Source organism: Pseudophryne corroboree, chromosome 10 (assembly GCF_028390025.1).
Source record: "Pseudophryne corroboree isolate aPseCor3 chromosome 10, aPseCor3.hap2, whole genome shotgun sequence".
Classification (NCBI taxonomy): domain Eukaryota; kingdom Metazoa; phylum Chordata; class Amphibia; order Anura; family Myobatrachidae; genus Pseudophryne; species Pseudophryne corroboree.
Window position 1 is genome coordinate 274,842,155 of NC_086453.1, and position 144,179 is coordinate 274,986,333.

At 44.5% G+C, this 144,179-nt stretch overlaps 1 long non-coding RNA gene and 2 pseudogenes across 1 annotated transcript; 2 read left to right on the forward strand and 1 right to left on the reverse strand.

The window, feature by feature from the left end:
- Positions 1–16,275: 16,275 nt before the first annotated feature.
- Positions 16,276–82,238, forward strand: LOC134965519 (uncharacterized). The gene is made up of 3 exons (XR_010188419.1): positions 16,276–16,376; positions 16,734–16,863; positions 82,123–82,238. It is a non-coding gene; the product is annotated as an uncharacterized LOC134965519 (long non-coding RNA).
- On the reverse strand, positions 23,966–24,084 carry LOC134968252 (5S ribosomal RNA; annotated as a pseudogene).
- Positions 25,608–25,726, forward strand: LOC134967197 (5S ribosomal RNA; annotated as a pseudogene).
- Positions 82,239–144,179: the final 61,941 nt, after the last annotated feature.

The following is a 144,179-nucleotide window of genomic DNA, read 5'->3' on the forward strand; positions in this document are numbered from 1 at the left end:
ACCTCCAGCTCCAGAACATCACCAAAATGCGGTCCTTCCTTACTGCAGATGCCACCAAAACTGTTATTCACTCTCTATTCATGTCCTGCTTAAACTACTCTGACCTCCTCCTAGATGGTCTACCTCTTTCTTGCCTCTTTCCTCTTCAATCCATCTTTGATGCAGCTGCTCATCTTATTTTCCTGCCCATCATATCATGTCTGCCCTTTGCAATCAGCTTCAATGGCTCCCTATCACACTCAGAATTCAACTCAAGCTACTAGGCCTTACTTACAAAGCCTTAAACCATTCATCTCCTCCCTACATCTCAAACTTCAACTCTTTTTGACTAGCACCTCTGCTCCACCCTGGTCATTTCCTCTACTGCTTTTCTCCTAGAGTTAGCTCAAGGTGACCCAATCCTCTTGTGTCTCACTCCTTCACCCAGTCACACTCTGAGCTAGTCTCCCCAGCATTAAACATGCACTTACAAATTACATTTTACTACAGCATACCAGCCTTCCGGATAATTTGATAATGTTCTCCTCACAACTCAACTAAACATTTCACCATCCAACTGTTAGGACCATACACCCTCTTGTTCTTATACAGCAATAACCATGTCACCAGTGCTCCCCTTCCTTGTTTTTCTCCTCCTTAGTTTCTCAGACTTCATTTGCTCAGCAATCTGAGCACTGAATTGACTTGCCTCCTGATAGCTCAAGTGAGTTTCCTTACCCCTACCTTTGCTATCTATCCACCCCAGTCTGTGTTGTGATGTTTGGTACTTATTCCATGTATTTTTGCTTTGATCTGTTATTATTTATGCTATGTTCCTCTTACTGTTTTATATGTTAAACCTCTATGGCATTGCGTGCATCTTGTGGTGACTAATACATAACAGTTAAAAATAATAACAATTCTTGCTGCAGGCCAGCGTTCCAACATCAAGGCTGATGTGATGGTGGGAGGAGGCATGTGCGCACTGCTCTAGAATCACTAGCTGTCTGGGGCAAACAACTACGCATTTTAAACATGGATAGCTATTGGTAGCAGTAGTTAGGTAGGGGCGTTCCATTAGTAGCAATGTTAGATTAAAGGTGAAGGTCCTTTTAAATTTTGGAAAAGGTTGCTTTAGTATTTATTTTATTACACCATGTATTTCACATTTCCCTAATTCCAAGAAAATGTAAATTACCTCACGAAATAATTATTGCTCCATATCTATGGGATTATCTGCACTTCATAAATTAAATTATAATTAGAATAATGTTATAAAATCTTAATTTTATGATTGAAAATTGCTTTATTAGACTATCAAAAACAATTATCTTTTAATAGCTGAAATGTCCCTGATGGCTCATTGACAAACCTTGTTTTTAAATTTCCATGACTTGGTTCCTTATGACAATAAAAATGTTCTGCTGGCTGGTATTACCAGTATGTGAACCTCAGCAGCTGCCTAGAGTGCCAATGGGGTCAGTGGTTTGAGGCATCTAAAACACTGAATAAATGACATAACACAATAGATAAGTACAGGGATTTCTGTATTAATTGATGGAAGTATAATTTCAGTGTGGACTGTTAGCCTTAAAACTTTTCCCCTCAAGTTACAAATTGGATTCCTTAATAAGAATTTTTCTGCAAGACGTATGGCCTCCAGTCCAGCCATATCCTGTTGTAGGGCCCTAGTGTGGTACTTGCCTTGATAGGACTGTAGTTGTTCCCTGCATTTCTTAGTGACCTCTGAAATTGTCTTTTGAATATTGCAAGTTTTCTGATGTCTTCTGCAAACAAAAAGCTGAGACCATACCACATTTTCTACATATTTATGCCAGGAGATTAATCCTATGTACCATAATTAGCAGAGTTCATGTGTAACCTCCTTCATGTAAGGACGCAATTATGGAAAGGGGGTTAATCTGCAAATTCCCTTTTATTGCTTCAGACACATTTTCACTTTTAAGAATCAATCATTCTTTAAAGCTGGGTACCCACTTCAATGGCTGGACAAAGTACCCTTATTGAAGTGCTACACTCTTAGCTTCCACCGATTTCAGAATTCTCCATTACAGGAGATGAGAGGATGATCACTGTCAAAACTTGTCATGAAAGAAGTGCTTCTGATTAATACCAAACCTCCAGAGACGCCAAGTTGTTTCTAAAGAGCCACCTATATAGATCAGGTGGTTTCACCTCTTTACGAGGAACAGTTTCATAGTCCATCTCTTGGCCTATGCATGTATCAAAAGTATTATATTTCGCTGATTTCATTGTACCATATAAATAAATAAACCAAAATATATTACAGGTTGAGTCTCCCTTATCCAAAATGCTTGGGACCAGAGGTATTTTGGATATGGGATTTTTCCGTATTTTGGAATAATTGCATACCATAATGAGATATCATGGCGGTGGGTCCTAAATCTAAGCACAGGATGCATTTATGTTTCATATACACCTTTTACACACAGCCTGAAGGTCATTTTAGCCAATATTTTTTATAACTTTGTGCATTAAACAAAGTGTGTGTACATTCACACAATTCATTTATGTTTCATATACACCTTATACACACAGCCTGAAGGTCATTTAATACAATATTTTTAATAACTTTGTGTATTAAACAAAGTTTGTGTACATTGAGCCATCAAAAAACAAAGGTTTCACTATCTCAATCTCACTCAAAAAAGTCCGTATTTCGGAATATTCCGTATTTCGAAATATTTAAATATGGGATACTCAACCTGTAAAATTATGTGCAAATTTTATAAACATAAAATTGTGTAATACAGTTTAATTTGAATTGATAATCCTCTTAAGTATAAGCCGTTTGATGGTGCTCCCAATGGAAGCCTGATAATGTGATAATGTGTATTACCAAAGAGAGTGCATGCACAGAATCTGCATTCAAAACAATAAATAATACATTTCAGCAACATGTATCAAAAAAACATAAAAAAAATATATAGCAAGAGTTGGACACACACACTCATAGAAATATAATTGGAAGGCAGTTGTACTCCAGTCAGGAAGTAATAATTCCAGGTGAGTTTATACTTGTCTAAAGAGTTTCTGAGGAACAGTGAATCCAGGATCCAGGGTTAATGTGGATAGAACTTTAGCAGTTTTTAATACCAGTAAAGTGACTTCCAATAGTGGGTGCCTGCTAGGAAAGTCAACCTGTATTTCAGCCCAGTGTGGCTTTTTATTAGTGCAAGCTGGCAGATATCAATGCCAATATAGTGGGCAGCATTATGCTCAACCTCCTCCCAGCGTCTTACTGTGTGGAATACTCTAGCTGCAAACTAGCATAAGCCGTAATCTTACCCCAGCCAGGGACTTGCGGTGAAGGAGAAATGGTTGCTTTGTGTCGAGGAGGAGTGAGGACTAACCCACTTTTTGAGCACAGGCAACGGGCAACACAATGCAAGACATGCAATCCTCACCAGAGGGTCATGGAGGAGTCCAACAGGGTGACCCTTATGCATTTCTGCACCCCTTTTAAGCAGCACTTTTTTCAGAGGGAGTTAAAATGTTCTCTCTCTGAAATACACTGGATCCTGGATTCATTGTTTCTCATACTGCTTTTACATCTAAATGCCAGGTCGCACCCGGGATTTTTGTAGCCAACACGGATGCGGCCCGGCTGTGACCCTGATCAGACTGGCAGCATGACACAGCTTATTGCCATGTCAGTGATGTCAGTGGTCACATGTGCAGTGTTGGCGCTAGGAGATGAAATCATCTAATTGTGCCGGCTCTCCCTATGCTGTATCGACCTGGCATACCCATTTACACTGCACCGCGACCTGGATCCTTCCCAGGACCAACCCTGCAAGCTAGCCAGGTTGGACCCGGAAAAACACTTTTCCACTGAGACATGTTCTAAAGAGATTGTCCAACTCTTGATAAATCTGAATGATTGTTATATATCTTGCTGAAATGTTATTACATAGATCTTAAATGTTTTGAATACTGTCTCTGTTCATGCGTTCACTTTGGTGATTAAACATTAATCATGTTAAGTATATAAAAAAAATTGTACTAGATTAATGTGTAACACCTAGTCATTTATAACTGACACTGTTTGCTAATGTGTATCTTGTATCTTTTTGGAGCCTTGTCCCGAGCCTTTGTCTGCTTTCCAGTAGAGGTAGAGGGGGGTACACCAAGGGTTTGCTCCAGCGAATCCCCTATGGACTACTCTGTAGTCCCCTATTGGACTGTGGGGGTCATTCTGAGTTGATCGTAGCTGTGCTAAATTTAGCACAGCTACGATCATTCACACTGACATGCGGGGGGACGCCCAGCACAGGGCTATCCCGCCCCGCATGTCAGTACTGACCCCCTGCAGAAATGCAAAGGCATCACACAGCGGCGATGCCTTTGCACTTCAAGAGTAGCTCCTGACCAGCACAGCTTTAGTGTGCTGGCCGGGAGCTACTCGTCGCTCCCCGGCCCGCAGCGGCTGCGTGTGACATCACGCAGCCACCGCGGACTGCCCCCTCAACGGTCCAGCCACGCCTGCATTGGCCGAACCACGCCCCCTAAATGGCGGCTTAACGCCACTGTCCAGTCCCCTCCTGCCCAGCGACTGCCTCTGTCTCAAAGGCGATCGCTAGGCAACGATGACTGCCATGCGCCGGCTCACTGCGGCACCGGCACATACGCAGTTCCGACCCGATCACTGCACTGCGAGAAACTGCAGCGAGCGATCGGGTCGGAATGACCCCCTGTGTTCCTATTGGACTGTGTTCCTTAGCTTACCAATAAACCACACACAGGTTCACAGAAAATAAATTAATAAGATGTTAGGCGCTTAGTTGTATTTCATTACAAAGCATAGGAAGTGATATACATTATACTGTACAATAACATCACCAATATCACTTCAATGTTTTAATTACCACTAGGACTATTGGCAAATTAACAATTAAATATTTTTGTTTAAACGTGAAAAATTGTGCAAGAAATTTACATTAGCTAAAACATATGAACCAATTTATTCAACAGATGAAATATAGAATAAATACTTCAATTAAAACATCTTCACAGTACAAAACTCTAAGCAATTCCCACCCTGTATCAACCTTCCCAAAATAATTCCTTAGCCTAAATTCAGAAGATCAACAATCCCTTTACTGAACCCCAAATAAATATTAAGGAATTAGTAATTATAAGGACCAGTGGGGTAACCAGGGTGGTGCGAGCAGGGTGTGTGCACTGGGCACTGTAACAGGTCCAGCAGAGGGGGATGCTTTTAAATTGCTGCAGCTAATTGGATACACCCCATAGAATAAATGGGAGTGGGGAACACTGCACTGAGACATAGAATGAAGGCGGGGGGGGGGGGGAGACGACACTGCTCTGAGACATAGATTAAAGTGGGGGGGGGTGGCACTACACTCAGACATTGATTGAAGGGGGGGACACAGAGACAGAATGAATGCAGGGGGAAGAGACACAGGTAGATATAGAATGAAGGGGGAGGGAAGACACAGAGAGACCAAATGAATGAATGCAGGGGGAAGAGAAACAGGGAGACATAGAATGAAGGGGGGGGGGGGTGTGAGACATAGAATGAAGGGGGGAGACATAGAGAGACTTAGAATGAAGGGGGGAGTGGAACACAGAGAGACACAGAATAAAGGGCTGGAGATGATGATGTTCTGAGAGACAACGTGGGGGGGATGATAGTGTGCTGAGAGACGACACAGGGGGGAGATGATGGTGTGCTGAGATACGACGGGGGGGAAAAGATGGTGTGCTGAGAAACAAAGCGGGGGGGAGGTGATGGTGTGGTGAGAGATGCAGGGGGAACGTGCTGGTGTGGCTGAGAGATGCAGAGGGAGATGATGGTATAGTTGGGAGATGCAGCGGGAGATGGTGTGGCTGGGAGATGCAGGGGGAGATGGTGTGGCTGGGAAATGCAGGGGGAGATGGTGTGGCTGAGAAACGCAGGGGGAGATGGTGTGGCTGAGAGATACAGGGGTCAGGAAGTGACACGGGGGGCAGAAGTCTGGTTGAACTGCTATTGTATGATAATGACCTTTGTTAATATTCCTACACAAACAGGAGAATACCAACTGAAGACGCTGTCTTGCCAGGGACGATGCATTTCTTCAGAGGTTACACATTGTGAGAAACTATCATATAGGTAAGGTGCATATGCAATGGAAAGGAATGTTGCCAGAGTGACGAGAGACAGGTGTTGCCAGAATGATTTGCATTTTAGCACACTGACTTCAACACTGAACACTCTGCTATTTACAGAATGTGCCTCGTGTCATCCTTCTAGTAGTCCCAAGCAAATTTAGTTCCTTACATACAGTAGACTACATGCTGCTGCGCAAATTCTGGCTGGTTGGCCTATTTTACTTAAAGTGGTAGTGTCTTGGTTGGCATCCTCCTGCTATCTATATGGCTGATTCTCCTACAAAAATCTATTCACTGCTGAGATTTGTCTAAATAAGGCTGCGGGGGTTATAACAGTAATAATCCATTCACAGTCCTTAGCAGGGGTCTAATTCCTTGAGGATATAGTTCAAATACAAATTGGGCACCAGCATAATAAACAAATCTCTTTATATACCACTTTAAAAACTTTTATCATGTTAGATCTACCTTGGCTGCAACAATTCCCAATAATTGGTTGGTAGAAAAATATGTGCGCAAATGAGAATTAGAAAAAAAAGGAACTAAAACAATAATTACAAATAAAAAAAAGTGTGATATAAAGGGTAAAAATAGGACAGTACAGTATGTAGTGCAAGGGTGATGGATTAATTATATAACAGTATAAGAAATGAGATACTGAAGGTGCATTTCATAAATTACGATGGTACTGTATAATAAATTATAATTGTTTAGCGTTGAGTTAATGAATACACATTTATTACAGTCAACAAACTGGTAGGTGTGTATAAGGAAATAAATAGAAATTAAGTAAAACATTGTGAACAAAAAAACTTGTGTTTAACATGATAGTTTTCCAACAATGTAGATAATGGATAAAGGAATGTGTTGGTGTAGCAATAGGACTGATACATAATTAATGTAATAAGGAAAGAGGACAGTTATAATAAAAAAGTGATACAATATGTTTTTTTTATATTGTGTTAGGGTATTTTACACAAAGCTACGTAATGAATGAGAGGATGATTGTACTGCAGGGACCAGACATAAGAAAATAAATGGAGGTCAGACAACAAAAGGGTAAATCAATCTAGTATAGAAATGATACGGTAAATAACGGAAGTGAGCAAACTGTTGCGGTAGTTGATTGATATACATTCACCACTAGCCAATGGCTTCCTCAAAGATGCTTTCAATGGGTGTGGATCATTAGGACAACAAATATTAGGTTGGCAATCGCTAGGTTGACCCCATATGGTTGACAGGGTCAAAAGGTTGATAGTGAAAAGGCAGACAGCTGAAAAGGTTGACACGTACAAAAGGTCAACACAGTGAAAAGGTCGACAAGGAAATAGTCGACACAAAAAAGGTTGACACTGTTTTTTGCATTTGTGGGTGTTATTTTGTATGTTTAACCACATGCGAGTTAGTGTACACCAGTTAGTGCACGTGTCCCATGGATTGGCTCGATTTGCTCGCCATGCTTCGGGCAAGGTGCATCACTCCGCTACTGCTGCGCTTGGCACAGGTTACTCTTCCCAATCGTAGTCCATGTGGATGGTTGTATGTAAAAGTAGAAAAAAATTGAAAAATCCTAAAAATGTGCGTCGATCATACATGTGTTGACCATTGTCACGTTGACCTTTTGTACCTGTCTACCTTAAGCACTGTTGACCTTTAACATGTCAACCTAGTGACCATGTCAATCTTTTGTACCTGTTGACCTAATGCATGTCGACCATATGGGGTCAACCTATTGACTGTTGACCTTATCACTGCCGACCTATCATCCGGATATCGCTTTCAATAATGATGAATGAAAATGTGAAAAAGCCCAGTATTTAGATCTTAGCTTGTTAGAACTCTCATAACGATGGTGATTATTCTCTGTGGTAGTGTGGATCATATCATTAATGGTAAGCTTGATGTTTTTGTATTTATTTCTTTGGTGAGATTTATTTTGTAAGTATCACCTTGTAACCACTAACCAGATGTGTCACGTGTGTGCATCTGTATAGGATGGTAAGATGTGCATGCGTATGTCTTGTGTGTAGATTTTAGAGCCTAACTCAGACCTGCACGCAATTCCGATGTTCATGTAGTTGAATAATTTCTTGCTACAGAAAGTGCACGAAAATCCCTAAATACTCGTACATGCTGCATGCGGCAGTATTTTCTGCTGTCCTAATGTCTATTGTATGAAATTTTAGTTACTGCCTGCTAATGCCAGCAGGTGCTGGGCTCAAAAGGAGCACCAAGACTTTCATTGACACAGCATTGCTTGTCTACTCTACCTGTGTTAATAAGGCTTCCTTAGAACTGTCCCTAAATTTCTGTGACCCTGCCCATTTCATTGCCTTTGAGGCTACTGTATTGCTCCCATTTAACCTTTGGCATGTCATAATTTTGCTCTTATTTTGGTGTTAGCAGATGTCTTGTGGGCACACCCTGTGTCAGTGACCTTTGGGTGTCTTTCTGTAAAGTCCGTCACCTATTAGCTGGGGACCTCATTGAAGAGTGGGTATCTATTAGACCAGTGTATCCCAACCTCGGTCATCAAGGCAAACTAATGGTGGCCATACGTTAGGGTGACCAGCATCTGATGCGAGTTGTCTCATGATTTCCCTTGGAACTCCCCGGCAGCTCTCTGGCAGTCCCAGCCTCACGAGTGACACACGATGTGCTAATGATCTGTCGTTAAACAATCGATTGTGTGCCCCACAAAAAAAAAAGTCCAGGAAAATGCCACTCAAACATGTTACGATGTGCATACGATTACGACGAATAATATGGGCTGCATGTATGATCAGAGGATGCGACATTCAACCCAAGGGATTGTGCATCGTAATCGTACCCAAGACACGCACAATGTGCACACAATGCAGCGTATGAGGTGTCGAAAACGTGTATTCGTACATGATATCAATCTAGTGTATGGCAGCATAACAGTCCAGTTTTTAAGGATATTCATGCTTGAGTATAGATTGCTAAATCCCAATAACTGAGGTGCTAATTAAGTCACTTGTGCCTAAGTATGGCTATCCTTTAAAACTTGCACTGTTCGGCTTGTTCGATCCCTGGCTGACCGGATAAACGCTCCCAATCAGCTGGGCTGCGTGTTTATCCAGCGGTGACTTCTTGTGTGGTGAGGGCAGCAGCAGGGGGTAGCGTCTTCTCTATGGGGATTGGGCGGTTGCATGTGCAGCACATGAGGTGCGACCTCCTGGTCCCGACTGTTCCAGGAGCGTTATAAGCCATTTATTGACTAACGCTACTGCATCGGCGCTGCATACACAATCATCGTCCGTTCATCTGATATGAGGAGACTGTACAGGTGTGTGCCCAGCTTTAGACTCATTCTAAAGGCAATAATTAGTTACTAGTTATTGTATAAGGAAACGCAGTACCGACCCTTGCCTGGGCAAAATCGATGTGAGGAAAGTATTTGTTTTGCATTAAGCTTTCTGCTTCTCTTACTATATAATCCCCAGTTCCCATGATGACAGGCCCTATTGAATAATTAAAAGATGAATATGGGAGAATATCTACTAACTAGAGTGTATACTAAATGAGCGGCAGCATCCACCACCAAGTGCACTATACTTGCAGGAGTGGGTGGCAATGGGGGAGGGGGGAGTCAGGTAATGGTTCTTGCAATCAATACCCATGAACTGACTCCTGTGATTGTTCTGTCAGCTCCAAGGCTCTTTGTGATCTGCGTTCAATAAACACATTAACCGTGAATAATGTTTCTGCTCAAATTGTAAAAAAAGAAAACCTCCCAAAATAGGACTGAGATTAATATATATTTATACAGCAATGAGCACCTCTTCTAAACTCAGTACCCCGCGGCGTCTGGGGGGGCAGGCTGAGGCGATACTGCATACAGTTTATAAGTATCTGATTCTTGTTAAAGCATCTGGTCTGCAAGGAAAGCGTTAATAAATGGGCTTTCTTAAAGATCTCAGTTGACAAAACTGTAGAGAATCTGCTGCATCAGGGAAATGAAGTCTGCAAAATATCGGCAAACTACAGTAATCTCCCACAGGTAAGGAGATATAACGCAGGTTTACAGTAGGGTTATTCAGCTTCTGTTCAGATTGATTATGTGTTTTTTAGGAGGATATATAAGATTTCCCAAGATAAGTGATTGTTTGACTGGCAGAGAAATATTGCAGTGTTATGATACACAGACCTGCAGGTGTGTGTGCGTGTTTATACAGGTGTAAACTTCTGTACAATTAATTATAGCAATTCTGCAAAGTGCACCTGCACTAATTAATTAGCATATAAAACAATTCTCTAACATGTTAGTGACTATAAAGCTCATTTACAGCAGGTACCCCTAGAAAATATTGACATGCATTGCTTCTAAGTGCAACTATCCGTACAGCACGTCAAAGGGGAATGCCCGTTTCTCAATGCTTTGAATTGCACCTGATACATGGATCTTACTTGGCAATGCTGACATCTTGGTGTTTCCCTTTTTTTTTCTCTTAATAGCAGCTAACTTTGATTAGGCTGCTAGTTACAAGCTCGACAAAATGACGGACAACATAACAGTAATGTCAGCGCCAGATGTGTACGGCTGAACGGAGCAACACTTGAATTGCTCCTATGGGCACCATCTAGTATTCACCAGCGCGCAAAACACTTGAATTCCCCCCACTGAGATAAGGAGCAGCTTTAGCTTTTTATTATCTAAGATATTGGGTCTAATTCAGTGACGTACGCAAATGTTTATCTGAGATGTTTATCAACCTGAGCAGGATTTGTACTGCGCTTGTGCACATCTGTGACATGTGGTCGCAGCGCCCCATTTTGGGACGTGGAATGGATGGCTACTGACATCGTTTAAAAAAACTGGGGTATTGGCCCTATTTTATGGGCATGCTGAGGCCAGTGGCTGCATACTTGGACACAACTTCATTGGCCCAGGCAGCATGAAAACACCGGACATTCAGTGTAACCTGAAGGATACTTAGATGAACCGATGTTCACGCAGATCACCCAATACTGTATCTTCCGATGCAGTAGCGGATCAGAGAAGCCAGCAGAAGGCATCTACTTACACAAGTTATGCCTCTAGCAGCATTAGCATATATTAGCGCCAGTGCCGTTTCTTGCGGCGGGCTCGTAGTGTATCCCATATACATGTCACTGTGCTCAGGGCTGGATTAAGCCTTGGCAGTGACAGGACAGGCACTAAAGACAGGGGGGCATTGGTGGAAGGAGGGGGGGGGGGGCGTATATTAGATTGTGCATACCTCTCAACGTGACTCTTTCCAGTTAGAGGGCATTTTGTCACTCCTGAAATGGGTCATGTTGGGATGTATGGCTTGTTTAAATTAAATTTAAAACAATGGTGTATAGTAGATGTAAACATTAGTTTACTAATGCCTGGGTGCTGTTTATATTGCCACCTAATTGAAAGACTACTAGTTTATAAAATGTTCTTGTAGTGGAACAAAGACAACTTTAACAACCTAAAAAATGCACAGAGAAAAATAACTCTACAGTATAATTTATCTTGTCACACACAAGAATAGCAGCAGCCTCTGTACTAATTACACACTGGGACAAGACTCAGGGGGTCTCTCTCTAGACCCTCATTAGAGAACAGGTTACACAGGACCATAACACCCAGGTGGGGAGGAGAAGAAGCTGGGAATCCTGTGTCACTTACAGCTCTCTCCACCCTCCTATCTCTCCTCTGGTCGTAAAGCTCAGTTGGTAGCTCATGAAACCTGATACACCTGTATCTGCCTGCACTGCATACTGCTCTGCTAGCATTCTGGCTGCCTGGTTCTGCTGCTGCATAAGAGGGAAAACTAATGATTTCAGTGTGCTCTGGCTGGGAGCCCCCTGACAAAGAGGGGCCCGTGGTACAGTATGCCCTGCGCCCCCTTTTAATCTGGCTATGCCTGTGCTGTCTGTGTAGTCAGAGCAGGTTGGGCACATGTAGTGAAGGTGCTGTGTCTGTACCCAGCTGATTGTGCTGTTTTATTTTTTTGTCTTTTTGTGCTTGTCAGAGATCTATCTGACCCTCTACTGTTTAGGCAAAATATGCCAATGTACAGCATTCATGATGCCTTTATACTGGCCATTTAACGGACTAGAAGCCCAGTTTGTAAATAGTAACTTCCTTTCATAGCTTAGTGTTCACTCTAGAATCCGGGCAGGGCAGGGCAGAGTGCCGGACTGAGAGGGCCGTGTGCGCGCGCGGCAAAGAAAAGGGGGCACGGCAAAGCAAAAAAGGGGGCGGGTCACTATGCATAATAAAAGTGGGCGGTTCAGCCCACAGACGTGAAAAAAGGGGGTGTGGGCGGCCGTCGGCGTCACTGTTGGGGGCGTGCCCAGCACCCACGGAGGTGCTGGGCTTCCCCCAAGCTCTCTCTCAGCGTGAATGGATGCCGCGCGGCTGCACACGGCATCTTTACACGCTGGGAGGGCAGGAAGCGGGCAGCTGTTTTAGCAGGGCGCCGCAGAAAGGGCAGGGCGGGTAAAGCCCTTAAAAAATCGGGCAGGGTGCGGCGCCCTGCTAAAACACCCTAGTGTGATCACTATAGCTTCAGTAATAGCCCTTTCACACATGCAGCATGGGAAATTTCCAGGTCTATCAAGCTTGCAAATTCCCAGGTCTCAGCCCGACCCTGGTAAAGAGCAGGCCGATGTACTTCATGTGCAGGAACCTGGGGTTTTGCTGCATGTGTGAAAGGGTTATAAGTGAGCTTACTAATGTACAGTATGGGTGCATGACCACTATTGTATTCTGTTATTACCCTTAGTACGTCCTTTGGTTTAGATGCGTCAGTCTAGTTGAGCTGTTGGCTGAACATGCCAGTTACCATGGTAAAATACCACCGGGAAGTTTTACGATATGCAGAGCACTGTTTCTATACTTACTGCATGTTCCCTGCCAGGGTCGAAAACTAGAATTTTTGTCACCAGGAACAAGGCAGTAATTTGACACATCCCCTGTGTGCTCCAAACGCACTGAGCGTCTCTGTCACATGGCCCCCCATCAGTATGTTCCACTACATAACCTCCCTGTGTGTCCCTATACACGTCACTACATCACTGCACTACATCATTACACTACATGCCCCTATACACAGCACTACATCACTAAACTACATACCCCCCATACGCTGCACTATATTACTACACTACATGCCCCTATACACTGCACTACATCACTAAACTACATCCCCCCCATACGCTGCACTATACTACACTACATGCCCCTATACACTGCACTACATCACTAAACAACATCTCTCTATACGATACACTATATTACTACACTACATCCCCATACCCTCCAACATGACCCATTCCATTAGGTACAAAATGCTCTGTTTCTGGACTTTCTTCCAGTGGCGGCTTCGGAGGTGGTGCTGCAGCATAGTACAATATTCAAATACTGTAGGGAAGCCACATCAACTGCCAGTGAGTCCCGGTCGGCGATGTTTGGCAGTGTTTGGGGTGACAGTTGGGGCAGCTCCCCCAGTTTAATTTTGGACCGCAGCCCCACCTCTGTAACTGCCAGTGGAAGAAAGTCCAGGAACAGAGCATTTTGTACCTAATGGAATAGGTCATGTAGGAGGGCATGCACCCCCCCTATACGCTGCACAACATAACTACATTGATTACATCCCCCTACACACACTGCACTGCATCACTATACTACATCCCCCTACCCTATACTTCCCTACGTTTGAAAACTAATTTCAGGGAGATTACAGTTGGGAGATTACAGTTGGGAGTACCTCCCCCCATAGCTGTCAAAGGGTTTTTCTGTAATAACGGCATAACTACTGTAATATGAGGGTAGTACTGACTTCTGTGATGATGTCAGGTGGAGTTATTAATGTAATTTGGCTGCAAATAAAATGTATTTATATTTTGATATTTGAATTTTTAAACACCTGGGCCTGGTGCACCTAGTTTTCTATTTTCACTTCCCTTCATGTCAAAGCTGGTTACTCCACTGCAATGGCGCATATAAGATGGAAAAAATATGTAGATAAATCCCAAGATCAGTGAAGAGCTTAAGTGCAACAAAAAGAGAAAACATTATTTAAAATCAATTGTCCTGGATTTAAAAGCTATACATTATATTATAGTAATAATAATAATAATAATAATAATAACCAGTTATTTATATAGCGCACACATATTCTGCAGCACTGTACAGAGAATATTTGGCCATTCACATCAGTCCCTGCCCCAATGGAGCTTACAATCTATATTCCCTACCACATGTACACACACATTCACGCTAGGGTTAATTTTTTTTTTGTCTGGAGCCAATTAACCTACCAGTATATTTTTGGATTGTGGGAGGATACCGGAGTACCCGAAGTAAACCTACGCAAACACTGGGAAAATATACAAACTCCACACAGTTAGGGCCATGGTGGGAATCAAACCCATGACCTCAGTGCTATGAGGCAGTAATGCTAACCAGTACACCGTATAATAATAATAATAATAATAATAATGTTTAAACTGCACATTATCTAACAAAATAAACAACCATTATTATTTCCTGGTATGTTTACTTGCTGATTCTCACTACAGTGTCCACAGAGCCTACTTGTGGCTATTGGAATTAAGTAATAGCTATTATATACTGCAGGTCAATTGGATGCAACATCTACAGTATGTAATATGTTAGCTATGGGTTGGGTACTTTCCCCAGACAGGCAAAAAAATAATAAAGTACTATGGAAAACTGAAAATAAATTGTCTGGACAAAAATAAAAAACACTTCCTCTATTTATCTGTCGGCAAGCTGCAACAAGCAGGACATATACATATTGTTAGCTGCAAGAGACGTTGTAATTTGATTTCAGAACTTGCGGTGTTTTGATGTGAATTGTTTCAGTTTGCCTATTCAGGCATCAATAGCTCACTTGTACATTTGGCAAAGGGTTTTTTAGATTGACTTAATAGCTTGGCAAACCAAACCGCTGGAAATGTTATTTAACTTTGTTGTCTCTTACTTTTGTGTCTTGGGAGCAGTGCCATAACTGGTAATGTGCATGCAGTGCCGCTGGCCAGGGCACAAGGCCAAACGGGTGGCACCGTCACTGTATTTAGCTTGTGGTCCTGAACATGCTCTTTGTGACATTATGACATCACATGCATGGGGGGAGCGATGGGATCAGCCCAGGGCTCTGCTCAGGAGTAGTGAATTTTCCATTCCTGATCATATGTACAGCAACTGGTATTTCTTTCCATACATATATACATGTTTTCTCGCAACCATCCTGATTTTGGCACAGCAGTCCCAATCACTGGTGTTTTGGAGCTATTTCTATAAAAATACAAAATTGTTGCCCTTATTTATCAATGAGTGATAAATTTAACTGTGAGTGATAAATTGCACCAGCCAATCAGCTCCTAACTTTCATTTTCCAAACACATTCTGTATCATGGCAGTTAGAAGCTGATTGGTTGGTGTAATTTATCACTCACAGTGAAATTTATCACTCATTGATAAATAAGGGCATTCGTTTTAATGTGAAAAACGCCAGCACTAGTGTGGCACTCACAATGACATGGTCACACTCCCAGCATGCTATTGTCGTGCCCCATACATAATTATTATCAACCAATGTCGAGAAATCTGCACACAGTACATGATCATCAACAGGGCCATCTTAATGTATAGGCACAGTATTGGCAGCTGCCCAGGACCAAACACTTCTAGGGTCCTTCCAGCAGGAGCGGGCGGTGGTCACACAATCAGAGTGGTGAGGCATTGTTCTCTACCTGCCTCACTGTCTACAGTAAATAGCTGTCAGAATGCTGATTGGTGGATGTCTGGAGCTATCCACCATTCAGAGTGCTGACAGCCATTCTCTGTATGGGAAGTATGTGGAGAGACAGCGCAGAACTGCAGTGGAGGCAGAGGCATCGGAATGGGGGGGGGGAGGAGGGCAAGGGGGCAGCATGCAAGCGCTGGGGTGGGGGAGTGCTTATCTCCGGATCCCCGCTAAGACTCCTACTTTAAAAAGTCACCACCTGCGCCGCAGCATGCTGCCCCCCTCTGCTGTCCTAGCCGGTTCTTCACTGATGCATTACTGGGAGGAGGCGGGGATGTCCTAGCAGGCCCAACATGGCCACGCCTCCTACCAGTTATGCATCTCTGAAGAGTGAAGTGCTGGCCAGGACACAGGACATGGGGCAGCACACTGCAGCACAGGCGGCAGCCTTTATAAAGCAGGAGTTTCAGCGGGGATCCGGAGGTAAGCTCTCCACGTACAGGGGGGGGGGGGGGGGAGCGCCAAAATGTATTTATTACTATGCCCCCCCAGCCACATACCATTCCGGTTGTGATTGGTTAATTGGTTCCCACGAATGGGTGTGTTGGGGCCCCGGTGCTTTGCTTTGCCCAGGGCCTACAATGCTATTAAGCCAGCCTTGATAACCAAGTGTTAATTCTGCAGTTGTGATTAGCTGCGGCTGAACAATATAATAAAAGAGAGAAATGTCAAGGTGAAGACTGGGGTAACTGTTACATGGATTTTAGTAGATGTTACATATGCTGCTTCAAATTACAGAAAACACATCATGAACCTTTAATTACAATTTTTAATCTACAGTCTTTCAATATCGTATAGTGAAATATGGAATGGAAGAAACAGGAAGCCTGCCATCTTCCTGCAGAGCATGCAACTTTCTTGCCACTTGACCTCCCTACATCCCTTGCTTTGACACGTACAGTTAAACCAGGTACGTGTTCTATTTATCTGTTTTTTTCTCCAGGGTGCTAATGAGATCCGTGACCCTCTGACTTGGCATTAATACTCTTTGTTCTTTCTGTCTGGCTGCTGCAGGCTGTCTTGCTTTCTATTTTGTTTTTGTTGTTTTTATTTTTTTAACGGGCATTTGTTAAACCCATTAGAAAAGCAGATATACCTGATCAATGCTAAAAGAACTCTCAGCGTTGAGAGGAAAGCAATACTCAGTGTCCTCTGGATCAATTAGATTCACCATCTTCGCCTGTCAAGCCCTCGGCTGCCAGGTCTGGCTACAACCCAGCCATCAGGATGGTTTCTCCCTGGCTGGTAGTGGAATCATCTAAAGGAGTTGTTTAGGAAATGCATGTTGTGTAGATTACCAGACAATCATATAGTAATCCGAATACCTACTGTATGGAAAAGCATTTGCTTTATTCAGCTACAAATCCTCTATGCGGTCTGTTAGAATGAGCCAGACTCCGATATTTTGTCAGATACAAGGCAATGCTGACAGTGTGAGCGTCAGTGATCTAAAGGGAAGCTGTGGTATTTTGTCAGCAGCAGTGATTTAATAAAAACTTCTATTTTTCTTTTCGTGGAGTCGTTAAGGCTGTATGAGAAACCTTTGCAGAATCCAGGTATTCTCTAAGTGGCTACATTTGCCTAGGACCAGACAATTAATAACGAGGAGACCGTTTTAGAACGATAAGATGTTGCATGACAGCAGTGAGATCGGAATATTTCTTACAGTGAACAGCCTGTTTAATATTTCCACCTTCAGGTTTCGTCATTATAGTTCAAACATCTGCAGCTGCACAATACAGTATGCACCTGCTTCACTACCAGTCATCCTGCCCTATGCTATGTTCAAAAGACACGTCCCTTTTTCGAGATGTGCGGCACTTTTCGTGTTTTGGTTTTGGATCCCCGCTCGTGTTTTGGATCTGGATTGGTTTTGCCAAAACCACCCCTGCACATTTTGGTTTTGGATCTGGATGATTTTAGAAGAAAACATACAGTAACAGTTAAAATCACAGAATTTGAAGGTAATTTTGATCCTACGGTATTATTAACCTCAATAACATTAATTTCCACTCATTTCCAGTCTATTCTGAACACCTCACACCTCACAATATTGTTTTTAGACCAAAAGGTTGCACCAAGGTCGCTGGATGACTAAACTAAGCGACACGAGTGTGCGGCACCAACTCCTGGCCCATATAGGAGTGGCACTGCAGTGGAAGACAGGATGGCAGTTTAAAAAACTAGGTCCCAAAGAGCACATCATGCAAAGAAGAAAAATAGGTGCAATGAGGTTCTTGATCTTTCCTTATTTTGTCCTCCAAATTTTTGTTCCCCATGATTTTTCTGGAGTTATATAACTATATGCAGCAAAGGAGTGCGTACCACTACACCACACACATGGCAAAGCCTGTAAAAATTATTTGGATAATAATAACCCTTTTATTTGGAGTTATTATAATAATATACAGCACAGGAGAGCGTACCTCTACACCACACAGGGCAAACCCTGTAAAAATTATTTGGATAATAACCCTTTTATTTGGAGTTATTATAATAATATGCAGCACAGGAGAGCGTACCCCTACACCACACAGGGCAAACCCTGTAAAAATTATTTGGATTAAATTAGAGATGAGCGGGTTCGGTTCTCTGAGAACCGAACCTCCCTGAACTTTACTACCCGAGCCCAGATACGAACCCGCCTCGGGTTTTCCCGCCTGACTCGGAAACCAGAACGAGGCAAAACATCATCATCCCTCTGTCGGATTCTCGCGGGTTTTGGAATCCATATAAGGAACCGCGTGTCGTCTGCATTTTCACTGCAGAATTGGAGAGTGTATCGAGAGGACGTGTCTCCATCCTCAGTGTCTGTGTGGGAGGGAAAGTGGGGTGGCGATTCCAGTGCTGTCTTGTGCTGCTCAGTCCAGTGTAGTGTCTTATGCTGCATCAGTACAGTCTCAGTGGTGGTGTCCTCTGCTGCCATATGTCCAGTGTAGCTGTATAAGTCCAGTGCAGTGGTGCTGTGTTGTCCTGCATCGGTACAGTGGTAGTGTCTTGTGATGCATCAGTCCAGTCACAGTGGTGGTGTCCTCTGCTGCCATATGTCCAGTGCTGCTGTATAAGTCCAGACCAGTAGTGCTGTGTTGTGCTGCATCAGTCCAGTGGTGGTGTCCAGTGGTGCTGTGTTGTGCTGCATCAGTCCAGTGGTGGTGTCTCGAGCTGCATCAATCTAGTCACAGTGGTGGTGTACTCTGCTGCCATATGTCCATTGCTGCTGTATAAGTCCAGTCCATTGCAGTGGTGCTGTGTTGTCTTGCATCAGTCCAGTGGTGGTGTCCCTGTGCTGCTGTATAATTCCAGTGGTACTGCCATATATGTCCAGTGATACTGCCGTAAAAATCCAGTGATACTGCCGTATAAATCCAGTCCAGTGATACTTCCGTATAAGTCCAGTGATACTGCCGTATATATGTCCAGTGGTACTGCCGTATAAATCCAGTGATACTGGCGTATAATTCCAGTCCAGTGATACTGCCGTGTATGTCCAGTGGTACTGCCATATAAATCCAGTGGTACTGCCATATATGTCCAGTCCAGTGATACTGCCGTATAATTCCAGTGGTACTGCCGTATAATTCCAGTGGTACTGCCATATAATTCCAGTGATACTGCCATATATGTCCAATGGTACTGTCATATAAATCCAGTCCAGTGATACTGCCATATATATGTCCAGTGGTACTGGCGCATAAACCCAGTCCAGTGATACTTCCATATAAGTCCAGTGATACTGCTGTATATGTCCAGTGGTACTGTCGAATAAATCCAGTGGTACTGGTGTATAAATCCAGTCCAGTGATACTGCCGTATAATTCCAGTGATACTGCCGTATAATTTCAGTGGTACTGACGTATAAGTCCAGTGATACTGCCGTTTATATACAGTCCAGTGGTACTGCCGTATACGTCCAGTGGTACTGCCCTAAAAGTCCAGTGATATTGCCGTATATGTCCAGGGGTACTACCGTATATGTCCAGTGGGACTGCCGTATAAGTCCAGTCCAGTGGTACTGCCATATAATTCCAGTGATACTGCCGTACATGTCCAGTGGTGCTGCCATATAAATCTAGTCCAGTGATACTGCCATATATGTCCAGTGGTACTGTCGTATATGTCCAGTAGTACTGCCGTATAAATCCAGTCCAGTGATACTGCCGTATATGTCCAGTGGTACTGCCATAAAATTCCAGTCCAGTGGTACTGTCGTGTGCTGTATATTTTTTACTTCAAATAAAGGGGTTATTAATATTTAATCCAAATAATTTTTACAGGGTTTGCCCTGTGTGGTGTAGGGGTTTGGTCTCCTGTGCTGCATATTGTGTTATATAACTCCATAAAAATAATGGAGAACAAAAATTTGGAGGATAATATAGGGAAAGATCAAGAACCACTGACTCCTAGTGCTGCTTATGTGCCACCTGTGGCCCCTTGGGATCTGTTGGTGGTTTTGGAGGCCTTTCAAAAGTCTCCGTTTGACCCTCTTGCCTCTGCTGACCTTAAGTGGCTTTCCCTTAAGGTGCAATTTTTGCTGGCTATTGCTTCAGTTAGAAGGGTCTCGGACTTGGGTGCCTTATCCTGTAAGTCTCCCCATTTGATTATTCACCGTGACCGGGCGGTTCTTAGAACGCAGCCAGGTTATTTACCCAAGGTGGTGTCTTCCTTCCACCTTAACCATGAGATTGTGGTTCCGGCCTTTAATTCTCCTGAGTTGTCCTCCAAAGAGAGGTCTTTGGATGTGGTACAGGCTCTCCGTATCTATGTGAAGAGAACATCCTCTGTTGGGAAATCTGATTCTCTTTTTGTACTGTTTGGTTTTCACAAACGTGGCTGGCCTGCTTCCAAGCAGACACTGGCTAGATGGGTTAGAATGGTGATTGCATGCTTATGTACAGGCTGGTCGTCCGGTTCCTGCTACCGTCAAAGCCCATTCTACTCGGTCGGTTGGACCTTCTTGGGCGGCCCACCGTGGTGCAACCCTTGAACAGTTGTGCAAGGCGGCTACGTGGTCCTCAGGGAACACGTTCATTAGGTTCTATGCCTTCAATACTTCCACCTCCCAGGATGCTTCCTTTGGATGCCAGGTTCTTGTGCCCGCTACAGTGCATCGCCTCCCATAAGGAACTGCTTTAGGACATCCCCGATGTTAATCCTTGTGGAGCCCAGTGTACCCCACAGCAGAAAACGAGATTTATGGTAAGAACTTACCGTTGTTAAATCTCTTTCTGCGAGGTACACTGGGCTCCACAAGGCGCCTACCCTGACGCACTTAGCTTCTTTGGGTTGGTGTGGAATTAGCCGCTGACACCCTCTCCTGTGGTGAGTGCGTGGTGTAATTGGCTACGAGCGATTGTCGTCTCTAGTACCTGCTACTGCATTGGGCTGGTTAACGAAACTGAGCTCCTGTGCACAGAGGCAGGGTTATAGAGGAGGCGGTGCTGTGCATCTTGGGAACAGTCAAAGCTTTGAGCCTGTTGGTGCCTCGGATCAAGATCCTACTCTACACCCCCGATGTTAATCCTTGTGGAGCCCAGTGTACTCCGCAGCAGAAATATATATATATGCACCTGATCTATTGTAATAGTGTATATAGATATAAATGCATAAGATGCCCTGTATGTTATGCCCTTTATACATTGGTGACAGTGGGGTATGTCGTCAGCCATCCTGTGGCCACAACATGCATTGGTGGCAGTGTATAATCAGGGACTAAGCACCCAGTGAAGCCAGCACGTGTGGGGAATGTGGCACCCCATCATAGCTGCCACGAGCTGTAGTGTGACTATTGTGCCCTTTTCCCTGCTGAGTGCATCCCAGACTGGATACTATTAAACTTACAGCAGGGATAGGGCTACCTGTGCCTTGAGTGATGTGTCTGGCATGGGGACACTGACCAATAAGCAACAGGCGTATTGATCCCAGAGAGAGAGAGAGAGAGAGACAGCTTTGGCAGTGGCAGTTGCAGCCGTCTTCAGAAACAGTTGGCAGTTGGGCAGCAGCAGAGCCGGATTATCCTAGGCGCGACAAGGGCGGCTGTCCCAGGGCTCCCTCACATTACGGGCCCCCACACACTGCTTTATAAATCGGAGCAGTCTCTTTGGCGGCTGCTGACAGAGACTGTTCCAATTAAAACGCAGTCTGTGGGGGCCCCTAACGTGTGACTCAGTAACGCACGCTGGCGGCTCAGTCAGTGTCTTGCGGAAATTCACTTCACTACCCCGCGATATACTGACTGAGCCACCGGCGTGCGCTGCTGTAAAGCTGCTGCTCCGTATGTGGGTGAGTGTGTGTGTGTGAGTGATTGTGTGGGGTTCTTTGGACGCAATTTTTAGTGGTGGGGGCCCCCACACGTTCGCTGCCCGGGGCCCCCACCAGCCTTAATCCGGCCCTGGGCAGCAGCCATCTTAGATGGACTCAGAGCAGCAACTTGGAGCAGAGGCAGCTGCTGGTGTGTGACAGGAGTGCTGTACAGCTTATGTAAAGCCAGTTTTGATTCCCGTGACCGGATCATCATTGTAGCAGCCAATCAGTAATACCAGCCTCCTGTGGGGATCTCACTGCTTCCGATGGTGCTGGCTGACAGGCATCTAACAGAGCAGAACAGTGATGGGCTCTATTGACTGTGTAGCTGGAAACTAGGCAACGCAGCCTACCCTCCCTTTTGAAGGACAGCCCTGGAGGTAGCCCTGCTTTGGAGTAACAGACGGTGGGAGGAGCAGAGACAGTGTCTTGCTGCACTGCAGACAGGGATCAGCTTATGATGGTTAATTGAGGCCAACCTAACCCTTGTAACACAGGTCGGTAACACCATACCTCCCAACATGACCCTCTCCAGGAGGGACACAATGCTCTGCTTCTGGACTTTTCTCTTCATTTAAGATTGCTGACACCTGTTTTGAACAGGTTAATGGATAAGAAAGGTGTTTCACTACAGGTGATGGCAATTATAAATTGAGAGGGAAGTCCAGGAGCAGAGCATTGTGTCCCTCCTGGAGAGGGTCATGTTGGGAGGTATGTAACACTGCTGCACTAGCCACACATCACAAGCTTCCTCAGGGACAAAAGACAGTTCAGCTGCTTACATTGGCCCTCATTCCGAGTTGATCGCTCGCTAGCTGCTTTTAGCAGCAGTGCACACGCTAGGTCGCCGCCCTCTGGGAGTGTATCTTAGCTTAGCAAGTGCGAACGAAAGGTTAGCAGAACTGCACGTAAAAATTTTCATGCAGTTTCTGAGCAGTTCGAAACTTACTCCTGCCTTGCGATCACTGCAGACAGTTTAGTTCCTGGTTTGACGTCACAAACATGCCCTGCGTTCGGCCAGCCACTCCCCCGTTTCTTCAGCCACTCCTGCGTTTTTGAAAAAAAGGGGGTTTGACCTGCACCGGCCTATTAGATATATGAAAGATGATGATACTTATACCAGAAATCGGACAATAATATTAGGTATTAACCATTCCCATCTGTCCATGTGGCGGTGCGCCCTGAGTCAAAATGGAGGCAAATGCAGCAAAGGAAGAAAAAGTATGACTCTTGTTGGGGCGCACTCTTGTTGTATCTTTAGTGTCTAATGAGTGGTGATGTGTCTATCGATCAATTCTTTATTTCTACTCTTAAAATAAATGGGAACTCAGCACAAAACAAAACTTAGTAATAAGGTTTACCATGAGTGAATATTAACATTTCAACAAAGGAAAAAAGCATTCCCTAAAAGAATTTGGAATGTTCAGATCTTAATTATTCTTTGATAAATGCATATAGGAAGATAGCTACATACCATGCTGCTTCCGTCTGCCAAAGATCTGTACAAACTGTGTTTGTATTAATAAAGCCCTAAATAGGGTTGATTTTGAGAAAGGGAACACCCCCAGACTGAGATCTAACCCTAATGATTTGAGTCTGTCTTAGAGAAATTGCAATCGATGGACAAGGGTGGGATCTTATCACTGAAAAATAGTGAGAATAAGTGGAAGTGGTGATCCTGCTGTTAGTGTTATCCCACAGGGAATGCGGTCTTCCTACTGCACTGGGTATTCCCTAGCGGTCGCCCGTCTAGGTACTAACCTAGCCCACCTCCGTTTAGCTTCCAAGATCGGACGAGATTGGGCGTGAGCGTAGGGGTATGGTCGTATGAGGACTTGCCCTGTGCCACTAATGAGAGTGCACCGAAAAGGAGAGATGGTTTTCTTCTGAGAAAGGGATGAGGGAAAAAAAGGGGAGAAAGAATGGGGTAGATCTAGTAAGCGTGAATCTGCTGTCCTCGTTAGACAGGTTAGACGTGTCTCCTGGGGGACACGTTCACCAGAATCGTGGATGAGAGTTCACGGAAGAAAGAAAAGAATGGGAAAAGCAAAAGAGAAAGAGAAGAATACCATTTGGTGTTGGAACCACTGCAATGTGGGGTCCCTTAGGAATGAGTGTTACGATGTTGAGCAAGGACCAATATTGCCGTACTATAAAAATATGAATAATCTGACAGGAGGAATGAGGTATTACAAGACCCCCTGAGGACGTGTAACTGCAGTACCTGCGGTGGACCTGATGCAAGACCACACTCAACCACTTGTCCTAGCCGTAAGCTTGTAGGTTATACATTGGAGCGCCAGTGATATTAATACGTATAGTAATCAATTTCCAACACAATAGGTCATAAACGGAAACATCCAGAAACCTATTAAGTTGTGCCGATTTCATTCTACAGAACCACATGCAATTATCAGTAAAGCGTGATATACACAGGACTCAACAGGATTAAGACAAAGTGAAAAAATGAAAAAACACAAAGTTTGAGATGCTTGAAACAGACTTAACTGCGGGACCACATTCCACCTGTCCCTGTCAGTTCAATGAGGGATTGGACAGATATGGAGTGTAAAGTATACCTGAGGATGCCTGCAATCACAGAGTAAAAAGTTTTTTCTGCATCTAACAGTATAAAAGCTAAAGCATCAGAACTGGTATTTATAGAGCAAATGATGGTTAAGTATCACCCTAAGCTTAGTTATAATACCCCTGGAAAAATCCACATTGGCAATGTGCAAAAGGAATCTCACTAAGCTAGTGATAATTTAGGCAAAAAAGCCAGTTCAATAATACAGGTAAGTATCAGATATCACCCAAGCAGTCTTCAGGTAGGAAAGGGGCCCGCAGGAAAGAGGGGAAAACGCGTTTCACCCGGTTACGGGCTTGTTCACTTCCATGGAGAGCAGCTGCTTACGGCTAGGACAAGTGGTTGAGTGTGGTCTTGCATCAGGTCCACCGCAGGTACTGCAGTTACACGTCCTCAGGGGGTCTTGTAATACCTCATTCCTCCTGTCAGATTATTCATATTTTTATAGTACGGCAATATTGGTCCTTGCTCAACATCGTAACACTCATTCCTAAGGGACCCCACATTGCAGTGGTTCCAACACCAAATGGTATTCTTCTCTTTCTCTTTTGCTTTTCCCATTCTTTTCTTTCTTCCGTGAACTCTCATCCACGATTCTGGTGAACGTGTCCCCCAGGAGACACGTCTCTCCCGTCTAACGAGGACAGCAGATTCACGCTTACTAGATCTACCCCATTCTTTCTCCCCTTTTTTTCCCTCATCCCTTTCTCAGAAGAAAACCATCTCTCCTTTTCGGTGCACTCTCATTAGGGGCATAGGGCAAGTCCTCCTACGACCATACCCCTACGCTCCCGCCCAATCTCGTCCGATTTTGGAAGCTAAACGGAGGTGGGCTAGGTTAGTAACTAGACGGGCGACCGCTAGGGAATACCCAGTGCAGTAGGAAGACCGCATTCCCTGTGGGATAACACTAACAGCAGGATCACCACTTCCACTTATTCTCACTATTTTTCAGTGATAAGATCCCACCCTTGTCCATCGATTGCAATTTCTCTAAGACAGACTCAAATCATTAGGGTTAGATCTCAGTCTGGGGGTGTTCCCTTTCTCGAAATCAACCCTATTTGGGGCTTTATTAATACAAACACAGTTTGTACAGATCATTGGCAGACGGAAGCAGCATGGTATGTAGCTATCTTCCTATATGCATTTATCAAAGAATAATTAAGATCTGAACATTCCAAATTCTTTTAGGGAATGCTTTTTTCCTTTGTTGAAATGTTAATATTCACTCCTGCGTTTTTATCAGGCACGCCTGCATTTTTCAGCACACTCCCTGAAAACGGCCAGTTACCACCCAGAAACACCCACTTCCTGTCAATCACTCACCAATCAACACAGCGACTGAAAAGCGTCGCTCGCCCTTGTGTAAAACTGCATAGTTTTGTGTGAAAGTACTACGCGCATGCGTACTGCGGCCCGTACGCATGCGCAGAAGTGCCGCTTTTTCAACTAATCGGCCCGCTGCGAACGAAAGCAGCTAGCTAACTCGGAATGAGGGCCACTGTATCTTAGCTCAAATGCTACAGGCAAGCATAGTTTTGGAACATAAAGCTGCATACAGTAAGTACTTTATAAATGCAATTCCAATCAGCAGCTAGTTTTATCCAAGGACACAATTAATTGACTACAGTTGTTAATCTGCAGTTAAAGGAGCATCAGCATTGCAGGGAGCATAGTGATACAGTACTTCCTCTCTCTCGACTTGCAATTTGTAGACGTCACTGTCACACAGCTATACAGGGAAAGTGTCAGCTAAGGACAGATATTTTTGTCATAGAAGTTATACGGAGGTAGTTACAGGGTAGCAAGACTGTCTGACTGTGGCCTTGCTCTTTGTATTTCAGTCAGTTTACTCCTGCAAGAGCTACATATTTTATATAAGACTGTGAACTTTCAAAACTGTGATCACTGAATAAGGAGCTACTGTATAGCTATTATGACTGAGCTCTGCAACATGAACTATTTAATGGACATAAACTAGTACATGGGCCCCACTAGTAATGCAATATCTATGTTATTACTTTTGTTGCTTTTATTAGCTCGTTAAGATTGTTGGTGGCGGATAATACATTCTGTAATGTTTTGTGGTAATGTGCATTGCATGCACAAAGCATACCTCCCAACATTTGCTGTCTTGAAGGAGGGACATCTCGTGCGGCGCAGCCGTGCGCCACCGAAAAGGGGGCATGGCCTCACGTGGATGACGCGACCGCAAGCCATGCCTCAAATTTTCGTCATAGTGGGGGCATGGCCAGCGCTCTGTGAGCTGCTGGCCCTGCCCCCTCTCCCTCTGCCTCACTGGAATAGACGCGTCTATTCACTGCTGCTCCGCTCTGAACTGTGCAGAGCAGGGAGTGATAGGTAACCTCCCAACTGCCCCCCCCTCCCACCGCGGGACACTGCGGCCCGTGGGATAGATAGCGGGACAGACCCAAAAAACGGGACTGTCCCGCGAAAATCGGGACAGTTGGGAGGTATGCACAAAGTGTTATTATAAATTGTGATAACTACTTCTAAGCTTTACAGTAGAGAAAAAGTTACCCAGAAGCGTTCCAGCTAAATAAAAACTACTGAGGAGCAACTGTGTAATTAATGTCTGTGCTAATTGTAATTTGAACTATATTGTGAATTGCCAGGGAAACTTACTCCCTGATACTTACCTGTAAATTGTAACTTTTCACGTGATACTTACCCTGAGTGTCACACAAGAAAAGGAATACTTTACAATTTGGATGAAAACCAGCTTATCCCTGCAAGGCTTACACATGTAACATAAGGCTCTGATTTAACAAAAATTGAGTACTCCAACGTGAACTGCTTAACAGACTTAAGTTAGCAATTCGGGGCCCCATTAGTAATAATTTATAAGAGACTATTACTAGCAGAGTATAGTACATTGGGCTTAATTCAGACCTGATCGCTGCTGTGCGTTTTCGCACAGCAGCCGATCAGGTCTGAACTGCGCATGTGCCGACGCCACAGTGCACCGGCGCATGCCAGGCAGCCGACGGCTGTCTCAGCCCTGTGATCGCCTGTGCCTGATTGACAGGCAGAGACGGTCGGTGGGCGGGCCATCCGCGTTTGGCCACTGTTTAGGGGGCGCGGTCCGGGCAATGCAGGCGTGCCCGGACTGTTGGGGGGGGGGGCCGCGGCAGCTGGGTGATGTCACACGCAGCCGCTGCGACCCTCACAGTGACAAGTAGCTCCTGCCAGTGCGCAGGAGCTGCGCTGGCAGGGAGCTACTCCTAAAGTACAAAAGCACCGCCACTGTGCATTGCCCCCTCATGTCTGTGTGACTGATCGTAGATGTGCTAAAATGTAGCACATCTATGATCAGGTCTGAATTAGGCCCATTGTTAAGATTGTTAGTTATTCTTGTTATATATTGAAATTTGTATTCTATTTATGAACAAGGTGTGCACATACAATCTACTTTGAGTGTACTATAAATAATATTGCTTATGTTCAGAGGCAGAACTCTGGGAGGCAACGGAGTCATCTGCCGCCGGGCTCCTGCTCTGAAGGGGGGCACCTCTCCTCCCATTCTGTGACACCATTGAATTAAGTTAATTGATAGCTGTCGCTGTCTTTTCAGTGGCTGACTTCCTCACTGGTCCCTGCACCTTACAAATCACACCCTCTTTATTATACTGAATATACACATTTTACAAGTATCACACCCAGGATTAGAAACCACAACCTATTACACTGGAAGCAGACACCTTACTGATGAAGCTGTTTGCTCCTGTATAGGAAATATGAGAATTTTAACTATATGAAGATACTTCTCTGACAATTACACATAACTTCATATAGTTAGAATTCTCATGCTTCCTCTACAGGAGCAAATAGCTCCATCAGTAAAGTGTCTGCTGTCAGTGTAACAGGTCATGGGTTCTAATCCTGGGTATGACTGCTAAGAAATGTGTGATTTAAAATAAAAGACAATTAAATGTATAAATACAGTATATAAATTTTTTTCAGAACAACACACACACACACACACACACACACACACAAACACACACACACACACACACACACACACACACACACACGTGGCCTACTTTAGGCCCACCTGGAAGCTGGTAAATTCTGATACTTACCTGAGTATTACACCTGCTGTCATATACTGTAGCTGTTGTCAGTAAAATGTTGGATTGTATATAGGTGAGACCACGTCCCAAGTCATCAAAGGAGAGGGATGTTGGACCATTGGGTAATGGGCTCTAATGCAGTGTACAGACAGCAATGCAGCCTCCCTTTGCCTACACCTCAGTTTAGCCTCCTACCCTCTTTACAGGCTTTCAGGGGGATATTTAAAAAAAACAACATAATTATCTCAAAAGCTAGAAAATGTGATGTTTATGTTCTCTGGAGATTGAGATAAATATCTCCTCACCAGTGGCAGTTGCAGAGCAGTCCACAATTCAAATAGGGGAGCCATATCAACTGCCACACCAAACACTGCCAGACATTGCTGTTCGGGACTCACTGGCAGTTGGTGTGGCTCCCCTGTTTGAATGATTAAGGGTCTATTTACTAAGACTTGGATGGAGATAAAGTGGATGGAGATAAAGTCCCAACCAACCATCTCCTGTCATTTTTCAAACACAGCATGTGACATGACAGTTAGGAGCTGATTGGCTGGTACTTTATCTTCATCCACTTTATCTCCATGCAAGGATTAGTAAATAGACCCCTAAGTCATCAATAGTTTAGCTCAGGACATGTGTAGATGGTGCCCAGTCCTGGCACTAACCACAGCCTGCACTAACCAATAGGTTTTCCCAACCAAATGTTTACCATCGATGGGGACCCATCGATGGTGAAAGCACTCTCCATTATCATCAGAGCATCGATGGTTGCTAATCATTATTGGCATATCTTACTAGACACCAGTAAAACAACATTTCCATTGTTAAAACCGTAGAAGCAAATGGCTAAAGCATTTATAAAGACCTCATCAATTAGTGAAAACAGAGTACAGAAAAACCTTAATATAGTTCATGTCGAGTTGGTTTATGGCCCTGTTCTGCTTACCCAGGGAAACACAATTGAAACATAAAAAATGTTATTCAAACAGATCTCTTAGGTTACACAAATAATAAAGCTTCTTGGCTGTACTAGGTTTAGATCATTCTTTGTGTACCTGAGAATTTACTGTCTGGTTTTGTGTCTAGCTCTCCCTTCTCACCTCTCCTCCTGTTCCCCATCTTCCATGTATAAGCTGGCACCAATCCGACCACTGAGATTATCACTTGTTTGTTTCTGGGTCCTTTGAAATCTTAAGAAGTCTTTTTTTCCATCTGGATCCCCTGCTTTGCACATTGCATTGAGCCTCTTCTGTGCTTCGATTACAACATTTCACTGAACCGCCTAAGTCTTACTGAGAACAATACTTTTGCTAGAGAATTAACAGTGGCAATAGTCATTTTGATCTTTTTGTCACAGCTCTATGAACAGTTAGAAAAAGTTCAACAACAAATAGTGCAATTGCGTACATGGGGAGAGTAAAACAAACTTTAAAAGTATACAATATACTGTACAAGTAAAACTATTTTGAGCTACAACCCAACCACACACAATTGTTAGGGTAAGATCTTTAATTTAAGACCTTATTAGCCAGGAGCACACTTATAGACCCTACACACTGGGCGATTTGACTGCAAAATATGAACGATCTCGTTCATTAATGAACGAGATAACGTTCATATCGTGCAGTGTGGAGGCACCAGTGATGAACGATGCGCGGCCCCGCGCTTGTTCATCGCTGGTACCCCCGTCGGCTGTGCATGCAGGCCAATATGGACGATCTCGTCCATATTTGCCTGCACTTCTATGGAGCCGTGTGACGGGGGGGAGTGAAGTAACTTTACCCCCCCCATCACTGCCCCCCCCCCCCCCGCCTCCGGGTCGCCTGTCAGCCATATCCGCCATCGGGCAGCTCAGCGGCGGATCTTTAAATGTGTAGGGCCCATTAGGGTGTTTCCTGTTGCAATGAAACTGCCCTGCCCATGCATATATGATGCATTCTCCAAGTACTTCATAAAATTATTTTATGTTGATGTACTCCCTGTGTTTTTTGCCACAGTGTCACATGGCCTCTGTCCACTGCTAATTAGACACCAAACTCCACTTCCTACAATGCAGCAGGAAGCTTGGCACGGACATTCAGACATGCATGACATATGTTAACTGAAACCCAAATCCAGATAACCACTTATCACTAAACAACTAGAATAATGCCATGAACAACAATGTGACATTTAAAAATCAGTCAACCTTTTATTTTAAAATTGTATAATAATTATGGTGACAAAATCATCTTACGCCAACAAGTTGACATATAGAAGACTTGCAGGACCAGTTGCCCTGCTCAATAGCAAATGTCAATTTTCCAACTCCCATACCTTCACAACAAAAGGCCTAGCAAGGCAGCCAGTGATGCTAACCCTAGTAGGTGAGGGCACCTTGATGTATTGCAGTTAAATAACCACTGGACCATAGTTTATTCCTGCCACACACAGCAGCCTTCTAAAGTAGGCCAAGCATGCCACAATAACCCTAAACCAATCCATCAAAAACTCTTAAGAAAATGTCCAACAAAACAAGAAAATGTCCTCACCTATAGAGGTGAACACCATCTTGGTAAAATAGATTAATGAAAGAATACTCAATAAACTGCTCCCCCCAGTTCTAAAACTATCTTGGAAATCAGAGCATTCACTTTCCTCCATGATTTGTTCATGATCACACCTGGTAGATTACCACTCCAAATTGTCTAGGAGTTATAGACAACCAAACAATGTAACACAAGTAACACCAACCTACCACCTTCTGTGGGGTCTGGGACTCCAGGTTGACAACAAAAAGGTCGACACACCTTAGGTCGACATGTACAAAAGGTCAACATGGACAAAAGGTCGACAGGAACAAAGTCGACATGGAAAAAGGTTGACATTAGTTTTTTATGTTTTTTGGTGCCGTTTTCTTCGTAGAGTGCCCGGGAACCCCAATTAGTGCACCGCATCCCCTCGCATGGTGCCTTCACTTCGCTCGGCACAGATTACCGTTACAGTCGTAGTCCACGTGTATAGTTAAGTATGAAAAGGTTCCAAAAAAGAAAAAAATTGTGAAAAACTCATGTCGACCTTTTTCCATGTCGACCTTGTTCCTGTCGACCTTTTGTCCATGTCGACCTAAGGTGTGTCGACCATTTGGAGTCGACCTAAGGTGTGTTGACCTTTTTGTTGTCGACCTGGAGTCCGGATACCCCTTCTGTGTAATGCACAATTGCAAACCTTAAGTCAACGAACGTCCCACTGTACTTTCCTAATCATGGGAGAAGGAGGGCTTTAGGGTTGTTAGGGTCCACAGCAGCCAAGAAACACATGTAAAAATCCTGAGGAACATTGCAGATTCATGTCATGAACCACCCCAAATTATAATACCAGAGGATGACATGGTGATTACACAAATGTTCACCCAACAATTCCTGTGCAACTACAATAGGGAAAAGCTTTAGCCAAAAACAGATTCCTAGTGAGTCCCCTTGAGATCAAATTAGCTGGCCATGGAGACGAGACATTGACCAAAACCCTCATATAAGCGCCTAGCCCAGTAGATCTGGCACATCCATAAAAAGTTGGAGCTGTAAGATAGCAAGGGGGCTCTATCCATAAATTCACATCATTAAATTTAGACAGGAAGGCATCTCCGATTCGGATGTCACTCTGAATTTTATCTTACTCCTAATAAAACATAATCCTAATAAAATGTCCATGCTCAAGCTTGCAACAAAATGCTCTGCCCATGGGTATAACCCAGGGCTGGCCAAACCGGTCCTCGAGATCTACCAACAGTTCATGTTTTCCAGGCCTCCTTGAGATCTGTAGAATTGTCAGTTAGGAATGAATGCAGCACATCTTAATTAGTAATGACTACACCTGTGCACCAGCTAGGTGGTCTGGAAAATGTGTACTGTTGGTAGATCTCGAGGACTGGTTTGGCCAGCCAGAGCCGGCCCTAACCAATATGATGCCCTAGGCAAGATTTTGGCTGGTGCCCCATAGCACCGCTGCTAGTTCTGCAGGTGATGCCTGGCATGAGTCAGCTGGCAGCTATGCTAACGTTAGGCGCCTTTTCTTTATGAAAATGCATCTTATTTGTGGCTAGGACGCACAAACAGCTTCTGCTGATTAAAATGATATGCAGCATGCCTATATTCTGTGTGCGACTGCAGCTGTATCTGCATATGAAATGCTACATTACAGTGATTTCCAGGAATACACTGCAACGTAGCATTTCGTATGCAGATACAGCCGCAGTCACACACAGAATATAGGCATGCCGCATATCATTTTAATCAGCAGAAGCTGCTGGTGCCCCTAAGCATACCAAATGCCCTAGGCATTTGCCTAGTTTGCCTATGCCTAAGGCCGGCTCTGTGGCCAGCCCTGGTATAACCTGATAATGCAGAACAATTGCATCGTGTACTTGCAGGCAACTACAACAGCAGAAGTTTGTAGCAACCTCAATGCTGAGATATGACAAGCAAGTACAGAGACCCTTTAGTACTGTATCTTCGGCATTAGTGTGGCGGGTCGAGCCAAATGGGGACAGACCTGTACCATTTTTGGATCGGCTGCGTGATGTCACATGCAACTGCTCCGATAAAAAAAATGGCAGCCGACACCAGGGGTCAACCTTACTTCCAATGCGTCCGCAATCTAATGGCTATGAGCTATGTTACTACTGGGGGCCCCCACAAATTTGTTGTCCCTGTCGGGGCCGGATTATAGAATGGGCGACAGGGGTGGTCGTCCTGGGGCCCCCACACATTAGGGGCCCCCACACACTGCCCCCAGACTCCCTACTGCTCACATAAAACTGAATCATTTAGCTCTCTACGGCAGCAGTAAAGGAACCGCTCAGCCGCTGAGTAGTTTCAGTGAAGACAGTCTCACGACTCGTGAGATAATGCAGAGCCGGTGTGTACTCGCATGCTAGGTGGTGTCAGCGGGAGTCGAGTGAGCACTGTCAGTGTCTTCCTCACTGATGGCCCTCCCGTGGGATCCGGTCAGCATACAATGCCGGATTATGCTGTTATCTGCCTACCCCCTCACGGCCGTTTAAAGCCCTCCTGAAATGTGGGGAACCCGCCACAGTCACTGCATGTCCCAGTCTGTCTAGCTGGAAAGACAATGTAGTAGCCTCCCATAGACCTTCATGGCTCCTGGGCAGGTGAGTTAATGCTCTTCTGCCCAGTGTCTCATTCTACTTCAGCCCTCTCTCCCCATGCCTGTCTCTTTCCCCCATGCTTCTCTCTCTCCCATTCCCCTCTCTGTCTCTCCCTATGCCTCCCCCTCTAACTCTGAATGCCTGTCTTTCCCCCATGCGTCTCTCTACCTATGCCCCCTCTCTCCATGTCACCTCTCTCCCATACCCCTCTCTCTGTCTCTCCCCATCTCACTCCACATGCCTGTCTTTCCCCCATGCCTCTCTCTACCTATGCCCTCTTTCTCCATGTCCCTTCTCTCCCGTGCCCCTCTCTGTCTCTCCCCATGCCTCTTTTGCCCTATCCCCACCTCTCTCTCCATGCCCCCTCTCTCCCCCCATGCCCCTTTCTCTCACCATGCCTCACCTCTCTCTCTCGCTCTGTGAAATGTGATGTGTGTGTGTGTAAAAAAATAATAAAATTATAATAATAATAATAATAATAGATAGATAGATAGATAGATAGATATGGAAAACCCCTTGTTCAGAGTGCCGCCTTTGGTGCATTTATCTATATACATAAAAGGCAAAAAAGGAGATTGACTCACTGATTTGCTCATCATGAAATCTCTTAAACCACAAGGCCTACAATCTTGAAACTTGGCATGTAGCATCTCCTTGGGTCCCAGGTGCTTGCTAAGAACCAGTTTTACAAATGTCTCTGCCCATTCATAGAAAATAGATGTATGTATGTATGTATGTATGTATGTATGTATGTATGTATGTTCCAGCATAACTCTGGAATTCCTGCAGCAATTTACACTAAACTTAGTACACATATGACTTACAATCTGGGAATGAAAACTGTGGGGTTTACACACCCCTAGCAACCCTAGGGGTGAGGCAGCAGCACAGAGTATTTCTGCAGACAGCATAACTCTTGAATGTCTGGAGCAATTTACACCAAACTTGGTTCACATGACTTACATTCTGGGAACAAACACTGTGGGGTTAAGATACTCCTAGCACCCCTAGAGGTGGAGAAGCAGCACAGAGTATATCAGGAAACAGCATAACTCCGGAATGCCTGGACCAATTTACACCAAATGTGCTACACATATGACTTACAATCAGGGAACAAACACTGTGCAGATAAGACACCCCTAGGGGTGGGCCAGCAGCACAGACTACTGTATATCAGGACATGCATGATATGTCAGCGATGACAGGGCTTCATGTGGCAGTGATATGATGTGAGGAGGGGAATGGAGGTAGCAGGAAGCAACACACTGAGAGTTACATAGTGGGAGGATCAGGGTCCTCAGCAGCACAGAGTATATTCGGAGATGCATGTCAGGCAGGACAGGACTGCATGTGACATGGGCAGTGACTTGATGTCAGGAGGGGAATGGAGGTAGCACGAACCCACACACTGAGAGTTAAATAGTGGCAGTAGCAGGGTTCCGCAACAGCACAAACTATATCAGAAGATGCAAAACTATAAATAAATCAAACATTTCACAGGGTCACTGACATGATGTGTGGAGGGGAATGGAGACATCAAGAAGCCACAGGCTGAGAGTTGTATAGTGGGAAGAGCAGGGTCTCTTGGGGGACCAAAAAGGTGTCCGGCCACTACACAAAGTGGGTCAGGGAAGCAAGATATGTAATTCTAATTTACCATCCACATCCCGTAGCGAACCACAGGTATTCAGCTAACATATATAGGTAGTCCGGCACCCCTTAGAATTTTAGTTATGGCACCCAGGTGCCTTCCGTCAAATAGTATGGATATAGAAGGAGAAGAAAACAGTGGCACTCCAGGGCTTGTGTTTTCAAAAAAACTCTTGTATTAAAGCATTACAAAAAATGCAGGTGCCAACGTTTCGTGGCCCGTAGCTCCTTTGTCAAGGTGACTATAAAACAAAGTGAATAGTGTCTTACCTTAAATAGCTGTAGAAGCCCGCCAGTGTGAGAATGAAGGACGCCTCCGGTAACTCCGTCTCCGCAGCGTCTCCATGACTTCCTGGTACCGCTGCGTGTGTCGTCATACCCCCTCGTGTTGGGTTGTTATGGAAGCAGACGGCGCTATGGAGCGCGCTAGCCACGGTTGTCAGAAAAAAGTGTAAATGTCACTAGCACTACAGAGCCGAGTAACGAAAGTGAGGTTACACTATAGTGAATAATTTAGCATAAGTAAGTGTTAAGTGTACAAAGAACATGGGAAAGAGACTTTTAGGGTGCCATATTAACGGGTATATTAAAGGGTGCCAAATTACATCATGCACATAAAATATTGTCTTGTTGTGCAGTTTTAAGCCTGCATTATGAACAGCTAGGACACAAGGGATGTGGATGGTAACTCGTGATATAGTGCTCCGTGGAGGTCCCTTATGTAGAAAGGTGCAGTATAAGGTATACAGGAAGAATGAAGGGAAAAAGAACAAGAAATAGAGGCCCTTTTTCAAGGTGAGTATAAAACAAAGAAACAAGTAAAATAAGAACCATGGGGGGTAATTCAGAGTTAAAGGGATAAAGGGGGTGTGGCTTTGGAAAAGGGTACATGACTTTGCAAGATGCTGCTATCACAAGCCACGCCTCCCCATTCTCACCACTGAGGGGGTATGCCCAGCACTCGGGGAGCTGCTGGCATGCCCCCAACCCCCCTGTCTACCGTGGTTTGGTGGTTTGCTAAGCAGAGCAGTGAGTGACAGGGTTCTCCCAAGGAGAGGGATTGCTGCAGCGGAGCCTCCACCAATTACATTGCGCTGCTGCGGCTCCCTCCTCCTTCTCCCCTGCCCGGGATCTGTGGCTGCCTGACAGTGACTGCCTGCATCGAGGAGCCTGACTGCCAGCGGAGACAGTAAGTATAATCTATCTATCTATATATTCTGTCTGTCTGCCGTAATGTGTAAAAAGGGGACGCTGTCTGCCGTAATGTGTAAAAAGGGGGCGCTGTCTGCCGTAATGTGCAAAAAGAGGACGCTGTCTGCCGTAATGTGATAAAAGGGCACTCTGTCTGCCATAATGTGTAAAAAGGGGACGCTGTCTGCCGTAATGTGTAAAAAGGGGCGCTGTCTGCCGTAATGTGTAAAAAAGGGGACGCTGTCTGCTGTTATGTGTAAAAAGAGGACACAGTCTGCCGTAATGTGTAAAAAGGAGACTCTGTCTGCCATAATGTGTAAAAAGGGGACGCTGTCTGCCATTATGTGTAAAAAGGGGATGCTGTCTGCCGTAATGTGTAAAAAAGGAGATGGTGTCTGCCGTAATGTGTAAAAACGGGACTCTGTCTGCCGTAATGTGTAAAAGGTGGACTCTGCCGTAATGTGTCTGCCGTAATGTGTAAAAAGGGGAATTTGTCCGCCGTAATGTGTAATAGGGGCTCTACCTGGTGTAGTGGTGCTACTGTGCGGCGTAATTTGAATAATGGAGACTACTGTGCACCATTATATGAATTGGTATTATTTTGTGGCCACACCCCTTCCCCATGAACCACGCTCCTATATTTTTTGTGCGTGCCTGCGGCGCGCGCTGCCCCTGTCTTGCATTTGGGGCGCTGAAATGTCTAGTTACGGCACTGTTGCTAGGTATCCTTTTCCCTGGCCCTGAGCAGGTTCCCCCTCACCAGATCCTCTCCAGGGCTGAAGGGGTGGATTTGGACTGGATAAGGGGGGGGCAAAGCATTTTGTTGCACCTGGGCCCACCGCTCGCTAGTTCCGCCACTGAACGGTATGCATGTGGAGAGAACATAAGAGGAACATACAGAACGGCATTAAAACACATCCTTTGTCTAATCATATTGCACTTTGCCAGAATCGTGACATGAAGAGCGTCTCAGTCTTGGCAATTGAACATATAAAGGCCACACATAGAGGAGGTGATAGGTTTGGACGTCTATGTAGACGTGAGGCGTTCTGGATATTCAAGTTGGACTCAATGGTACCGAACGGACTTAATGATACCATTGAGTTAAACAATATCTGACCATGTAGTGGGTACGAGTTGTTCATCTTTTTGGTTGTGCTCTTCTAGGACTTTCTTTTGTTGGTTACACTTTGCCTTACTAGAATTTTCTCTAGGTGGCAGGTTTTATTCCCCTTAAAATAATATTAATATATCATAGATACTTTCGGCTGTATCTTATATGAGCTGACTCTTTTTTATTTTATTCTTCTCTCTGCTTTCTGTTCGCCAGACGGCGACGAGGGCGGCTGATGTGTAGACGGCATGTATACATGACGCCTATACGCTAGCCGCCTATTGCTGCTCCGTCTGTGTACGGGTGGTCTTTGTTAGTGGTTACAGACTGTTTTAATAAAGCGCTCTGTAGGGCCCGATAGGGCTAACAACATGTTTTCTATCCTTCCCTTTTAGATATAGGTGATAGAGTCTCTATGTTGATATAATATAATCTCTGTAAGAAATAAATTTGATTGAATTATTTAAAATGATAAGATTCCTATTTTTTGGAATGATAGAACTGCTATAAGTTTATTGTATCTGAGAGTATGTCTATGCTCATTACTATAATAATCTTGCTTTTAATGAATGAAATATATGTAGGATCTTTCCTGTATCCTCCCTGTTTTTCCTTTTTTTCGCTGTGATGACATGTCTCCTAAGGGAGAGAAAAGGGGACTATTTTGTTTGTTTATTTATTACCATTGTAGTATTATTTTAAATGTATATTTTTTATAATAGCGCTCCTATATGCTCTTATCAAATAGGTTGGTAGTAACCTTGACGGGATTATACTAAATGATTATTTCACATGAGATTTATATCTAGCTAATGATGTGTGGATACCAGCTTGATCTATACAGGTGTGACAATTAAAGCTGCGGCCACACGCCCTTAAGCCGTATGCAGTCCAAAGCCAGAGAGAGGCGTGATACGCCAAAGAAACAACGGCGGGGTAACGTCACCGTGGTAATTAGCCGCGAGGTTTGAATAGAGCAAAAGGGAGCAGTGAGTTTATTTCTGATGAAGCCGCTGAACACGGAGGGAGGCGGGGAAACGCGTTAAAGGACTCACATATCTTTGCTCCATACCACTGCCATTTGCACTGTCTACCGCAGCAATATCTTCAGATCTACACGGATGATTCCCTCCAGAGATGACTGCCCTTAAAGGTTAAAAGCACCAGCAGCCGGGAGGAGTTCACTGTGATCTTAATGCTGGAATATAGCAGTGAGCATACATATTCTGTCTGGCCAGACGCTCTAAAGAATTAATTCTTTCAGCTTCAACGGATCCTAATTGCTGAATGGACTTTCTGTCACGTTGTTGTCATTGAAACCCAGTATTGCAGCTACCAGTGACTATTGTTGGCTGGATTAATCAGCGTGCAGTGTGTCACGCTGCCACATTATCTCTACAGTGATACAGTGTCTTTAAACATCTGAATGGACTGCTGCATTGTTAAATGGACTGATTTAGTATAGCAGTCAAAACTAGAGATGAGCGCCTGAAATTTTTCGGGTTTTGTGTTTTGGTTTTGGGTTCGGTTCCGCGGCCGTGTTTTGGGTTCGAACGCGTTTTGGCAAAACCTCACCGAATTTTTTTTGTCGGATTCGGGTGTGTTTTGGATTCGGGTGTTTTTTTCAAAAAACACTAAAAAACAGCTTAAGTCATAGAATTTGGGGGTCATTTTGATCCCAAAGTATTATTAACCTCAAAAACCATAATTTACACTCATTTTCAGTCTATTCTGAATACCTCACACCTCACAATATTATTTTTAGTCCTAAAATTTGCACCGAGGTCGCTGTGTGAGTAAGATAAGCGACCCTAGTGGCCGACACAAACACCGGGCCCATCTAGGAGTGGCACTGCAGTGTCACGCAGGATGTCCCTTCCAAAAAACCCTCCCCAAACAGCACATGACGCAAAGAAAAAAAGAGGCGCAATGAGGTAGCTGTGTGAGTAAGATTAGCGACCCTAGTGGCCGACACAAACACCGGGCCCATCTAGGAGTGGCACTGCAGTGTCACGCAGGATGTCCCTTCCAAAAAACCCTCCCCAATCAGCACATGATGCAAAGAAAAAGAAAAGAAAAAAGAGGTGCAAGATGGAATTGTCCTTGGGCCCTCCCTCCCACCCTTATGTTGTATAAACAAAACAGGACATGCACACTTTAACCAACCCATCATTTCAGTGACAGGGTCTGCCACACGACTGTGACTGATATGACGGGTTGGTTTGGACCCCCCCCAAAAAAGAAGCAATTAATCTCTCCTTGCACAAACTGGCTCTACAGAGGCAAGATGTCCACCTCTTCTTCACCCTCCGATATATCACCGTGTACATCCCCCTCCTCACAGATTATCAATTCGTCCCCACTGGAATCCACCATCTCAGCTCCCTGTGTACTTTGTGGAGGCAATTGCTGCTGGTCAATGTCTCCGCGGAGGAATTGATTATAATTCATTTTAATGAACATCATCTTCTCCACATTTTCTGGATGTAACCTCGTACGCCGATTGCTGACAAGGTGAGCGGCGGCACTAAACACTCTTTCGGAGTACACACTTGTGGGAGGGCAACTTAGGTAGAATAAAGCCAGTTTGTGCAAGGGCCTCCAAATTGCCTCTTTTTCCTGCCAGTATAAGTACGGACTGTGTGACGTGCCTACTTGGATGCGGTCACTCATATAATCCTCCACCATTCTATCAATGTTGAGAGAATCATATGCAGTGACAGTAGACGACATGTCCGTAATCGTTGTCAGGTCCTTCAGTCCGGACCAGATGTCAGCATCAGCAGTCGCTCCAGACTGCCCTGCATCACCGCCAGCGGGTGGGCTCGGAATTCTGAGCCTTTTCCTCGCACCCCCAGTTGCGGGAGAATGTGAAGGAGGAGATGTTGACAGGTCGCGTTCCGCTTGACTTGACAATTTTGTCACCAGCAGGTCTTTCAACCCCAGCAGACCTGTGTCTGCCGGAAAGAGAGATCCAAGGTAGGCTTTAAATCTAGGATCGAGCACGGTGGCCAAAATGTAGTGCTCTGATTTCAACAGATTGACCACCCGTGAATCCTTGTTAAGCGAATTAAGGGCTGCATCCACAAGTCCCACATGCCTAGCGGAATCGCTCCCTTTTAGCTCCTTCTTCAATGCCTCCAGCTTCTTCTGCAAAAGCCTGATGAGGGGAATGACCTGACTCAGGCTGGCAGTGTCTGAACTGACTTCACGTGTGGCAAGTTCAAAGGGCATCAGAACCTTGCACAACGTTGAAATCATTCTCCACTGCACTTGAGACAGGTGCATTCCACCTCCTATATCGTGCTCAATTGTATAGGCTTGAATGGCCTTTTGCTGCTCCTCCAACCTCTGAAGCATATAGAGGGTTGAATTCCACCTCGTTACCACTTCTTGCTTCAGATGATGGCAGGGCAGGTTCAGTAGTTTTTGGTGGTGCTCCAGTCTTCTGTACGTGGTGCCTGTACGCCGAAAGTGTCCCGCAATTTTTCTGGCCACCGACAGCATCTCTTGCACGCCCCTGTCGTTTTTTAAAAAATTCTGCACCACCAAATTCAAGGTATGTGCAAAACATGGGACGTGCTGGAATTTGCCCATATTTAATGCACACACAATATTGCTGGCGTTGTCCGATGCCACAAATCCACAGGAGAGTCCAATTGGGGTAAGCCATTCCGCGATGATCTTCCTCAGTTGCCGTAAGAGGTTTTCAGCTGTGTGCGTATTCTGGAAAGCGGTGATACAAAGCGTAGCCTGCCTAGGAAAGAGTTGGCGTTTGCGAGATGCTGCTACTGGTGCCGCCGCTGCTGTTCTTGCGGCGGGAGTCCATACATCTACCCAGTGGGCTGTCACAGTCATATAGTCCTTAGTCTGCCCTGCTCCACTTGTCCACATGTCCGTGGTTAAGTGGACATTGGGTACAACTGCATTTTTTAGGACACTGGTGAGTCTTTTTCTGACGTCCGTGTACATTCTCGGTATCGCCTGCCTAGAGAAGTGGAACCTAGATGGTATTTGGTAACGGGGGCACACTGCCTCAATGAATTGTCTAGTTCCCTGTGAACTAACGGCGGATACCGGACGCACGTCTAACACCAACATAGTTGTCAAGGACTCAGTTATCCGCTTTGCAGTAGGATGACTGCTGTGATATTTCATCTTCCTCGCAAAGGACTGTTGAACAGTCAATTGCTTACTGGAAGTAGTACAAGTGGGCTTACGACTTCCCCTCTGGGATGACCATCGACTCCCAGCGGCAACAACAGCAGCGCCAGCAGCAGTAGGCGTTACACGCAAGGATGCATCGGAGGAATCCCAGGCAGGAGAGGACTCGTCAGAATTGCCAGTGACATGGCCTGCAGGACTATTGGCATTCCTGGGGAAGGAGGAAATTGACACTGAGGGAGTTGGTGGGGTGGTTTGCGTGAGCTTGGTTACAAGAGGAAGGGATTTACTGGTCAGTGGACTGCTTCCGCTGTCACCCAAAGTTTTTGAACTTGTCACTGACTTATTATGAATGCGCTGCAGGTGACGTATAAGGGAGGATGTTCCGAGGTGGTTAACGTCCTTACCCCTACTTATTACAGCTTGACAAAGGGAACACACGGCTTGACACCTGTTGTCCGCATTTCTGGTGAAATACCTCCACACCGAACAGCTGATTTTTTTGGTATTTTCACCTGGCATGTCAACGGCCATATTCCTCCCACGGACAACAGGTGTCTCCCCGGGTGCCTGACTTAAACAAACCACCTCACCATCAGAATCCTCCTGGTCAATTTCCTCCCCAGCGCCAGCAACACCCATATCCTCCTCATCCTGGTGTACTTCAACACTGACATCTTCAATCTGACTATCAGGAACTGGACTGCGGGTGCTCCTTCCAGCACTTGCAGGGGGCGTGCAAATGGTGGAAGGCGCATGCTCTTCACGTCCAGTGTTGGGAAGGTCAGGCATCGCAACCGACACAATTGGACTCTCCTTGTGGATTTGGGATTTCGAAGAATGCACAGTTCTTTGCTGTGCTGCTTTTGCCAGCTTGAGTCTTTTCATTTTTCTAGCGAGAGGCTGAGTGCTTCCATCCTCATGTGAAGCTGAACCACTAGCCATGAACATAGGCCAGGGCCTCAGCCGTTCCTTGCCACTCCGTGTGGTAAATGGCATATTGGCAAGTTTACGCTTCTCCTCCGACAATTTTATTTTAGGTTTTGGAGTCCTTTTTTTACTGATATTTGGTGTTTTGGATTTGACATGCTCTGTACTATGACATTGGGCATCGGCCTTGGCAGACGACGTTGCTGGCATTTCATCGTCTCGGCCATGACTAGTGGCAGCAGCTTCAGCACGAGGTGGAAGTGGATCTTGATCTTTCCCTAATTTTGGAACCTCAACATTTTTGTTCTCCATATTTTAATAGGCACAACTAAAAGGCACCTCAGGTAAACAATGGAGATGGATGGATTGGATACTAGTATACAATTATGGACGGGCTGCCGAGTGCCGACACAGAGGTAGCCACAGCCGTGAAGTACCGCACTGTACTGTGTCTGCTGCTAATATATAGACTGGTTGATAAAGAGATAGTATACTCGTAACTAGTATGTATGTATAAAGAAAGAAAAAAAAACCACGGTTAGGTGGTATATACAATTATGGACGGGCTGCCGAGTGCCGACACAGAGGTAGCCACAGCCGTGAACTACCGCACTGTACTGTGTCTGCTGCTAATATATAGACTGGTTGATAAAGAGATAGTATACTCGTAACTAGTATGTATGTATAAAGAAAGAAAAAAAAACCACGGTTAGGTGGTATATACAATTATGGACGGGCTGCCGAGTGCCGACACAGAGGTAGCCACAGCCGTGAACTACCGCACTGTACTGTGTCTGCTGCTAATATATAGACTGGTTGATAAAGAGATAGTATACTCGTAACTAGTATGTATGTATAAAGAAAGAAAAAAAAAACACGGTTAGGTGGTATATACAATTATGGACGGGCTGCCGAGTGCCGACACAGAGGTAGCCACAGCCGTGAACTACCGCACTGTACTGTGTCTGCTGCTAATATATAGACTGGTTGATAAAGAGATAGTATACTCGTAACTAGTATGTATGTATAAAGAAAGAAAAAAAAACCACGGTTAGGTGGTATATACAATTATGGACGGGCTGCCGAGTGCCGACACAGAGGTAGCCACAGCCGTGAACTACCGCACTGTACTGTGTCTGCTGCTAATATATAGACTGGTTGATAAAGAGATAGTATACTCGTAACTAGTATGTATGTATAAAGAAAGAAAAAAAAACCACGGTTAGGTGGTATATACAATTATGGACGGGCTGCCGAGTGCCGACACAGAGGTAGCCACAGCCGTGAACTACCGCACTGTACTGTGTCTGCTGCTAATATATAGACTGGTTGATAAAGAGATAGTATACTCGTAACTAGTATGTATGTATAAAGAAAGAAAAAAAAAACACGGTTAGGTGGTATATACAATTATGGACGGGCTGCCGAGTGCCGACACAGAGGTAGCCACAGCCGTGAACTACCGCACTGTACTGTGTCTGCTGCTAATATAGACTGGTTGATAAAGAGATAGTATACTCGTAACTAGTATGTATGTATAAAGAAAGAAAAAAAAACCACGGTTAGGTGGTATATACAATTATGGACGGGCTGCCGAGTGCCGACACAGAGGTAGCCACAGCCGTGAACTACCGCACTGTACTGTGTCTGCTGCTAATATAGACTGGTTGATAAAGAGATAGTATACTCGTAACTAGTATGTATGTATAAAGAAAGAAAAAAAAACCACGGTTAGGTGGTATATACAATTATGGACGGGCTGCCGAGTGCCGACACAGAGGTAGCCACAGCCGTGAACTACCGCACTGTACTGTGTCTGCTGCTAATATAGACTGGTTGATAAAGAGATAGTATACTACTAATATTATATATACTGGTGGTCAGGTCACTGGTCACTAATCACACTGGCAGTGGCACTCCTGCAGCAAAAGTGTGCACTGTTTAATTTTAATATAATATTATGTACTCCTGGCTCCTGCTATAACCTATAACTGGCACTGCAGTAGTGCTCCCCAGTCTCCCCCACAATTATAAGCTGTGTGAGCTGAGCAGTCAGACAGATATATAATATATATAGATGATGCAGCACACTGGCCTGAGCCTGAGCAGTGCACACAGATATGGTATGTGACTGACTGAGTCACTGTGTGTATCGCTTTTTTCAGGCAGAGAACGGATATATTAAATAAACTGCACTGTGTGTCTGGTGGTCACTCACTATATAATATATTATGTACTCCTGGCTCCTGCTATAACCTATAACTGGCACTGCAGTAGTGCTCCCCAGTCTCCCCCACAATTATAAGCTGTGTGAGCTGAGCAGTCAGACAGATATATATAATATTATATATAGATAATAGATGATGCAGCACACTGGCCTGAGCCTGAGCAGTGCACACAGATATGGTATGTGACTGAGTCACTGTGTGCTGTGTATCGCTTTTTTCAGGCAGAGAACGGATTATAAAGTAAACTGCACTGTCCTCACTAGTAAACTCTCTCCACTCAGTCTCTACACTTCTACAGTAACAGTACTCCTCCTAGTCAGCTCCAGTAAATCTCTCTCAGTCTCTTATAATCTAAATGGAGAGGACGCCAGCCACGTCCTCTCCCTATCAATCTCAATGCACGTGTGAAAATGGCGGCGACGCGCGGCTCCTTATATAGAATCCGAGTCTCGCGATAGAATCCGAGCCTCGCGAGAATCCGACAGCGTCATGATGACGTTCGGGCGCGCTCGGGTTAACCGAGCAAGGCGGGAAGATCCGAGTCGCTCGGACCCGTGAAAAAAAACATGAAGTTCTGGCGGGTTCGGATTCAGAGAAACCGAACCCGCTCATCTCTAGTCAAAACATACACTATAGAGGATATTGTTGAATGAGCTTCTGCCTATTTTATCTGTACCATATTAGATGGGAGTGTTTTTCCTGAATAGTTTATAATAGTATTCAGACAGAAAAGAGCATATTTTATGTTTTTAAAATACAGGTTGAGTATCCCATATCCAAATATTCCGAAATACGGAATATTCCGAAATACGGACTTTTTTGCGTGAGAGTGAGATAGTGAAACCTTTGTTTTTTGATGGCTCAATGTACACAAACTGTGTTTAATACACAAATTTATTAAAAATATTGTATTTTATTACCTTTAGGCTGTGTGTATAAGGTGTATATGAAACATAAATGAATTGAGTGAATGTAGATACACTTTGTTTAATGCACAAAGTTATAAAAAATATTGGCTAAAATGACCTTCAGGCTGTTTGTGTATAAGGTGTATATAAAACATAAATGCATTCTGTGCTTAGACTTAGGTCCCATCACTATGATATCTCATTATGGTATGCAATTATTCCAAAATACGGAAAAATCCGATATCCAAAATACCTCTGGTCCCAAGCATTTTGGATAAGGGATACTCAACCTGTAATATATTGATGTGTTTAAATTACCGGCCGGTGGTTATGGTTGTTTGATTTATTACATTTTATTGTTATTTTTTGGAATGAAGCAATAAATCTTTGCCCAATCTATATGCGCTACAATATCTTTGTTTTATGCATGTGGAGAAGCTGCCTCAGATGCGCTTGACTCAGAATCAGCCCCTATATTTGCAGGAAACTGTAAGTGTAAATTGAGTTTAATTTCTAAGCTTATCCATGTAGTAGAATAAGGCTGATTTAAGTGATACATTTAGACCTAATTACGCAATTACCTCATTATGAGGCTCGGCTAATAAAAGAAACATTTTTAGCACAAACTCGCTGCCCTCTCTCTTTTTAGAACCAAAAATCCAAATGACTCAGCTCCCCTCCGCCTCCCTAAATTGGGCTGAATTCTCCCCTAGACAGGATTTGTGGAGATCCGATGTATTTTGTGCTGACACTTCATTAGAAAGTAATTGTTTAATTAGTATGAAATCTGTCTTTCTGGGAAGTGGTGTTATCAGCAGCATATGGTACACTATGCATTAATGAAGCATGAATTTAGGACATCAGAGGTTCCAGAGCAGTTCTGTCACCTCTGCGGACCTCTCCGAAATGCCCGATTGTGCATGCATCTGGTTTGGCAGACACTTTTACATCTCCTAATAATCTTTCAAATACAGGTTGTTTTATAGGATCATATTCAGAGATAAACTTCAAAATATCTTGACTGCACATCATGTATCTGAGTTGTGTTCTAGTTGGTATTACTTGTTTATAAAACATTGCAACCTAAGAATTGTTGCTGCAAAGGGAACTATGCTTCCTGGAGCTTGCTGCATTTCATATTTCAGCAGCTTCCATAGAAATTACTGGGGGACAAGGGCCTACCTACCTATTGTCCAGGATGGCACTCGCCAAGGGTGCGAGCAAAAGAGGGGCGCAGTCTGGCGGTGCCAACCGCGGCCAGGGGGTTGATTTTTAGAGGCAGTACCTGTGTGTGCCTCTCCCCATAGTGATGCCCGGCAGCATGCACAGCTGGCAGCAGCAGCTACAGTTCCTGGCGCAGGTGTCCGGCATGGCACCGCACTAAAATCAAGAAACGCTACATAAACTACAGCCCTTGAGAGCCCGGGAGCTCCCGGCAGCAAGGGCTGCTGGGAGCTGTAGTTTATATAGATTTTGTGCGGTGCCAGAAACTGTGGCTGCCACTGCTGCGAGCTCTTCATGATGCTGGTGACCCTGCGAGTGAGGCACTGCCCAGGGGGCCATCTGGTTGGCCCCCCTCTGTCCGCACCGCACTGTACGCCTCCCACCTCCCGATGGCACTGTCCGCCTCCCAGAGGCGGATTTAGACCTTATGGGGTCCTAAGCAAGACAACAACTTGGGGCCCTCATTCCTCAAACTGATTGAATTATACACTGTATATACTGTGTGTGTATATATATAAATATACTAGGTGATTCATCGCGCCCTACGGGCGCTCTTCACACCGTCGTAAGGGGCTACGCCCCCTTAACCCTTGCACACCCTTGTGGCATGCAATATTTTTATTATATGGAGTATTACAGCCAATCATAATTGTGTGGACAAAGGGCGTGCAATGGTTAAGGGATGGAAGCCCCTTGCAATGGTGTGAACAGCGCATCCAGGGCCTGGTGAATCACCTAGTAGGTGCTTTGGTTGGGGGAGTAGGGGGTGCGGGGAAGAGGCGGATGGGATCCTGGGGTGCCGCGGGAGGGGCGGTTGTGGTGGTGCCGCAGGTGGGGGAGGGGCTGGTGCGGTGGTGCCGCAGGTGGTGGTCCGGAGCCACTGCGGTTGGGGGAGAAGCAGTTGCAGGGGTGCTCCGGGTGGGGGAGGGGTGGATGTGGTGGTGAGACGGGAGTGGCGGGTTAGCTGCAGGTAGGGGAGGGGGTCCGGAGCTACCGCAGGTGCTGGAGGGGGTGTGTGGGAGTGCCGCGGATGGTGCCCAGAGGTACTGTGAGTCGGGGAGGGGCGGGTAATGCTTATCCTGCTTCTCCTCCTGTCAGCAGCTAAGCTGCTTTCCTCCCTTTGGCAGTGGCTCTCCCAGAGACTCACACAGCATGCAGTCACTATTGTTTGGGCCGGTGTCCCAACGCGCCGCATTACAGGGAAGAAGATGCACGCAATAAACTACAGCTCCCAGCAGCCCTAAGGGCCGGAATGCTTTGGCGCTAAGGTTTGCTGGGAGTTGTAGTTTTTTTAGTGCGTCTACTTCCCTGTAATGCCGCGCATTGGGAAACTGGTGCTAACAATAGTGACTGGCTGGCAGAACTGTGTGACTGGCTGAATCAGTGTAAAAGGTGAGAGTGCTGTGCAGTGTCAGTGACACTGCACACAGGGCCGGCGCTAGCCGTTCAGCAAAAGGATGCAGTGCAGGGAGGCAACAGGAAGGAGAGGCGTTCTTCCTGCTCTGCATCCCTGTGCTGAGCTGCTGCTGCTGTCCCTGCTGCTGCTGCCAGCTGCTGTCACACATGCAGCGGCGCCGGCAGCACAAAACCTCCTCTCCCCCTCGGCGCCGGCAGCACAAAGCCTCCTCTCCCCCTCCCCTCCCCTGTGTGACATTCAGTGGCCGGATGGGATCCAAAGGGGGTGGAGCTGGATGGGAATAAGGGGCGGAGCTAGACGGGACCATGCTGCAACAGGAGGATGAGCTCCTACAGTTTCGGCCAGCCAGACTTCATTAGATAAGTGTCTGGAAAGAGAGTGAGTGTGTGTGTGTGTGTGTGTGTGTGTATATACAGTGTCTGTGTATACTGTATATATGTGTGACTGTGTATGTGTGTAATGTATGTACAGTATGTATATGTGTGTGTTTATATATATATATATATGTGTGTGTATGTTGTGTGTGTATTTGTGTGTTTGTGTGACTGCTGCATAATGTGTGTAAGCGTCACTGGTACAGGAGGCGTTACGTCTGTAAGCGTCACTGGTACAGGGGGCGTTACGTGTGTAAGCGGCACTGCTACAGGGGGTGTTACATGTGTAAGCGTCACTGATACAGGGGGTGTTATGTGTGTAAGCGGCACTGCTACAGGGGGTGTTACGTGTGTAAGCGGCACTGGTACAGGCGGCGTTACGTGTGTAAGCGGCAATGCTACAGGGGGCGTTACGTGTGTAAGCGTCACTGGTACAGGGGGGCATTACATGTCTAAGCGGCACTGCTACAGGGGGCATTACGTGTGTAAGCGTCACTGGTACAGGGGGGCTTTACGTGTGTAAGCGTCACTGCTACAGGGGGCATTACGTGTGTAAGCGGCACTGGTACAGGGGGCGTTACGTGTGTAAGCAGCACTGCTACAGGGGGCGTTACGTGTCAAAGCGGCACTTGTACAGAGGGCGTTACGTGTGTAAGCGTCACTGCTACAGGGGGCATTACATATGTAAGCGTCCTCTGGTACAGGGGGCGTTATGTGTGTAAGCGTCACTGCTACAGGGGGCATTACGTGTGTAAGCGGCACTGGTACAGGGGTCGTTACATGTGTAAGCGTCACTGGTACAGGGGGGGGCGTTACGTGTGTAAGCGGCACTGGTACAGAGGGCGTTACGTGTCTAAGCGGCACTGCTACAGGGGCGTTACGTGTGTAAGCATCACTGCTACAGGGGGCGTTAAGTGTGTAAGCGTCACTGGTACAGGGGGGCATTACGTGTGTAAGCATCAATGGTACAGGGGGTTGTTACGTGTGTAAGCGTCACTGGTACATGGAGCGTTACGTGTGTAAGCGTCACCTGTACAGGAGACGTTACGTGTGTAAGCGTCACTGCTACATGGGGTGTTACTTGTGTAAGCGTCACTAGTTCAGGGGGCGTTATATGTGTAAGCGTCTCTGGTACAGGGGACGTTACATGTGTAAGTGTCTCTACTACATGGGGTATTATGTGCGCTGTTCGTTTGTAAAGTATGCAAGGGTGCAAATTTATAGTTTGTAGGGGGGCGCCAAACACCGTAGCACCGGCCCTGATTGCACAGCCACTGCACTACGCAGCATTGTCACCTTTTACATTGATTCAGCGTCCAGACATTACCCTCCGTGATATCACCCACTCTATCCGTTACATTAGCCATCTCGGGGCTTCCAGGCCGGCAGCACAGGTGCTGTGTTGCGGAGTCAGGGCCTGTGGGGATCTGGGCGCGCCTGTGGCGGGGAGGCACTTCTGTGACATCACACGCAGAGGAGGCTCCGGGCGCAGAGAGTATGCTGCGCAGGGAGGGCTTTGAAAACCTTCCGCTGCGACGCTTTCATACACATCTATGCCGGTGGCCGCAGCAGCTTTTGTTCCACCTGCGGTGCGGCTAGGGAGTGGGGATTGTTGATGGCGAAGGGGGCAGGCGGACTGACAGCAGGTCATAGGACGCTGCAGTTTAAGTGTTTTGTTTTCCCTATCTACAGTGCAGAGACTTGCTGCAGATGCAGCGGCATACCCTCCAGCTGCACCTTTTTGGCAGGTACAGTCCCTTTTTTTTATGGTCTGTACCGATTTCTGGCTCTCCAAGCTTCCATTGAATGTATATGAAAAGGGGCGTGGCCACGGCGCTATACCCGTGACCACGCCCCCTTTTCGAATGTGTAACAATGTTTATGTGTACAGTGTTGGAAGGTGTGTTGCTGCAAATGTAAGGATGTGCCCTGTGGGCACATCCATGTTGTGGTCCCTAGCTGGGGACAGCGCTGGGGCAGCTTGTCTGTCCCCAGCGCGGAGTGTGCGGCGGCGGGTGCCTGGTGCAGGGATCGGATGTTTCCCTGCACCAGGCTGTCGGCGGCGGAGAGCGGCGCGGCGGCGCTTTAAACTTGGCGCCGCTAGGGCCGCCAATGAGAAGCGCCGCCCGCGGCTTTTTGAATCCGGCGCCGTCCGCGAGCCAATCACGGCTCGCGGGGCGCCGGCCAATCAGGAACAGGCGCGGCGAGCCAATCGGCGCTCGCCGCGTCATAGGCCCCGCCCCCGGCGTCTGACGTCAGACGCCGGGCGGGAGCCTGAAGAAAAGGCCGCGCCGAAGAGCGGCAGAAGAGTCGTCGGGCGGGAGAAGAACAGAAGAGACGGCCGGAAGAAGAGGGAAGAAGACGCCGCGCGGAGGAGAGGAGAAGAGCTCCGGCGGCCGCTGAAGAGGCCTGAAGAATCCAGCCCTCGGAAAGAAGATGTCCAGCGGCGGCTGGACGCGGCGCGACGACGGTGGCGCCGCTGGACAGGACGGGCCAGCGGCCGAAGATTAAAGAGGAGCGCCGGAGGGGTCACCAGGGGTGGGAAGCAAAGGGCTGCCGAAGCTCCCCCCTGGTGCCTCTCCCAGCGGGTCAGGTAGGCCCTTCTCAGGTGCCCCTGTACCCGCCCCTCCCTAGACCACCGGGTGTTCGGGCATTAGGCCCGTGGGCAGAGTCAGGCCCTCTCGGCCTGTGGGCACATAGTCGGGCCCTCCCGGCCCGTGGCACATCTTTGATGAGGTGGTTTGGGCATTAGGCCCGAGCCACCCTATACCCGTGGCCAGATAGGCAGGCACTAGGCCTGGGGCACAGGTTGGGCACTAGGCCCATAAGGATAGTCAGGCCACCGGCCTGTGGGCGCAGTTAGGCGGGCATTAGGCCCGAGGGGCAGTTCAGGCAATAGGCCTGTTGGGACATTAGAGGGCGCTAGGCCCTAGTGTATCTTGGCCAAGTAGGTACAGATAAGGTGACCCTGGGCACAAGGCCCAGGTCACCCAACGGCAGCAAGTTAGGCGGGCGCTAGGCCCGTGGGCGAAGTCAGGCCTCCGGCCTGTGTGCAGTTAGGGGGCGCTAGGCCCAGCGAAGCAGTGTTTTCCCCGAGGTGAGTACAGGTGGCCCTGGGCGTTAGGCCCAGGCCACCCTGAGGTAATTAGGTGGGTGAGCTGTGCGGCCCCCACTACGGGGTGTTCTGAGTCGGGTAGATAAAGGGACAACACCGTGTTAAGTTGTATTCCGATGTGTGTGGTTACCGTGCAGGGCAAATTGCTGTTATGAGGTTTGTGCTAGTTATGTTGCACCACACCCACAGAGCTAGTTTGAGGGCTCTGCCGTTGTAGATAGTATAGGGTGTGACACTAGGGTAGAGTTAGGCCCTGCACGACTGTTTCTCTTTGCCTCCTTACAGGGACCTGTAAGTGGAGAAGATCGGAGTGCAAGACTTGTGACGGTGAGTAGCATTCGTGTGCGTTTGTCCCTTGTTTGTCCCCGAGCGCCGGAGTCGGGATTGCTCACGGACGTGAGAATCCTTTTCATCACACTACGTGCGAAAGCGCGAGTGTGTGAAATCTGGGTGGCTGAGGCTTTGTGCCGGTGATGACCATTCGCCCAACCGGTGAAGGTCGCGGCCACCCCTGGGGTATCCCCTGTTCCAGCGGAAGAAGGGTCGATACCCCCTTTGATGTAAACCATTCTCTCCTCAGCTCGGTCGACGGTCAGCTCCAAGAGGGAATCGCCGTGTCCGGATCCGACTGAAGAATTCCAGGTCCGTTGAAGGTTCCGGTACCTGAAGGTGAGAGAGAGCGGCGCCTGGTGAGTACCGCGTCTACACCTGCACGGCAGCAGGCACCACCACACGCACCCGCAGGCCCCCGCACCTCTCACACAGATGCAGGGGGTCTATTTTGGGGTGTGGGGCAGGAGCTGCAGCTCCATCAGCCCCATTACTAATCCTGGTCAGTGAAAACACAGCAGCCAAAGGGCAGAGCCTCCCATTGGATGTAACCTGTGTGGGAGGGCGTTTCTCGGCCAATCAGCTGTGGACTGGGTGGGATAGACCTGCTGCTAACCCAATGAGAGCTCCTAGCCATGCCCAGCGTTAGATGTCCAGACAAAGAGTCACAGGGCTATTATATAGGAGATATATATATCTATTATAGCAGGAGGGCACAGTGTATAGATATATATGGTTGGGAGGCTTCCCCAGCACCACACATAGCAGCAGCCCAGCACAAAGAAACCTTTCCCCACAGCGTCTCCCCTCCTCCCACCCCCCATCACACTGCTGGCTGCCGCTGCCTCTCCCTCTTCTGATGATAGTGCAGGCTGTTTCTCCTCTTCCCCCCTCTTGGATCTCTCTACCTGCTGTCTCTCACCCCCTCCTCCGGATCACAGTGCTGGCTGACTTTCGTCTCCCCCCACCCCCCTGGATCACACTGCTGGCTGTCTTCTCTCCCTCTCCCGATCACAGCGCTGGGATCACACTGCCGGCTGTCTTCTGTCCCTCTCCCGCCCCAGATCACAGTGCTGTGATCACACTGCCGGCTGTCTCCCGCCCCCTCCCCCGGATCACAGCTTTCGTCTCTCTCACCCCCCGAATCACACTGCCGGCTATCTCTCCCCCTCTCGCCCGCATCACAGCACTGACTGTCTCTCCTCTTCCCCCCACCCCCCGGATGACACTGCCGTCTGTCTCTCCCCCCTTGCCTGCATCACAGTGTCAGCTGTCTTCCCCTGGGATCACATTGGCAGCTCTCTCCCAGATCATCCCCACCCCCATGGGATCACGCAATGCTCTCACCTTCTCTTCGGGCTGCCCAGTGTCCACAGCCACATTACTGTGGAGATGTGTGTAAGCGCTGGGGCGGTGTGTCCGCTCCGCTCTCAGCGCCAGGCTCCAGGCAAAGTGCAGGGGATTTGTGTCCCCTGCAGGTACGGGCTGTGGACAGCGCTGGGGCAGCTCGTCTGTCCCCAGTGCTGGTTGTGCAGCAGCGGCGGGTGTTCGGTTCAGGGACAGTGTATTGGTTCCCTGCACCGGACGAGAAGCGGTGACGGGCAGCGGCAGCAGCGTTTTAAACTTGGCACCAATTTGGCTGCCAATGAGAAGCGCCGTCTGTGGCATTTGAAATCCGGCGCCATCCGCGGGCCAATCACAGGCGGGCGCGGCGAGCCAATCAACGCTCACCACGTCATAGGCCCCGCCCCCTTGAAGTGACGTCAGACGCTGCCAGGAGCTGAGGAAGACGGGAGGACGCGCCAAAGATCGGTGAACAGCCGGGCGGCACCGAGCAGAAGAGGACACCGCGGGAAGAGCTCCAGTGGCCGCGGAAGTGGCCAGAAGATGCCTGTATCCAGGAAGATGTCTAGCGGCGGCTGGACGCGAAGAAGAGGCGGTGGTGCCGCTGGCCAAGACGGGCAAGTGGCAGAAGAGCCCACCCAGGACTGGTAGGCGCTGCAGTGGTGGTAAGCAACAGGGCTGTGAAGCTCCCCACTGAGGCCTTCTCCACCGTAAGGTAGGCTTATTCAGGCCCTACATATTCCACCCTAGACCATCAGGGATCAGGCATTAGGCCGTGGCGATAGTCAGGCCACAGGTCTGTGGCGCAGCAGGCGGGCACTAGGCCCGTGAGGCAAGATCAGGCAATAGGCCTGTGGATACATTAGTGGGCAGTAGGCCATAGTGCAAAGTGTGGCCGATTAGGGAATAAGGTGACCCTGGGCATTAGGCCCAGGTCACCCATCTGGTCTCTGTTAGGCGGGTGCTAGGCCCGTGGGTGGTGTCAGGCCTCTGGCCTAGGCGCAGTTAGGGGGCGCTAGGCCCAGTCAATAAGTGCACCCTCCAGGTGAATAAAGGTGGTACTAGGTGCTAGGCCCAGGCCACTCCAACGTAACTAACGTAGGCAGGCCCAAAGGCCTGAGCCCCTGGTAAGTTACTGTATGGGGTATGGGAGGTGGGTAGGCTGTGTGGCACCCACTCCCCAGAGTGTAGGTAGGTATTTAAAGGGAGAGCATCATTGTAGATACTTGTACTGTACTGTGTAATTGTGATGAATGTTGTTTCCGTGCAGGGTCAAGTTTGCTGATAGTTTGTGTTTAGTTTCGTTGCACCACACACACAGAGCTAGTTTGAGGGCTCTGCCATTGTAGTTAGTGTAGTGGTGTTACACTAGTATAGAGTTGGGGCCTGCATTGGCTGTTGTTTGTTTGTCTCCTTACAGGGACCTGTAAGTGAAGAGGAAGATCGCAATGCAAGATTGGCAATGGTGAGCATCATCTGTGTCCATCTGTCCCTTTATCTGTCTGTCCCCTGAGCGCTGGTCTAGGGGTTTGCTCACGGACATGAGAACCCCCTTTATCACACTACGCGCAAGAGTGTGAGTGTGTGAAAATTGGGTGGCTGAGGCTCTGTGCCGATGATGATTTTCACCTGACCAGTGAAGGTTGCTGCCACCCTGGGATTATCCTCTTTCCCTTTGGAAAAGAGTTGATACTCCTTCATTTATCTCCTTTCCTTCCCAGCTCGTCCGTAATCAACATCTGGAAGGGGATCACTGTGTCCGGGTCCAAGTGCAATTTCCAGGTCCATTGAAGATTCCGTGACGTGAAGGTGAGAGCCTATGGCGCCTGGTAAGTAGTGAGTCTACACCTGCACGGCAGCAGGAACAACGCCGCACTGCCACTCTCACATTTGGCGTAGTCAGCAGGATAATGGACCACAGACATGATGTGGATCGTCCCCAAGAAGACCTCCCTGCGGACGGCTCCGGAGCAGACCCACCCCCGGGTGTGTGCGGACAAGAGCGACTGGGTGACTGTGTCTGGGACAGACATCATGAAGATGGTGCAGCGGTCGATCCAGCATGGAAAAGAAGAGCGCCGGGAAAAGGGGCACAAGAAGGCCGCTGTGATGCACTGCAAGAAATGTCGGCAACTGGGACACTTTGCAGACGAATGTACTTGGCGAGAAACTCAAAGAGAAGGCCTAGAGACATCCTCGAAGAAGGATGCCCAAATGGTCCAGCAAGTTCACTGAAGACGCTGTCAGAAGGGCCCGGTGAAGAAAGAGTCCTGGTGTTTGCTCTGCGGAAACTACGGGCATGAGCATAATAGTTGTCCTTGGGACAAAGAGTGGAGTCAAGACGAGGTCGATTTCTGGTGTGTAAGCTGTGGAGATCCCCGGCATCGGCTCCCGGAGTGTCCATGGACTGAGGACAGGACAGAGTATGAGGCCGCTGTAAAGCAGCTGACGGAGTCTCGTCAGGAACTCTAGGACCGGGTGGCTGCAGAACACGTGTGTGCCCTCTGTAAGGAGAAGGGACATGAGCTTTCCGATTGTCCGTGGGATGAAGACCGGATGATTGCGGATGGTCCTGCCCAGAGATAGGAGGAAGAGACCTGAGAGATGGAGCGGAAGAGCCTGCTTGAAGTTAGTTTGCAGGTACCCATTTCCCCGGAACCAGTGCCAAAGGGTGGAGGCCCCTCGGTGATGGAGGTGACCAAGGAACCCGTGTTAGAGAAGGTGGCAGTAACACTCCCTTGTTGGAAGTGCCGGCGACCGGGACATTTGGCTAATCAGTATCCCCGTAAAGATTCCGCGGACCTACTCTGCCCCAAGAAAGCGACCCCAGTGAAGAAGTGTCCTTTCCCACATAAGGTGGAGTGGATGACTGGGAGGAGAAGAAATGACGCTGTGAGGAAAAGCGTGAAGACCCAGTGACAGGGATGTCCGGAATTTCACCGTGATGGAACTGTCCAAGACCAGGACGTGTGGAACTGGTGTGTCCTGGGTACCATGAGATACCAGCGGAAGAAAAGCAGTATGCTGAGGAAGTAGAGATACCAGCGGAAGAGACGAAGTACACTGAGGAAGAGAATAGTCCCCTAGTCGAGGTATCAGTGGAGAAGGACTCGGACTACTGTGAGATGTCCGCCGTGTCTGACGACGAATCTCTCCAAGAACAGATGGAGAAAGACTCGGGCATCGGGAGTGCCGACAAGTGTGACTGGCAGGACCGGGGGGAGCCATGCTCACAGTTGATTGCCCTCCATGAAGAGGAGACAGTCCTGGAGCAAGAGTACCTGCCGGAAGTGACGAGTTGGACTGACATACGGGGAGATGATTGTGATGCATTTTGGAGTACCCGTTCCATAGGAATACATGAGACTGTTGGGGATACCCCACGAGGAAACACAACAGATGGTGGTTGTTGCCCGGGAGGATAAGGATACCCCGGAGGATTCCACTGTTGGGTGGTGGTCGGTCCCACACCCTGAAGACAGTGACGATGCCCCAGACGATATGGGAGGCTAAGTGTGGGTGACTGTTGCACCCATGGAAGAGGATTCCCCCTTGTGGCCTACAGTAAGTGGTAAGGATGAGTCGCCACTCCTCCAGAGGATCCACAGATTGAGGTCAGGAGGTACAAAGAAGAGGGACCTGGAGCCAGTAGAAGAAGGATGTGCAGCCTTCTCCACTGAAAGGTAGGCCTTCTCAGGCCCTACATATTCCACCCTAGACCATCAGGGATTGAGCATTAGGCCCGTGGGGACAGTCAGGCCACAGGCCTGTGGTGCAGCAGGCAGGCACTAGGCCCGTGGGGCAAGATCAGGCAATAGGCCTGTGGATACATTAGTGGGCAGTAGGCCATAGTGCAAAGTGTGGCCGAATAGGAAATAAGGTGACCCTGGGCATTAGGCCCAGGTCACCCATATGGTCTCTGTTAGGCGGGCGCTAGGCCCGTGGGTGATGTCAGGCCTCTGGCCTAGGTGCAGTTAGGGGCCACTAGGCCCAGTCAATAAGTGCCTCCCCAGGTGAATAAGGGTGGTACTGGGCGCTAGGCCCAGGCCACTCCAACGTGACCAACGTAGGCAGGCCCAAAGACCTGAGCCCCTGGTAAGTTACTGTATGGGGTACGGGAGGTGGGTAGGCTGTGTGGCACCCACTCCCCAGAGGGTTGGTAGAGATTTAAAGGGACAACACCATTGTAGATACTTGTACTGTACTGTGTTATTGTGATTAATGTTGTTTCCGTGCAGGGCCAAGTTTTAGTTTCGTTGCACCACACACACAGAGCTAGTTTGAGGGCTCTGCCGTTGTAGTTAGTGTAGTGGTGTTACACTAGTATAGAGTTGGGCCCTGCATGGCTGTTGTTTGTTTGCCTCCTTACAGGGACCTGTAAGTGAAGAGGAATATCGCAATGCAAGATTGGCAATGGTGAGCATCATCTGTGTCTGTCTGTCCCTTTGTCTGTCTGTCCCCTGTGCGCTGGTCTAGGGGTTTGCTCACGGACGTGAGCACCCCCTTTAACACACTACGCGCGAGAGTGCGAGTGTGTGAAAATTGGGTGGCTGAGGCTCTGTGCCGATGATGATTTTCACCTAACCAATGAATGTCGCCGCCACCCTGGGAGTATCCTCTTTCCCTTTGGAAAAGAGTTGATACTCCTTCATTTATCTCCTTTCCTTCCCAGCTCGTCCGTCATCAACATCTGGAAGGGGATCGCCGTGTCCGGGTCCAAGTGCAGTTTTCAGGTCCGTTGAAGATTCCGTGACCTGAAGGTGAGAGAGTGCGGAGACTGGTAAGTAATGAGTCTAAACCTGCACGGCAGCAGGCACTACACCGCACCGCCAGTCTTACATTACTGCATGCCCGATCACTGCAGTCCCACCACATGCTCCTTTCCCTGCACTGTCCTCTCCACGTGGCACAGTGGCACATCGCCCAACATTCGCAGCCACACACCCTCCAATACTGACACCCTGCTGGTATATGAGAGTAGGTGCAGGAGGGTAGGCGAGCCTAGGAGTCAGTCCATGCCGGAAGCATTCATCCAGCCTGACCAGCGCAATTTTATCATACATGCAGCTACAGTCTAAAATACAGCCCTGTTGGGTTGGTTATTTTGTTTCTGTGCAGGGTAAATACTGCCTGCTTTATTTTTACACTGCAATTTCGATTTCCCTTTGAACATACCCCACCCAAATCTAACTCTCTCTGAACATGTTATATCAGCCCCTCCTGCAGTGCACATTGGGGGTCATTCCGAGATGATCGTAGCTGTGCTAAATTTAGCACAGCTATGATCATTCACACTGACATGCGGGGGGACGCCCGGCACAGACTAGTCTGCCCCGCATGTCAGTGCTGGCCCATCCCCCCCCGCAGAAGGGCAAAGGCATCGCACAGTGGCGATGCCTTTGCACTTCAAGAGTAGCTCCCGACCAGCGCAGTTTTAGCGTGCTAGCTGGGAGCTATTCGTCGCTCCCCGGCCCGCGCCCACGAAACGGCGGCCAAATGCTGCTGTACCGCCCCGCCCAGCGACCGCCTCTGCCTGCCTCTGTGGTGCCGGCGCATACGCAGTTCTGACACGATCGCCCCGCTGCGATAAACTACAGCGTGCGATCGGGTCAGAATGACCCCCATGGTTTTGACCAACTGCTAACACATTTGCTGCTGCGATCAACTCTGAATTACCCCCACAATCTACTGATTTTTACATTAGCAAAGCCTTAATAATAGGCTTCACTGCAAATTTTACAATGCTTCAAAGAAAGATTATATATATATATATAGCAACAAGTGACCTTCCACCAGTCAAGATGCTGACACAGTTGTAGGGAAAAGCAGTCCATTTACTTTCACAGCACAGTAAGCAGGTCTTTATCACAGCAAGATTACCGGATACCTTAACCAGGCACCGCTCCACAAACAGCATATACTGTACACAAATCTCAGGCTCCTTGTATCTAACCCACTGGCCCGCCCTCTATCGCCTGGCCACTTGTTGGCATCAGGAGCCCTGAGCCCTTGCCCTAAAAAGCATTATAAAAGAGTGGCACAGGTGCTACAAAACCTGGACCGGACCTACATGGATGGGAGCCCGCACCCTCTCTCTCTCCCATCCAAACCCCAGGGACCCAAAACCGGCCATGCTAAGGCCAAATGACAACGTGCTGTGTCCCAACACCTCCCTGGGCTTCCTCTTGGTCCTGTCTTAAACCCAGTTCGATTTGGCCCGGGGCACCCAAACTGTTGTGCCCTGTCCTGCAAACACCCAGGGTGACATCCGGACTGGACTGCCACAATATATATATATATATATATATATATATATATATATATATATATATATATAGAGAGAGAGAGAGAGAGATTTATATATATATATATATATATATATATATATATATAGATATATATATATATATATATATATACATATACACACGGGTAGTAGGTGCGGCACTCGTAGAAAAAGATGACAAACTCAGTGATCTCTTTATGAACGTTTCGGTTTTTACCGTCTTCAGGATATAAACAGTAGATTAAAAACGCTTACCTTTTATTGCTACTTCACCCAGTGACAAGGACGCTAATACTGGAGGGAGCCCGCGCTCGTCGCCGGGCAGGAAGCGGGACGTGGAGCGCTACAGCTGAGCGGCGCGTGTATGTGACAACACCCATCACCATGACAACCACATCAACAAGCATCTGAACAGCTAGAAGAAAGCACAAACCATATGAAAATAGCTGGCAATGCAACAACGTACAAACAGTACATAATCAAGATACATAATATCACAGACAATGAATCCATATTATAAAGCATTATATATATACTGTATGAATCAGCAAAATTAATTCAACAGATTTATACTTGTTGCATTTATAGTTATTAAATAAAGCAGCATGATAATCACCAAACTGATAAATCTTCATCAAAACATCATGTAAACACAGACCAAGAGATTGTTTCATTAAGTCCACGAGGACTCAATGTACCCAATCTATAGATCCACTCGGTTTCACGTTTAAGTAATAAACGATTACGATCACCACCCCTACGCAAAGGGGGGATGTGATCGATCATTCTGTACTTGAGACTTAACAGGCTATGACCATTTTCTGCAAAGTGCCGGGCTACCGGCTGTTCGCTTTTTCTGCTATTGATTGCAGCTCTAATCGCGGACCTTTGAGCAGACATCCTTTCTTTAAACTTGCATTGGGTCTTTCCAATGTAGGAAAGCCTGCATGGGCATAAGATCTGACATACCACAAACATACTGTTACAACTAAGATTATGTCTGATCTGGTACATTTTGCCCGAATGTGGATGGGGAAATTTATCTCCCGGTATCAGAAAGCTACATGTCGCACACGTACATCTAAAGCACCCCCATTTTTTATTAGCAAGAAAATGGGTAGCTTTATTGGGATCGGTTATATCAGTACGCATGAGTAAGTCCCTAAGATTTCTGTCTCGGGTATAACAGGGCATGACGGCATGTTGGCCAAGATGCAAAGATGCATCCGTCTGTACAATAGGCCATCTATCTTTAGTGATTTTCTTAATCTCAGGAGATAAGGCATTATATCTATTGACAATGGGAAACTTATCTGATATCATCACTTTCTCCTTTTTACGCAACAAGGAGCTCCTATCCAGTTTTAAAACTTTCTCTTTGATGTTAAGGAGATTTTCATAATCATAACCTCTATCCATAAATTTTAGTACTGTTTCATCAAGTTGTTTACGTACTATTTCTGGATCAGAGTTGATTCTGCGTACTCTTACCATCTGTGAGTAAGGCAGACCCAACTTAAGCTCACGTGGATGGTTGCTACTAATATGTAAAATTGTGTTATGGTCGGTAGGTTTATTAAAAACTAACATAACAAGACCATCATTAGTCCGGGTAATCTGGACATCAAGGAAATGAATCTGAGATTGACTCATCTCTAAGGTTAGTTTAACTGGGCTCATTGAGTCATTATGCTGTTTAATTAATGACCTGAGGTTTTCATCAGGGCCTTGCCAAATCAAGAACAGGTCATCAATGTAGCGCATATAACAAAGGATCTGTGCCTTCACTTTATGATTAGAAAAAAAGAGGTCCTGCTCAATCTCAAACATGTAACAATTCGAGTATGCCGGGGCCACGGAGGACCCCATAGCACACCCCAACCTCTGTATACAATAATAACCATCAAATAAAAAATAATTTTTAGTCAAAACAAATTCCAAAAGCTGTAAGAGAAATTCAACAAATGCAGGTGTCAATAAATCATTAGTTAGCAGGATCTTCCTAACCGCTGAAATTCCCACATCATGGGGAATAATAGTATAAAGGCTAGTGAAATCGGCTGTCACTAGCCATACATCACCTGATAATGGGCCAACTGTAGATAATTTATTCAAGAACATAGTGGTATCAAGTAGAAAGAATTCATTCATCTGAATAAGGGGTTGCCAGATTGAATCAATAAGGATAGCAGCTGGCTGTGATAAGGACCCCCTAGCGGAGATTATAGGCCTGCCCGGGGGAGGGGAGAGACCCTTATGTATTTTGGGCAGAGTATATAAAATAGGGGTAATAGGGAATTCCGGTATGAGCATGTCCCCAAGTTCATCAGTGATAATAGCTGATGTTCTTGCTCCCTTGACAATCTTTTCAAGTTCCTTTTTGAAGACATTACTAGGATCCCTAGAAAGCTTTCCATATGTGTCTTGGTCGCTCAAGTACAATTGCTCCGCCCTTATCAGCAGGGCAGATAATCAATTCTTTATTAGAAGATAAAGATCCCCCTTCCGGCCCGGCTGCTCCCGCGGGCTCCCACCAGTAGGAGCGTCCTTGTCACTGGGTGAAGTAGCAATAAAAGGTAAGCGTTTTTAATCTACTGTTTATATCCTGAAGACGGTAAAAACCGAAACGTTGATAAAGAGATCACTGAGTTTGTCATCTTTTTCTACGAGTGCCGCACCTACTACCCGTGTATGTATTGCTGGTGATCCAGCATGTGAGGGCACCGGGACAGTTACAGTATGGATTCAGCGAGTGCCAGTTACTTTGTTTAATGTAGATATATATATATATATAGATAGATAGATAGATAGATAGATAGATAGATAGATAGATATAATATATTCCCAATACGAGGAGTTTAATAGTGATTTGTATAGATGATATCTTCTCCACGGAGTGTTGTCAATTGTAACACAGCATCCGTATCAGAGAATGGGGTAAATAGATGAGTTTGTATCAGTGCTTGTTGCAAATACACTGTGTTAGTGTTTCCCACTCCACAATGATATAGGTAATGCTGATAGACTCATCGTCTCATATGGATTCTTTCCTATATGAGAACCATAAAGAGCCAGCCCTAGCCTATTTGATGCCCTAGGCAAAATTTTGGCTGGTGCCCCCTAGCACCGCTGCTAGTTCTGCATCTGACCCAGCAACACTCAGGCAGTGGGGCCCACCCTGTGGGCCAGTTCAACCCTGCATAATGCCACACAGTAATGCCCATAATACACAATTCCACACAGTAATGCACCTGATACATATGCCCCACATTAGTAATGCCCATAATACACATAATTCCACACAGTAATGCACCTTACACATATGCCCCACATTAGTAATGCCCATAATACACATAATGTCACACAGTAATGCACCTTACATATATGTCCCACATTATTAATGCCCATAATACACAATTCCACACAGTAATGCATCTGATACATATGCCCCACCTTAGTAATGACCATAGTACACATAATTCCACACAGTAATGCACCTTACACATATGCCCCACATTAGTAATGCCCATAATACACATAATTCCATACAGTAATGCACTTTACACATATGGCCCACAATAGTAATGCCAATCATACACATAATTCCACACAGTAATGCCCATAATACACATAATTCCACACAGTAATGCACCTGACACATATTGCCCACATTAGTAATGCCCATAATACACAATTTCACACAGTAATGCACCTTACACATATGCCCCACATTAGTAATGCCCATAATACACAATTTCACACAGTAATGCACCTTACACATATGCCCCACATTAGTAATGCCCATAATACACATAATTCCACACAGTAATGCACCTGACACATATTGCCCACATTAGTAATGCCCATAATACACAATTTCACAAAGTAATGCACCTTACACATATGCCCCACTTTAGTAATGCTAGTAACTTTTTTCATAAAACTTACTTTTGCTTGCTGGCGTGCTTGCAGTCAGTGTGTGCGCCCATGCAGCTCCCTGGATCCGTGATTGCATTTTGTGAGATGGGGGTTTCAGGATGGGTGGGTGCGTGCTTGCGCTCGCATCCGTTAAAGGGACACCCATACAAGGGATGTGACCTCACAAGGTATGCCGTCCTTTGTAAGCCTCACCCTTTATTTTTGCTTGCTAGTTGGACACAGATAGCAGCAATGTCCAGATACTGCCACGCTTGCTGGTTATACAAAAAGACCAGAATCAAACATGTAGCAACTGTCCATTCTCTTCACTGTTCAGTGTGTTTGCTGGTGTCTATTACTCCCGGCAACTGCATGCCCATTATTTTATACTTGGAAGTGATATTCTCTGCCCTTCAGTCTGACACATCTGAAAGTCACGCTGCATTGACGTGTCATATAGAAATAGCGCAACGCAACTTACTGACCATGTTACAGTGGGGAGAACACTGCCCATGTTATGTCCCTGTAGACACCTGGGGTATGCACAGGGATAAGAGGCACACACAGGATGGCAGGGTCCCCCTGCCCCATGTACACTAGCAGTATAGGTAATGTCAGATTGATATGGAGCAGTCTGATAAAATACACATGTGATATCATAAGGAGCAATCCAGTACTAACCTTATATAGTAAGTGAAAAAAATCACAGGTCCAGGAATTGCAGTTACCAAGCTTCTGTTGTCTGAGATCTCACAAGTCAAGGGCATTCAAGCATGTCGGAGGGAGTTTAAGGTACTGTCTGCATATTTTTGACAAATGTAAACAGCAGTGTATACAAGTACTGATTGAATACATTTGGAAAGTAACAGATAGTTTGCAGACTGTCCCTCCCAGCATGAGATACTGCAGGGACATGCTTGGATGCCCTAGGCAAATGCTTAGAATGCCTATAGCTAAGGCCGGCTCTGGAACCATACATCCAAACTTTCTGATGGTTAAATATAATATATTAATTAGAGTAATGCCCCACAATGTATATCAACCACTGGAAGGGCAGGAGGTGTAAGGTGGATTATTAATGTGATGCCTTATATATCAACATTCATACCCAAGGTCGGACTGGCCCACAGGGGTACAAGGGAAACCACCGCTAGGCCCCACTGCCTGGGGGGCCCTCCTCCTCTAGGAATCAGGTTCTAGACTGTGCACTTGATTTATATATTATACATATGTTACCTTATACTGCACAGGATTATGATGTATTCTCTACAGTACATTGCTGTCATCAATCTGGCATATTATCATGCATGCACTAGCATTAATTTCTGTATAAATTATCAAGGAGTCCAGACCAGGTACTCTCTAATGGTTAGCCAATCCTCTGTGGTGGCAGGCCACACACCCTTTGGAGGCTGGCCACACCTCTAAGCACGGGCCCCTACCACTGCATACCCCCGGTGGGCCCTTCATGCTCCAGTCCGACACTGTTCATACCAATGAGTGAATGGCCGGCAGCTGTAGAGGTAGCCTTGGATATCAGTGGTGCACCTCATCTGCAGCAGGATCTGAATGTTTCTTGAGACAGCTTCTGAGAAAATTGATGGTTCAGGGTGGAAACTGGGTGGTGACCTAAAGTCTTCGCAAAAAGAGAAGGTGTTATGGAAGTGTCATGGGCACGTGTTTTTTTGTTCGCAGCACATCAGCCACAGTAGCCGAATCTTAAGAAAGATCAGATCTACCAGCGGACTTGAGCGATGCTCAGATAACAAAAGTGGTCTTTGCAGGGTTTGCTCAGTCCATTGCACAGAAATACACTAGAGGAATGCTTGCACTGGCATTTGCATATTTTCGCACTTGAGAACCCATGAGTGATTGCAGCCATGCATGATCTACCTGCACCTCTGAATCAGACCCTAAGACACTGAATGGTTGTGCTAAGCACGTGGATCACTGAAAGTTCATTGGTACAGTTGGTTGATAACCACGCTTTCTGGATTGCAGTCATTCACCTACTGACTATTCCTTTAGTCTTGATCACAGCTGGGTGGATACTTCTTAGATGTTAAATGTGATTGCTGATAATCTTGGGCCTATACATACCAACATGGCTAAAGTGGTTGAATAATAAGGGGTCTATTTACTAAGTCTTGGAGAGAGATAAAGTGTCAGACAATCAGCTCCTAACTGCCATGTTACAGGCTGTATTTGAAAAATGACAGGAGCTGGTTGGTTGGTTGATACTTTTTCTCTCTCCACTTTATCTCTCTCCAAGGCTTAGTAAATAGACCCCTAGATCCTTACGAGGATGGACCAATATAAACCTTACTAAGTACTGATGGACAAGGTGATAAGGGCGAATGTGGCAACAAAAAGTATGCACAATGGATAGTAAGTTTGTCTGCAAGCTAAAATATCCTGCAGCCAGTTGATTATTCCCCTATACATGATTAACATGTTTGGTTTAGAAATGGAAAATGAACGTTAATTACTAAGCCTCATTATTGCTTCTTTTCCTATCAGTTGGGCAGATCACAGGTGCCGAGGCAGACAGTGGGCATCTACATAATTAAGAAGCACTTTTTACACATTAAATTTCTCCCTGATAGTAATGTTTTATTAGGCACTATAAATAATCTCACCAGTTTATCAGGTTTTATTAACTGAACCTCTTGCAACTACCGTAAAAAGCGCTCTACTGTATCTCAGCTACCAAATCTACAATAATTATGGCAGCATGTGAAATTTCCTTGGTGTGCAGCAGAATGTGCTCTAATATAAGTAAAATGTTTCTCAAGCAGATGGGAAGTGGTTTATTTTATGTTCTACATGGCGGAGTGGGGGGAGGCAGTCAGGTGTGATGGGCAATTTCACACACTCTGACTTTATTAAACAGAAACTATATTGGAATCGGCTCATAACAAAAGATCAACATGTCACATTTCTACCTAATCCAGAGTCCACATTGCTCATCAGTGTATCAGCTAATATTGCATCCACTGTTTCCCTTAACTAATCCAGGGTCCAGGCTGTGCTTTGCAGTTCCATTAAATCCAGTGGTCATGCTACTTATCATCACCCCAACCAATACATTTTGTATCACAGAATTCATATCACATGGCTTTAGAACCTGATATCTATAGTGTGCACCAATCTCATACATACTGCACATCACTGGCCCATCAAGTCCAGTGTGCTTTCTGTTTGTTTTCTGCACCTGACTGCAGTGTTAAGGCTGTGCGGAGCAGAGTCTTTATAGTATTTTCCATATCTACATACTACTTTTAATATTAAAGTAATGTGGCATTTATACTATAATTCATAGTCCCAAGGAAACTAGTTGCCAGTCTGCTTTTGACTCCTATATTTACAATCTGAAAAGGTGAACCTGCACTATAGGCTCCAACAGAGCCGTACCTAGGCATAGGCATATTGGGCATCTGGAATGCCTAGAGCAGGGGTGGGGAACCTCTGGCCTGTGGGCCTTATATGACCCGGAGAAGCATTTTGTCCAGCCCGGGGCCCTGCCAAGTCAGCTGCAGAGTGTAGAGCCGTCCTCAGCGCACAGCATCATGGGAGATGTAGTTTTCTCATACTGTGCACTGTGTACAGGGGGTGATTCAGACCTGATCGCTGCTGTGCGTTTTTGCACAGCGGGTCGATCAGCAATAGACTCAGTGATTGTTCAAATACTTGCTGTTGTGCACACCCCTGGAATACTTGGGCAGTCCAAAAAACAGGAAGAGCAATGTTCATTATACTGATAAAAGCAATCCGCTTTAGCTTCCCCGACCCTTGGTTGATGAACTCGTCCTTTTTCCTCTGGTAGGTAGAACTTGTTGCTGAAAAAGTTTGCATACTACCACAATGGAAAGGAAAAAAGGGAATATATATATATATAGTGAAGTACAGTTTTATTTACAGTACAATGTTCAACAAATTTAAAAGTTAAAATTCCATATTTTAAAAATATACCATTAACTCGTGGTCCAGCGGACCAGAGATCGTGGGGTGTCAGAAGTGTCCAACCAGAATAGCATGTGGTGTTACCTCCCAGGATTTTCAGCAACAATCCACTCTCTGGGTCACCACCTCCTAATTTTTCTCTTCGGTACTGATAGGTCCATCCAATCTATCACCGACACGTTTCAGCTCATAGAGAGCCTTTATCAAAGTGTATGGTGGATCAGGGTCCAGACATGTTTATAGACCCCCTACTGTAATCTGATTGGATGGACCCTCAATAAGCCTCCTGGAGTTTTTTAACCAAGCTTAATGGACACTATGTTTCATCCTTTGATAATATTCTTTATGATACTCTTGTCTGCCAAACAATATTAACAGCCCAAAAACTTATAGACATTAAATTGGATCTAATTGATCATGTGCATTCCACGGCTGTGGAATGCACGCTACATCCTGTGCCTCCTGTTATGTTGTTAACCAGCCTTGCTAATGTAATAGGGATAAAGACTATACATAATCATTGGCGGAGGAATAACATAGAAGAATCATTAGCCCAGGCAGAAATGAAATGGATATATGAATGGGGCACATTGAATCCAAAAGGGTTAAATATGGATTTTTAATTAAAATGGTTTTTGTAAGATATTTTATTATACTGTGTTTAGACCATTTCATATTGAGTCAGTATATGAAGCTGCTTGTCTGGTAATATTTAATAATTTTTGACATAATTTTTACTATTACTATTGTATTAATATATGTGCTTAATGGTTGCTTTATATCTGTATTTATTCATGTTTTTTAAGTCCACCCAGTTACGCTAAAAGAAAGGCGACTGTGTTTATATTGAGCGCTTCCAAAACTGGAAGCATGTCCCTGCAATGGAACGCATTGCACTCCAGGAACAACCGGAAGTGCAGCGTTGGAATACAAACGCAGCTTGTGTTTCACGATCTGGAAGCACGGCACACTTCCGGTTAACAATATAACAGGAGGAAAAGAATGTAGCGTGCATTCCACCCCCACAGTGTACAGAGTAAGAAAACTACATCTCCCATGATGTAGTGCATAGGAGGTGGCTCCAGGTGGTGTGATGTGAAGCAGCTTTGAAGAGAGATCTCATCGGTGGTCTGCTTTGCTGGCTGCGGACAGAAGGAATGGCTGTGGCTTGTGTTGTGGTGCAGAGTGGACCCAGGATCTGGACCAGTGGTGTGCAGGAGTCTGGATGGAACCTGTCCTGCAGTGGTGGTGAGTTCCCTGCTGGCACTATACTGGGGCATTATGTTTGTCTGTCATTACAGGGGGCAGTATGTGTATGGAGCACTAATGTGGCCATTATGTGTAAGGCCATTCCCATTTCCCTAGAAGAGCACACGGATTGGGGTGGGGTGAGGGGGTGTCTAGAGCTTGAAATATGGCCCGCAAATGATTTTGAACAAATCCAAATGGCCCTTGGCAGAAAAAAGTTTCCCCATTCCTGGCCTAGAGGCAACCCAAGCGCCCAAGCCTAGAACCAGCAGTGGATTTGGACATGGGATATTGCCGGCTGCCGCTACCGGCCTACCGCGAATGGAGGTCCAATTATTATACAGATAAATAAACGCAGAAGTACTGTATATCAAATTTATCAGCAGATCATATATATATAGAATATTCGGTGAAACCTTAATAGGCCAAAATAAAATTAATTAAATTGATATCAGCATATATCTGACAATACAAAGTCTCCAAGTGTAATAGCAGCCAATCATGGAGAGACATTCTCCTACTGAGAAATATGCAAATGAACAGTAATAAACCTCTGTGCGAATAAATCCGCAGCAAAGTTTTTAGAAATGCTGGGGTATGCTAAATCCACATAGGTAGACATGGTAACCAAGCGAATGGCCAAGTGTACAGAACTCCTAGGCGCTCTGATGAGCCTCCTGCAGGTGTAGATGAGTCCCTCCAGTCCTCACTTATGGAGTGAGTGACACACAAAGCCCGGCGGATCCCCAAATGATGTTAGAAAAGCTGTTCTGCCACAGGTGTTTCAGTAGCAAGGTCACAAGTTGTGCGGTAACAAATGACACAGTGATCCAGAGACAAAAACAGTATCCTCCTGTTGCATCTTATGCTGGGTACACACCTGACTGCCAATGGCCCGATTCATACGCGCAAGCAGGGGGGGTTTCCGAGTACCTAGAAACCCCCCCCCTGGCCTCCGATCCCTCGGCGCTGCCGTCCGATTTATTTATTTATTTTTACTGAGGAGAAGCTTATAAAGCAGCTCCCTCCTCCTTACACTGTCCGAGTGACAGTGAGAAACATGGCTGCTGCCTGCCTGTAGGTGGAGCTGCAGCGGAAGCGCGCAGCTCCTCTCAGGCAGTTCATGGGGCCATGAGAGAGCTACAGAGCTACGTGAGGCAGTGGCTGCTGTTTTCGGCTCCCACTGTAGTTTGTGAGTACTATGTAAATGTATAGTGTGTGTGTAACAATGTATGTATGTATGTATGTATGTATGTATGCTAAGTACATGTAGTGTGTGTGTGTGTGTGTGTGTGTGTGTGTGTGTGTGTAACAATGTATGTTTGCTGTGTGGATGTATAGTGTGTGTGTATGTATATATGCTGTATGCATGTATAGTGTGTGTGTGTGTGTGTGTGTGTGTGTGTGTGTGTACAGTATGCTGTGTGTATGTATAGTGTGCATGTTGTGTGCATGTATACTGTGTGTGTATGCATGTATACTGTGTGTATGTATGCTGTGTGCATGTATATGGTGTGTGTATGTATATATGCTGTATGCATGTGTACTGTGTGTGTATGCTGTTTGCATGTATAGTGTGTGTGTGTGTGTGTGTGTGTGTGTGTGTGTGTGTGTATGTATGCTGTGTGCATGTATGTATGTATGTACAGTGTGTGCGTGTGTGTCTATGCTGAGTGCATGCATACTATGTATGTTTGCATGTATACTGTGTGCACGTATAGTGTGTGTGTGTGTGTGTGTGTGTGTGTGTGTGTGTATGATGTGTGCATGCAAACTGTGTGTGTACGCATATATGCTGTGTACAGTATGTGTGTGTATGTCTATGTACAGATGTGTATGTATGTATATATATATATATATATATATATATATACACAGCTTGTGCAGTGTGCTGGCTACTCAATTACAAACACACACACACACACACACGTATGGAACCCCACCCCACCCCCATGAAAATCATGCGTTTGCCACTGCGATTGACCGATCCACCATCTGAGTGACCAATTTGGTGAGCTATACACACTTACCAATGGGCCGCTTGATATGTTTAGCCAGACACCACAACTGTTTGGGCATTTAAAATTGCCTGTCCAGTTGTCATGTCATTGGGGGTAATTCAGACCTGATCGTAGCAGCAAATTTGTTAGCAGTTGGGCAAAACCATGTGCACTGCAGGGGGGGCAGATATAACATGTGCAGAGAGAGTTAGATTTGGGTGGGTTATTTTGTTTATGTGCAGGGTAAATACTGGCTGCTTTATTTTTACACTGCAATTTAGATTGCAGATTGAACTCACCACACCCAAATCTAACTCTCTCTGCACATGTTATATCTGCCTCCCCTGCAGTGCACATGGTTTTGCCCAACTGCTAAAAAATTTCCTGCTGCGATCAACTTGGAATTAGACCTTATGGGGCCCTAAGCAAGATACTGATTTAAGGGCCCCCCTTACTCAAACAATCCTTTGCACTATGGGGGTAATTCCAAGTTGATCGCAGCAGGAAATTTTTTAGCAGTTGGGCAAAACCATGTGCACTGCAGGGGGGGGGGCAGATATAACATGTGCAGAGAGAGTTAGATTTGGGTGGGTTATATTGTTTCTGTGCAGGGTAAATACTGGCTGCTTTATTTTTACACTGCAATTTAGATTTCAGTTTGAACACACCCCACCCAAATCTAACTCTCTCTGCACATGTTATATCTGCCCACCCTGCAATGCACAAAGGGGGTCATTCCAACCTGATCGCACGCTGCCATTTTTTGCAGCGTAGCGATCAGGTCACTACTGCGCATGTGTATGCACCGCAATGCACAGGTGCATTGTACGGGGACAAAGCGGATCATTGCTGTGCGATGGATTTAACGAAGAATCCATTCGCACAGCTGATCGCAAGGAGATTGACAGGAAGAGGGCGTTTATGGGTGTCAACTGTCTGTTTTCTGGGAGTGTTTGGAAAAACGCAGGCGTGTCTAAGCGTTTGCAGGACGGGTGTCTGACGTCAATTCCGGGACCGGACAGGCTGAAGTGATCACAAGGGCTGAGTAAGTTCTGAGCTACTCAGAAACTGCACAAACTATTTTTGTACCGCTTGGCTGCATGTGCATTCACACCCTTGCACATCAAATATACACTCCCCAGTGGGCGGTGACTATGCGTTCGCACAACTGCAAAAAGTAGCTAGCCAGCTATCAACTCGGAATGACCCCCATGGTTTTGCCCAACTGCTAACAAATTTGGTGCTGCGATCATCTCTGAATTAGGTCCATTGTTGGCAGTTCCTGCGACCAGCAAAAGGTTGCTTGGGCAGCTGTCTGTAAACACAGGCAGATGCCATGCTGCAGGGCTGACCTGGTATGTTTGTGAACGATGTTGACCACAGACATATTGGCTGTACACACAAGCCTATGCATGAAAGATATATCAATAGACGACTGTGTGCATGATGTATAGTATATAACAAGCCTTACTGCTAATTATATGTTAGATGTTACCAAACACCATTCAGACTGCGCCTTAAGGTGTAATATTTTGCCTATACTTACAGTCTGACTCAAAAAGGCACCTACAACACTATACTAAACTGTACTAAGGGCCTAATTCAAGGTTGATTGCAAAAGCAAAATCTTCCTCTAATGGGCAAAACCATGTGCACTGCAGGGGGGCGGGGTGCAGATATAACATGTGCAGAGAGAGTTAGATTTGGGTGGGGTATATTGTTGTGTGCAGGGTAAATAAATACTGGCTACTTTATTTTTACACTATAATTTAGATTTCAGTTTGAACACACCCCACCCAAATCTAACTCTCTCTGCACATGTTATATCTGCCTCCCCTGCAGTGCACATGGCTTTGCCCATTAGAGGGAGATTTTGCTTTTGCAATCAACCTTGAATTAGGTCAGAGGTTCCCAAACGCGGTCCTCATGGCACCCCAACAGTCCAGGATGTAGGTATATCCATGGCTCAACACAGATTTATTTTATTTATTTATTAACAGTTTCTTATATAGTGCAGCAAATTCTGTTGCGCTTTACAATTGGTAATAACAATAATATAACAAACTGGGTGATAACAAACAGTCATAGAGGTAGGAAGGCCCTGCTCACAAGCTTACAATCTATAGGGAAATAGGCATGTATACACAAGGAAATGTGCTATTGCATAGTTGTCTGCCAGATTGCAAAGGTTCTTGGTGGGCTGTATGATAGGGCCACACAGCAATGGTGAACTGGCTTCGAGAGGAAGGGAAAGTGAAGAATGAGTAGATATATGTGTGGACTGTACAGAGTGGATGCAATTTGATAGGAAGGTTTATAAAAGTTATGTGGGTGGTTCTGGAATTTGATATGCTTGCCTAAAGAGGTGAGTTTTCAGGGAACGCTTGAAGGTTTGGAGACTAGAGGAGAGTCTTATTGTGTGTGGTAGGGCATTCCACAGAGTGGGTGCAGCCCGATGAAAGTCCTGCAGTCGTAAGTGGGAGCGAGTAATGAGTGTTATGATTCCCGTACTCCAGACCAGAGGAGATCTTTATGGCAGAGGTCTGAGTACTGGAAGGATATGCTGGTACGGGAGCAGGAAAGCCTAGTAACCCCTGGCGCCCTAACTCCGTTGTCTCGCCCGTGTTATCAGAAATCCCCTGCGAGACTATGGTTGCTTGAGCCCATGGCAGCCGCGTTCGAAGGGCGGATTATGTCTGCCCAACCCCGATGCCCCCTCAGGTCTTAATGGGAGACAAAGGGAAATCCGAGACAGGGTGATAACAAGGGGCCCTCTGACTAAGCAACCAGGCCAGGGGTTACAAGCTATCTAACTTGAACCAAAAGTATGTGCGGACAAACCGCCAGGGAAAAGGACAACCAAAGATCCACTGATCCGTTACTCCTATCCAGCACCGCTGGATACCAGAGTGGATTTGTGGGAGCGGAATCCTCCGCAAAAGCTCCAGAACACAATAAACTAAATAATAAATAGTAGCGGTCAAGCCACAACACACGGCTACGCCGCGACTCACGAACACCACAGGATGTTAAAGGTGCTCGGTCGGACTCCAGGAATAGATGACAAATTCCGAGTACTGGATCACTGAGGACAGGAACAACCGGGTTGAGCTGGACTGGAAACTCTCTGTAACTGACACAGCAAACAGGAAGCTATCACCGGCGTCTGTGAGAAGTCCTGAGAGTGCTTAAATTTGGGAGCCCTCCAATCATGATCCAGACAGGGTAATCACATAATGATGCCGTGCAGCTGCATGCTGCATGGCCAGAATACACAAGCACTGATTAATTAAGACCCAGCAACGGGGAACGCGGTCTGACCGTGGCGTCCCCGTTGCTAGGGTCTGAGCGGCTCCGTGCGCCCGGCGTCTAGCGTTGCTAGGGAGCCGGCGGCTGTCTGCCTGCGGCGTCCCTAGTTGCTAGGCGCCGGGCCGCACTGATGGGCGGACCCTCGGCGCCTAACAGTACCCCCCCCTTGAGGAGGGGTCAAGGAACCCCTAAGGCCAGGTTTCTGAGGAAATTCTCGAAAAAATGCCCTTTTGAGCCTCGGGGCATGGAGATCCTCATCCAGGACCCAAGACCTTTCTTCTGGACCATAACCTCTCCAATGTACCAAAAAATAAAGCCGACCCCGGGACAACTTGGAATCGAGAACCTTCTCCACTAAGAACTCCTGCTGACCCTGTACATCTATTGGTGATTTCCCCTGAGAGATCTTGCGAGGAAATCTACTGGACGAAACATATGGTTTTAACAAGGAGCAATGGAAGGTATTTCCGATCCGTAAAGTTTTTGGTAAACGTAACCGGAAAGCCACTGGATTGACTTTTTTGATAATATGAAATGGTCCAATAAATTTAGGACCCAATCTGGCTGAGGTTTGTCGAAGTTTAATGTTGCGAGTCGACAACCATACCCTATCTCCAACTTTAAAAGTGCACGGCCGCCGGAGCCTGTCAGAAAAATTTTTCTCCCGAAATGCCGCTTTTCTGAGAGCCAGGTGCACTTTTCTCCAAATGAGTTTGAGATGAGAGGTCAAGGTCAGTGAGGAGACAGAGGAATGTTGAAAAAAGGAATTAGCTCTGGGGTGAAAACCAAAAACTGTAAAAAATGGAGATACATTGGTGGAGGAATGACAGGCATTGTTGTAAGCAAACTCTGCAAACGGAAGAAACTCAGACCAGTCATTTTGGAGTTTGGCCGAGTACAAACGCAAATATTGTTTTAATGATTGATTAACTCGCTCAGTCTGCCCGTTGGATTGGGGATGGTAGCCAGACGTTAAAGATAATTTCATCTTTAATGAGGCACAAAAAGACTTCCAAAATTGTGCAATGAATTGTGGACCCCGATCAGAAACAATATCAGTGGGTAACCCATGGAGTCTGAAAACATGGCGGAGGAACAAGACTGCCAATCCCTGGGCAGATGGCAATCGGGGAAGAGCAATGAAATGGGCCATTTTGCTAAAACGGTCCACTACCACCCATATGACTCGGCATCCGGCTGACAGAGGGAGGTCCACCACAAAATCCATGGAAATATGAGACCATGGCCTAAGAGGAACATTCAAGGGCATAAGTTGACCGATAGGCAAGGAACGGGGAACCTTATGCTGTGCACAGACCTGACAAGAAAAAACAAACTCCTTAATGTCTTTGGAAAGACCAGGCCACCATACCGAGCGGGAAACTAATTCAAAAGTTTTAGCGATCCCCGGATGCCCGGCAACCTTGCTATCATGAAACTCCGTCAAAACCGTTGCTCTCAAAAACTCGGGGACAAAAAGACGACCAGCAGGAGTATTTCCAGGAGCTTGATGTTGAAGCTGCTTTAACTGGGTAAATAAATCTTGTGTGAGACCTGCCCGAATGACTGAAGACGGAAGTATAGGAGTAACAGGACTGTTGTCTTGAACTGGAAGAAAACTGCGTGACAGGGCATCTGCCTTGATATTCTTGGAACCTGGCCTGAAGGTGATAATGAACTTGAAACGAGTAAAAAATAAAGCCCAACGAGCTTGCCGGGCATTCAGCCGTTTAGCTGATTCAATGTATTGAAGATTTTTGTGATCAGTCAAAACTGAAATGGTATGAGTGGCTCCTTCAAGCCAATGCCTCCACTCCTCAAAAGCCCATTTAATAGCCAGTAATTCCCGGTTACCAACATCGTAGTTGGATTCAGCAGATGAGAATTTCCTGGACATAAAGGCACAAGGATGTAATTCCAGGGAATCTGGATCCTTCTGAGATAGGATAGCCCCTACTCCAACCTCCGAGGCATCAACCTCAACAATGAAAGGCAATTCTGGGTTGGGATGTCTGAGGACCGGGGCTGAGACAAAGGCTTGTTTTAAGGCCTGAAAAGATAACTCCGCTTCACGTGACCAGTTGGTAGGATCTGCTCCCTTTTTAGTCAGTGCCACAATGGGAGCAACTAGGTCAGAGAAAGAGTGAATAAATCTTCTATAGTAATTCGCAAACCCTAAAAAGCGCTGAATTGCTTTTAAATTGGTGGGTTGCGCCCAACTAAGGATGGCTTGGAGCTTCTTTGGTTCCATACAGAATCCCCGAGGGGAAATAATGTACCCTAAAAAGGATACCTCCGTGACATGAAATTCACACTTCTCCAGCTTGGCATATAGGTGATTTTCACGTAATTTTTTTAGAACCTGACGCACCTGGTTAACATGTTGTTCAATAGAGTCAGAATAAATCAAAATATCGTCTAGGTAGACTACAACGAATCTTCCAAGAAATTCACGGAGCACATCGTTAATGAGATCCTGGAAAACTGCAGACCAAAGTGAACCCCCTCACAACTCACTTGGTCGAGGCGTTTCCCGACTTGTTCGGACAACTACGGGCAAAATGTCCCTTACCCCCACAGTATAAACAAAGACCAGAATTTTGCCTTCTGGTTCTTTCTTCAGGAGACAGTCTGGAGAGGCCCATCTGCATGGGTTCCTCTATGTCCACAGGAATGGAAAAAACACAAGGAGAAGACCCGACAGATGCTCCTTTTTCAGCCCTCCGCTCTCTGAGACGACGATCAATCTTAATAGAGAGCTCCATGAGTTTATCGAGAGTCTCAGGAGCGGGATACTGAAGGAGACTGTCTTTTATAGACTCGGATAAGCCGAGGCGAAACTGACTGCGCAGGGCTGGGTCATTCCATCCACAGTCGTTTGACCAACGGCGAAACTCCGTACAATAAATCTCTGCGGGATTCCTACCCTGTCTGAGAGCACGCAACTGACTCTCGGCGGATGCCTCTCTATCAGGGTCGTCATACAATAGTCCTAAAGACCCCAGAAAGGCGTCTACAGACAATAAAGCCGGATCGTCTGTCTTTAAGCCAAAAGCCCAGGTCTGAGGATCCCCCTGTAGCAAAGAAATAATAATTCCTACCCGCTGAGATTCCGTACCTGAGGAGACTGGTCTTAAACGAAAATACAGTTTACAAGACTCTTTAAAATTAAAAAAACTGCTTTCTATCCCCAGAAAAACGGTCAGGCAGATGCATTTTTGGTTCAGGAATGACCCTCGGGGAAGTCCGTAACAGATCTTCCTGTGACCTCACCCGAAGGGACAGATCTTGAACCATCTGAGTAAGCTCTTGAATCTGGCTAACTAAAAGCTGGCCAGGATTTGGCCCAACACCGGAGGGATTCATGAGGCTGACAAATCTCCCAACAGAATAAGGGAAAAAATTAACTCCTGTTTAATTTTAAATTTTAGTTGGGCCGGTGATAATGTTATGATTCCCGTACTCCAGACCAGAGGAGATCTTTATGGCAGAGGTCTGAGTACTGGAAGGATATGCTGGTACGGGAGCAGGAAAGCCTAGTAACCCCTGGCGCCCTAACTCCGTTGTCTCGCCCGTGTTATCAGAAATCCCCTGCGAGACTATGGTTGCTTGAGCCCATGGCAGCCGCGTTCGAAGGGCGGATTATGTCTGCCCAACCCCGATGCCCCCTCAGGTCTTAATGGGAGACAAAGGGAAATCCGAGACAGGGTGATAACAAGGGGCCCTCTGACTAAGCAACCAGGCCAGGGGTTACAAGCTATCTAACTTGAACCAAAAGTATGTGCGGACAAACCGCCAGGGAAAAGGACAACCAAAGATCCACTGATCCGTTACTCCTATCCAGCACCGCTGGATACCAGAGTGGATTTGTGGGAGCGGAATCCTCCGCAAAAGCTCCAGAACACAATAAACTAAATAATAAATAGTAGCGGTCAAGCCGCAACACACGGCTACGCCGCGACTCACGAACACCACAGGATGTTAAAGGTGCTCGGTCGGACTCCAGGAATAGATGACAAATTCCGAGTACTGGATCACTGAGGACAGGAACAACCGGGTTGAGCTGGACTGGAAACTCTCTGTAACTGACACAGCAAACAGGAAGCTATCACCGGCGTCTGTGAGAAGTCCTGAGAGTGCTTAAATTTGGGAGCCCTCCAATCATGATCCAGACAGGGTAATCACATAATGATGCCGTGCAGCTGCATGCTGCACGGCCAGAATACACAAGCACTGATTAATTAAGACCCAGCAACGGGGAACGCGGTCTGACCGTGGCGTCCCCGTTGCTAGGGTCTGAGCGGCTCCGTGCGCCCGGCGTCTAGCGTTGCTAGGGAGCCGGCGGCTGTCTGCCTGCGGCGTCCCTAGTTGCTAGGCGCCGGGCCGCACTGACGGGCGGACCCTCGGCGCCTAACAATGAGTGTGGATGAGAGACGCAGGTCTTGTGAAGAGCGAAGAGGTCGGGTTGGGAGATATTTTGAGATAAGCGAAGTGATGTACGTTGGTGTGGTTTGGTTAATGGCCTTGTGTGTGAGTAAAAGTATTTTATACAGATGGTTAAATCAAATTGACTAAGGTGTTAATTTAGTCATCTGTGGCCAAGCATGGATATATTTAAAACCAGGACCATTGGGGTGCCTTGAGGACCGCGTTTGGGAACCTCTGAATTTGGCCCTAAAGGTGCATACACACTGGATGTGCTCTGAGCTTGCGCCCACATGGATATTTCAAAAGTTCCGGTTGGATCAGATTTGCGATCCAACCTGAATTAGCCCCTATGTACCCATATAAAGAAGCCCTTCCCACCAAAAATGGCCAGTTTAGATGAGTTTGGTATTTGACTATATGGGACAGTATTTCTCAGTACTACCAATTTTGTCAGTAGTGACACACTGGCAGATAATTTCAGCAATGCTGTTGGTAGTGCCAGTTTACTGAATGTCACAGTGGGAAGATTCCTTTAAAGTGTCTAGTAAGAGAGTAAAAGCAAAGTTCTATCAAGGTTTTGTTGTGTTACAACATGGAATGACGATGGATATAATTTAGACATATTCCCAAAATAAAAAAAGTGCTCGATAATATGAAAAATAAATAAATCCAACCATTTCTTAAAATAAGTAATTACCTCATGTATATAGAGTACCTGGCTCAGAATAGTCGCATGTCCTGGGTCGATGCTTGTTACAGTGGGAGCTTTTGCAGGAGATTATTTTAGATTATTTAAATACATACATATATACATATCCATATTATGTATCTACTCTATATATCAGGTTATTACTAAAGAAATAGACAGTTTTAACAATTTATAAAATAACTAATATTTATAATAACAGGGGAACTGCAGAAGTTTATTACAGCAATTTACAGTTGGTCATCAAATACATGCGGACACCCAAGCGCCTAGTTGTTTCAAATTTCTTGTGCCAGTAAAAAATGTATTGACTAGTCGGCGATGATGTCCTGAATCACATTCCAATATTATGTCATTGCACAACTATGACGGAATGTTTTACTTACTTTAAGCACATAAAACGCCATGTTCTCTTGTCACGTAATGCACTTCCAGTTGCTTGCATCATCATGGCCTTCCACAGTTAAAACTTATACAGGTTTTGCTATGAGCGCCACATCTCTGCTTTATATATATATGTATATCTATATATACATACATACACACTGCTCAAAAAAATAAAGGGAACACTTAAACAACACAATGTAACTCCAAGTCAATCACACTTCTGTGAAATCAAACTGTCCACTTAGGAAGCAACACTGATTGACAATCAGTTTCACATGCTGTTGTGCAAATGGAATAGACAACAGGTGGGAATTATAAGCAATTAGCAAGACACCCCCAGTAAAGGAGTTGTTCTGCAGGTGGTGACCACAGACTACTTCTCAGCTCCTATGCTTTCTGGCTGATGTTTTGGTCACTTTTGAAAGCTGGCGGTGCCTTCACTCTAATGATAGCATGAGACGGAGTCTACAACCCACACAAGTGGCTCAGGTAGTGCAGCTCATCCAGGATGGCACATCAATGTGAGCTGTGGCAAGAAGGTTTGCTGTGTCTATCAGCGTAGTGTCCAGAACATGGTTGCGCTACCAGGAGATAGGCCAGTACATCAGGAGATGTGGAGGAGGCCGTAGAAGGGCAACAACCCAGCAGCAGGACCGCTGCCTCCGCCTTTGTGCAAGGAGGAACAGGAGGAGCACTGCCAGAGCCCTACAAAATGACCTCCAGCAAGCCACAAATGTGCATGTGTCTACTCAGATGATCAGAAACAGACTCCATGAGGGTGGTATGAGGGCCCGACGTCCACAGGTGGGGGTTGTGCTTACAGCCCAACACCGTGCAGGACGTTTGGCATTTGCCAGAGAACACCAAGATTGGCAAATTCGCCACTGGCGCCCTGTGCTCTTCACAGATGAAAGCAGGTTCTCACTGAGCACATGTGACAGATGTGACAGAGTCTGGAGACGCCAAGGAGAACGTTCTGCTTCCTGCAACATCCTCCAGCATGACCGCTTTGGCAGTGGGTCAGTCATTGTGTGGGGTGGCATTTCTTTGGGGGCCGCACAGCCCTCCATGTGCTCACCAGAGGTAGCCTGACTGCCATTAGGTACCGAGATGAGATCCTCAGACCCCTTGTGAGACCATATGCTGGTGCGGTTGGCCCTGGGTTCCTCCTAATGCAAGACAATGCTAGACCTCATGTGGCTGGAGTGTGTCAGCAGTTCCTGCAAGACGAAGGCATTGATGCTATGGACTGGCCCGCCCATTCCCCAGACCTGAATCCAATTGAGCACATCTGGGACATCATGTCTCGCTCCATCCACCAACGCCACGTTGCACCATAGACTGTCCAGGAGTTGGCGGATGCTTTAGTCCAGACCTCCATGGGTTAATAAATTTGATTTCCATTGATAATTTTTGTGTGATTTTGTTGTCAGCACATTCAGCTATGTAAAGAACAAAGTATTTAATAAGAATATTTCATTCATTCAGATCTAGGATGTGTTATTTTAGTGTTCCCTTTATTTTTTTTGAGCAGTGTGTGTATATATATATATATATATATATATATATAATATTTAGAGAGGCAGCACTCACTGATCAAAATGTCATTGTGCACGACAAATAGAAGTCAATTTCCATGTACAACAAAGAGCCTGCACATGCAATTGTAATTTTAATTATGCAGTATTTATGAAAGATGTAATATTTATAAAAAGTTTAAAAGGCATTGTATAATTAAAAAAATCCCAAAACAATGGTGAATGGTAATTGCAGGAATGCTGAAAAGTCTTTATCAATCACAGATGTCAGAGGGGTCGCAGAAGGAGGCACTAAAGCTTGTCAAATTGATAAACTACAAAAGGCCCGACGGAAGTTTCAGAGCAAACAGCACTCCTTTGTCACTCAGTTTACTGATAGAAGTGCAGTAAGTAATAACTAGTTAATTAACTAAAATCTGAACAGTGGGTCAGGAAATTTGAGCCTCAGCTGAAAGGTGATAATACCAGATCTACACTGTATTTCATTTTTCCGTTGAATCTCTCCCTTTCTGAATCCGTGCCCTTTCCTGATGCTAACTGACTACCTCCAGGCAATGTACAAGGTTCTCAAGCAGATCAGTATTTCATATTTTAAACAACCGTCTGTCAAACCCAGCAGCAAATTAGCCTAAATGGGTGTACAAAACATTGAAATGTTGCAGTTCATAAACTCCCTCAATAGACTATTTTCCCAGTGCTCCATATACTGAGAACCTGATCTCTTGGGTATCGCTCCAAATATTTGTATCATTAGACACTAATTATTTGCAATGAGTTCATGAGTTTAATATGAAATATGTTGACTTGTCTGGTTCATTCTGCAGTGGATCCTGGCTCAGTCTACCCTGCAATCAGAGCCAGAAATCCCATACTGTGAATGATAAAACCACTAAAGGATAAGAGGATGGAACTCTACACTATAATTCAATTGCCAATTTTGTGCACCTGTCCAGAAATATTATCAGAATCCAGCCCATTGCAGATAAACTCTACCCTTCCTAGTCAATGCCAGGCTCTCCAGGGCCCAACCAGGCATGTCTTCAGTTAAGCTGTCAATCTTCACACTTGGCCTCAGATTCCTAAAACATGTTCTGACAATATTGAACGTCTCACCGTACAGACAATTTATTTCCCGGTTGCGATTAATCATTCTATCAGCCTAGTAGATGAAGGTAAAATAACTGCAGCCTGTGAAACTACAGGATAAGCAATACGAGCCTTAAAAGATACCATATATTCACAGTCTAATAAGTTAAAAGCACATTACTTTAAAGTTAGAGGGATTTCAGATTGTATTACCGTATATACAAAGCCACAAAGATAACGGAGATGCTATCTTTACAAATACGGTATGACAGGTATTGATATCAACTATTTCAATGGTCTATCTTACTTCTGTTTGTAAAGCTACTATAAAATGAATTATATGTTGATGGGAATAAATATGACATATTTATAATCTGTATCTGGAAAGGTAATGTTATTAGAAATGAATTGCCATTGAAAAGCCACTGTCGTATACAAATCTTAGTACGTACAGTATGATCTTCAGTCTTCACTCCAGAAGTAATTTTGTGGACTTACAGTATGTCTGTATTAAACAAACTGGTTCCTTACAATTAAGTCATCTCAATTTGAAAACACTTTATTTTATTTTAAAACAATATTTATTGCTTAAAAGATTTATGAAAAAGTGACCTATCTCCAGTAAATAATGTAAATCAGGGTCTGCCGATCAATAATCTTAACATCACTTTTTAAGGAAAAGACATAGGATATCTATAAACTGTATGATGTATATTGAATACTTTTATTCTTCCTTCTCTAATTCACTTTATGTACTGTAAACACTGTTGTCAATACCTTGTCTTATTGATAGAATATGTGCTTTTCTATGAAACAGAACTCCTTTGGATCTGTCTCCAAGTTATAACTGATATTCTCCCTCATAGATCAGAGGTATACCCAAAGTGGGACCCACATTATGTCTGCGGGGCCTTTTAAAAAAACAAAAACAAAAAAACCCTAATTAATAATTTATAAATAAAAAAAAGTTCTTTACATTTTTTGAATTTCGAAGTGTAAACAATATTGTGTTTGAAGTTAGTGTTAGTTACATTTTTTGTTTAATTTTGAGGTTTGCCGAACTAGACATAAAACCCTTGGCAGTCATGATATGTTTTGCGAGTCCCTCTTTGAGCAGTATAACAAGGGGAGCTATACTGTATCAAGGGGTTGAGTATGATATCCTGGCTGACGGGAAGCCAGCTGTCAGGATCCCGCCAGCCATAATACCAGCAGCAAGTCCCCTCGCGGACTCCCTGCACTCGCCACACTTCGGGAGCGGGACCTTTTCTCCCTTGGGTGGTGGCGTGGACACACCACCCGAGTGAGAATACCCAGGCGGCTGTCGGGATTCCGGCGTTGGGATCCTGATTGCCAGGATCCCGACAGCTGGTATATTAACTGCATCACATATCAAGCCATAGATAGCGATACAATGAAGCAGTTGCCCAAAGCAACTTATCCACTTTATCTCTTTACAAGGCTTGATACATCTCCCCTAAATATTTGGAGACAGATGGTGATAGAATCTGATGCAATGAATGCAATCTAAGAGCTCTGAGTAGTAGACTTTTCCAGAATATTTACAGATTTTGTTAATATTCTAGCACTCAGTGGACGAAATGATTTTGCTAAATGCCAAAATAACAACTGTGCAAGACTTTGACTGCCAGATTTAGTCAATATTACAGAGTAAAAATAAAACACAATATTACCTACTGTATTTACATAAGCAAATAAGAGCATTAACCTCTCATGCGCATGGCACTTCTTCCTCATGTCTCACCCTACAATGGCGCCACTTGGGTGGGTGACACCCAATGCCACACTGTGAGGGCTACCCATGGCATGTCAGACACCCTTATGTGACATTTTGGGGAAGTGCCATGTGTCACGACCCCTTTCTTGTCATACTGGAGGCAGCCCACAGCCTCCTCAGCAGAGTGTGTGTGTGTGTGTGTGTGTGTGTGTGTGTGTGAGGCATGCTTTTGCACGTCATCCACCATCACTATCACCTCTGCTCGGAGATACAGTACCATCCAAGGGGCGACACCAAAATAATAGATCAGCTCTGCAATTGTGGTGTCACCTCTCCCAATAGTATCACCCAGTGTGACCGCATCCCCCGTGTGACACTACTGCTGAAATGCCATCCTTTCCCATTTACTCACCTCTGTTCTATTTGCTTATCACTATTAAATGAGTTACCTAAGGCTCACCCTCTTCTGTGTCCTACCTTGTTAGTAACTTTATTTTATTGTATTTTAACACTGTATTGTTCCAAGGAAATGTCAACATACAGTTATGGCACCATTGATATGTTAATTATTCACTTGTCTACTGTACAGTACTAACTGTTCTACTCGTTCTTCACATGGGAGTTTCTGATTTTCATGGTTGTAAATATAAATGATTGTTAAAATTTGGTAAATCTATAGAGCTTGTAAATTCGAGACATCTTAATGTAAGTAAATATTAATCCATGGTTCTTGGCGTTACCAGAGGAGCACTCATAGCAGATATAGTAAAATGTGACAGGAACATTTTTGTACTTCATTAAATTACATTGAAATATAGTACTGTACACACTACAGCACAAGAACTACTTTACTGGAGTGTCTCATTACACTACAGTATTTAAAATACACTGCAGCAATGAGGTCCTGTAGACAAACCAATAAATAAAAGTAGTACAGTATATACAGACGCAAATGAACGTAATAAAGCTATAGTCCATTGATGTTAGGGTTATGTGAGTGTCCAAGTCCCACAGACAGTCCAACAAATAAAATTAGTAGTGTATACAGACTCAAACAAATGTGTTACAGCTATGGTCCATTGATGTTAGGGATATTGATGTTAGGGATATGTGAGCGTCCAAGTCCCGTAGTCATTACGGCATAATCAAAACCAATGGGAATGGTTCACTGCTTAAATTTACACATGAGCTTGTGTATCTGTCATAAGGCATCTTGTCCGAGTGGTGAAGTATGTTGCTCACCATGCTCAGAGTCTCAGGTTCGATTAACTGGTTTATACTGTACAGTATTGTGTGCAATGGCAGACAGTTACAGTAGTTATGGAACTGTTTTTACCTGTGCGCATAATCATATTCAAAGTAAGGTTATTAAATGTATGAATGATATTAAAAAAATAAATAAAAACAAAGTGATAAAACTTGGACAGAACTTGGATTCTCACATAACCTTAACGTCAATTAATCTATCTTTTAACACATTGCATGCATCTGTATACACTATTTTTATTAATTGCTCAGTCTAAGGGAATTAGACGCTCACATAACCTTAACGTCAAAAAGAACCTTTGTTTTACCATGTTCGCTTGCATCTGTATACACTATTATAATTGATTTATATATTGGTTTATTTTTTGGGTGACAACAGAGAATTAATATTTTCTGAAGTGTCTTTGAACACGGTATTTAGCCACCCCCTTCCCCCTCCCTGGGAGCCTGCTCATTTCACAGACAGGGAGGTCAGGTTACAATAAATTGACAACACAGTACTGTATGTAAATGGAGGGCTCATAAAGAACTGCAGTCACAAGCTCATATGTAAATGTTAGCAGTGATCCCTTCTCATTGGTTTTGCTTATGCTGTATTACAGTACTGTAGCTATGGGACTTGAATGCTCACATACAGTACAGTATCTCTAACATCAATGAACTACAGTATTGCGTGAACATGTTAGTTGCATCTGTATACACTATTTATATTTATTGGTTTGTCTAGAGGACCTCATTATTAAAAAATATTTTTCACGTGTTCAAATCTGCGCTACTCTGTTCTGGCCATGTGCAAAATAACTGGGTAATGAGTCACAATACAAAACAACAATAGTGCAGTGAAAGTCAATGCATGCAAAGCACCACATCCAAATTAAACAGAAAATACTGATCTTTTATAATTGAGTAGTTCTCCAATTCCTGTATGTATTTTGAAGGTACTATAGTCCATATGATCCTGTAATCAGAAAAAAGCGCTTTCCTCTCAAGGGCATAGGGACACAGTATAATATCACCAAAGTCCTGTTGATGTAATTCGGGATGAGGGTCAGCAACCACAGGTCCGGATTCTGTAGGAGCCTCTCCTAGGTGATGATACCGAGTCCGTGAGTGTCCGATCAAATTGAGAGATAAGGTGCCACACTTAACGCGTTTCGGACCTCACTGGGTCCTTCATCAGACTTTGGTGATATTATACTGTGTCCCTGTGCTGTTTTCCGTGAAAGGAGATTTTTACATGTGATTTTAAATTCTTAAATGTTGTAAGTGCGTCTTGTATTAAAATACGTCTGATTTTATACAAAGTACTGCACTATGATTCTTTTTTTGTGCTGACCTCTTCCACAATGGGTGAATGCCCTTAAGAGGAAAGCGCTGTTATCTTACTTACAGAAACCTGCGGATTCCCTATCTATTTTAAATTGTGGTCGCTGGGACTCATCCTGATTACATGACTTGCAGTCTGGTGTCAGTTCCAGTTTGTTCGAGAGTTGTTTCTGTGAGAGGAGACGTTACATGCGATCATAACCTTTTGATGTTGTAAGTGCAAACTTGTATTTGAACACGCCTGGTTTATGAAAAATACTGCACTATGTTTTTCTCTTTGTGCTGACCTCCCTTGCTATGGGTATATGCCCTTGAGAGGAAAGCGCTTTTTTCTGATTACAGGATCATATGGACTATAGTACCTTCAAAATACATACAGGAATTGGAGAACTACTCAATTATAAAAGATCAGTATTTTCTGTTTAATTTGGATGTGGTGCTTTGCATGCATTGACTTTCACTGCACTATTGTTGTTTTGTATTGTGACTCATTACCCAGTTATTTTGCACATGGCCAGAACAGAGTAGCGCAGATTTGAACACGTGAAAAATATTTTTTAATATCCAGTTTCTTTGAGCATTGGATGAATGCTCTCTTTACGTGTTCTCTGCTGCACAGCTCTGTTTTTTTGCGCATATTAGTAACCTCTTCTACCTTTCACTTAGAGGACCTCATTGCCACTGTGTATTTGAAATAGTGTAATATGATGCTCCTACAGCATTGCCCTGATTCATGTAAAATCTGTGTGCACACTTCTATTGAATGTGAAGGTATGTTAATATGAATAAAAACCTTAAAATACATTGTAAAAAAAAAAGGCATTTGCACTTTGGAAATCGAACCCAGGACTCTAAGCATGGGAAGCGGCAAACCTCACCACTTGGCCACAATGCCTGGTGATGGATACACAACCTCATGTGTAAGCAGTGACCCATTCCCATTGGTTTTGATTATGCTGTAACAGCTATGGGGCTTGGACGCTCATACTGTATAGTAAAGTATATCCCTAATGTTAATGGATCATTATTTTAACACATTCTATAGCTGTAGCTCTAACACGTTTATTTGCGTATATATACACTATTTTTATTAATTGCTCATTCTACTGGAATTAGACACTCACATAACCCTAACATCAAACAAACCAGTTTTACCACGTTCGCTTGCATCTGTATACACTATTTTAATTGATTGATTTATTGGTTTATTTTTTTTGGTGCCAACAGAGAATTAATATTTTCTGCAATGTCTTTAAACACGGTATTTATTGATGGATTTAATGGTTTATTTATTTTTATTGACTCTCTCCATCTGAGCATTGGTCTGTGTGTACAGTATACAGTAACATTACAGTCGTCACTGACCATTTGCCAGAGCTTGTAGCTCAATCTGCCACTATTCGCTCTACAGTACTGGATTAGTGGAGCATTAGCCACCCAGTGGTGGAGATGTGTATTGCATGCTGAGTATGTAGTCGTGCCTCAACGCGCTTGTCCGTGCATAAACTCAACAACCTAAGCTATCGGCTAGGTGCGACTAATCCTACGTTTAGGCGGAGAAACTGCAACGATGAGAGAGGCTCCATCTGCAACAGAATATAATGCACTATATAAGAAACTAAATAAATAAATAAAATATATTAATATGCAAATTTTTATAACATTGCACTTACTTGTAAGAATATAAAATGTGCGCTAGTGGAGATGGTTGCACTATCTTATTGCAGTCTATCTCATGAACACAGTCTTTTCTCTTCTCAAAACTGAACTTTTAAGACTGAAGAGCAGACTTCTGGCACCAGCTTTTCGTATAAACAGCAAGATTTGTTATTACTAACCATCAATTCAAGACTGTGTCTTATACTTCTGCTATCTGAGTGTTTCATTGGATAGTGTCATTATATTTGACTCATACCATAATCCTCTTGTGTCTATGACCAGTTGTCATGTAATTGTAGTGAAAAGACCTTAACTGATATCACAATTAGTGAGCAGTCATTGATGGTTTTCTAGCAATGTTTCTGTAAACCATTGATGTCCAACCATCAATGGTTTCCTGATGATGATTAGAATCCATTGAACAATGATGGTAGAATCTTCAATGGACAATCCTAATCAGAAAACAAAAGACAAAAGGGAGAAAGTTGCAAACCCCACCACTCATGGTCCACATAGAGAGTTAGCGATAAATCTCTGTGTAACATGGAATTCCCTGCAGCTTCTTATCTGCCATCCTGTCATTGCCCTGCTTTACATAAATTGTAAGGATATTAGACATGAACCAAGCACTCCATTACCAACTGATTCTTTTAATATAGGCATGTAGTAATAATAATAATAATAATATTCAGTATGAGGTATATTATTTCTTAAAATACACAAGGATTTTTGTACAGTGCGCTGACTGGATGACTTCACAACTGACTGTCTATACAGCTATTACCAGCAGGCATTTTCACATATCCGCATGAATACCATTGATCAATAGCCCTATCTTTATTGGTCAATTGCTGTAAATGTTTGTCATTCAACTACATGCTCGAAAGTAAGATTCCTGAAATATGAGATTGTTTGAGACTCTTTCTATTAAGATGATTGGGAAAGCGGGAGAACTGAAATTATGCGTTGACTGTCATCAAGAATCTCAGCCTGTGCCTGGTCTTACTGCAAATTTTCATCTGACTCGTAACAATTTAATTTAAATTAACATAATGTAGAATAATTTTGATCCATTGGGAAATCTTATTACTATTCCTGTAACAATTTTTTCCTCATTGAGGCAAAACTGGTGATAGCTTAATTAGGTTTTTCTTTTACAATTTTTTTATGCTTAGAATTCAGCAGTAAGCATAATAGGGGCTTATAGTTTAGATATTTATAAGCCTACATAAAGTAAGTGTTAAGTGACAAATAATCCTCTAAGCTAACACATTATTAGATGTCCTTTTGTAAGGTTTAGAAAACAGTGATATACTGTAGGGGATCCAGGTGGTAGTACAGTTGTATACAGCATTTACTCAGAAGATAGAAACATTGTTGTCTAAATACAGCTTAGCATATTTTGTGATATTTCTGTCAGTGACGTCAATGTGGGTGGTATCACCCAGCGCAGCACTGTGTGGTTCCTCTCTTGCGCGCAAAATAGGGTGTGACTTCACATCACACCCCCATTCTCACCGCTCTAGGGTCTTGTCCAATGCTTCAGGAACTGTTGAGCAGCCCCTAGCCTCCTATGGATGGATGACACACAGCTGCCCAATGACACTATCTGAGGGGGTGACACCAAAATAGCAGAGCGGCTCTGCTATTTTGGTTTCACCACCTTGGATGGTGTTACACGGTGGAATCCACACCCCCTTAGTGATGCCACTGATTTCTCTTCATAGCTAATTGTTTAACTGAGTTGTGGTAACTCTCCTTTTTGATGTCTAGGAAAGCTTGATCAATGACAGCATTGCCCTGGTTGAATGCACGGTCTCTTAACTCCGGTTTTCTGTGGTCTCTTAACAGTAGCCACAGAGCACTAAGACAGAATGTAATAACCTGCAGATTTGCCGTGACTTCCAGGTCACCACAAATCAGATCACCAGCTGTAATAGCTGGGATTTAAGATGCTGAATTGCAGTGGTGTAAGTAGAATTTTTTTCTTAGTGGTACTGATAGTAAAAATGGGCGTGGTCACGTGTCATGAGTGGGCATGGCCACACTGAACTAGGGGAGTGGTTGCATGACAATAGGGACATGGTCACATTATGCCACAAACCTTAATGCCCCTTTGTTTTGTTGGCAAACTGCAGGTCCGAGCAAGTTTTGTTATGCCAAAATTGAATGGCTACCAGGACATACCGGCAATTGAGAAATATGATGATCCTGGCATTTAGGACCCACTGTAACCTGCAGGACACCTGTAGAATAACACAGATTTTTTTTTTTTAAAAAGTGAATTTTTTTTTTAGCTAGAGATAAATATGCCCATTCTCCACTTTGCTGCTCAGCTATACTCCAAGGAAGAGTTTCTGCTTCTAAACAAAGTGAAGCCATCACCGTATACAACTTTTCCACATCAGACGCTACAGTGTTAGGGTTAAGGGTCATTTAAAAAGATGCAAAATAACGAGCTAGCAGCACATGTGGAATTTATTCCATTTGTGTGATGTAATCCATGTATGTTGTGAATGTGATTCACACAGGAAAATAAAGACAATGAAAAATGATAAAGATCTAATTATTTAAGAATTTGGCTCAGATGTGATAGTAAAGGGTGTCGCAGCAAGAAGTAAAAATATGGGCAGTGATAGGTTCTTCCTTTGCATCTGGTAGGTGTGTTAGTTGTCTATCCTCACCTACAGTAGATGTTCTTTGCTTTCTTACAGCAAACCCATATTTAAGAGAAATCATATTAGCATCTGAATGTCATGATCCACAAGAGACATCAAAGCCAACTCTACCTAACTAGCCATTTCAAAGATAGTTTAGCATATGTGTGTTAATTGGCCGTACAGCCAATGGCCTGTACATTTCAAGTGCATTTCCCGTAATAGATAATGATATTGTTAGCAAATGTCTGTAACTCAGTTTGAATACACAAACTGAGTATATATATATATATATATATATATATATATATATATTGATGCTTCCAAACTAATTCCTTAATTTTTCAGGATTTGTAGAAGTATGGGCGGCCAGTTACTTTCCAAAGGAGACATGCATAAAGGGTGTAAAGTGTAATTATCTGGCATGTAACGGACATAGGGGGTAATTCAGATCTGATCGCTACTGTGCATTTTCACACAGTGGGCGAACAGATCCTAACTGCGCATGCGTATGCACCGCAATGCACACGCGTGTCGGACAACAACAACAGGAGTCACCGGACAGCAACGGGATGGTGCGAAAAAGCCCATCGCAGGGGTGTTCGCAAGGTGATTGACAGGAAGAGGGCGTTTGTGGGTGGCAACTGACCGTTTACAGGAGGTGTCCAGAAAAATGCAGGCGTGCCCAAGCGATTTCAGGGACGGTGTCTGACGTCAGCTCCAGCCCCGATCAGCCTGTTCTTATTGCACTGGAGGAGTAAGCTCTGGGCTGCGCAGAGACTGCACACAGTGGGTTTTAACAGCTCAGCTACACATACGATTGTACGGCGAAAGTATACTCCCACTGTATGCGGCGACTATCTGATCGTAGGACAGCAAAAGCGCGGCCCAGCGATCAGATCTGAATTAGGCCCATACAGTAATCACATACTGTTTCTTTCAGAATTAAGTCCCTCATTCCGAGTTGTTCGCTCGCAAGCTGCTTTTAGCAGCTTTGCACACGCTAAGCCGCCGCCTACTGGGAGTGAATCTTAGCTTATCAAAATTGTGAACGAAAGATTAGCAAAATTGCGAATAGACACTTCTTAGCAGTTTCTGAGTAGCTCCAGACTTACTCGGCATCTGCGATCAGTTCAGTGCTTGTCGTTCCTGGTTTGACGTCTCAAACACTCCCAGCGTTCGGCCAGACACTCCTCCGTTTCTCCAGCCACTCCCACGTTTTTCCCAGAAACGGTAGCGTTTTTTCGCACACACCCATAAAACGGACAGTTTCCGCCCAGAAACACCCACTTCCTGTCAATCACATTACGATCACAAGAACGAAGAAAAAACCTCGTAATGCCGTGAGTAAAATTCCTAACTGCATAGCAAATTTACTTGGCGCAGTCGCACTGCGGACATTGCGCATGCGCATTAGCGACTAATCGCTCCGTTGCGAGAAAAAAATAATGAGCTAACAACTCGGAATGACCCCCTAAGTTTATTAATGCCCTAAAGGTGTCAGTTTTATATGAAAATGTGCAGGAGGTTATTATGCCACAAATAATGAGGGGATTTATGTTTCTGTGCGGTATCAGAAGAAAATTATAAAATGATTAAGATTTTGACTATTTTATGACCCACTAGAGTCCACAGCTAGCAAACATTTACTCCCACACATTAGCATCTACAATGCCCCTGTGACTGGCCCAGTGGATACTGTTTATATACCTTGTGGTTAATTGCCAATTTTTAAGCTGTAGGATCTCAATAAAATTGAGAAACTGTCCGTTTCATTTATACAGCTAACCTTGGGGGTGATTCATGTGTGGATGGAAAGATCAATACTGGTGCTTACATGTAAGCAGCAGCGACACACAGATACGGTAATGCAGCAGGAGGCGTCTGGTATAGTAAATGCTTCCTGCATGCATGTGTGAATCTCTGCTGTGTCCAAGGACACAGTTGTGGGTCGCCTGTGATGCAAGGAAATCTCTGTTGGGAAACAGAGCCGCTGGCCTCAGCACTTTCTACAAAATGATGGCGATACAGATGTGTCCTTATACATGGCTGCAATGCGTACACAAGTTGCTGCATAGTGGGACGAATGCTATGCATGCGCTCCCGCTATGCATTCCTTTAATGGGAGCCAGGGTGCGCATGTGCCCACTGCCCATTGTAGTCTATAGGAGCCGGCTAGTGATGCCACACTGCGTATGCATCGCGGTTCCGCTACGGAACGCTGCTATATGCGGGACACATCTGTACACCTACATTTTGTAAAAAAACAAAAGCCATTGCTGCCCCCACCCCACCTCAAAATGGCTGCAAACTGTTAATCAACTGATGTCTGTAGCCGTACTACATCCGATGACGCATGAGCTGTACTGCACATGTGCATCCCCATGGTTAGAAGGTTGGCTATATCAGCGATGATGCCATTATGCACATGTGACTGCAGATCTTTGCACTCAACTCGCTCTATCTAAATCTCCATCCTGCATCTACATTAAGGTACTTCCAGCGTGCTTCCCTGGACAATCTGCAGTTATCCCTACTGTATCTAATATTTATGCGTCTGCAACATCACCATTCAAAAACTCTGCTATCTTTATATTAAGATGACTGCAGTCCACTTTATGTATGTATGTATGTATATATATATGTTTAGAAAATGATGTGCATGTAGAACTATTTTACCACTTCAGGGGCCGCTTTATAGGATAGCTATACCACTCTTGGCTGTGAGGTGATATATGTACACCTTGTATGGTAAAATGCGCACAGAAGCGTGTTAATTCTATATTTATTTACTAAGTAAATATTCAATTCATATTTACATACTATATAATGCTCAAATCTGTCTAACTCAGGGATCTCTATGTACAGTATTGACTTCAATCTCTGGGCCAGATGTACTAAGCCTTGAAAACTGATAAATTGCACGGTGATAAAATACCAATCAACCAGCTCCTGTCATTTCTCAAACCCAGTCTGTAACATGGCAGTTAGGAGCTGATTGGCTGGTACTTAATCACCATGAAATGTATCACTTTTCACGGCTTAGTACATCCCTTTACTCTCAACCTAGCTTTGCAATCTTTATTGTTCTCTCTAAATGACATTTATATTGGTCCTTCTTCATTACCTGTACAGTATCTCTGTTTTTCTCTTGAAGCCCCCCACCCCACCCCACCCCACGGTGTTGAAGATCTGTGTGTGTGTGTGTGTGTGTGTGTGTGTGTAGTGCCTCCAGGGCCACATTAACAATGGGCAGATGAAGCTGCAGCTCCAGGCTTCCATATAAAAATAGGCCCATCACAATGGCAGTATGATGATGACCAGCCTCTAAGCTGGCCACAGTCAGCCATAAATCATAAGTATTAAAATAGTTTTTCTAGGTTTCTCAGAAATTTATGCAATTTTTGTATTTTTACATAAAATTATAGTTTAGGGATGTACACACCCATGTGACTCTGGCCCCTCCCACTCCCACACTGATCACAGCTCCTCTACATCTCACAGTAGGCCCTTGAACATTTTCAGCTCCAGGCCCATGTTGCCCTTAATCCGGCCCTGGGTGCCTCGCTTTGATGCGGTTCTTCCACGTTAATCTTTTTATGAAAAAGGATCGACCTACAAGAGAGCAGGGCAAAAAAAGACTAAAAAGCCTGACCCGGGGCACACTTTTATTATCTATAATTTAAAATTTAACTTTTATTATCACTTGATAAAACTGTGAATTACACAACAAACACTAGGTAAAGTAGACAATTTAGTACATGCAAAGATATAAGGTCAACAGACCATAATTCAGGATAACGTCATGGGACCAATTTAGTACATGCAAAGATATAAGGTCAACAGACCAATATTCAGGATAAGGTCATGGGACCATTCATGAAGGTATAGTCAAAGATAAATATATTTTAGTGGGGCAGACCTTTAACTGCCACGAGCAAAAATATTGTTCAGTAATAGTACTCTAAATAATCATGCGGAAAAAATATTTATTAGGCCAGATATCAATGATATCATATGTAAGTGGGCTGGTTTACCGCATTAACTTATCGAGCACCAAAATCAGATTATAAACTCTCCCCTGGTATATAACCAATTATCATAGTAGCAAGGAGAGTGGACTTCCCTGTGTGCGACTTCTAACCATCAGATATCCCAAACCCCAAAAGCTTCCATATATAATTCATATGTATGCCATATCATAAATTCAGGTAAATAAACAGGGATCTGTATATTTCCAAACCCAATTGCATATGCATAGGACTGTAGGTCTCCATTTTGGGGGACACAGCTCCAACAGGATGATGCGCACTTTGTTGTTTGTGTAGAATTAATAAGTGCCTCAAAACATCATTCAAAAATTCCTATGCAGAGGAATTTTTGAATGATGTTTTGAGGCACGTATTAATTCTACACAAACAACAAAGTGCGCATCATCCTGGTTAGGCCCAGCTCAGGACAAGAAGTGTATCCACAGGTATGCAAAATGTCATACTGTATGCAGGATATAAAACAATGGTTACAGGCTACAATACCAGCATAAATAGATACACTCTACAGTAGTTTAATTCAGCAACTGTCACAACGGTAGCAAACAGCTCTAATACTCTAATCCATGTTTGGTTACATTTAAGGTAGATATGTGCATCAACCCCGTGTTTTTTTGTTTGTTTTTGTGTTGAATCTGTATTAAGTTTGTGCTTTTGGTTTTGGCAAAACCGCCCTCATGAGTTTTAGTTTTGGATCTGTATTTTTTTTCCAAACATTGATAAAAATACACAGCTCACAATATTGTTTTCATTCAATTTCGGCCTAAAGGTTGCACTGAGCTAGCTGGCTGAATAAGCTAAATGACAGCAGTGGGTGGCACAAACACGTGCAGTTCAACTTCGAACATGGCACATTTAGGAAACAGAGTGTCACAGCAATGAGAGAAAGGATAGCAGTTTAATAAGCTGTACAACCCCATATAAAGTATCCAAGAATGTTTTCATTAAACAAGAACTAGCTCACAGACATGAGGGAACTACAGGGGAAATGGAGGTGCAGTATTGTGCAGAAGGCAGATAAAAGATTGATTATAAAAAAAAATTGTTGCCAATAGGTAATGTAAAGACTGCCCCTAATGCCCCCCAAACATACAGCCCATCATGAAAAGAAAAATGGTGCAAGATGGAATTGTCCTTGTGGCACTACCACTCACTTTTATGAAGGCCATGTACAGTTTAACAAACCAAGCACTTCAGCGACTGGGCATACTTTTTCATGAATTCTTTAATTCTCTGATAGTGCACTAAGTAGCTAATAGTTTACTAAGTACTGTACTTGGGTTTAGGATTATTTGTCACAAAGGAAGTGGTATAATTAGCAGAGTCATATAGGACCTGACTCTTTTTACTTTTTTAAAATTCAGATGAATTTTGTGCACTAATAGTTTACTAAAGGGGTTCTTCAGCGTTGTCAGCAAACCAAAAAAGTTAGCAATTGGGCAAAACCATGTTGCACTGCAGGTGGGGCAGATTTAACATGTGCAGACAGATTTAGATTTGGGTAGGTTACATTGTTTCTGTGCATGGTAAATAATGGCTGCTTTATTTTATGCTGCAATTTAGATTTCAGTTTGAACACATCCCACCCAAATCTAACTCTCTCTGCACATGTTACATCTGTCCCACCTGCAGTGCAACATGGTTTTGCCCAATTGCTAACTTTTTTGGTTTGCTAACAACTCTGAATAAACCCCTAAGTCACTAGTATTGTAGTAAATTTTTAGGAATAGTATTTCTTTTAATAAGAAAAGTAAAGTCACAGATTAAGGTACATATTTAAAGAAAATGTCTGTGGTACGCCAAATGAGGCTGCTCGGCACAATTTCAGGATGCAGTAGGTGTCTGGCTATACAAGGTGAACCTTTAGGAAGAATTTACATAAACATTTGCAATGAATACTTACACTATGCATGCCCCGTATTAAACATGACTTACTGTAGAATGGTGGAAAATGTGCAACTTATATTACACCCCGATCATTTATGTTTCTAATAGTTAATAATGGTCATGATGAAATTGTGTTACTAGTTTTCTTACTCTAGTCACTTCCCAAGCAGGAATGAGGTTTATGCCTGGGTATGCTTTTTGATATGTAGTTGAAGCATTTTGCATATAAAATTATGCACTGCAGGCTCTTCATTTTTGCATCTTGGAAATTGACCATTTATGTTTAGTAAATATACTCAAAAACCTTCAAGGATAAAAATGTTTCCCTTTTGTTGCTGTCCGTGGTACTGGAGAGACAAATATTTGTAATTCTACAGTACACTTTGCAACATTACTATCCAAGGTTCTGTAGCATGTAATCTTATTCTACAGCAGATAGCAAACAAGCAAAAGTATACATGGATGCAGAGGTGGAATTAGACCTTATGGGGCCCTAAGCAAGATACTGATTTAAGGGCCCCCCTTACTCAAACAATCCTTTGCACTATGGGGGTAATTCCAAGTTGATCGCAGCAGGAAATTTTTTAGCAGTTGGGCAAAACCATGTGCACTGCAGGGGAGGCCGATATAACATGTGCAGAGAGAGTTAGATTTGGGTGGGTTATTTTATTTCTGTGCAGGGTAAATACTGGCTGCTTTATTTTTACACTGCAATTTAGATTGCAGATTGAAGACACCACACCCAAATTTAACTCTTTCTGCAAATGTTATATCTGCCTCCCCTGCAGTGCACATGGTTTTGCCCAACTGCTAAAAAATGTTCCTGCTGCGATCAACTTGGAATTACCCCCAATATTTCCATTCTTGATTTATGCCCCTTATATTAATTGAAATGTTTTCTCTTTATATTCTATAACAGTATATTATTACTCCCCTCTTCGGTGATTGCACCTTGTCTGTTTACCTCTAATTTCCATTATTACACCACTCACTGAAAGCAGCAGGTCCCTATACCCCATTATTACACCCTCACTCACTGACTGCATTATACAGTATATAAGTGACCCAGGCTTACTGATTGTAGGTAGCCCCATTACCTAAAATACTCATTATTGTTCCACCTCACTCACTGACTGCATTTTACAACAGCATATTATAATACCCATTATTACACCCCTCAGTCAGTGACTGTATTGATTGTATATCAGTGGACCCAGTCTTCCCTCACTGTTTGTAGTGCTGGCTGCAATCAGTGAGGAGGGTGGGACAGGGAGACATTGATACTCATATAATGGAGTCACACTAAAGGCACTGAAATATTATCAATACAGTCACTGACTGAACGGTGTAATAAAACTCATACCTTATAATCAGTGGCGGAACTAGCGAGCGGTGGGCCCAGGTGCAACAAAATGCTTTGCCCCCCCCCCTCATCCCGTCCACGCTCCTCCCCCCAACTCCAAACTAGATATTCTTTGCATGCTCCCATATTAATTTTATATATATGTATGTACAGTAAATATATATATATATATATACACATACACACATATACACAGTGGTGCAAGTAGAAAAAAATTGTCAGTTGTACTGTGTGCGCGTCGAAGGCATGCGCACAGCAAACAATGGGTGTGGTCACATGCCACATGGGGCGTGGCCATTGAAAATGGGGGCGTAATACACATATGACCCAAATAGTGCTGTGCCAGATACACACATGCCCCCACAGTGCCAGATATGACTGCACAGCTCCAGATACACACATGCCCCCACAGTGCCAGATATGACTGCACAGCTCCATATACACACATGCCCCCACAGTGCCAGATATGACTGCACAGCTCCAGATACACACATGCCCCCACAGTGCCAGATATGACTGCACAGCTCCAGATACACACATGCCCCCACAGTGCCAGATATGACTGCACAGCTCCATATACACACATGCCCCCACAGTGCCAGATATGACTGCACAGCTCCAGATACACACATGCCCCCACAGTGCCAGATATGACTGCACAGCTCCAGATACACACATGCCCCCACAGTGCCAGATATGACTGCACAGCTCCATATACACACATGCCCCCACAGTGCCAGATATGACTGCACAGCTCCAGATACACACATGCCCCCACAGTGCCAGATATGACTGCACAGCTCCAGATACACACATGCCCCCACAGTGCCAGATATGACTGCACAGCTCCATATACACACATGCCCCCACAGTGCCAGATATGACTGCACAGCTCCATATACACACATGCCCCCACAGTGCCAGATATGACTGCACAGCTCCAGATACACACATGCCCCCACAGTGCTAGATATGCCCCCACAGTGCCAGATACACATATTCCCCCACATTGCCAGATACACATGCCCCCACAGTGCCAGATATGCCCCCACATTGCCAGATACACATGCCCCCACAGTGCCAGATATGCCCTCATAGTGCCAGATATGCCCCCACTGTGCTAGATATGCACCCCCAGTGGCAGTTTAGATATTTTTACCTGTGCATTGCCAGGGGTTTCATGCGCGTTGCCAGGGGTATCATGCTTTTTCCCAGGGGTTTTATGCTCTGGGATCCATGCTCGTTGCCACGGGGAATGCTCATTGCATTTGGGAATTCTCATTGCCTAGGGGTAGCTAGGGATGGCCACTGACCATCGATGTTATCCATCGATGGATAACCCACCAATGGCCATCCCTAGCATTTGCTGGTGAGCACTAGCCCGCCAGCACTATCATCCTCTCCCCTTCCCTCCTCCCTCCTCCCCTGTACTCAGCTCAACTGGCAGACTTTTCCGGAAGGACGCGATCGCATCATGACATCACGACGCGATCGCGTCATGACATCACGTCGTGATTGTGTCATCCACCGGGCTGGCCGAGCGGAGTAAGGAGGAGGGTGTGAGGGGGAAAGGGGGAGCACTGGCATGCCTGGAAAATTTCCAGGGTTGCCAGTCTGCACAGCGCAGCTGACCCCTGAAATTTTCTGGGCATGCCACTGAAGAGTTGCTTTGGGCCCCTTGACAGCGGTGGGCCACAGTGCAAGGCACTGCTTGCACTGGCCGTAGTTCCGCCACTGCTTATAATACTTATTAATACACCCAATCACATTAGTGTTGACTGCATTATACATAAGTAGGCTTACCGTAGTATCCCTTTAAATTGGGATGCTCATGGATTACACATGTCCCGTGGCTGATTAAAATCATTAGAAATGCAGGCTCGAAGTTAGCCAGCCACAGAACCTGTGCAATTCATTAATGTCCAGGTTTAAAGGAGTAGTATGGTAAGCCTATATATAAGTCCCCCCCCCCCTGCAGTGTAGCAGGCCCCCCCATACCTTATAATACCCCTCATTATTACACCCCTCAGTCAGAATGACTGTATTGATTACATATCAGTGCCCCACTGATTGTATCAGGCATCTCCTATATCAATAGTACTTAAAATAGAGTATAATAGCATATTGATATATCACCATTCAGTTTGTGCCTCCCCCAGCAATGATTATAGCAGACAGATGTTATACACTGTACTTATAATAACACTACTGAATGGATGTCTATACACAGGCTGCAGAAGAATACACATCTTTATGTTACACACATATACAATATTTACTCATTTACATTTACAGTATGTGCATTAGTTATTACTACACATAAGTAGCTTCAAAAATAGCAGCTAATTTCAGAAGGTCTTTCCGCTTCGTTGTCTAAAATGAGACCATATAAGGAACAGAGGCATTGATCCACTGTGCACTTGGATCATTTCCCTGCTCTGGTCTACACAGAGTAGATGTACAGTATGTGGCAGATTTACAGTTTTCTGCACTAAGATACACTGTGTGGAAAATATAGTTTAATATACATATATACAGTCAGATGAAACATTAGTGAACTTTTGCTGTGGATCACGGTGTAGATGTCACAGCTAATTCACATTTACTTCAATGGAAAATGTACAATAATCTAATTTGTGCTAATGAGTAAGCTAAGTAGCCAAGTGACCTAAATGCTGCAGCACAGAAGTATTCATTTGTATATGCATAGCAAGTCTGCTCTTTGAAAGCTATAAAGCCAATGATGTGTATTAATACACTTACATTATGTACAAATCTTTATTTCACCATTAATATTTTCCAATGCATGCATTTCTGTTGGTGCATAGATGGTCATGTCATACATTGTATGGCATTAAAGCTTCATTCTAAAACTAGTTACTGTATAAAAAATATTTTGCATCTTTAATATACACATGGCTAAGCTTTTTTCTACGAGTAGCGAGTGAATGAATTTGAAAATTTTTGTTTTCATAATAGAATATGTATAAAGTAGCATATATATATATATATGTATATAGTTATGTTTAATGACCGGCATTCCTCCCTCATGTACAGTGCTGTTCTTGCGCCCTCTGAATGAATTTTAAATAGAAGCGTATGTAGCTAAGCAGCGGCACTCAGAGACTGTAAAAATCCAAAAGTATATTTCACAAGTAAAATCTCCAACGTTTCGGGGCTATTTGTCCCCTTTGTCAAGGCAAATAAACTATATATATATATATATATATATATATATATATATAATATAATTACATGATATCATTTCTGAATGTGTGTTTATCTCTTGTATATAATATAATGCTTAGTATTACAGTTACTTTCTAGTCACTGTCTTCTCATTGTGATCCTGAAAAGGTCAAGGAAGTAAATGTGGACGCTACTGTATTTTGGACACCTAGCGTTCCGGATGGTTCACACTCTCATCTACAATCTGCGTTTGGCTCCCACCTGTAAAAGAACAGAAGTCGGTAAAATATACAGTTTAATTGAAATTATTAATTTCCTCCAGTGCATTAGCAGCTCCAAAAGATAAGTCCGTAGCAATGAATTAATCTATTACAGTTTCCAACTTGGTGGCAGCGACTCTGGCTCTATTTTGCATAAGCCTGTCTCTCTTAATTAACCCTGCGAGCCACAGAAAATCTCCCAGCCGTTCCATAGCCAGATTGGGAACCAAGATGAAATCTGATTAAATTCTCATTTAAAGTGGCCGCACCTCACAATAAGAACTCACAAAGATGGAAAATATTAACACTGAATATCTCCATGTTAATCAATTTTATTGTGGCCCTTTCATACAGAGCTATTGAAAGAGCTGAGAGTATTTGTATTATTAACACTGTGCATGCATTTGCAATTTAAAAAGTTCCAAATTCTGTTATTTTGCTAAACAAAGTGTAAAGGCTTTTGTGGAAACAGAGGTGTACCTTGGAAATAGTGTATGTAATGCTGCTTTCAGATCGCAAATGCCGGATCCTACCCGGTAAGAGAAACGTGTACTTACCGGGTGGGATCCGGCATTTGCTCTCCTCTGCAGGCTTTCCGACCCGGCAATATACCGGGTCGGTTGCCATAGCAACGGGGGGCGCAGCAGCAGCAGGGGTGGGGGTGGAGGCGGCGCTGGGAGATGAGCTCATCTCCTGCGCCGCCTCTGCCTAAGCTGTGAATGGGAGCCGTGTCGCATCGGAACGGCTCCCATTCACACTGCACCTGACCCGGTATTCAACCCGGTAATAACCCTTCTTTTTTACCGGGTTGAATTACCGGGTCAGGCGACCTGCTAATTCTGAAAAGGACCTTTCACATCGCACACGGACCCGTTTCGACACGGCAATATGCCGTGTCGATACCGGGTTTTTAGTGCGATGTGAAAGGGGTATAACTGTTCACTGCTTAGTACCTGATCTTGCAGCAAAAAAGTACATGTACAGGAGACATATAGGGGGTAATTCAGACCTGATCGCACGCTAGTTCAGAACTGCGCATGCATATGCACCACAATGCGTAGGTGCGTTGCTCGTGTACAAAGCGGATCGTTGCTATGTGATGGGTTTTACGAAGAATCCATTCGCACAGCCGACCGCAAGAAGATTGACAGAAAGAAGGTGTTTGTGGGTGTCAACTGACTGTTTTCTGGGAATGGTTGGAAAAAAACGCAGGCCTGCCCAAGCGTTTGTAGGGCGGGTGTCTGACGTCAATTCCGGTCCCGGACTGGCTGAAGTGATCGCAGTGGCTGCGTAAGTCCTGGGCTACTCAGAAACTGCAAATTATCTTTTTGTACTGTTCAGCTGCACATGCGTTTGCACACTTACACAGCTAAAATACACTCCCCTGTAGGCGGTGACTATCTGATTGCAGCGCTGCAAAAAACTGCTAGCGAGCGATCAGATCTGAATTACCCACATAGTACAATAGTGGGAAATGTATGAATCCTAAAGAAGACAAATGGAGAAGTTGCCCATAGCAACCAATAAACTTCTAGATCAGGGGTTCCCAAACTTTTTTGAATCACGGCACCCTAGAGTATTAGAATTTTTTTCATGCCACCCCTAGGCCGAAAGTTTATTATTAAGAAATTTAGAAAGAAATATTAAATTAAGTAAATTATGTTTCTATGTCATCCTTAGGTTGAATTGTGTGGTGAGGTACAAGGTTTGCTTTTGTTTGTACACATAGTTTATGATTGGCAGCCACCAGTACTGGTTTTGCCTATTACATTGACCATAAATAATTTGAATTGGTTCTGGACCACCAACCTGAGGCACCCCTGCAAGTTTGAGAACCACTGTTCTAGATAACATTTTATAGAGTGTTCTGTACGTAACAAATGATACCTAGATGTTGATTGGTTACTAGGGGCAACTTTGCTGCTTGTCTTCTTTAGAAGGTTTGCTATACCTCCCCAATTGTAATCTTAAGGGATTGATTCCTGCACTATATTTGCCCAGGCAGATGAAATGAAATTCTGTGTATTATAACTCACAATGTATATAAATCCAAACACTGGGGTCTATTCAGGACATTATTCTTCTTGATAAAATGCGGGAACTTGTGTTTCCACATTTTTATCGGATGCCCGCTATTCAGCAAAGGATTAATGGAGAAGATAACACAGTTATCTACTCCATTCATACCCATCTCACTGAATATTGCACAGTAGGGATCACTGTGGTTTAACGTTTTATGCTATTCAGTAAGCATCAAAACTTTAAACTTCCCAAAAAATCTTGACTTTATATAACGCCATTTCAGAATAGCATTACATAAAGAAAATCCTTAATTTTGACCAAAAATGCATGGACAGAGGGAATGTTTCCCATCAGTCCCTGCAGGACGTTATGACAAGTGGCAGTTAAGGGCCATATTTACGGCCCAATTTGGGGAGAGATGTGTGCTGAGCGAACCGCTCAGCACACATCTCTCCCCCCGCTCAGCACAGCGCGATGTGTGCTGAGCATGCGGGGGGAGATGGGGGGGGGGGGGGCGCTTTCACCCAGTGGGTGAAATGAGTGACCTGCTAGATTGAGCCTGCATGCAGGCCAATCTAGCACCAGCGATAGCGATGCGCGGGGCTGTACATCACTATCACTGTAGGGGGTACACACGGAGACATCACTGCTTAAAATCTAAGCAATCTAGTCAGATTGCTTAGATATTAAGCAGCGATCGCTCCGTGAGCACCCCCCTTTAGGCTACACTGCAGATTTAACAATGTGAATAGGAGACTATTAGCATTGTTACGTAAAAGCATGACTGAGCATGCACAGAACAAAAAGCAGAAGGTTTTCCTTTCAGATTTCTGAAAACAAAGCCTTCTGGAACTTCGCCGGAACGGCTATTACTGCAACCGCTGTTCCCATTAAGTTTTATGCTGAACAGCATGATAAAAAAAAGTATTAACATTTTTTTTTATGTCGATATTTCTCGATAATGATCGGAGAAATATCGATTTTCTTGCTGAACAGGCCCCACTGTAATCTAACTGGATGCAGATGCATAAAAGGTTTATTACCCACAGCACATGTGAAGGCTGGAGAGTAAGACAAACAGAACTCAGGATACAGTTCAAATTATGCAAGCAGAAACACTCACAAACAATCTGTACAACTTGAGTAAGCAGTAGGCAGACATAATATCTAGATAAAAAATATATATATACAGTATATATATATATATATATGTATATATATATATATGTATATATATATATATATATATATATATATGTATATTCCAAAGCAATCCACTCTCTAGCCTTAATAGCATTTGCTGGGGTAGCATCCATATGTAGATAAAGTCACCATGACCCATTGACTCCAATGCAGAACCAGTAAACCAGTAATTAGGAGCACTCACCAGTCTTCATAAGCCTTTTTTTATTGTCACCAAATCAGACCATTAACACAGGGGTATCAACGTTTCGGTCCCAAGTGGGACCTTGTGTCAGATCACACATCATTGTAAATGGCCCCCATATATACCCATATAGTCCTCCCCCCAATTAGCAAATAAGAAAGTCAGCAGCATTTAAAAAATGCACAGAAAACAATTACAACTTACACATACAAACACCATATAGACAAAGACAACATATAACACATACTAGCGCCTAGTATTGTATATAGTAAGGAATAGATATGAAATAGGTTTGAACATATGAGGTAATGTTTAGATGATTTAAGAAATAATGTTTTATATTTGTGTGCTTGTGGAAGTCATTGTGGTCTGAACAGGTTTTAGGCCATAAATGAAGTTAGGTATGCGACTGAGAACTCTTTTGGTCACTTGGACACTGGAATTCACAGGTGTGCTTACGGTTAGATTGAAATCAAGCTTCAGAATACCTTTGGCAATCATAAAACTGGTTTGTCTATTGTCCAGTATAGGCCAAACTAGGGAGCATAAATTAGCTACTATGAAAAGAGATCACATCCATTGATAAAACATGGTCTAACCCACCCCAGGAAATCTTGGATGAAAAGACATTCTGAATTTTACAATACTCTCAATGCTTGAGGTAGGGTGGGCACTACACGTTTTATGATACCATGCCTTCTTGAGCATGAGAAGCCAGCTCAGTTCAATGTTTGTTTTATGACACCATGGAATGTAAATGGCAAACCTATAATAAACTTTTGCATTGAAAACACTATGAGAAGAACATACCAACAGATGGTTAAGTTATAGGTATATATACATGAATTCAGTCAGTAAGTTAGTAGCAGGAGGAGGGAGATAGAACAGAAGAGATGTTCACACAGAAGGAATGATCCTTGGGATTGCAACCATGCACTTGCAAGTATACACTTTATGTTAGTAATTGTCTAATATTATTAGTATATATGTCACCACTGTGAATATCCTATTCTGTATGATTTGATTTTGCCTGTAAATAAAGAATCAGTTTAATCAGAACGGTAATCTCAAATTTGATCTCTCTTTAAGGAATCATAACTTCATAATTTCATAAGTCATATGTATAAGGACTGCGTATATTTATCAGCCTAGTTTGTAAGCCTGACATAATATATTTGCAGATATATATGATAAATGCATATTAATTTAAATATATCCATATATTAATAATTGCCAGCAGAAAGAAAATCTGCGGCACTCGGAGTCTTACCAGCATAAACTGTGTATTCACATCAGCATATCACACCAACGTATCGGGGCTCGCACGCCCCTTTGTCAAGGTGAACACCTGTTCACCTTGATAAAAAAGGGCGTGCGAGCCCCGAAACGTTGGTGTGATATGCTGATGTGAATACGCCGTTTATGCTGGTAAGACTCCGAGTGCCGCAGATTTTCTTTCTACTGGCAATACCTTTATTTCACTGGAGGCACCAGAGCAACCTACCTGTAAGAGGAGTGCCGGTCCAAGTACAAGTTTTCATATATTAATAATTAATAATCATATATGATATATTAATATAATTTATAATTATGATTCCATAAATCAATAAGGTGACACCCATCCGGACTTGTAAAAGAAGAAAGCTTGTTGCTTTTATTAAGACAACATTTCAAGGCCCATTGGCCTTTTCATCAGGTGCAAACCTGCCCATGGCGACTAATCAGCATTGAAGTTACATTTATAATTTGCATACTATAAAATTATACAAAGCTGCTCATTGGTTGCCATGAGCAACTTCTCCATGGGCTCACTTCTCCACTCTTTTCACTGCTTAGTACATTTCCCCCAAAGAGTGATAAATGACCAGCCAATCAGCTTCCTAACTGACATGTAACAGGCTGTGTTTGAAAAAATGACAGGAGCAAGTTGGCTGGTCATTTATCACTACAGTATTTATCCGTTTCAACTTTTTAAAGTTTAATACATTTGGGCCAAAGTCCTGTTTGTCTTTAGTATAAGCTGAATAGAGTTTGAAGATAACATAGAAAAGCATCAAGGATATACAGTACAGACTTAAGTTATTACATTTGATAGATGGTAAAGGTTAAAGGGCCTAATTTATCAGGCTATTTTATTCTGAAAACCATGTGAACATGCCATCTCTGTATGATTTTTATAGAAACAATGGCATTTATTAAAAACTACGATGGTCAATATCTCCTACAATCAGTGCTAAATAACTTGTCACCACCATCCCCATAGTTCCCTATAGGGATGGTGAAATTAATGTATTTTATTTTATATGTGATGGTGTTAGCCCCTGTGTGAAAAAGCCCTGTTGGAGAGAGATCTCCTTATTTGATCTGAATAGGCTGGATGTTTCTCATCTGCCTATTGCACCTTAATGTTCAATTCACATCTGGTTAAACCCAGCATTACAGGTTGAGTATCCCTTATCCAAAATGATTGGGACCAGAAGTATTTTGGGTATCTGATTTTTCTGTATTTTGGAATAATTGCATACCATAATGAGATATCATGGTGATGGGACCCAAATCTAAGCACAGAATACATTTATATCTCATATACACCTTATACACACAGCCTGAAGGTCATTTTAGCCAATATTTTTAATAACTTTGTGTATTAAACAAAGTTTGTGTACATTGAGCATTCAGAAAATAAAGGTTTCACTATCTCAGTCGCACTCCAAAAATGCCATATTTCCGAATATTCCATATTTCAGAATATTTGGCTATGGAATACTTAACCTGTACTATGCTTTAAGAAATGTGCTGTCCCAGTTACAGTTTTTGCCAAAATGCACCAAAGTAGCATCAAGAAATGTTACTTAGTGCAATTTAATAAATCTGCCCATAAATGTTAATCATGATTCCATTGTCTCAGTTCTGTTTTTAGTATTTTAGGTCTAACACACTATGAAAAAGAATGTAAAAGATATTGTTTTACTATAAGGCCATTATGACATCTTCTGCACCTAGGACTATGAATTTTATATATCCCAGGTCATGTTCTGTGAGGGGAAATCATTTATAAAACTGTTATTTGCAAGAGTTTTTCTAGAAACAGCACAACATATAAACATTTTACAGTTGTTCACTAGAATGAGATTAGGTGTAAAATTGCCTTGCTGACCTTCAAAGCATGTGCAAAATGTTTCTTAGAACAAGGTCTATGTTGGGAGCTAGCATTAATTTGAAGAGTGCCACAATAAGACTTAACTAACGTAAATGTGCCAAATAGGTGGAATTTACAGTGTTAGCACCACCTAGGGCCACCTCTACCATTAGACAGCTCTGGGCAGCTGCCTAGGGTGCCAAGATCTGGAGCTGGAACAACTAAGTCTTCCCATCACATACATAAGGATGTCATCAGTGTTGTAATCAATGCCTCAATACTTTTATCTTACTGGCTGGGAAGTAAGTAATTGGTGGTGGTAGGGGCGAAAGGCTGAAGTTTTGCCTAGGGTGTCAATAAACCTTCCACCGGCCCCGGAACCACCATAGAGATGTGTCCATCCCATATGATAGGTGTAGTCATATCACATTGGGAGAGAATCAACCCTCATTTGTAACACATGGGGCCTCCTTTACCTCTGCAGTAACACCCTCCCATGTCTGTTGTAGATAAAACCTCTGAAAGAATAAGTACACTTCCATTATCACTGAAGCAAATACACAGGAGAACACAATATTCTCTACAAGGATTACTTAAATATTCATCACAATCATCACTTAAGAAAACAGTACATGAACCAAAGAAAAGTAGGAGCATTGCAAATATCAACTTTCCAAACTCCCTCCAAAAGCAACCACACCCTTCAACAGGGCCACCACCAGGGGGGGACTGTCAGGATTTTTGTCCTGGGCCCAGGCAGCCGAGGGGGACTGGCTGCCGGCTGAGTTAGTTGCTAATATCACTGTCACACAGAACAGCCGCAAGCTGCTAGCATCTGCTGGAGAGTGATAGGAATGACTCATCACACAGCTAAGCTGTGTGATGAGTCATTGAACACTCCAGAGAATCATTAAGATAATATACTGCTGTGCCGGTGACTCACAGATGCAAGCAGCAGAGGTACTGTAAGGGGGCAGGGTGACTATCGGATGGATCTAATCCCCTCCCCCTCTCCTCTGCTGATGCTGGGGAATGATAGGTACTCCTGACATCACACTCGAAGGAGAAGAGAGGAGCAGCCCTGCTCTGCCACTGGAACTGGCATTGCCAAGGAGAATCTGTCACTACCATGACAAGCTTTCATGGAGAAACATATGGAGTCCAGATTAAGCTCAGAGGAACTGGGTGACACTTAAACTCAGGCTTGGAATCCAGGGAGACTTCAAGGTTGTTCCCGTTGACTACTTGTCCAGTCGGGAGTGGTGAAGGGGAGATCGGGGGTGACCCTGCCTATTCTAGCAGTCCCGGGTGTCACAATTTCTGATGGCAGCCCTACCCTCCGATGTGCCTTTATAAAACAACGCATGTCTATAAAACCAGCATTTGGCAGCATCACATATCAAAGTCTCAATATACTAAGGACAGGTGGTCCTGCAATGAGCTCTGTCTGCTCTATTTCCGTTTTAAAGATCAAATGGGACTATTGTTATTGTCAAATGGGACTATTGTTATTGTCAAATGGGACTATTGTTGAATGCAAAATGTCAATTTAGTACTGTGAATACATGGCCATAACTTCATTTCCGATAGAATTCACTCTAGTGATTGAAAACTATTAGTGGCAGTGGTTCATATACAATACAAGCAGCCAACCAGAAGTCGCTGTGTATCGTCGTCTGTGTGTAATTTGCACCTATGTCTGAGTGAGAAATGCCATACAGGCCAGACTCATTTGCATTCTTCATGTACCTGTTCCACCTCTCTAACCTTAAGACGATGTAAGTTTAAAATGTGTTAGAATCTGTAAATAATCCAAGGAAAAGGGAAATCTTGAGCACTAATTAAGATTGGAATCAGGGGTGCTAGAGTGTTTTTAGGTTGGGGGGGGCGTAGAAAAAAAGTATTTTGGTGCCCCCATGGTGCCGGCCTCCTCTCCCTTTTTAGCCGCCCACCGCTGTGCGGATGAGCGATTACCTCCGGATCCACGTGGACGGCATCGCCTTTAAAAACAGTCTGCTACCGCAGGGTGCTGTGTCCTCCTATCTTCAGTTGTGTCCTAGCCACCGCCGGTTGTCTCTCCTTCACTGATGCATTACTGGGAGGAGGCGTGGCCAGGCTGGGACATACTGGGACCATAGCCACGCCTCCTCCCTGTAATGCAACTGTGAAGGAGAGACAGCCGTCGCGCTCCGGAAAAGGGGGCGTGTCCTTCAGTATAGTAATACCCCTTATACTATCTAGTACTGGTGCACCTTTCACATTAAACCACACGGTATGAGCCAAAATGCACATTATAGCACACGGTATGAGCCGAAATGCACATTATAGCACACGGTAGGAGCCGAAATGCACATTATAGCACACGGTAGGAGCCGAAATGCACATTATAGCACACGGTATGAGCCGAAATTCACATTATAGCACACTGAATGAGCCGAAATTCACATTATAGCACACTGAATGAGCCGAAATTCACATTATAGCACACGGTATGAGCCGGAATTCACATTATAGCAGATAGTATGAGCCTAAATTCACATTCTAGCATGCTGAATGAGCCGAAATTCTCATTGTAGCACGTTGAATGAGCCGAAAATTCACATTCTAGCACACTGAATGAGCCGAAATTCACATTCTAGCACACGGTATGAGCCAAAATCCCCATTCTAGCACACTGAATGAGCCGAAATTCCCATTCTAGCACACTGAATGAGCCGAAATCCACATTCTAGCACACTGAATGAGTCGAAATCCACATTCTAGCACACTGAATGAGCCGAATTTCACATTATAGCACAATGAATGAGCCGAAATTCACATTCTAGCACACTGAATGAGCCGAAATTTACATTCTAGCACACTGAATGAGCTGAAATTCACATTATAGCACACTAAATGAGCCGAAATTCACATTATAGCACACAGTATGAGCCGAAATTCACATTATAGCACACGGAATGAGCCGAAATTCACATTATAGCACACTGAATGAGCCGAAATTCACATTCAAGCACGCTGAATGAGCCGAAATTCACATTCTAGCACGCTGAATGAGCCGAAATTCACATTCTAGCACACTCAATGAGACGAAATTCACATTCTAGCACACGGTATTAACCGAAATCCACATTCTAGGACACAGTATTCTAGAGGGGGGACATGGGGGGAGATAGCAAGGGGGCATGGAGAGAGAGAGAGAGGCATGAAGAGAGATGGGGCATTGGGAGGGAGAGAGGAAGGGGGCTTGGAAGAGGGGCATGAGGAGAAAGGCATATGGGGGGAGAGAGCACAAGGGAGAGAGGCAATGGGGGGACAGATTTCAGCAGCAGCACAATGAGGAGACGTGCTCTGGAGAGCAGTTACACTTACAGACAGTACCTTCATAGACCCCGCAGCCCAGCAAAACATTAGGCGGCCATGGGGGGATATAAGATAAGCGGGAGGAGGGTGCTAGCCAAAGATCAGAAGGAGGGGGACAGGCAGAGACATGGGAGGAGGAAACGCGGGAGGAGGAGACACGGGAGATTGACGGGGATAGGCAGAGTTGCGCAGCAGCTGATCCAGGAGTCCAGGACAGACTCTTCAGACTTATACTGTCCTGGACTCCTGGATCAGCCGCTGTGCAACTCTGCCTATCCCCGTCAATCTCCCGTTCTCTCTGCCTAGCCCCACGAAGTGAAGAGGAGCCGAGCCCGCTTGCCTGTCCAGCTCTGGGAGCGTGACGCTGTCACTGCGGTCACGCTCCCGGCTCCCAGCAGCAGCACACATAGGAAGGAGGCAGGGAGCTGCACAGTGCAGCGCAATGGTAACGGGCGGCAATAGCGGGGGCGGGTGGGCATGATGCCCTGGCCGGCAGCACCCCCCTCTGCTGGGCCTGCTACGGCACCCAGGGCACGTGCCCTGCTCAACCCCCCTTAGTTACTCCTCTGTAGAGAGAGAGCAGGGTCAGAGAGAGACAGTAGGGACAGAGAGAGAGCAGGGTCAGACAGAGCAGGGACAGACAGAGAGAGAGAGCAGGGACAGAGAGAGAGCAGGGACAGAGAGAGAGAGCAGGGTCACAGAGAGACAGAGAGAGAGAGAGCAGGCTCAGAGAGAGAATGAGAGCATGGTTAGAGAGAGACAGTAGGGACACAGAGAGAGGTCAGAGAGAGAGACAGTAGGGACAGAGAAAGAGAGAGACAGTAGGGACAGAGAAAAACAGAGAGAGAGAGTACGGTCAGAGAGAGACAGTAGGGACAGAGAGAAAGAAAGAAAGAAAGAAAGAGACAGCAGGGCCAGAGAGAGCAGGGATAGAGAGAGACCAGGGTCAGAGATAGATAGTAGGGATACAGAGAGAGCAGGGTCAGAGAGAGAAAGTAGGGAAAGAGAAAGAGAAGGGTCAGACAGAGGCAGTAGGAACAGAGAGAGAGCAGGGTCAGAGAGACACAGCAGGGACAGACAGAGACAGTAGGGATACAGAGAGAGCAGGGTCAGAGAGAGACAGTAGGGAAAGAGAAATAGCAGGGACAGACAGACAGTAGGGATAGAGAGAGAGCAGGATCAGAGAGAGACATTACCGAATTGCAGTAAGGAACTTTGCTGAAGTGAAGTCTCCCAGTCAGTACAGCTGTGCATGGTGGACACCGTGGAGGAGGAGCGGGAGTCGGGACCCGCGGCAGTTTACATCCACAGCAGTGTGAAGAGGTGGAGCCAACAATGAGGAGAGATAAGTGCAGTGTGCTGTGTGGTGTGACCTGGCGGCGGCTTCTGCTGCATGCCCAATCAGCAAACAAACCCCGGCCCGTGGTCACTATACATGTGGAGATGTCACACTCGCAGGACCGCTGCCTTCCCCCGCTCCTGCCGGGACCACCAGCGGTGGCATACACTGCTGATATAGCAGAAATTTAAATATATATATATATAGTGGGGGGATAAGGGTACCGGCGACTAATGTTGGTTGAAAGTACATATACTAAAACTTATAATTTATGAGCCAAAAAATATAAAATTAAACAGACAGTTTTTAATAATAGTAATAACGCGTAAAAAATGGGATAAAACATAAAGTTTGCCAAATATTGATAAAAACATAAAGGTCAGATAAGGAGTTTATGACCTAACTTAAAATAGGCAAGGGGGTCACTGCAGGGAAGCCAACGCGTTTCGTCACACCAGACTTCTTCAAGGGGTAGGGACAGAATGGAGATTGCATGCCTATTTATACCCCTGGCAATACTAGCTCAGGGTTAGTGATGTCATAATTGGTCATGTGATCCAATAAAAACATTTACCTAAAAACATTCAAGGACAATCAAACATAGCACAGCCCAAAGAACTAGGGTCACAGTATGCATGTTCTTAATAAAAACGAGTGGTTTATATGCAGGGCCGGTTCTAAGATTTATGGCGCCCCGGGCAAAATATGGGGGCGTGGCTTCAATTGGGGGCGTGGTCAACGCGCTAAATGAAAAAATAAAAATAAATAAAAAGTATACTTACCATCCCCGTTCCTGATCCAGACCCCCTCCGCCGGCGGCGCCACTCTTCTCCTCTCCTCTCTTCTCTTCGATCTATGGGAGAGACGTTATTACGTCTCTCCCATAGAACAGCATAGACACTAGAGGTCAATTCTGACCCTTAGTGTCTGTGCCACTATGCTGTGCGGTGCGCGATGACGTCATCGCGCATCGCACAGCAAAGGTCCTCTAGATGAAGGGAAACTAGACCGAAGCGTCTAGTTTCCCTTCATGGAGAGGACCTTTGCTGTGCGGTGCGCGATTACGTCATCGCGCACCGCACAACTAAGGTCCTCTCAATGAAGGGAAACTAGACGCTACGCGTCTAGCTCCCTTCAAAGCGGGGGGGCACAGCAGGGCACTGCGGGGGGCACAGTGGCAGATCTTGTCCTGGTGCGGCGCTCTCCGGATGGCGCTGGTGCCCTCCGGAAGGCGGCGCCCCGAGCTAAAGTACCGCTTGCCCGTGGCAAGAACCGCCACTGTTTATATGGTGCAGACATTGCTTAAAATGTTCAATATTGCTGAAATGTAGTAAAGTGTGGCACTTCCGCCACACTTCCGGTGACGGAGGTAGCGCGTCACGTGACTCCGGGTATTTCTGCCCCACTTCCGGTTCGCTAGTGCGCATGCGCCGGCGGCGATCCTCGTTCACTGCGCATGTGCCTGCAGTCCCTCCTAGATAGCAGCAGACTCAGTGCAGGTCACAATAAAGTGTATGTCCATCCCATCAGGTGCTGTGGCAGCCATGTTGTTGGGGAGAAACTCCATAGGAAATGCAGGAAATGCGGTGGCCATCTTTAAGGAGTCTTAGGAGACCCAGACAACGTGGCTTTGCGGTATCCATGGCAACGGTCCCATGTAAATAGAACAGACAGAAATATACAGTGAAACCTATATACTGGTTTTCCACAGGTATTGGAGACTGCTATATAGGGGGGGGGGGGGGGATGGGGATATCTTAATGGCCCACATAATAAACAATATTATAACATGTGCAAACGCTGCAACATTTGTGTATAGGGGGGGGGGGGGTTATGAAATTACAATTAGAGAGGAAAAGGGGAAGATCCAGGTGCAGTGTAGTACTAGCGAACCGGAAGTGGGGCGGAAATACCCGGAGTCACGTGACGCGCTACCTCCGTCACCGGAAGTGTGGCAGAAGTGCCGCACTTTACTACATTTCAGCAATATTGAACATTTTAAGCAATGTCTGCACCATATAAACCACTCGTTTTTATTAAGAACATGCATACTGTGACCCTAGTTCTTTGGGCTGTGCTATGTTTGATTGTCCTTGAATGTTTTTAGGTAAATGTTTTTATTGGATCACATGACCAATTATGACATCACTAACCCTGAGCTAGTATTGCCAGGGGTATAAATAGGCATGCAATCTCATTCTGTCCCAACCCCTTGAAGAAGTCTGGTGTGACGAAACGCGTTGGGTTCCCTGCAGTGACCCCCTTGCATATTTTAAGTTAAGTCATAAACTCCTTATCTGACCTTTATGTTTTTATCAATATTTGGCAAACTTTATGTTCTATCCCATTTTTTACGCGTTATTACTATTATTAAAAACTGTCTGTTTAATTTTATATTTTTTGGCTCATAAATTATAAGTTTTAGTATATGTACTTTCAACCAACATTAGTCGCCGGTACCCTTATCCCTCCACTATATACTCTCTTCAGCAGTACTGTACCAGTATTGCAATCTTAAGGGGTGGCAGACACCTCTAATGAGGTTTTGTGTGTTTTTAGCATTTTTAGTAAACTTTTCATTACTGAGATCATATCCCACAAGTGGCGCTGTATCACTTTGCTACACACACACATATATATATATATATATATATATATATAAATACAAACACAAGGTGCAGAGGCTGAGCCTCCAGGGTTCGGACATCCCGCCCTTCCACTGGGGATCGGTGGGCAACTTCTTCATCCCCGCCCTTACCTTCTCCTATTAGCCCGGCAAAGATATCATGGGTGTGGCTAGTGGCTACCCAGTCCAACACTCCCTGCCCACCACCTACAGGTCGGAGGTGGAGCAGTGGAAGGCTGCTAGGGCTCTTCATTCAGAAAATATCCAGCGCAGACATTGCCCAGAGTACACTGCCGTGGCTGGCTGCGCCCCCCTCTGTCAGACCTGTCACGGCGCCCAGGGCAAGTACCCTGCTCGCCCTGCCCTAGATACGCCTCTGGTTAGAACTCTTACTGCAGTGCACATACTGTAGCAATGTCCTTCAGCTTTTGAGCATCCTGTATGTCACTTTATTATATGATCTCTATCTCAGCTCTCTTCTCTGTCCATTCTCCCTTTCTTGGCTGACCCTCCTCTAATACTGTATACTTCTGTAATGCACTGTAAAGTCTCTCTGGGAGCTGACACTGTAATGCACAGCTGTGCACCTTCTGCAGTGCACACTCTGATGTGTAGCCTCTGACCTAGTTAAGGGTTTCCCTACTCCTCTGCCTGTCCAGCTGCACTGACCTTGACCCCATTATCTCTTTCCTCAGTTTCCTTTATTTGCACCCTCAAAGTTCCTGATTCCCCAGCCCCTCTATCTCACACTTCCCTCTGCATTCCCAGTCTCTTCTCATGCCCCTGGAGTCCTCTCTAGATCAAGCCAACAAGACACAGACAACCTGCAAACCTGTATAAGAAGCAACTTTTAGAGAGAGACTCTGTCATATTTGGGGGGGGGGGGGGGGGGGCAAGCTGCCCCCTTGCCCCCCCCCCCATTCCGATGCCTCTGATTGGAATTATAGGATTGTATGTGTATGTACAGTATACAGTATGATCAATCCACTAAGTAAATTGAGTCAACCTCATTAGCAATGGGATAACAGTTTCTCATCTGGTGTTGCACCCCTGAGAGTTATTATGTATAACCACATGGTAGAGGAGTAGAGAACTCTTTAGAAAATAGGGGGCACACTATAGAAAATAGTTAATAGTTAACTTTTAATATTTATAATAAAAATATTGCAGTCAAAAGAGAAATGTTTTTGACCAATTGATCTTAATAAATTCCTTCTAACATTGACACAAGGATTCATAAAAAGATACAATGCTAGCGGGTGAAAATATACGGATTGTGCACGTTGGTGCAGTGTGTAGGGAACCCCTTTTTGCGTGATTACACCTGAAGTTATCTACTACTGGGAGAAGAACTTATGTAATACTATTTACATGTTGAGACTATTCTACTTCCTACCATGTGGCTACCATATATTCTTCGATGGTACTGTGTGTGTATACACTTCTCTTTTATTAACCCTGTATTCAGTTTTGACTCTCTCAACGCATACTGGTACTCCACATATGCCAGGGTATGACCTTGGAAATACTATACCCTGACCTACTATAATTTAAAGGAATTATCCTAAACTTGCTCTGGCTGCTAAATAATTGATTGTGAATTATCACTTATACATACCGAATTGATAACTTATATTGTCACCTGCTAGCATTGGGTCTTTTTATGAATTATTGTGTTAATGTTAGAAGGATTTTATAAAGCTCTATTGTCTATGTTGGTCAAAAGTGTTTGTCTTTTCACTACAATATTTTAATTATAAATATTAAAAGTTAAGTCCTGTATTAACTATTTTCTAGCATTCCCCCACAAAGATAAGAGTTCTTTTCTCCTCTAATCTGTGACAATGTGTAAATAGGCATAAGCACTGCATATACAAAACACTTAGTCAATCTGCCTATTTACAGATTGTCACTGGGTAGACGAGAAGAGAACTCTACGTGAGCACCTGTAAGTGAGCTAAAGACCTTGGTATTGTCCCGATGTTCACCCACTATATTTTCAAGTGTATTATTTTTCCGCTTTCTGAAATGGTACCTGCAAACTAGAAGAGGACCTAGATTTACTTGGAGACAAAAATATCTGCACCATTCAATAATGTGGCAGTATGGATGGTGTAATGGTTAGCATTACTGCATCACAATACTCAGGTCATGGGTTCAATTCCCATCATGGCCCTAACTGTGGGGAGTTTGTATTTTCTCCCCGTTCTTGCGTGGATTTCCTCCGGGTACTCCGGTTTCCTCCCACAATCCAAAAATATACTAGTAGGTTAATTGGATCCCAACAAAATTAACCCTAGTGTGAATGTGTGTGCGTGTACATGTGGTAGGGAATATAGATTGTAAACTCCACTGGGGCAGGGACTGATGTGAATCGCCATATAATCTCTTTAAAGTGCTGTGGAATATGTGTGCGCTATGTAAATAACTGGTAGTAATAATAACAATAATAATAATAACAACGGGGGTCATTCCGAGTTGTTCGCTCGCTAGCAGATTTTAGCAGCATTGCACACGCTAGGCCGCCACCCTCTGGGAGTGTATTTTAGCTTAGCAGAATAGCAAACGAAAGATTAGCCGAATTGCGAATAGAAAATTCTTAGCAGTTTCTGAGTAGCTCCAGACCTACTCACAGATTGCGATCAGCTCAGGCCGTTTTATTCCTGGTTTGACGTCACAAACACGCCCTGTGTTCGGCCGGCCACTCCCCCGTTTCTCCAGACACTCCCGCGTTTTTCCCTGACACGCCTGCGTTTTTCCGCACACTCCCAGAAAGCGGCCAGTTTCCGCCCAGAAACACCCACTTCCTGTCAATCACACTCCGATCACTACAACGATGAAAATTCTTCGTTCGGACGTGAGTAAATCTACTAAGTTTTGTGTTAAAATACTTAGCGCATGCGCACTGCGTACCATGCGGATGCGCATTTTAGCCTTAATCGCTCCGTTGCGAAAAAATCGGCAACGAGCGATCAACTCGGAATGACCTACACTGTCCAAACCGCCTCTCACTTAGTGCTACCCCTTTCACTAAATAAAATATTTTTGTTTCTCTTCTAAGATATTGTTCAATTAAAAACATAGGATGATCCCTGATCTTTGCTAGCTTGGGGCTGATGCAAAAATACATTTCTGTTGTGGAGTGGAAATGGCTTGCAGGCCTGTAGCACAGCAAGGAATGCACCTAAATATTTTCCCTCTTAATCCAATAGGAATAATCTTGCTCCCCAAAATATTACTTTGTTTTTTCTTCCATTCTGTAGAACTAGTCACCCCAATATACATAACCTTCACTGTGTGTAGCTAGTAAAACCGTTTTCTGCTACGCCTTCTCTCTCCGCCCCAAAACGCCTGCGGCTTGTCAATTTGGCTGTAGTCAAGAGCCCTGTGACTGGCGTTGCAGCACTTTTGCTGCACATGAACACGTCAGCTCCAGCGCATGTGCAGTCCTGAAAACATTGGTCAGTTATGAACTATTCAGGACTGTGTGTGGGATTGATTCAGCCCCATAGGTCAGTGTAAAGAAATACTGCAAACAGCCTTGGACAAAGAACTATTGTTCAATTATCCTTTGTAAATCATACATTCATTTGGCATTTTAACAACAACTTACAGGGGTCAGGACTATTGGTCAAAACACATTAGGTTGAACCCATATGGTCGACAGTCAAAAGCTCAACATATGGACAAAAGGTCAACATATGAAAGGTCGACAGTGGAAAAAGTCGACAGAGTTATATGGGCCACATGACAATTGTCGACACATTTTTTGGGGGTGTTTTTTCATGCTTTTTTAACTTTTTCCTTCCTGGTCTGTCCATATTACAAACCATAACCTTTAGTAACCTTGTGGCGAGCGAAGCGTTGCAAGCGAAACGAGCCCACGAGCGGACGCGTTTCAACAATTGGTGGTCACAGATGCCAAAACTATCCACACTGAACCCAAAAATAAAAAGTGTGCTGATTTTTGTGTCGACCATTTTCATGTCGACGTTTGGACCCTGTCATCCTTTTGCACCCATTGACCTTTTCCAATGTGGACCTTTCTTGTGATGACCTTTCACCCACATTGACCTTTCATATGTCGACCATTTGATCATGTTGACCTAGTGCCTGTCGACCATATGGGGTTGACCTAATGACTATAGACCCAATGCAATTAAATCTTCTATACCACACCCAACTTAAAGTACCTACAACACACTATAGAGGGGACAATAAATAAATAACTACTTAAGGGCATGGTCGTGATTGGGAAAATGCTGTTTTATTTCCAACTTTTCAACTTGGTTGGTCCATTGCAACTGACAACCATCCTCCACTTTGCAGGTTAGATTATATCACAGTAAGACTGCAATCTTCAAAGCACTTTTCATTGTTGTCCTCTTACCATTTCTTTTATATTAATATAAGTTTAGATTCCAGTAGTCATTTGCAATTCATGTGGAACTTTCTTATGCAAATTCAGCTAGTCTTCCTGCGATCACAAGTGATTCAAACTCGCTGCTGATAAAAAAAAACAACAAAGAAAATAAAAACCTGTGTTATTGAATCTTTAAATTCAACAGTTTTCTGTCCATCTCAGAATTACGTGGGTAGTTGCAGATCCAAATATATATATATATATATATACATGAATTCATTATAACATGACTTCTCAACAATGCCGGACATATAAGTACAATACTTTATTACTAAATGATAAAAAAATATGCTATTAAAATAAATGTCTCTTTATTGTACATGGCTACCAGACGGATGCACTCGCAATTAGAATAAATTCATATGAATACTTGCATTATGAATTTGACATACACCATCATTTTTAAACATATCTGTCATTGACCATATCAAAATAAAGTAAAATATGAGATTCTGGCATTCTCTCAATCCCTCTTGGCAGTCTTCATCTGACAGCCAGCAGTATATTAATGTGTGCTTGTTCTGTAGTGGTGCCTATTCTTGTTCTCTAAGGATGTAATATCATGCTTTCTCTTCTAATGTAACTGACTTGGCTTTATCAATGTCCAAGTAGCAGGTGTTTTTAAAAAGAGTTGAAATACGGAGTGCCACCAACCATGCCATCAAGTAGTAGACTTGTTCAATGTGGTAGGGCCTGTTGGGAAAATAATCTAACTCTCTATAACAATTGAAGTATCACAATCTTGACCATTTATAGTGGGCTTGTCAGCTGGCCCAGAAGTTTTGTTTCAGCAATTCTTAGAAGTATACTCCACAGGACAGTCTCTCAATTTGAGTTGATGACCACCTACTGTATATTCTCATTCTAAATGACATTTTCAGGTAAGATTCTTCCACCACTGCCCATCTTATGGCAGCATTCAAATAACAATCAAATATAATAGCATTGTGGTTCAACTTGAAATAATAGATCTTTTAAGATTAAAAAAAATAATTGTTCTGCTCAGTTTTTACAGGGTTCAGAATTTTGCAATTCTTTAAACTATGCATGACCTTAGTTGGAGAAAGAGCCACTTTCTTTTTCTCAGATTTAAATATCTTTACTTAAGGTTAAAGTTTAATGCATACACATTAGGCCATATTTTGTGTAGCCTATTTCGTAATATGTATTTAATTTCAATTTGTAAAAATTAGATAAAACTTTTGATATAAATATGCTTGTGGAGTATGTGGGTAGTTGCAGATGCAAATATATACAGATATGACAGGACTCATCTTGCTCCATGTGCATGCATCATGGCAGCAATTATTTGCAGCTTGCCACCAGGGGCGAATACAGAACAAAATAACAAGGGGAGGCACCATGACAGGGGAAGAGGAGGGGTGGTTATTTTGCGCGCTCCAAAGGTGAGCGGACTCCTGACAAAAGTGGGCATGGTCTCGCAACAAGGGCATGGAATATCAAAGGGAATGCCGTATCCGTATGATGGGGAGAGGGTGATGCCTTGAACAGGTAGATGCTGACAAGAGAGAGAAGATGATGTGAAGACAGTAACACATGGGAGAGGCAGGAGGTGGGGCATAGAGAGACAGGAAGAAATAGTGGAAGACGGGGAGGCAGTGGGTGACAGGAATCAATGGTGGTGAGAGGCAGTAGGTGATATTAAGGAATGGGTGATGAGGAGACAGTGGTTGACATCAGGATATGGGTGACATAGGGAAGGAAGTGGATGACACCAGAGGGAGGCAGTGGATGATGGGGAGAGATAGTGGGAGATGGAAAAGGCAGTGATAGAGAAGGTGATGGTTAGATAGTGATGCATGGGAAAGGTAAAGGGTTAGGAATTGAGTGACAGGTAGAGACAGTGGGAGATGGAGAGGTAGAGGGTGAGGCAGTGGGTGATAGGGAGAGACAGTCGGAGATGCAGAGGTAGAGGGTGAGGCAATGGGTGACAGGGAGAGATAATGGGAAATGGAGAGGCAGAGGGTTATGGGAATAGCCAGGGGTGACAGGGAGATAAGCGGTGACAAGGAGATAGTGGGTGACTCAGAAGGTAGTATAGTATGATAGCTGTGTGTCCTTCTGTAAGAGGCAGTTTGGGAGGGGGGAGGCGATCAGTAAGGCAGTAGTTTTCCTGTATATACTGCACCCCAGCTGGGCTGGGGAAACAGGGTGCCGTGCTGTCACTGACAGTCAAGGTGGGGTAATTAGTACCCAACCCCCCTCTCTAAGTTCTCCTGCTCCTTTTCTGCCCCATTGCTCTGTGCCCGCTCTCTCCCTGCCCCTTTCATCTGTGCCCCCTCTCAGCTTCCTTTCCTGCACCCACATCTCAGTGGTGGCCTGTGTCCCAGTGTTCCCATCTCCTCTCTGCACAGAGAATGTAGCGGGGCAGGTCCAGTATCTTCACTGGAGTCTGGGCTGCAGTGATGGCATTGCTCCTTCTCCCTGCCCAATGTGCATGGCAGTGCCTGTTGGTCAGGGGAACATCCAACATGCGCAGTACCCTCTCTTCCCCCTCGGCCCCCATAACTTAAATTAAAACAAAACATCTCTAAATGACAGGGGGCAAGAAATTAAAACAAAGAACAAAATCAACTGGAGGTAAAAATAAAATAAAAAAAAATCATTATTTTTAGTCTATATTTTTAACTCCACAAGCTAGCCAATTTTTTTCAGATCTAAACACCCAATTCACTTTCTACAATAGAAGTCAAATATTGTTCACTTCTTCCCAACACTGTTGCAGAAGTTCCAGAAATGTATTGCACCCGTAGGTTGCTTTGTCCTTCTATCCAGTTCATCCCAAACCAGCTCAGTGCAGTTTAAGCCTGAAATATGTGCTTGCTATTTTATGATTTGAAGCTTAATAAATGTCTTGTTCCTTTCCTTAATGGTAGTTCTAACATATCCTGGTGTTATGTTGTAGCTCATAATCTTGCAATAGGATGAGCTTTTTACCCAGTCAGTGTTGGCCAGATCATATTGCATGATGCTGCAAAATGCAGTGGTAGTTGTTTTGGTTCAGAGGGTCAGTCACTCTGTGGAAGTTGCAAACTCAAGAACCAACGTAAATGCCTCAGACCATCCGACGTTCTCTGACATGTTTTACTGTTAAAGTCAAAAGAGGGTTTTTTTGCTAACATGAGGTGTTTGGTATTAAAACATTTCCTTTTAAAATTTTGGACGTAAACAAGCAGAATAGTAAATAAATCCCATACACTAAGTAATCACCCTCTTTCCTTCTCAACAGTGTACAAAAATCCTGCATGAATAACCAATGATTTAAAATTGTAATTAGTCTGTCCATAAGACCTACTTCCAGTCCTAAGTGATCCACTGGTGTCGCTTCTCATACCTTTGACGATCTGGGACTCCATTACATCTCGCTGATGGAGTCTATGCGCCAGTGGTTTTCACTACCGACCCCCACAAGGAAGTTGGGGCTTCACTGAACATGACACAGAGGTCTTGTCCCTCTGTCTGGGATCCAAAGTACGGGGCTGCCAGGTATGAACTGGAGTAGAAACTCATAACACGCCATGAGGCGTCCAGAAACAGAGTATTCAGCTGGATCGGGACTGGATGGGAAACTTGGGTTCAGGAACAGGCAGGAATTAGGCAGGGATCATAACACAGGTGAACTAGGAAATCAGGTAACAGAGATCACTTAGGGAAAGCACTAAGGGGGTCATTCCGAGTTGTTCGCTCGCCAGCAGTTTTTAGCAGCCGTGCAATCGCTATGACGCCTCCCACTGGGAGTGTATTTTTGCTTAGCAGAAATGCGAATGAAAGGATCGCAGAGCGGCTACAAAATATTTTTGTGCAGTTTCAGAGTAGCTTCAGACCTACTCAGCGCTTGCGATCACTTCAGACTGTTCAGTTCCTGTTTTGACGACACGAACACACCCTGCGTTCGCCCAACCACGCCTGCGTTTTTCCTGGCATGCCTGCGTTTTTCCGAACACTCCCTGAAAATGGTCAGTTGACACCCAGAAACGCCCTCTTCCTGTCAATCACTCTGTGGCCAGCAGTGCAACTGAAAAGCATCGCTAGACCTTGTGTGAAACTACATCGTTCGTTGTAATAGTACGACGCGCATGCGCATTGCGCCGCATATGCATGCGCATAAGTGCCTCTTTTTGGCCTGATCGCTGCGCAGCGAACGAAAGCTGCTAGCGATCAACTCGGAATGACCCCCTAAGAAGCATATCTAAGCATATTTTAGCTTTTTTAGCCTAACTTTATACCACTTCCTAATATTCACTGGACTTAAATTTAGAGATGAGCGCCTGAAATTTTTCGGGTTTTGTGTTTTGGTTTTGGGTTCGGTTCCGCGGCCGTGTTTTGGGTTCGAACGCGTTTTGGCAAAACCTCACCGAATTTTTTTTGTCGGATTCGGGTGTGTTTTGGATTCGGGTGTTTTTTTCAAAAAACACTAAAAAACAGCTTAAATCATAGAATTTGGGGGTCATTTTGATCCCAAAGTATTATTAACCTCAAAAACCATAATTTACACTCATTTTCAGTCTATTCTGAATACCTCACACCTCACAATATTATTTTTAGTCCTAAAATTTGCACCGAGGTCGCTGTGTGAGTAAGATAAGCGACCCTAGTGGCCGACACAAACACCGGGCCCATCTAGGAGTGGCACTGCAGTGTCACGCAGGATGTCCCTTCCAAAAAACCCTCCCCAAACAGCACATGACGCAAAGAAAAAAAGAGGCGCAATGAGGTAGCTGTGTGAGTAAGATTAGCGACCCTAGTGGCCGACACAAACACCGGGCCCATCTAGGAGTGGCACTGCAGTGTCACGCAGGATGGCCCTTCCAAAAAACCCTCCCCAATCAGCACATGATGCAAAGAAAAAGAAAAGAAAAAAGAGGTGCAAGATGGAATTGTCCTTGGGCCCTCCCACCCACCCTTATGTTGTATAAACAAAACAGGACATGCACACTTTAACCAACCCATCATTTCAGTGACAGGGTCTGCCACACGACTGTGACTGATATGACGGGTTGGTTTGGACCCCCCCCAAAAAAGAAGCAATTAATCTCTCCTTGCACAAACTGGCTCTACAGAGGCAAGATGTCCACCTCATCTTCACCCTCCGATATATCACCGTGTACATCCCCCTCCTCACAGATTATCAATTCGTCCCCACTGGAATCCACCATCTCAGCTCCCTGTGTACTTTGTGGAGGCAATTGCTGCTGGTCAATGTCTCCGCGGAGGAATTGATTATAATTCATTTTAATGAACATCATCTTCTCCACATTTTCTGGATGTAACCTCGTACGCCGATTGCTGACAAGGTGAGCGGCGGCACTAAACACTCTTTCGGAGTACACACTTGTGGGAGGGCAACTTAGGTAGAATAAAGCCAGTTTGTGCAAGGGCCTCCAAATTGCCTCTTTTTCCTGCCAGTATAAGTACGGACTGTGTGACGTGCCTACTTGGATGCGGTCACTCATATAATCCTCCACCATTCTATCAATGTTGAGAGAATCATATGCAGTGACAGTAGACGACATGTCCGTAATCGTTGTCAGGTCCTTCAGTCCGGACCAGATGTCAGCATCAGCAGTCGCTCCAGACTGCCCTGCATCACCGCCAGCGGGTGGGCTCGGAATTCTGAGCCTTTTCCTCGCACCCCCAGTTGCGGGAGAATGTGAAGGAGGAGATGTTGACAGGTCGCGTTCCGCTTGACTTGACAATTTTCTCACCAGCAGGTCTTTCAACCCCAGCAGACCTGTGTCTGCCGGAAAGAGAGATCCAAGGTAGGCTTTAAATCTAGGATCGAGCACGGTGGCCAAAATGTAGTGCTCTGATTTCAACAGATTGACCACCCGTGAATCCTTGTTAAGCGAATTAAGGGCTGCATCCACAAGTCCCACATGCCTAGCGGAATCGCTCCCTTTTAGCTCCTTCTTCAATGCCTCCAGCTTCTTCTGCAAAAGCCTGATGAGGGGAATGACCTGACTCAGACTGGCAGTGTCTGAACTGACTTCACGTGTGGCAAGTTCAAAGGGCATCAGAACCTTGCACAACGTTGAAATCATTCTCCACTGCACTTGAGACAGGTGCATTCCACCTACTATATCGTGCTCAATTGTATAGGCTTGAATGGCCTTTTGCTGCTCCTCCAACCTCTGAAGCATATAGAGGGTTGAATTCCACCTCGTTACCACTTCTTGCTTCAGATGATGGCAGGGCAGGTTCAGTAGTTTTTGGTGGTGCTCCAGTCTTCTGTACGTGGTGCCTGTACGCCGAAAGTGTCCCGCAATTTTTCTGGCCACCGACAGCATCTCTTGCACGCCCCTGTCGTTTTTTAAAAAATTCTGCACCACCAAATTCAAGGTATGTGCAAAACATGGGACGTGCTGGAATTTGCCCATATTTAATGCACACACAATATTGCTGGCGTTGTCCGATGCCACAAATCCACAGGAGAGTCCAATTGGGGTAAGCCATTCCGCGATGATCTTCCTCAGTTGCCGTAAGAGGTTTTCAGCTGTGTGCGTATTCTGGAAAGCGGTGATACAAAGCGTAGCCTGCCTAGGAAAGAGTTGGCGTTTGCGAGATGCTGCTACTGGTGCCGCCGCTGCTGTTCTTGCGGCGGGAGTCCATACATCTACCCAGTGGGCTGTCACAGTCATATAGTCCTGACCCTGCCCTGCTCCACTTGTCCACATGTCCGTGGTTAAGTGGACATTGGGTACAACTGCATTTTTTAGGACACTGGTGAGTCTTTTTCTGACGTCCGTGTACATTCTCGGTATCGCCTGCCTAGAGAAGTGGAACCTAGATGGTATTTGGTAACGGGGGCACACTGCCTCAATAAATTGTCTAGTTCCCTGTGAACTAACGGCGGATACCGGACGCACGTCTAACACCAACATAGTTGTCAAGGACTCAGTTATCCGCTTTGCAGTAGGATGACTGCTGTGATATTTCATCTTCCTCGCAAAGGACTGTTGAACAGTCAATTGCTTACTGGAAGTAGTACAAGTGGGCTTACGACTTCCCCTCTGGGATGACCATCGACTCCCAGCGGCAACAACAGCAGCGCCAGCAGCAGTAGGCGTTACACGCAAGGATGCATCGGAGGAATCCCAGGCAGGAGAGGACTCGTCAGAATTGCCAGTGACATGGCCTGCAGGACTATTGGCATTCCTGGGGAAGGAGGAAATTGACACTGAGGGAGTTGGTGGGGTGGTTTGCGTGAGCTTGGTTACAAGAGGAAGGGATTTACTGGTCAGTGGACTGCTTCCGCTGTCACCCAAAGTTTTTGAACTTGTCACTGACTTATTATGAATGCGCTGCAGGTGACGTATAAGGGAGGATGTTCCGAGGTGGTTAACGTCCTTACCCCTACTTATTACAGCTTGACAAAGGGAACACACGGCTTGACACCTGTTGTCCGCATTTCTGGTGAAATACCTCCACACCGAAGAGCTGATTTTTTTGGTATTTTCACCTGGCATGTCAACGGCCATATTCCTCCCACGGACAACAGGTGTCTCCCCGGGTGCCTGACTTAAACAAACCACCTCACCATCAGAATCCTCCTGGTCAATTTCCTCCCCAGCGCCAGCAACACCCATATCCTCCTCATCCTGGTGTACTTCAACACTGACATCTTCAATCTGACTATCAGGAACTGGACTGCGGGTGCTCCTTCCAGCACTTGCAGGGGGCGTGCAAATGGTGGAAGGCGCATGCTCTTCACGTCCAGTGTTGGGAAGGTCAGGCATCGCAACCGACACAATTGGACTCTCCTTGTGGATTTGGGATTTCGAAGAATGCACAGTTCTTTGCTGTGCTGCTTTTGCCAGCTTGAGTCTTTTCATTTTTCTAGCGAGAGGCTGAGTGCTTCCATCCTCATGTGAAGCTGAACCACTAGCCATGAACATAGGCCAGGGCCTCAGCCGTTCCTTGCCACTCCGTGTGGTAAATGGCATATTGGCAAGTTTACGCTTCTCCTCCGACAATTTTATTTTAGGTTTTGGAGTCCTTTTTTTACTGATATTTGGTGTTTTGGATTTGACATGCTCTGTACTATGACATTGGGCATCGGCCTTGGCAGACGACGTTGCTGGCATTTCATCGTCTCGGCCATGACTAGTGGCAGCAGCTTCAGCACGAGGTGGAAGTGGATCTTGATCTTTCCCTAATTTTGGAACCTCAACATTTTTGTTCTCCATATTTTAATAGGCACAACTAAAAAGCACCTCAGGTAAACAATGGAGATGGATTGGATACTAGTATACAATTATGGACGGGCTGCCGAGTGCCGACACAGAGGTAGCCACAGCCGTGAACTACCGCACTGTACTGTGTCTGCTGCTAATATATAGACTGGTTGATAAAGAGATAGTATACTCGTAACTAGTATGTATGTATAAAGAAAGAAAAAAAAACCACGGTTAGGTGGTATATACAATTATGGACGGGCTGCCGAGTGCCGACACAGAGGTAGCCACAGCCGTGAACTACCGCACTGTACTGTGTCTGCTGCTAATATAGACTGGTTGATAAAGAGATAGTATACTCGTAACTAGTATGTATGTATAAAGAAAGAAAAAAAAACCACGGTTAGGTGGTATATACAATTATGGACGGGCTGCCGAGTGCCGACACAGAGGTAGCCACAGCCGTGAACTACCGCACTGTACTGTGTCTGCTGCTAATATATAGACTGGTTGATAAAGAGATAGTATACTCGTAACTAGTATGTATGTATAAAGAAAGAAAAAAAAACCACGGTTAGGTGGTATATACAATTATGGACGGGCTGCCGAGTGCCGACACAGAGGTAGCCACAGCCGTGAACTACCGCACTGTACTGTGTCTGCTGCTAATATATAGACTGGTTGATAAAGAGATAGTATACTCGTAACTAGTATGTATGTATAAAGAAAGAAAAAAAAACCACGGTTAGGTGGTATATACAATTATGGACGGGCTGCCGAGTGCCGACACAGAGGTAGCCACAGCCGTGAACTACCGCACTGTACTGTGTCTGCTGCTAATATAGACTGGTTGATAAAGAGATAGTATACTCGTAACTAGTATGTATGTATAAAGAAAGAAAAAAAAACCACGGTTAGGTGGTATATACAATTATGGACGGGCTGCCGAGTGCCGACACAGAGGTAGCCACAGCCGTGAACTACCGCACTGTACTGTGTCTGCTGCTAATATATAGACTGGTTGATAAAGAGATAGTATACTCGTAACTAGTATGTATGTATAAAGAAAGAAAAAAAAACCACGGTTAGGTGGTATATACAATTATGGACGGGCTGCCGAGTGCCGACACAGAGGTAGCCACAGCCGTGAACTACCGCACTGTACTGTGTCTGCTGCTAATATATAGACTGGTTGATAAAGAGATAGTATACTCGTAACTAGTATGTATGTATAAAGAAAGAAAAAAAAACCACGGTTAGGTGGTATATACAATTATGGACGGGCTGCCGAGTGCCGACACAGAGGTAGCCACAGCCGTGAACTACCGCACTGTACTGTGTCTGCTGCTAATATATAGACTGGTTGATAAAGAGATAGTATACTCCTAACTAGTATGTATGTATAAAGAAAGAGAAAAAAACCACGGTTAGGTGGTATATACAATTATGGACGGGCTGCCGAGTGCCGACACAGAGGTAGCCACAGCCGTGAACTACCGCACTGTACTGTGTCTGCTGCTAATATAGACTGGTTGATAAAGAGATAGTATACTACTAATATTATATATACTGGTGGTCAGGTCACTGGTCACTAGTCACACTGGCAGTGGCACTCCTGCAGCAAAAGTGTGCACTGTTTAATTTTAATATAATATTATGTACTCCTGGCTCCTGCTATAACCTATAACTGGCACTGCAGTAGTGCTCCCCAGTCTCCCCCACAATTATAAGCTGTGTGAGCTGAGCAGTCAGACAGATATATAATATATATAGATGATGCAGCACACTGGCCTGAGCCTGAGCAGTGCACACAGATATGGTATGTGACTGAGTCACTGTGTGCTGTGTATCGCGTATTTCAGGCATAGAACGGATTATAAATAAAACTGGTGGTCACTGGTCACTATCAGCAAAACTCTGCACTGTACTGAGTACTCGTAATGCTCCCCAAAATTAGTAAATCAAGTGTCTCTCTAATCTATTCTAAACGGAGAGGACGCCAGCCACGTCCTCTCCCTATCAATCTCAATGCACGTGTGAAAATGGCGGCGACGCGCGGCTCCTTATATAGAATCCGAGTCTCGCGATAGAATCCGAGCCTCGCGAGAATCCGACAGCGTCATGATGACGTTCGGGCGCGCTCGGGTTAACCGAGCAAGGCGGGAAGATCCGAGTCGCTCGGACCCGTGAAAAAAAACATGAAGTTCTGGCGGGTTCGGATTCAGAGAAACCGAACCCGCTCATCTCTACTTAAATTCCAATAAAATCTTGAAAAAAATGTGGTTAGTTGATACATTTTGACAGAAACAGTTCAAAAATGTTCATGCATACAAAATAACAGGTCTCAAATAACAGGACGCCACCTTCACAAAACTCTGATAATTGCAAGGTAAATTCTTAATGCAGGATGAGTTTCATTACACCATGAAGATATTTTTTTCCCCTTTAAGGTGTTCCAATCTAAACCAACATAGATGCAGCTGGATGTAAATGTTTGTGATCCCTGCAAAATCACCCAAAAAGTCAAATAAGACAGAGAAATGATATCTGAGGATTGTTTACTAACATTGTGCAAAAGTGTAAATCTGCACTAAATATACAGCAGCAATCCAGAGAGTTGAATTGTTTAAGTTGCACTCGATAGCTATAAGCTACAGTAACTGCTGATTACTTACTCTGGTTTCAGGACAGATGTACGCTTTGGGAAATGTCAAAACACAGACTGTTATTTACCATGCATCTTTCTCCACTATTGGGCTTGTTCCTTACCAGTACATTAACTTTGAAGCCAGCAAATTCAATTTCCCTCCCTATCCGTCAGTCAGGTGTGGTATGGAAGGAATATAGTAACTAGGTCGACAGTGTCTAGGTCGACCACTATTGGTCGACAGTAACTAGGTCGACAGGGTTTCTAGGTCGACAGGTCAAAATGTCAATATGAGTTTTTTATTTATTTTTTTGTGTCGTTTTCTTCGTAGAGTGACCGGGAACCCCAATTAGCTCACCATGCTTCGGGCAAGGTGCCTCGCTCCGCTGCCGCTTCGTTTATCACAGATTACCGTTCCAATCGTAGTCCAAGTGGATTGTTAAGTATGAAAAAGTTCAAAAAAAGAAAAAAATCGTGAAAAACTAATGTCGACCTTTTGACCTGTCGACCTAGAACATGTCGACCTAGGGGCCCTGTCGACCTTAAAACCCTGTCGACCTAGTTACTGATGACCAATAGTGGTCGACCTAGATAGTGTTGACCTAGTCACTGTCGACCTAGAGACCGGGTCCCCCGTCAGTCTACATTGTTGCAAACTGGTCTCAGCATCAGAAGACTATAATTTTTTCTACTACAAACAACTGGCATTCCAAGTAGTTCCATGCAACAAAAAAGAAGTGCAGGGGACAATTTAGAGAGGGTTTCGAAATTTAGATTTTGGATAAGACCGAGAGTCTGGGGAAGCAGCAGGAGGACCTAACACCGACCATGGACATGTAAACACTGGTCTCCTTATACACTAGCTAATATAGGTAATACAGTATTCTGGTTCCAGGGCTGGACAACCCAGATGGCCGCATAAGGCCCTCCTTCACCAGCAGTGAGTAGTCAAGGTTGCCAAGCGGATCCTATAAATATCGATGATAACTTCTGGGTTTGGCATTAGTCATTAAGGCAGCCAGCTCCACTGTCTTCTTCATTCACATTGACTGATTCCTTCCATGAGAGTCAGGACATGCCACATCTCTCCTATACTAATGCACCAACGTCTCCTCCCCATTCCATGCCCCTTGACCATCTCCCTCCCTCTGCTCTCCCCAAGTCCTCTTCTCCCTTCCTTTTCTCCACAGTTCTGATTAGATAATGACTGTGTATGTTATTATTCTAAGCAGCACCTGTCACCAGCTCCACACTCCGGGTTTCCTCTCTATAGTAAGTACTCACATCCCCTTGTTTGTTTGTTTTTTTGCCTGCAAGGCAGGCAGCAGTTCTGGACGGAATACATACGGCAGACAGCAGACGGTATACAGGCTGTCACTTTACCGACAGTGGCATTTCATCAGCCAGAATCTGAAAGCTTGCCACTGAACCCAAAGTGTGGGGAGTGCAGTGAGCCGTGAGGGAACTTGCTACACTTCGGGCCCAGGGGTGAGCTTTGCTCGCCACAGGTTATATTCCCACTCAGGTGGTGGCATGGACACACCACCAAGTTTGAATTCCAGGCTGCAGTCAGGATTCTGAACGCTGACATTTCCCCTGTTGTCAGGATTCTGGCATCGGTATCCTGAATGTCGGGATCCTGACAGACGGTATATTAACTGCATCCCATTTTGGACAGCTCAGTGCATACTGCAACAGGTATTAGTATCTGAGCCTTGTTTTCTATATTACTCTACTTACTATCCATTACTGACCCTGAAGATCAATTACCCATTAGACTTACAGCATGTTAAAGAGTTAAATCAAAACAATATGGCTTCTGTGGTAGTGCTCATGAATAATCAGTGTAGAAGAATAAGGTCCCTATATCTTTATCTATATATCTATATATTTGAATTTATTGGGGGACCCGGCATATGCTGGGTCACTTCAGTCACCCCCCATCCTGCACTCAACTCTGTCAGGCCCCACCAACCTCTCTGTCCCCACCTCTCCATCCTGTTCCCTCCACCACTCCGTCGCACCTTACCCTCCACTCTCACTGTTGCGCTCCGTCCCAGCCACCCCAGCTTTCATACCTTACTTGTTCACAGAGGATGGTCCTCATCTAGTTGGTCTGTCTCATCTCCCTTGCAGCAGAACCTATTGGATTCCATGTGCAGGCTTTGTCTGCCCACACAATGAGGATATGGGACAAACCTTCTACAATTATTGAGAATATATATATATATATATATATATATATACATATTTGTCATTGCACAGGTACTGAGTGTTCACTACAGATCCACAGAAGGTTTTTCACCTAAGTGGTTCCTCTCTTTGTACCTGAGTATCCAAATTTTTTCAAAAAACTTCACTATAAGGCCAGATCATTGGCCCACCAGAAAACCCCAGTGACACATGGGTTTTTCTTTCAAGTATACAGGAACGATTTGCCAAGCCTTGTTAATTTGATTATTTACTGCTTGTACCAATCAGTCGAGATATACCCCTGATGAAGTCTCGCTACAGAGACGAAACGCGTTGGATTATCTGTACTGTGATATTATCTCCGTATCAACATTAAGGAGGAGGAGAATATTGTGAATCACCTACAATTGTTTTCAATGCTAAAAATCAGATTGACGCGAATGTGGAATAATACATCTACTCTATAACGATTTATTGTTATTATTTTGTCTTAATAAATCTTTTAAGATGGAACATGCTATCAATTGTCTTTAGGGCGTAAGCCTATTGTACACTTTCTGGTAAAAAATTGGGTGTTGATAAGACACTTTGGCGCCGGTTCTCCTATTGCTATATATACAGTGGCGCACCCAGGGGGGTTTCCGAGCACCCAGAAACCCCCCTCCACCAAATATATATATATATATATATATTTTTTTTTTTTTTTTTTGCTGCATGAGTATTATTAATGGCTGTCTAGTGTCCTCTGCAGCCTGCTGTCTTCCTGGTGGCACTTGTAAGTGCTTAATAAAAGTTTACTTTATTTTAATTATAGTACATATATATCCATGTGCAATTTGTGCATACATATATACACATGTATATACATACATATAAACACACACACACACACACACATATGATATATATACATGCGTGTATATATACGTGTACTGTATGTGTGTGTGAGTGTGTGTGTATATATATATATATATATATATAATATATATATAATGTCCAGAAAGCGAGCTGCCACTCAAAGTATAATGCTAAGGTACCTGTGTGCCATTGCTATAATGTAAACATCCCATCAAGTAAAGAACAGTGGTTCCAAACTAGGCACGGCACTCCAGGGATTTGTTTTCAGGATTTAATGTGCAAATTCAGATCCATATTAAAGCAGAGTCAGTGCAGCATTTCGGAGCCAATTAGAGCTCCTTCATCAGGACATGGCGGTCATATATGGACAAATAAAGTGCTAAAGCAACGAACAAACATATATATATATATATATATATGTATGTATGCATGTTTAATATGCTATGTGTATATGTATATGACAAAGGGGCTACGGGCCCCGATACGTTGGTTTATGTGATGTTTTTAAACTACACTAATTGAAGATTTTTTACCACCTCAAGTCCTGGAGTGACGCCATTTCTTCCTTGATTGATATATATATATATATATATATATATATGTCCAAAGGCGGAAATAAACGGCACTCACAGGGTATATCATGTCAAAAAACTGGTATATTGATGTGACGTTTCGGAGCACCAGCCCCTTTTTCCAGACAACACCAGAATGTTGATGTCTGGAAGAAGGGGCTGGTGCTCCGAAACGTCACATCAATATACCAGTTTTTTGACATGATATACCCTATGAGTGCCGTTTATTTCCGCCTTTGGACATTTGTGTGATCAAGGATTCAGGCACCAGGGAAAGCTGGACATTGAGTTCATTGAGTGCCGACTGAATTGTATGTATATATATATATATATATATAATGTGTATATACGGTATATATATGTGTAGATATGTAAATATGTATGTGTGTATATATATATACATACATACATACATACATACATACAGACACACACACACACACACACACACACACACACACACACACACACACACTACTTTTACGGACCCAGCATATACTGGGTCACCTCAGTCCCCACCTCCGTGCTTGGTTCCACCCAGTTCTGGAAACTCCCCCATGCAAATCCTGCGTTTGCCACTGGTATACTGTATATATTGTCAAAGTCAAAAATATTACATAAAGAGAACATACAAACTACACACATTTAAGTCACTATACTTGCAAATACGCGCAGCGAGCACAGCCATATATGGTAACACACGCATTTACATGGACATGCCACAGAGATGGATTCGACACTTCATACAGTACATAATTATAATAATATCAAGCGCCAGACATCATGATGATTTAAAATTACCTAATGAATTAATGTCATGAATGTGTATTATTTGAACGGAACCAGATACACCTGTCATGTTTACTATTAAAACAACCAGCTTAATGTGTAGATTAATTTGATACTTGTTATGAAGTTGTAGGACATTGCAGCGAATAGTCATGATTACATGTATAAAAGCTAAAATCACTTTGTTAGAACAATGAATGTTACAGTGGACAGGGAACTCAGGCCAGCCCTTTGGATGTCTTCAAGGCTGAATCTGATTACCATATACAAAGGAACTGGTGACTCATCATGAGTCCCCTCCCCCAGAAACTAGAAAACTAGATGAGACATAAGCTGACCACACAGGAGGTCAGTTACTTGCTTTTTGGTCTCAGAGGATGATGGAGGAGTTGCTGGCAGTTCAGTTCCTGTATTTATTTACAGAGAGAGGGAGACATAAGCTGCATTGGAGGGAATCGTAATTGTATCGCTGGCATGTAACTGAAACTGCATATTACTGTATGTAATTGTAACAACAAATATATACATCAATGAGCTTTGGAACTCAGATAATGTGTGGGTGTATTATTTTCTCTTATGGGATACAGTGTTTTGTGATGTACAGCGCACGTTTATCGTATATGGTAGTAAGAGGTGCAGGCATTTACAATATATATTAGATCGGGCATTTTAAATATTTGTGAGAAATCAATTTGGCATTATTAATATATATTAGAGATGTGCACCGGAAATTTTTCGGGTTTTGTGTTTTGGTTTTGGATTCGGTTCCGCGGCCGTGTTTTGGATTTGGACGCGTTTTGGCAAAACCTCCCTGAAAATTTTTTGTCGGATTCGGGTGTGTTTTGGATTCGGGTGTTTTTTTTTTACAAAAAACCCTCAAAACAGCTTAAATCATAGAATTTGGGGGTCATTTTGATCCCATATTATTATTTACCTCAATAACCACAATTTCCACTCATTTCCAGTCTATTCTGAATACCTCACACCTCACAATATTATTTTTAGTCCTAAAATTTGCACTGAGGCCGCTGGATGGCTAAGCTAAGCGACCCAAGTAGCCGACACAAACACCTGGCCCATCTAGGAGTGGCACTGCAGTGTCAGACAGGATGGCAGATTTAAAAATAGTCCCCAAACAGCACGTGATGCAAAGAAAAAAAGAGGCGCAATGAGGTAGCTGTGTGACTAAGCTAAGCGACCCAAGTGGCCTACACAAACACCTGGCCCATCTAGGAGTGGCACTGCAGTGTCAGACAGGATGGCACTTAAAAAAAATAGTCCCCAAACAGTACATGATGCAAAGAAAAAAAGAGGTGCACCAAGGTCGCTGAGTGACTAAGCTAAGAGACCCAAGTGGCCGATACAAACACCTTGCCCATCTAGGAGTGGCACTGCAGTGTCAGACAGGATGGCAGATTTAAAAAATAGTCCCCAAACAGTACATGATGCAAAGAAAAAAAGAGGTGCACCAAGGTCGCTGTGTGACTAAGCTAAGCGACCCAAGTGGCCGACAGAAACACCTGGCCCATCTAGGAGTGGCACTGCAGTGTCAGACAGGATGGCACCTTTAAAAACTAGGCCCCAAACAGCACATAATGCAAAGTAAAAAAAGAGGTGCAATATGGAATCCTTGGGCCCTCCCACCCACCCTTTTGTTGTATAAACAGGACATGCACACTTTAACAAACCAATCATTTCAGCGACAGGGTCTGCCACACGACTATGGCTGAAATGTTTGGTTTGTTTGGGCACCCACAAAAAAGAAGCAATTAATCCCCCCATCAGAAAAGAAGCAATTAATCTCTCCTTGCACAACACTGGCACTACAGAGGCACAATGTCATCCTCATCCTCCAATTCCTCACCCCTTTCAGTGTGTATATCCTCCTCCTCACAGAGTATTAACCCACTGGAATCTACCATCACAGGTCCCTTTGTAATTTCTGGAGGCAATTACTGGTAAAGGTCTTCCTGGAGGAATTTATTATTCATTTTGATGAACATCATTTTCTCCACATTTTGTGGAAGTAACCTCCTATGCCGATCGCTGGCAAGGTTACCGGCTGCACTAAACACTCTTTAATAGTACACACTGGAGGGGGAGCCTCAAAATTGTCTCTTTTTCCTGCCAGTATACATACGGACTGTATGACATGCCTACTTGGATGCTGTCACCCATATAATCCTCCACCATTCTTTCAATGGTGACAGAATCATATGCAATGACAGCACTCCGTGTCGTAAATGGAATATTGGCAAGTTTACGCTTCTCATCAGACGCTTTTAATTTTGATTTTTGGGTTATTTTACGGAACTTTTGTTTTTTGGATTTTACATGCTCTCTACTATGACAATGGGCATCGGCCTCGGCAGACGACGTTGATGGCATTTCATCATCTCTGCCATGACTAGTGGCAGCAGCTTCAGCACGAGGTGGAAGTGGATCTTGATCTTTCCCTATTTTAACCTCCACATTTTTGTACTCCATTTTTTAATGTGTGGAATTATACGCCAGTAATATATCAATAGCAATGGCCTACTACTATATATACTGCGCACAACTGATATGCACCACAGGTATGGATGGATAGTATACTTGACGACACAGAGGTAGGTAGAGCAGTGGACTTCTGTACTGTACTGCTATATATTATATACTGGTGGTCAGCAAAATTGTGCACTGTCCTCCTACTATATATATACTGCGTAAAACTTAAATGCACCACAGGTATGGATGGATAGTATACTTGACGACACAGAGGTAGGTAGAGTAGTGGACTACTGTACCGTACTGCTATATATTATATACTGGTGGTCAGTAAAATTGTGCACTGTCCTCCTACTATATATATACTGCGCAAAACGTAAATGCACCACAGGTATGGATGGATAGTATTCTTGACGACACAGAGGTAGGTAGAGCAGTGGACTACTGTACCGTACTGATATAATACTGGTGGTCACTGGTCAGCAAAATTCTGTACTGTCCTCCTACTATATACTACAATGCAGCACATATATATATATATATATATTATATATTGTATAGAGGCACCAGATTAGAATCTTGCCTGGGGACTCGTGGGGCCTTCATCCAACTCTGTCTGGTTCTGTCCCTTATCCCATATACTGCATGTTGCAGCCATAGTTCTAGCACGTTAGTTATACACAGTACTAATGTTGCTGTTTTGGTCATGATTTGAACATCTTGCCTGGAGAGGGGTATCCGGGTAACTCCCCATGCGTTTGCATATATATTGCCAGAAATATGGGGTCTATTTACTTAGCCATAGATTTCTGGAGAAAAGAGATGCATTGGTGTTTTATGGGTGTGCAGAGAGCAGCAGGGATAACTTTATTTTACTATGTAAAGTACAGCACATATTTATTTTCTGTTTTTGGTAGAGACTCCTCTTATGGCTGCATTCATCTTGGATTGAACTGATATATTGTGATACACATTTATTGGCAAGCTGCTCAATCAGATTGTGATGTCACTCAGGAGCTAAATGGGAGGGGTAATTCTGAGTAAGAAAAAACATATTGGTTTCCCTTATGCACACTGAGTGAAAAATAACACTACATAATATCAGAAAATGCATAGATTTTGGTTGCATATATTTGCAGTTATAGGGCTAAGCCCACAGGCCAAACAGCAAGGCATCTCTGTCTCACTGGGGGTCCCTAATACTAAGAATGGCTCTGGGGCGCAGGACCAGATCACGCCACCCAAGGGCAGCACACAGGTGAAAATTAAGAAATTAGTAAGGGTTAATTAAGAAGCACTAGGTGCTATGTAGGTGTGATTAAAATAATACAAAAATATAAAATGTGATTAGGACAGACATTAGTGTTAATAAAGTGTTAGGGTGTGCCGAACTAAAGCAGCCCAGCTTATAAACTGATATATTAACTGCTACAGTTTGAAAAATAAATGTCTCAATTGTCTTTATTTTATGTTTCAATTTACCATGTACTAGAATGTTTATCTAACGCCAGCTTAAGACAATTTACCCTAAGGGAAAATATGGTTTCTTCCCTGTTGGGCAGAGGCTGCTCCACAGGCAGCTCTCATAAATCATTTCCCTGACTATTTATGCCTGAATTAGTTACAAATCCATCCAAATGACAGAACAACAAATAACAGTAATGTCAGCTCCTGCGGCTGTGTGTGCCCAAACGGAGCTACATTGCACCGTTTTGTGCCATCTAGTGGCTGCCGGCATGCAAAGCCCTTGCATTCCTCCAATAGAGGTTAGGAGCAGCCTTTTATTATATAGGATAATATGGAGATGCTTGGTGAATTGGTACCATCACACAAACGGGGAAAGTTACAGAGCAGCAAGACTTGCGGTACTGCTGATTGAGTAAACCAGAAGTTCCTATATAAAAACAAGTTAGGGTGCTCTTTAAATTGAGATTGTAGAGTGTAACATTTATTTACTTTCTAATATCAAAGAGCAGTTTTCCTAAACCTCAGTACTCCATCAAGCATAGTGCATTATAACCCTAAAACGCCATGCTCCCCAATATTTTTTCTTGTCACCTTTCTTTCACATTGGCGTTTCCAAAGTCCCATACGCTAAATGATTTCACATTGCATTTACCCTGTCATTGACTTAGAGACCCTGGAAGTTCTTGTCTTTACAATAACAAAAGGATGCTGGTTTGTGTGATTGTGTGAGTGCACTATAGATCATCAGGCACAAAGAAATGAAATTAAATCAAGCATTAATTGGGATAGCCATGTTTTATTCATTGTGTTATCCGCAGGAGGAGGCAGCCAGCTCAAGGTAAAGAATGAGTGAGGGAAGGAGAGAGAACGGAAATATCTTTTGAAAAGTTGTTTCTTTTCTGATTAAATGGAGATAGTTTCTGACTTCAAAGCAGCTGCTCTTTTTCATGTATTTTGCATGATCAGATGAGATGTGTATTGTTCACTTTTCCAAATCCACAGGTGGATGAAGCAGTCAAGCTCCCTCAGCATTGTCAGACACAGGGGATATGGGGATACAGTAACAATACACAATGCACACACAGATAGGAGTGAGGGTATCACAGTCTTTCTTTTAAAGCAAAGCAAATAAATGTGTTCTAAGTTCAAGTTCAATCATCTTTCATTGTTTTACACATGGCAGGGTCTCCGGGTGTAATGCTGGTTACTGTGAAAGCAATGCATACACACAATCTGACCTGTGATGTTTGGAATGCTCTGAAAATGTAACAAAGGTGACGTGTTGATAAGAAAGTTCCATAACTGAAAATGTTAGCACTGTATTATGAAGAGGAAATAACAAGGTTGAACTAAGTTCATACTTTAAACATTTGCAATATGGGTCTTGTACAATCTAAGCCTTGGCACCAATGGCACAGGAACTGAGTATCTGAAGAGAAGTGTTGCTTATCTTTTTTATGTACAATTGATTTTATATATATATATATATATATATATATATATATATATATATATGTTTATGATGGTAAATCAGCTGCGCCTTCAGTGTTCAAAAATCAAACAGTGATTGTTCACAGTGTCCAAACATAACAATGCAATATGTGTACCAGACATCGAAGAATATTAGCTTGTAACGAGTGTCTTTGGGGTGATTTTCCTTAGTATTTTCTTCATCCCACAGCCATTCAGATGTAACACAATATGTCATGTGTGTGGAGGACGGAAAAAATTGTATCAGTAAAGTGCACTGTTTATAATACAAAGTGACTTTGTGCTAGCATGCAACAACTGCAAAAAAAAGTGCTAAAGTGCATATTTGTGCAAAAAAGTGCAATAGGGGATAAATTTCCACCTTGTGGTATTGTGCTTGTTTACCAATTAAAAGGTGGGGCCACCAGTGAGTTATATTAATGAAGTTTTGTAAAACCACTCACTTTTTCAGAATGCAATCTGACCAAATGGAATCCTCAAAACCTTCCATCAAAACAGAATCTTAAAACCAAAAAGAGCTCCCACAGGGGAAAAAGACTCTAATAGTGTAATTTAGTTTTTGCACATTTAATTAAACACAAAAAAAAAAAATGGACTCGTACAATTTTATAACAGTATGCTTATCTGCAAGTTGTATGAGAGAGCGCAGAACCAGTAATGGATGCTCATATATATATAAGGGATGAACTGAACCCCTCCGAACATCATGTCCCGAGCTTGGCTCTGTTATGAGCCACGGCTGTGGCTCATTCCTGTTTTGCATGTCGGTTAGGTATTTTATGTTATACTTCTGTTTATGTTCCCCGTGGGTGTCATGGGGTGCTTGGAGCTCACCCTTAAGGAGGGGATACTGTTATGAACCACAGGTAGTAGTTCATTCCTATTTTATGTTTATAAGTTGTCTTGCAGGCCAGGATTTCCCGTTGCTCTGTTTAAGAATACTCTTGGTTGCTGCCGCTGGTGAGTCTGTGTAATTGCAGCTTGTTCCCATGTGTTCAGCCTCACCTGGCTGCTAATTGCATCTTGTCAGTTTGGAGTCATGCAACAGGGCAGCTGCATGACATTATTAATTAGGCCTCTCTGTTATATGCTGGCTCAGTGCAATTCACAGACGCTGGTGATATTTCTAGGTTTCCAGTCTGCTTGAGTTCTGAGCTTGTACCTGCCAGTTCCTGAGCTCCTGTGTAGCAGTGTCTGTCGATTCATGTGTCAGTCCCTGTGTCGATTCCTGTGTCTGATCCCGTGTCCTGCCGTGAAGCGTTCCTGTCCAGAAGTCCGGTGGCTTTGCCTATGCCTGGTCGAGTTTCTGGCTTCTTGGTGTCCACCGGTCTGTCGTTTGGGATTCTGCCTGTCCTCCAGTTCTGAGAGTGTGTCGGCAGCATTGGGGATTCCTGTCCGTTTTCCAGTATTCGTACCGGTTCCGTGAGTAGCGGCTCTGCCGCATCCGTCGGCCTAGGCCGCTGTATTCCGTTATTATTCCTGTCACTGGTGTTTTGCAGAGGGTTCTGCTTATGCTGTCACCGCCGGTACACAAAAGTATTGTGTCGGCGTGTGGACAGCATTTCCTTTGTTGTACTTTTCCTTTGGCGGCAAGCCGCACATACTTTGGTTTTAGGTTTGTTAGTAGCCCCTGGCCTTGTTGTTTAGTCAGAGGGCCCCTTGTTATCACCCTGTCTCGGTTCACTCTTTGTCTCTCATTAAGACCTGAGGGGGCATCGAAGTTGGGCAGACGTAATCCGCCCTTCAAACGCGGCTGCCATGGGCTCAAGCTACCATAGTCTCGCAAGAGTGTACTGACAACGGAGATAGGGCGCCAGGGGCTATTCCCTTTCCATTCCCCTTTCCCAGCATTACGTCCTGGTGCTCTGGACTCACTTCATAACATCTCCCTTGTTCTGAGCACCAGGAACCTAACATTATCACCAGCCATACCACAAAAAAGAAATAAAACTTTTTTTCTTTTTTGGCCCAGTCCAGTGTCTAGTCTAGAATCCGGTCCTGTCTAGAATTCAGTGTGCAGAATCCAATCCGGTGTTTAGAATCCAGTCTTGTCTAGAATTCAGTGTGCAGAATCCAATCCGGTGTTTAGAATCCAGTCCTGTCTAGAATCCAGTCCGGTGTTTAGAATCCAGTCCGTTGTTTAGAATCCAGTCCGGTGTTTAGAATCCAGTCCGGTGTTTAAAAAAAAAAAACAGTCTTGTTTTGTTTAGCTTAAAAATTTAGTCTTGCCTTGTCTAGTCTTGCCTTGTCTAGTCTTGCCTTGTCTTGTCTAGTTTTAAATCCTCCTATGTCTACTATGCAAGCCCTGCAGGCATCTCTCTCAGCCATGAACTCTGCTTTCAGTGCTTTGAGACCAGAGCGACTAGAAGTTTTGCTGCAATCCTTAAAGCAACTGCAAAACCTTCTGACTAAAATCTTGCTCATCTTGCCAGAAGTCGTTGAGAGTACATCTATCTCTAAAGTGACTCTTGTTCACAGTATGGTGACAAGAGAATCCTCTGGTTTAATTGAAGAGAAAAAGTTTAAAAGTTTTCTGCGGCCCAGGCTCTCAGAAGAGGAGCGTCTGCGTCGCAGAAACTTAAACTTATGCCTATATTGTGGGGGTTTAGGCCACTATCTGCAGACCTGTGAGTTGCGCAAGCCAAAGTGTGGTGACGAGTCTTGCCCTCTGGCCAAGTTGAGTCAGGATACAAGACCTACTCCTGTCTCTACTGTGGCAGAGGTACTTGTCACACAACCCACACTAAAAAGCTCTCTGTCCTATAATTGGGGTCCTTGGGCAAGGGAGCCCCATTATAGATTCAGGAATCAAAAGAGAATGTTTCTCTCCTCTCTTGAGGTTCCTG